Raw genomic sequence first — 116,575 nt, forward strand, 5'->3', positions numbered from 1 at the left:
TCATATTAGCTGAGCAACCTGCACCTTTCACATGTTATACGATCATCACCTTTTAATAAGTAAGACGCATTACGATGGGCCAATGCTACTTGGAACCTATGCTACACTGGCCAGATGTTTTTAAAGGGATATTGGAGGTAGACAGTGAGCCTTCTGTCTCCTGTAACTCCTCCCCTTGCTGCCTCTACTGAAACCAGGAAGCATTTTTAGGTACATGTATTACAGACACAGCAGCACTCCCACAGAAATGAATGGGTGCGGAGCTCCATGTGAAATTAAAGGACATAGCAACAGCGTGTGCGTGTCACATGTATGATACCAAACCGTTAACGTTCATATAGCATGCATCTGATTGGCTGCTGCTACTCACTGAGTATAATAAGAATTCTGTTCAAACAGCGAGCTGGTAAATGCATGAGCCAAATGAACTGCAATATGCATTTAACATGAGCTCCTTTAGGTGAACTCCAGAGTTACCGGTATTTGCTATGCAAATGTATAATTAACTTTAAAATAGATTCTATATTGATATATCAAGACATGATGTCACACCTCCAACATTCCAGGTGCCCGTTGTGGAGCCCATTGTAGGTAGAGGTGGGGACCATAGACTTACTCGACTACCTGACATTGAATTGAGGAGGAACATCAGTATATGACACTGTATCATGGTGGGCAACTACAGTGAGGAGGCTGTATGAGAGTTGCTCTTGAGGTCTGCATCAGATCTTCTTATCTTCCTAACACATGGTCCCCACTGCCCCAAAAATTGGGAGGGACGAAATGCGGATGTATGTATGTAGCGTTCAAATGTTTTGCTGTGCTTTCCATATTACTGTGCATAAATATGTATTTTTAGGGATGAAGATCAACCAGGTGCAGACATCGCTGTCAGTGTACCTGCCTAAAATGAGGACACCTCATCAACCTAAGCAATGCCATGTAAAAAAAATGTTAAAATATGCTAATAATTGTTCATGTGCTTTTTTACATTTTCTATACGGTAACATTTTGCTAGCAGAGCTCTCTATGTAGTCTTTTGCTGTTTAAAACATACCCTCAATGCAAAAAAAAACCCTTGAAAACAAGTGCTTAGTTAATACTTAACAGAGAACCAGATTTTATCCATTTAGGAATAATCCCTGCTAAACCAATGTAATGGATTAGCCGCCTTTGTAGTAATATGCACAAAGACTTATCTGAAATGAGTGTCACGTAAATCCCCCCTAAATCTCAGAGCTAGTCTTAAGGCCAAATGCACATGATCATGACCGATAGGTGACCATCATCAAACTATTCAAAATAGACTAAAATGTACCAAAACTAATATATATATATATATATATATATATACCGTATATAAAATAAAAAACATTATTTATTTGTTGAAAGGCTCCTTTGGGCTTTTGCCATTAGAGATAACTAATTACTCCTCTTGCATTTTGAATGTGCTCCCTCTGAGCTTTACTTTCAAGGGTGCTGTTGCGTGGGGATCTAAGCACAAATCCAATTCCTGCGCCTTACAGATTTTACTTTACGAAAAGACGAGTGAAGAAGAAGAAGATGGTAGATCAGTGGCATTGTCCACCACTGGGGCATGTGTTTTGGGGGTTTTGTAGAGTTGTCAAGCCACACAGACTGTTAAAACTCCTCTGATAGACAGGTTCAAATGGGTACAAAGCTGCTCTTCCTGCAAAGTCAAATGGACAGCACTAAAGAAACCAATAGAAAAATGAATCCACTCCCCACAATAGCAATATAACTTAATTATGAGCAATAGAAGGGACCAAGTGATATAAACTGTGTATTAATTAACAAAAAATAAACTTATACTTTTGTAACACCCTTAAAATAAAAGTGATAATTAAAGTAATCATAAAGTGTAAGCTAATCAGCGAACAGATAAAAATAATAATGTATATAATGTACTCTGTAAGAATTTCCATATATCGCTTTCATGGAGATGTGATAAAAACATCTGCTACACTGAAAAGTGACTAGAGCTTTTTTGCCTTTTTCAGCATATCTTTGTTCACCAATGATTCCCCTTTTCCATTTTTAGTGTATTCATATAAATTATGGCAGGGGTGTCCAAGTTTTTTCTGCAGTGGGCCACTTCATCAGAATTGTATACGTGCGCGGGCCGCACTCATTTTTCACTGTGACAAAAAATATGGCCTTTAATAAAATATGCAGATTAAAATAAAGTAAAATAACACAAAACCTTTACTTTTCCTCTCACTGATTTCTGGGCCTTGAAAGTTTTGCGACTACAAATTCAGGATTCCCTAGATTTATTCTAGGGATGAACTAAAATGAAAATTCTGGACCAAAACATTCAGGGTTCACTTAGCCAAAACCGAAAATGACCCCCACCTTTAAAAATAATAATAAAAACTCACATTTTTAATAAAAGTAGGTAACACACAATTGGACAAAATTAGCAATAGGACTTGGCAACCAGTAAATGCAGGCAACCAGTAAATGCTGGTACCTAGGCATGATGGGACTGTGCTCGCTGTGATTGCTGTTAGCAATCACAGTCCTATCATGCCAAGTCAGCCAATACATGCTGGTACAGGGTGGCTGTAAGTGATGTGCAGACCCCATACTGCTGGCAGCATCACTACACAAGGGGGGCAGCTAGCTAGGTTTCAGCATGTACTGGCTGACTTGGCATGATAGGAGTGTGATTGCTAACAGTAGTCACAGTCCCATCATGCCTAGGTTCCAGCATTTACACATCCATCCAGTAAATACTGGAACCTAGGCATTATGGGACTGTGATTGCTGTTAGCAATCACACTCCTATCATGCCAAGTCAGCCAGTACATGCTGGTACAGGGTGGCTGTAAGTGCAGACCCCATACTGCTGGCAGCATCACTACACAAGGGGGGCAGCTAGCTAGGTTTCAGCATGTACTGGCTGACTTGGCATGATAGGAGTGTGATTGCTAACAGCAATCACAGTCCCATCATGCCTAGGTTCCAGCACTTACACATCCATGCTATCACACACACACACACACACACACTCATTTATTCATATAATCATTCATTCACAGATTCATTCCCTCAATCACACACACTCATTCAAACACCCTCCCCACCTCCTTACCTGCAAGGCAGCTCCTCGATGCCGCTTACAGACTTCAGCAGGGGGCGCGGCCTCCCTCTGCCTTCTCTGCTAAAGCACAGAGGAAGTAGGATGTCACGTGAACTCCGCTTCCTCTGTGTGCGGTCCAGAAGTCCCTCCCACAAGTAAGTAGCAGGGCTTGAGGTGCGGCTCGTGTAAGATCGGTTGCCCTGGCTGCCGATCTTACGCGGGCCGCACCTCGAGGTCTCGCGGGCCGCATTTGGCCCGCGGGCCGCATGTTGGACGCCCCTGGTCTATATATTAGGTCTTGCATTGTCTGTCATTTATTATGAATTAAATGAAGTAAACAAAACAACAGCAAAAGTCTCCCTTACATACATTGTTTTTTTATATATTTGATCTTTGGATTTTTGTCAAAATTTTTTTTTTTACTGTATATTTAAAGTGGGAGGGGCGCAAGGTGTTAAGACACCTATTCACCTTTTTTATTGTGATTTTTTTTAACTGTCAGGGGTGTCCAAGTTTTTTCTGCAGTAGGCCACTTCATCAGAATTGTATACGTGCGAGGGCAGCAAAACCTTTACTTTTCCTCTCACTGATTTCTGGGCCTAGAAAGTTTTATCCTCTGAAGTGACTACAGATTCAAGATTCTGGATAAGTAAAAATAAAATAGTTCTATTTATTCTAGGGATACACCGAAATGAAAATTCTGGACCGAAACCAAAAATTAAGGGTTCACTTAGCCGAAACCGAAAATGACCCCCCCCGCACCTTTAAAAATAAAACAAATAACCACACTTTTAAGAAAAGTAAGTAATACACCAAAATTGTACAAAAAAATTAAATAACAAACTCGGGCGTAGCTCCAAAGGGGCGCACAGCCGCACGATCAGCAGCTGCAGCCTGCAGGACTAGTTGGGAGATCACAATGTCCCTCTACTCGGCTCAACATTAGGGAGTGCAAGGTCTTTACTGCTCCCTCATCACTATGCGCCGGCGCGTAGTGATGAAGGAGCAGTAAAGCGAGTTCTGAAGTGACAGACCTCGCGCTCCCACAACAGGATGATGGAAGAAAGAAGGATGGAGGAAGAGGTAAGAGATGGGGAGAAAGGGGTGTAAGTGTATATATATATATATATATATATATATATATGTGTGTGTGTGTGTTTGTAAGCTTGTGTGTGTGTATGGGCAGGTGTGTTTGTAAGCTTGTGTGTAAGGGCAGTGTATGTGTGTGTGTAAAGGCAGGTGTCTGTAAAGGCAGTGTATGTGTGTGTAAGGGCAGTATACATGTATATGCATATGTGTGTGTGTGTGAGGGCAGTGTATGTATATGTATGTTTATGGGCAGGTGTGTATAAGGGCAGTTCACAGCTAGCATCTGCAGCTTTACTGTTGACTGCACTTCCCATGATTCTCAGCCAGCATGGTGGAAGTAGTATGTCTGGGTGAGCCTCATGGGAATTCAACTCAATGTGTTGGTTATTTTTAATATGCATGACTGTGCTGGCAAAAACGAAGCATGTTTTACGTGGCGATGCAAGCGCGACATTGTAAAGTTCAATTGCTTGTATTGGTGATTTCCCCGAGAGTGATAAAAAAAAAGTGTCCCTCTTTCACATTTTGAAATGTTGGGAGGTATGGAGATGTCTTCAAAGTCTCCTCACTAATTGAATTATGCATTATGCAGGGTCATCTCAGCCTCTCTTGCAGGAGAAACTTGCATGTATTGGCCCTTCTTAATGAATAGTGACGTGATCCAGTTTTTCCGCAGTTTGCTGCAGTGCATGCTCATGACAGCTGATGTACTAAGGATGCTTTGGGAGTACAATCAGACATTACAACATAGAATAACGTGAACAATGTGACTAGGGCCAGGACAACCATTATTCAATTGAGAACAATTCTTTTTACAGACAAACCTGTAATCACCCTATTATCTGGAAATAGTAAATAACCCAAATTATCTCAGTACATAACTGGAGGCTGGTGGAGAATGGCTTCCATCACATTAAGTTTAACTGACAGGTGCACTCTTACCGCTATTAAATACTTTTAAATGTAGTGTTTGTTGCTACCTACTGCATAATTCTGTGTTTCTATAATCTTGTGGGAACATAGACCTAACGAAGTACATAATTAGTATCATAACCGAGTCCTGAGGTTTAGCACAATGACTTCTACAGATAAGGGACAACACACACACACACACACACACACACACACACACACACACACACACACACACACACACACACACACACACACACACACACACACACACACACACACACACACACACACACACACACACACACACACACACACACACACACACACACACACACACACACACACACACACCTCTGCCCACAACTACAATGGGAGGAAGTGTTTACTCTACAAAATACACTAACTGGCTGCACGCACAGAATCTCGATTGTGTCTCCAGTGTTTATATTCTTTACTGGGCGGAGACTAAGTTACACACTCTGTCGCTGGCGTGTGTCGTATTTCCTACCGGAAACGCAGGGATATGTCGTCGCAGGATCGGGGTCAGCGCGCAGGCCCGGAATTGTTGTTGCATTGATCGCCCGACGGGTATTTTTCACCGGTAGGTTAGGGTAATGGGGGAACTCGAGCTGTTCTGTGCGGTTAGGATCTGCTTGTTGCTGCGGCCCGGCCGTTGGACCGGCTTGGGCGGGGCTTAGCAGCTTCTGGAGATATGGAGAGAATCAGTTTGGGGGGACCTGAGATACAGAGAGCTGGGGAGAGGTGGTTTGGAAAGTGGTTGATGCTGTTAGCTCTCTTTATAAGCCCCCCCCCTTTTTTTTTTATGAAATCGGGCTTTTCGCGGATGGTGTTGCTATATAATAAATAGAAACGTGTTGTAAAAGGAGGGGTACAAGTGACAGCATGTGGGAGTGACAGGTATAAATAATGCTTGTACCGGAAATCACACACACGGTTGGTTAGTACTCCCCAGGGTTGCTGGTTGTGTGATACTGTATGTAACATTGTAGAGTTTCCGGTGATTTATGGGTATGCAGAGTTGCTGAAATATAATTGGCTGTGTTCACTAAAGAGTTTGCTGGGGTCTTGTGGTTTTAACTCGCTCACTTCACTATCATTTGTGACCCAGCAATGGGGAATGTGGCCCTGTTTAATGCATAACTTAATCTGTGATTAGACTTTAAAGAAGTCTAACTGATTTAACTGTATGTTATACAGGGCCAGCCAACCCCTTCCTGTAACAGAAGTTGTTTTGGGATGGACTGTTGCAATGTGAAGTGACGTGAAGCAGCTGAGACTCTGCTGACCGGTCTAGTGAATAGACCCTTTAATTCGTATTGTTGAGTGATAGTCTTTAATATGTTTGTAAACTAAAAGATTATAGGTAACAAAAGATTTTAGCATAATTACTGTAATAATTATGTAAACAAATATTACAGCATTGTCTTGTCAGATCGTTTTGGCTCTTTGAAAAGGGCCCTCCTCTCCTGTTGTTTCTATTAGTCAGATTGCTAATACACTAATTGCTATGTCCTGCCTACGCTTGATGGCACTATATATAAAACAAACATAATAATATTAATGTTGGCCATCGCGTTTTCCAGTAGCTTAGGTTCTGCCGTTTCAAACGAATTCGGCAAAGTTGACTTTAGTCGGAATGGAGCGATGGAGATAATGTTAATTTTAAAATCGTGTACCTTAGGCTGCCAATGACCGTATTCTGCAGTATCGTTATACTTACTTGCCGTTATTCCATCATAGAGCACCATTTTCTGGAGATATCTGGTTGAGTAAGATTCAAGGATTGTGGCCAGCAAGCTTTTTTTTTCCTGAGTGACTGTACTGAAGAAACGTGAAGAATGGCTGCCGACAAAGCAGGGGGTAAGTACAGATTTATTGCGCGGTGTACTTGAAACTGACCGGGAATAACGTTTTACTCCAGATTTGTTAGAAGGGCTGTGTCTACTTTCCCTTGTCGAGACATATTCGAGTTAATCCTACATAAAGACTTAATGTGAATATCTTTAGTATGCTGACTTTGGGATTTATTTACTAAATAAGGAGTTTACGTGTAAGATACTGTTTCACCTCATTGAGTAACATTTTCATTTCATAGGGCAAGCCTCAATGAGCTTTTCAAGAAGAATAGCTTATTAAATCAGATTTCTCAGCTATCCTCTCAGTGATTGAACTAATATGCTGCAGTAAATAAAACCCTTTGTCTATTACTTGGGAAGTCTCCTAGCCGTGAGTTGTAAACGTTCGCTTGTGTTGGTACTTCCGAGTCCTCTACTATATTGCCACTAAGCTCCTTCTCTGTTGGAGTGGCACTGCAGCTTGTCTGACAGGCTTCTATGCTGACGTGGTACCTGTGGGAGCTTAGTGGATCCCAGCTACAGATTACGAAATCATGCAAAGTGTGTGAATGCGTGCACATGTGCGCTTACCCGGCGTTGCTCAGGGAGAAGCTGTCAGGAGGCAGCTTTTGAGCAAGCGAACCAGCAGCATTTTGTAATGCCATACCATTAGTGTTGCAAAAAGATGGGTATCAATAATAACAGTGTTTGTTTTACTGATTACTTTGATTGTACCCTCAATACCACAGTGACTTATGAAATGTTTTTGATTATTATTTATTATCTTTTATTTATATTGCGCCAGCAATTTACGCAGCGCTTCTTACACACAATGTGTGTCATTGTGGCTTATTTTAGTTATTAGCCTTGTGTCACCAAACATAATTGAGATTCTTCTTAACAATTTGCAGAGCCAGGGTGTGAAAAGAATGAAGCCTCTGCTAATTGCTCTGCCATTTCTGACCAGGAAAAGGAGTTGTCTAAGTGCGCTTTTCAAGCATTCACGGTAAGTTATGTTATCGTAATGGCAGGCCGTTAAAAACAAGTGACACGCTAATAGACAACCTAGTAAAAATAAAGTAGACCATTTCAACCAAAAGTTTTGTTAGAACGTACAATATAAAAGTATTATAACGCTTAAGCGTTATACTTTTATATTGTATGTTCTAACTGTGGACATCGTAGCTCTTGTAAATGATATTCCTATATTCATTTGGGTTTATACTTTTTTTTTTGTTATGCCCTTTTTGTATCAATAATGGTTGATGTTTCCATTAGTGAGAAAATATTGTTTTGTTATATTTGTTTTACAGGCTGGAAATTACGAAGCATGCCTACAACATCTCGGGGAACTAAAAGAAATCAACAAAGATGATTACAAGATCATTCTTAATATTGCAATCGCAGAGTTTTTCAAAAGTGACCTGAGCACGACGGACAGTTTGAGGCAAACGCTTAACCAATTGCGGAATGAAGTAATTGATAGATATTTGGATTGTTGCCGGCCAATGCACATCATTGAACCTGAGAGAAATATTATGTCTAGTCCGTTAACAAAGAAGGAAATGGTTCCTATTTAGGTTTGAAACTGCTATAGTAATGTCCATAATAGTAAAGCGTAGAGCAGACTTCTTGGTTGCATTCCCTACTTCAACTGGACAGAGTATGTAACGTGTACATGTTTAAGGCCGTGGTGGGGTCCTAATAAGAAAGGCTTATAGGACAGATGTGGTAACGTAAAACGGAGTAAGCCAATTATATAGAAGGGATGTGTAGCAGATGAGTAGAGGCATTTAGAGAGTTGTAGCCGTTGGGATATACTTTTGTGGTCAAACTAATTGGAAAGCAGGGTAGCTGAAGTATTACTCAGTTCAAAAGTTTGGAAAAGGATAATGGTTTCACCGGGTGATCATGTTCATGGAATGAGCGTGTGTAATGGGAGGTATGGGCCAAGTGCATGAAAGATCGAAGAACGGGGCCGATATATAATATATATATATTTACGTTGCTATTGTCCCATTTCAGGTCCATTCAGCTGTTGATGAAATAGACAGCTTAGATGATGTGGAAAACAGCATGCTTTACTATAATCAAGCTGTCATATTATATTACCTGCGTCAGCACATGGAAGCCATTAATATTGGAGAGAAACTGTACCAATTTATTGAACCATTCGGTAAGTGCATTCTTCTCTTTTTAGTGAATATATTAATATAAGCCAGAACTTGCATTAAGGATGAAAAGTGCAGTCAAACCGGGTAGCGTAAATACGGATACCTCTTGTCATTAGATATTGTTATAACAGGGCAGGTGCAAATTAATCAAATTGCCAACATGCGTCATCTATTTAAACATGTCTTCCCCTTGGTATAATGGACACTTGGAACCTAAATTCCTCTTTGTTCTTTGCATCCATTTACAAACCAATTGTTCCTCTCTCCTAGAGAATCTGCTACTTACTATTTGATTTTATTCTAGTAAAATTGGAACATTTTCTATAGTAAATTCCATACATGTCTGATTAAATATGGTGCTATTGGCCACGTCCCTACTACTTTTAAACACCCATCTTCTGTCCTGCAAGGTTGTAGCTGTGGCACATTTTCAAGCATTGAGTTAATTCCAGACTTTTGTCATGTAATAATCGGGAGAGAACTTATAGGTTCAAAAGCCTGCTTTTGTTATGAATAAAGTGCCGCTAGAATATGTTCATGTCTTGTTAAGGTGGAACAGCACCTTTTTAAAATGCATACATTGTCATTAACTCAGATACCTCTAGAAGTCTGTCCCACACTGGTTAAATGTTTTTTGCCCCCTGTGATTTACCCATAAATCATATTATCCTTAAATAAATATCTGGATTATCTGCCATGCTCCATGGGGCTTCTTCCTTGCCGTTTTTGACCCTCCAAATCTCTCTTAATAGTACTACTCATTCCATCATTGATTTGCTGATGGGATTAATTTTCTGCTATTTCTTCTTTATTATGCTGCCTCCATGTAGTAGGGAGATTAGTTGTGTGTTAGTGGACCTTCCATAAGAGGTGATTCTTCGCTGTAAGTCCTCTGAGAGCTGGGACTTTGATGTTAAGTCTCAGTGTTCTGTCTCAGAAGGTGAACCGATATTACGTGCCGGGGTTTGAAACCTCGAGGCCGCCGATATCATTGAATCCATGATCACATGATGGGTTTGTCATCTAACCCGTAGATTACCCATAACTGACGAGCCCTGCTCTGGTTGTCGGTTTAGGACTGAGCAGCTTTGTTGTCATCGAGCCATCATAGTCTTTACTTGTGCTTTCTGTCCAAATGTAAAACAAGTTAAATTTAAAACCATGACTTCTTTTTTATTTTTATATAATTGGCCCCAATTTCACAGTAATGTTTTTTTTTAACAGTAATGTAAAAACATTTAACTTCTTCCTGCATTTTACAATTGTTATCGTGTATGTTGAAGTAAAAAATTTTACTTTTGGTAACCTTTACCAAATATTCCTTTTTCTGATCATCTTTGTTTGAATGGGATGAGTCTCTAGAAAAACTTTTTTTTTGAGAGCCAGGTAAGCCATGTACTCTCCCAAACTGTGTCAGCGTATATTGTACATAATTAGATATATAATACTATATATTCAACAGAAATGCCAAAGGGTGTTGGAAATAGTTTGTCACCTTTGGAATTGGCACACAGCATAATATGCAGATGTGTATGGATGTGTTAACTATTTTCCTAGTTATCTAGTTAAATACGGTATTATACGTAGTCTTGCATGTCTTATAACCCGCATTGCACCTTTCTGCCACTTTTGTCTGCCACTTGATTTCTTGAGCCTTAATGAATGTGCCAACTTTAATCTTTATATGTGTAACTGCTTATATCTGTGTAGATGCCCCATCTACAGTTATGGAAACCTTATTCTGCATGATGACATTTCTCAATATTGGTGTATATGTATATATATGTATGTATGGATTTAATAACGCATCATCAGAACTGTTATTCAACTAGTGGAAGCCATTCTTTTGTTGCATAGCATTGTAAAAAAAAAATGCCTAAACTAAATCTAATGATGGCTGTGAGTAAAGAATTGCAACCAACAACTAGATGACTTCATTCCAAGAATGCAGCGATCAAAAGGAAAACTTTATCCAGCTTAGTATGTTAATAATATACCGATATATGCTAAATATACAATAACCATGCATGGGTAAAAATATTCTTTTTTTTATTTATAGTAGTCATAATGTTGTGAGATGGTAGACTTGTCTATGCGTGCATTTAGTTCAACCAAAAAGGATGTTATGATCAAAACGTCTTGGCAGCAGCAGTTTTTTTGCCTATTACGTAGTCCCCCAATACAGTTGTGATCAAGTTATGTAGGGAGTACGGAATACATCGTATCGTTCTGAATAGGAATACAATGTATTCACGGGACACGCTGTTATATTCAATGGCTGCTTTTAGCTCTTAACCATTTTAAAGCTTACAAATGTCATTCCATATTGTTTTTAATCTCGCTTTTTTAACCAATTCTATGTTTTTCTGCAAACCTTTCTTCCCCACGATGCTTTCTTTGCCACTGACATTTTAGGTAGGCGTATTTGTCTGAAAACACCTAGACCGTCGCCCCAAAGCACTAAAGGATCGTATACACCAAACAGACGAGGTGAAGATTCACTGACTTGTAAATTCTGAGGTTTTCTGTTTTCCTTTTGTTTATTTTTTAACCCCTGGCAAGATCCAGTGGAAACTGGCAGGGTAGAGGACCATCAGCCATGGAAGCCAAACATCAACTTGCCAACCCCCTCAGCTACCAGTCAGAAATTCTCCTTTTCAATATACATGTTTCCATCTTCTTTCAGACCCTCTGATAAGACAAAATCAACAGCCCTTGCTTAATTTATTACACATGATACACAATTTACATTGTGTATAAAGAAATATATAGCTCTAGGATATGCTCTGTGTTTGTGTGTGTAATATATATAGAGAATGTAATTTTTTATCTATATATCAGAAAGAAGCTGGAAACATAGTTGACATGCTTGCATGAATATTATCGTACTTTTCTTTTTTTTAATGCTTATTTATTTATTTTTTTAACCTTCTGTCCCCTTTGCGCTAACAATGCTGTTGCTGTCTGTGTTTAACGCATGCTGTCATTTAAACTGAATCTATCCTTCAAAAACAATTTATACTATTGTTTGCAGGAATTTATAAAGATATATTTAAATAGTGCTATAAAAAAATAATTGCCGGTTTGCTTAAAATGCCCATTTTCACTGTATATTCATGGAATCAAGATCTCTATTTGATAGAGGTTGCAATTTTTTCCACTAGCTATCTTAAATGAAACTGAAAACGCCTTGGGTTTCCCCTTATACGCTCTGTATGAAGGTTTCCTAATGATTTCTTGCACTATACCACATGTCATGAGACTTCATGTTTTGCTTCATAAAGAACTTTTGTGTCTCATAATTGTCTTCTTCTTCTGTGTATTGTCACATACATGCTTTTTTTTTCATAAGAAAATTAGGGCAACAGTACCTTCTTTTCTTAGCATAGGACACACACTCTCTCACTCTTTCACACACGCTCTCACTCTTTCACACACACTCTCACTCTTTCACACACAGACTCTCTCTCCCCCTCTCTCCCCCTCTCTCCCCAACCCTTGCCTAGGACTTGTCATGAGTTCTTTGCCCTCCCAGATTGGTCCGGTAACCGATAACATACCTATACGGACATAAATGTATTTATTTTCCCATAAACAAGAAAAAAAAATATATTCTTTTAAATATATTTACTAATATGCAGTTTCTTGTATGGTGAGAAAAGAACAGCATACGTTATAGTAATAAAGCTTAGCCCCCAATTTTATCCAGCAGGAGTTTAGAATTGAGGGATACCTCCACTAGTTCTCATTACCTTACGATCTCACAGCCACGAGATGGCGATGTAGCAGCTTCTACGTCTTTCCCTTTGGCATGTCTGTATGAAGAGCAGCCGAACAGTCGGCCATTATACTGCAAACAGCGAAACTTTTGTATGCTTATTATGTCATTACTTTTGGATAGCCTTATGCCTCTCCCATGCATGCTTATATTTCCTCATTGAATTATCCCCCCATTCCTTCCATTACAGTAGTGATGGCACATTAGGTGGCCAGACCACAGTTTGGTTGTAGATGAATGAATTTTAGTGCTATTGGGCAGCTCAATTAATCGGGTTACCTTGTCTATAGGCGTATGTCAAAAAGAACCACATTGTCCTGCAAACATTTGCAGAATCAGGGTAGTCTCTGCCTAGGTGGGTCTAAATGATAGGAGAGATTATACATTATAGATATTATAATTTTTTGTATGTGTTTATCTTACATATGCTTTAAGTTAATATCCCCATCTTTTATATAAATTATAGTTTAATGGTAGAAAACAAGAGAAAATTATTTGTGTAGAGATTATTCCGCTTATTAACATTCATGTTATCATGGATTCCTTTAGAGCCCAATATATGCTCCTCCTGGAAAGCCCTTGACATCAAATCAGTCCTAGATCTAGAGTTTTCTAGAGTTTTCGAACATGATTGTTCTAATGATTGGGTATATGATAGATATATATTTAATGAACTCAAATTTATAATGTTTACAAGTCTCCCATCTACTTGGGTCCATCTTGTTTTCTAATAATTCCTTTGAGTGTTCTTTTTTTCTTTTTCTTGATTGGGTCCCATTAAATGGACGCTAATGTTAACCTCTACTTTTAGTGCAGTCTCAAAGCTTCTTGTCTTCATTTGTCTTCTCATCTGCTTCTATGAACCTGTTGATGACCCTAATTATCCATTCAAGAAAGCGGTTTTCTGCGCGCCTGTATAAATTACCCATATGTACATCATATAAATATTATTTCTTGAACTGCATTAATGTTTGTTTTTAATTTTTGCTGTATTGTAACACCAATTCCATTACATGCAGATTAGTATTTTCATGCTTGGCCTCTTTAAATTTTTCTGCAATTGCAAAACATGTTTGAATCTTGCCCAATTTACTTATTTAGCGTTGCTCGAAAATATATCACATAATAAGGGCTTTCTCGAAACCAGAGTTTCCAGTCACTGCGACATAGCCAACATCACAGATATTTGAGAGACCATATTCCGGTAATCCAGACCTGTTCTATAAAGTCCTGTTTGGAGAAGGCTAGATACATGTTACTATCCGTGTGCAGCGCTTAATGTGCTAACATCCTGATTCAGAAGTAGACATTTGTATTTAACCGTTTCTGTGTTGACTGTGTCATTACATAGTAACCTGACATAAAAAAGTACAGTTCTTTTTTTCTCATCTTTTTTTTTTTGTTTCATTTATATTATTGTCACCGTTTATTTAAACCCGTTTTCCTTTGTTACAGAAGAGAAGTTTGCACACGCAGTATGCTTTTTGCTTATAGATTTATATCTCCTTACATACCAAACGGAAAAGGCCTTGCATTTGCTGGTGGTCTTGGAAAAAATGATATTGCAGGGCAACAATAACAAAAATGGGAAACACGAGGTATGTTTTACAGCGGGCGTAAGGTCTGAAAATCTAAAATATGTTTATTACATGAGCCACCAAAGGCAGAATATAGCATTTGAGGAGAATATAGCATTTGAGGAGATTCTGCCAATGAAGGCAGAAGAGAGGGACTCGGGAGTAATTATTTCTGAGCACTACAATGAAATAAAGCTTTGGTAAAAGCAAGCAAGGTGCTGGGTTGTATAGCTAGAGGCATTAATAGTAAGAAGTAGGGAGGTGGTTCTGCCACTTTGGGGATCTCTGGCCAGACCTCTTCTAGGGTATTGTAACAGTTCTGAAGACCGTACCTCTAGAATGTTATTGGCATTCTGGGTAAAGTTTAGAGGAGCGCTAAACTGGTGAAAGATTTGCAGGATACAAAATTTATCAAGATGAAGGACTCAATATTTATAGCCTGTATGAGAGAAAAGAGAGGACATGTTATAGAAACATTTAAATACGTTAAGGGATTTAACATGCAGGAGGGAAGTTTATTTACTGAGTGGCTGGATGTGGAACAGCCTCTCAGACAAAGTGGTAGTCTAATACAGTAATGCAATTTAAACATACATGCGATTAAGGTCTAAATCTTTACATCTGGAAAAACGGGCTGACCAGATGGTTCTTATCTGTCATAAAATTCTATATTTCTGCGTCTGGGATACATAAGAACTGACGTGAATGAAGAAGCACCATTCTGATTGAGAGAAATGCATTTTTTGTTTCCTTTTAGTTGCCAACCTGTCCCCCAGATATGCACATCTGCCCACGGCTTGCCACTCTGCCCTCCTGATATGCCTTATACCCCCTATATGCCACTCTGCCCCCCTCATATGCCTTATACCCCTATATGCCTTATACCCCCATTCTCCAGATTCCCCCATTCTGGAGACTCCTTGGAGTCAAGTGATGGTAGCCGGTAGACAACCTCCGCTGCTACCCGTAGACAACCTCCGCTGCTACCCGTAGACAACCTCCGCTGCTACCCGTAGACAACCTCCGCTGCTACCCGTAGACAACCTCTGCTGCTACCCGTAGACAACCTCCGCTGCTACCCGTAGACAACCTCCGCTGCTACCCGTAGACAACCTCCGCTGCTACCCGTAGACAACCTCCGCTGCTACCCGTAGACAACCTCCGCTGCTACCCGTAGACAACCTCCGCTGCTACCCGTAGACAACCTCCGCTGCTACCCGTAGACAACCTCCGCTGCTACCCGTAGACAACCTCCGCTGCTACCCGTAGACAACCTCCGCTGCTACCCGTAGACAACCTCCGCTGCTACCCGTAGACAACCTCCGCTGCTACCCGTAGACAACCTCCGCTGCTACCCGGGGCTTCTAAGACAGAGCACCGGAAGGTCATGTGACGCTGGCGCTCCGTCATAGAAGCCCCAGCGGAAATGCCGGCAGCAGCGGAGGTTGAGGATGCAGGTCTCCTGCAGCGCTGCGAGGGATCTGGATCTTAGTTTTATAGTCAGACCTCTATTTGAGGTCTGATTATAAGACGACCTCGAATATGACGAGGGGTATTTTTCAGAGCAATTGCTCTGGAAAAAAACCTTGTCTTATAATCTAGCAAATGCAGTACTTTGCTCTGATTCATTTATAACTGTGTTTTATTTGCTCAGTAACCCATGTTGTTTGTGATGTGTCTTCAAAGCTAAAATAATAAGTCTAAGGCGCATGTTTACCAATTAATGATACATTGATGGTGTGATTATTGTAGAATACATAATTTCTCACATGGGACCCTATGGCATCTTCAGTATTGCCATTTTATTATCATTTTTACTGTCACAGTGTACAGCTTAAAGCTATGGTGCATGGATGGTATCTTTTGTTTTGTTGGGGGGGTACTTGCTGAAAGAAAATGCTTGTTAACTGGCTAATACTCCATCTGATGGACCTTAAAATCATTCACTTTATAGACCAACAATAACACTAACAGCAAAGAAACGACTACTCAAAAAGCTGAAGGAGGAGCCCACATAGAAGCAGCCAAGTCCAGGATCCATCAGGTAATTGCTTTTCTTTTTCTTTTCTTTTCTTAAAAAAGGTATTGCTGCTTTTCTAATTTGTCATTGGTAAAATTGGAATTTAACTATACTATACATAAAAATATAAAGCCTGTGTTGCCACAGGTCCTGCGCAAATGATGAATAACGTATGTATGCTCCAGCGATAATGCTTGCAGTATTGCTATGCATTCTGTACAATGTTAGAACCACCTCCGTAACATTATAAACTGCAACAATGCGTGAGCCTTAACAGTGTACCGGGGTGATCGGAGGAGAGGTTTGTGTCTTCTTACATCACTATGATGACACACCTGATGCCTGCTTGTTATTAAGGTTTATTTAAATGGCATTACAGGTTGATTATCCTTTATCTAAAATGATCCAAGAATCTATTTTTTTCGGGTAAGGGATACTCGCGCCTCGGGGGTTGCAGGAAAGCCTCTGGTGCTGGTGTCTGACCTCTCCTGTAGTCCTGTGAAGCCTTTCCCCGTCTCCTCTTCGGCTTCTCTGCCGCCATGCTGTGCGCACCGACTAGCTGGGGAACGGGCAGCATATCCCTGCCCGCCGTACTCCGACACCAGCACACCAGATCCGAAATGATCCCCTGTGCAAAATACTTCTGGTCCCGAATTTCAGATAAGGGATACTCAACCTGTGTATATGATTGCCAATAAAATCGCCTGCAGTGTATACTTGAGCGCTTTGTGGTAAGGTAAGCGTGTTGGTTGTAATTTAATGTTTGTCTAATCTTTATCACAGTATAAAGTAAGAGCCTACATTCAAATGAAATCTCTGAAGGCATGTAAAAGAGAAATAAAGTCTGTGATGAACACTTCTGGAAATGTAAGTATGTTTGCAGACATCGCTTTCCCTGCACTTCTGTCGTTTATCATGTAAAGATAGGTTTGTTCTCTCTTCCAACAACATTAAACCATCTCGGCTACAGCTTACAGCACAACTAAAACTATCTATACCTGGCCGTTTTTCTTTAGCAGCCAGTATAATGGTTTTGGAGATAATTACATGATTTTGCTATTACCATGACGAAAAGTCATGATTTTATTAAAGACACGGAGGCGAGTATTGCTTTTAACTCTTTCTTTACTGAAATAAAATAGCAGCAAAATATGAATAAAGGTAAAAGGAAAATTTTAACATGTGGCCCCAACAGCCAATCCCTACACAGTATCCATTATAACAGTAAACTCCTCCTCCAAAACTTCCTCTTTCTTTGACTGGCGAACTGATAACTTGAGAGAGGCTGAACATCCATCCCGAGCCAAACGTCAACTGCCGTCAAACAACTGCCGATGCAAACATTCGAACTTGAAAAGGTTTGGCAAACCAGTTAAGCTGTAGGAAAACAAGGAAAAGACAGAAAATCTGCGAGTTAATACCAGTGAACTGAACATATAAACACCACGCAGTTCATAAGCACAAATTAGAAAATGCTACCTGGAAAAAACCGATGTCCAGATAAGAAACAAAGTCACAGTCAATAAGATAGACAGAAACAACAAAACCAAGGTACCAACTGCATATACCTACCCAAATACAAACCAAATCCATCGGGTGGGAATGAGTGTCACGATGCGAAAGGGTGGGAAGCAATACTCGCCTCCGTGTCTTTAATAAAATCATGACTTTTCGTCATGGTAATAGCAAAATCATGTAATTTTATAACAAGACACGGAGGCTCCTATTGCAAGTTCAAAGCTGGTGAACAATAGACGAGAACACATGAAGCGAGGGTTTGAAATAGAATTCTTTAAACGTAGATGCCCTGGACCAATCCGCCGTTTTCATTAAATCTTCCAAACGGCCACCTAGCTGAAAGATTTTCGTTGCCACCGCACTCCTAGATGAGTGAGCCCCAAAAACGGATGTGTCCACCCCTGCAAGACTCATAACGCGTTTTAACCAACGCGCCAAAGTTGTGGAAGAGACAGGTCCAAATGGGGCTTTAAAAGATATAAATAGGTTCGGATGAGATGGGGATCTCAAAGGCGCCGTGCGAGCTTCGTATTCGCGAAGGCAAGCCACTGGACATAGAGACGGATTGGATGGAAAAGCCGGATAAGAAACAGATTTAATAGACGTTTTGGTTCTCCTGGAAATATTAAAAGTAACCCCGTCAGGATCGAAAGAGCGTCCATCAACATCGAGAGCTCGAACATCTGCTACCCGTTTACATGAAATCAAGCATAACAAGGTAACCAACTTGGCAGAGAGGTCCTTCAAGGGAAGATCTCCATTCTGAGGCCAAGACTCCAGAAAAGAGAGAACAGATGATACGTCCCACATGGTCGAGTATCGAGGACGAGGAGGTCTGCTGAAACGTGCTCCTTTAAGTAAACGGCAAACCAGCGGGTGTTGACCGATCGGACACCCATTGAGACCCGCATGAGAAGCTGAAATGGCGGAACGGTAAACATTAATGGTCCTGTAAGCTTTTCCCTCCTCAAAGAGGGAAGTGAGAAACTGGAGAACCGCATTCAAAGGCGCTGAAGGGGGATCCAAGTCCCTAGCCACGCACCAAGCAGACCAAATTCGCCAGGCAGCCCCGTAGGCTTTTCTGGTCCCTGGAGCCCAAGATTCTGCCAGAAGTCGATTAGTCGTGTCCGATACGCCATGGACTGTCCAAGGTCCCCGGAAATTAGCCATGCTATCAACTGCAGAGAACCGTCCTGAATCAACAGGTGGGGAAGGCCGTCCGGGTTCTGCAGAAGAAGAGGCAACGTCGGCAACAACCTTGGGTTGTCGATGGACATCTCCAATAGGGGAGGGAACCAAGGTTGCGACCTCCATAGCGGAGTAATGAGTACCAATTGAACCCCCTGGCGTCTGACGTGAAGTAAGGTCCGCGGAATCATGGAAAAGGGAGGAAACGCGTAGTGAGTACCTCCGGTCCAATCCTGGGCGAATGCATCCACTGCCAGCGCCTCTGGGTCTGGTCGCCAGCTGTAGTACCTCCGAAGTTGTGTGTTGAGCCTGGAGGCGAACAGGTCTGTAGACAGTGGACCCCAAAGGGAAAAAATAGAAAGGAATACCTGCGGATCCAATCTCCAATCGCTGGAATCCCGAAGATGTCTGGAGTTCCAATCGGCAATAGTATTGTGCAAACCTGGTAAGTATTCCGCTTGGATCGTAATGTTCTTGTGCAGGCAGTAAGTCCAAAAGTCCAGCGTCAAGTCTGCTAGAGCCCTGGATTGGGTACCTCCCAAATGGTTGATGTACCGTACTGCAGAAATATTGTCCATCCTGAGTCGGATACAGATGTTGGCATGTTCCTTTGAAAAACTCCGAACAGCAAACGAGCCCGCTAGAAGTTCCAGACAGTTGATGTGAAGTCTGGCTTCCTCTGGAGACCATCTGCCTCCCGTAGCGAATCCCTCGCAATGAGCCCCCCAACCGTGCAAGCTGGCGTCCGAATCTATGGTGAATTCCGGTTGAGGTCCTATGAGGGCCTTGCCGTTCCACGCTTCCAGATTCTTTATCCACCATCGCAACTCGTCTTTCGTTGCTGTATCCAACGCAATAAGGTCCGCGTATGAAGCTCCTTCGCGGAGATGAGCTATTTTCAAGCGCTGAAGGGCCCGGTAATGGAGTGGGGCAGGAAAGATCGCCTGAATTGATGATGTTAATAGCCCCACGATTCTGGCAAGAAAGCGTATGGAGATGAGAGGACGCGTGAGAGCACGGGTCAGTTCCTTGCGAATGGCACGAACCTTCGAGGTCGGAAGGCTGAGGGTCTCGGAGACTGCGTCCACCAGGAACCCTAGAAACTCCATTTTGTGGGATGGTTCCATCCTGGATTTCTCCTGGTTTATGAGGAAACCTAGGTCCGAGAGGAGAGAAATCGTCAAATGAAGGTGAGACAATAGGGTCTGTCGATCCTGGGCCATGATCAGAAGATCGTCTAGGTAAATAATGAGTCTTACCCCCTGCGTGCGAAGCCAAGTCACCACCGGCCGTAGTAGCTTGGTGAAACACCATGGAGCTGACGAGAGCCCGAACGGAAGACAAGTAAAACGCCATCTTTGTGTATTCCAATAAAATTGCAGGAGGTTTCGTGATTTTTCCCCCATAGGGATAGTGAGGTATGCGTCCTGCAAATCTAACTTCACCATCCAATCGCCCTGTAACAACAGGTCCCGCAGGAGATGAATCCCCTCCATCTTGAAGTGCCTGTAACGCACCAGAGCATTGAGCGACCTTAGATTGATCACTGGTCGGAAACCGCCTCCTTTCTTTTGAACCAGGAATATGTTGCTGACATAACCTGGAGCCACGTCCGTGGCCAGTTCTATAGCCCCCTTTTCCCATAACACAGTCAACTCTTGATCTATCAACGCTCGGTCCTGTTGGGAAAATGCGATAGGGGTAGGGAGAACCGTCTGATGAGGGGATCCCACCAATTCTATCTCGTAACCCATGACGCAACTGAGGACCCAAGCATCTGTCGTGAGATGCTCCCAAACATGGAAAAAATGTCGGAGACGTCCTCCCACTGGAAGATGGAAAGAAAGGGTGGTTAAATTGGTACTCACCGTATGGTCGTCTATGAGCCCGTCCTGATCCTCTGGAACGCCAAGGTCTCGCCCTTGAGGGGAAAAAAGGCGAATACTGCCGGAATTCTCGGGTGTCATCCATCCTGGGTGGAATGGAATGAGCGAAGGAGCCTCTGGAGGTTCGTGATGAACTGGAAGCATTGCGGCCGGCCAGACGGCCCCTGAATCTGCCGGCCCTGGTGGAAACCCGGTTCTGAAACACCCGTCTCATGGATGATTGGGCCTTATCCAAGGCGGTGAAGGCACCAACAAATTTCCCGAGTTCTTTGATGAAGGAGTCTCCAAATAAGAGACCCTGAGCATCCTTGCCTGCTTCTGTCAGAGCAAGGTTGACCAATTTAGGTTCCACCTTGAAAAGTATGGCTTTGCGCCTTTCAATGCAAAAGGAAGTATTGACATTTCCCGCTATGCGTATAGCCCGCTGAATCCACCCTAAGAGGGTATCGGGGTCAATTGGTTCGCCCGTCTCCTTGGCATGAGATGCCAACTCAAATAATTTGGTCAAAGGACCAAACACATCTAGGTGTTTGTCCTGACAGGACTTAAGGGCCGATTCTAATCCCTTCCTGGGGTTCCATCCTGATTTGGCTAAATATTGGGCCATTTTAGGATCTACTGTAGGAGTCTCGCAAACCTTATTGGGGACAATAGGCCTCGGACATTCAACCCTGAGTTTGTTTCTGGCGGTCTTACTGAGAGGCCGCCTGACCCACTTTTCTAGGTACTGGGCGATATGAACCGCCGGAACCCATTCTGCCGATCTCGGGTGATGGAGGTCCTCCGGGTCGAAAAGAGATTCGCCCTGGGGGTCCAGAATTCCCTCTGAGGTCGGAGTGATGTGAGAGACCCGTTGGTCCTCCTGCTTGGCGGAACCAGGTTCCGAGGAATGCAAAGGTTCCTCATCCAAATCCTCCTCTGAGTCAGAGGACACGTCCGACCCTGGCCAAACCTCCTCTGTGGAGTCAATCTCCGAATCAGAATCCTCGGGGAGCGCCTTTGCGCATTTCCACCGCCGCGCCCGTTCTGCCTGGCGCGGATAGGCTCTTTTGCGTGCTGGGTTCACGCCATCTAGGGCGGCATGTACATCGCCAATCTTATCAATTCTGGAGGTTGGAGGATTAATATGTTTCTGCTTGGTCAGCGCTTTCTTATGCGTTGCCTCAGCAGCTAAAGTTGAGGAGCGTGGGTCAGATGAAGAGAGAGGGACGTTGTTAAACTCTCCCTGATGACAGGATGTGAGGGCCTGTGCAATGGAATGGGATAAGGTGGAGGTCATGGAGCCCATGGCTGCCAAAATAGCCTCAGACACTGATTTTTGGAAATCCCTATGTTGTGCTGAATAGGATTCACCTCCCTCAAGATCCATAGACAACATGTGTTGTGGATCTTCCCCAGTAGGGAAAAAAACATTCTCTGCCTGCTGAGGTATATCTTGGGACTTAGGCATGATTAATGGAGGTATTAAATCCTCAGAGAATATGGAAAAAATATGCCAGGGAGGAAGATGCACCAGGATGGGAACTTACCCCTACCTGGATGATGAAGAAGCTATGTTAAATAACTGAGCTGTGGAAAAAATCGGATAGGTACTGCAACGATATTGGCGCGAATAACCGCGAGGCCGGCCGCATACGAGAGGACTTGAGTGTGTAGAACTCCAAGCTCCTGGTTGTATGCAGCCGGCGGGGGGGGGGGGGGGGTGCTATCGAAAATTTTTGAGAAGCCACAAGAGAGACAAATTTAATTCAGCTGTACCTTATATAAACAGAAATTCTCATACATACATGTATCTGAAATAAATTATACATAAATAAATTATATATGCATAAATTTTATGTAAGACATAAGACTGGATGTACTTATCTGATCCAGTGAGCAGCAAAGAAAAAGGAAGTTTTGGAGGAGGAGTTTACTGTTATAATGGATACTGTGTAGGGATTGGCTGTTGGGGCCACATGTTAAAATTTTCCTTTTACCTTTATTCATATTTTGCTGTTATTTTATTTCAGTAAAGAAAGAGTTAAAAGCAATAGGAGCCTCCGTGTCTTGTTATAAAATTAGACATTACCCTCATCAACGCTGAGATCCATGTCCCAAAGTGGTAGGCCTACATTATATGATCGGCTTCCAGTCCAGAAGTTCTCTGCCTTCTCCTCCATCCATCCTTGGCGTAATAGGCAGGAAATAATCATGAAACGTACCTTTCCGCATGGCATGCATATAAAGTGGGGTTTTCTTGCATATATGTTGATTTATAAAATCTGGAAACAATTTGATTTACTATATAGAATTGTAAACTGTAGTATTTGGGGGGGGTGACAAATCTTTTAATCATGTAAAATAAAATGCTCTCTGATTGCAAATTAAGGACAGAGGAGGCTGATTCTGTTTTTTTTTTTCTCTAACTTTTCACGTTAGCTTTAAACACAATAGATATATTTCAAAATTAGAATAAAAGGTTTTTAAGATTCGGATTGTTTTATTTTCCATTATGAATCTGTGGGGCCTTTTGTTTACATTTACAGTCAACCCCGTCACTATTTCTAAAGAGCAATTTTGAATACCTCAGAGGAAACTATCGAAAAGCAGTAAAACTACTAAACTCTTCCAATATTGCCGAACACCCAGGATTCATGAAAACAGGTATGTGTAAACCAACTGATAAGCAGGGACTTAATTTAATCTTGAAAAAGGGACATGTATGCCCCTAAAGCACCCGTTTGTCATATGATTTCATTAAGTGGAGTTAAAGTAAGTCCAGTGAGTGCCGGGTCATCTGTATAATGAAAAGGAAGACTTTTACATTTCTTATTGAATGTTAAGGCTGCAATCTTTTGTGACTGCAGATATATTAACCCATGGATTGTAATGCTAACATAATCTTGTATATAACAAGGCTGAGATCGGTTTCCTCTATGTATCTGATAGCTGTGACCCAGAGTCCTGCTGCCACATTAAGTTTAAAATAATTATGTCTAATTACAACTGCAATCTACTACTTGCAGTCTTGCTTGTATCGGCACCGGCTCCAGTCTGTCTGGAACTTCAGCTCTAGAGCTTCTACGAAGCACATGATGTTATCGCCCGTGTACCAGTGTTCAAGAACTAAACTGACCCACACTGGTGTCCTTCACAAAGCACTGGGGAGTACGGCTGCCATATCAGCCGTTTGAAACTGGACAGTCAAAAGCAGGTCTTTGACAAGTAAATCCATGCAGTATACAGTCACCAGGGCTGAGCGGTTGTTGTCTTGGTCGACTCCTGGTGGTTGTGAATCAAAACCTGAATCTTTAACAGATGATATCTGGCATTCTGCTGGTGATGTACAGAGAGGGGCTTTGTTCCACCTGTATTATGGCCCCTACGGCATAGATGTCCGGTTCTGAATGGCCCGTCAGGCAACTCTGCAGCAGGCTAGCAAAGGGGCACCGTGTTCAGGAATCCAGCCTCTGCCATTTTCAGATTTGCTATATAATATACGCCATAGTGTATGCTTGGTTTTCTAAATTGTTCTCTTTAAACTCAAACCTCTGCTCTTCTGATCAGGTGAATGCGCCAGGTGTATGTTCTGGAATAATCTTGGTTGCATTCATTTTGCAATGGGGAAGCATAATTTAGGACTCTTCTACTTCAAAAAAGCCCTCCAGGAAAATGATAACGCTTGTGCACAGTTAGCAGCAACGACTACAGATCCAGGTGAGTGCAAGTGTGTGTGCGTGCGTGCGTGCGTGTGCGCAAGACGTGACTGTGAGGCTATTGTGCAACTAAAAAGGGTTAAGTCAATGTAAGAGAATGAAGGTAGAATAACTATGTACTGTTCATACAAACATGAATATAAAACAACATGCCTTTAGCAAGGGATGTTTACTATTCTCCTTGACAAAATTGCATAACTTTGTTTAAATACAAATCACAAGTTTCAGACAATTTAACTTTTCTTTTGAAATCCAGCTCCGTGCAGTAGGTTTCTCTCTGTAATTCTGTGTAATTGTCTCGCCCCCATGATCGGTATCGTTACCAGCCATCTCTGATGATTTTTCTACGGTGTGGCTTGTACCGTGTTATGCTTTTGTATGAGGCTCAGAAAATGGTTTCTATTTTGCTTGTAGGGAAGAAATTTTCCGGCAGACCAATGTGTACCCTACTGACCAACAAACGATATGAATTGCTATATAATTGTGGGATTCAGCTTCTGCATATTGGAAGACCTCTAGCAGCGTTTGAGTGTTTAATAGAAGCTGTCCAGGTCTATCACTCCAACCCCCGCCTCTGGCTGCGATTAGCCGAATGCTGCATAGCTGCCAACAAGGGGGTAAGTCGCAGTCCAAGTTCCTTTCTTATTTTTAACAATTTTTCAAGACTCATTTGCTCAGACGCCATATTATTTGTATGTGGAAGCCACCCTTCCCTTTCATTGGAACATGACACTTGAGTATCACGCTCAGCCATGGGTTCCTCCATGACTAGAATACTTCCAGCTGTATTCACAATTCTCGTTTTCAAAGTCCTTCCTCCAATCTACCATTCAATTTTAAATTCATACTGGTATTTGTAAGTGAAATTGAATTTGTATGCATGGGTTGTCAAAATATAGAGCCAAAATATTGTGCTCTATAAATATTTATGGAATTTTTTTTATATCCTAAAAACTGCTATAAATATTGATGTCATGCATTTCAGCAACATATCAAAACCGGTGCCCAGCCCGTCTCTATTAAACAGCTTTATATATATATATATATATATATATATATATATATATATATATATATATATATATATATATATATATATATATATATATATATATATATCTCAGAGAACAACTGTTGCGCAGATGTCTAAGATTGAGATCTGGGTTCCTGAAACGCCAGCTCCTTACAACTTGGCCTACTCATCCAATCCATCAGATCTGGGATCCCTGATTGACCCGATTTAGTTCATACCCTCAGGTCTCGTTAACTAATGTTGTGTTCTTATAACATGGCTTTTTTTCTTGGTGTACCCCTATGCCATTTCCAAAACTATCAGAAACCCTTTTCTCAAACTGTATATTTTGGGATGACGCAATCAAGAATTCTGACTTTTTGAAACATTCCTTTACTTGGTTATTTTTTGTCTCTAAATTTCTTTCTAAATATTTTGCACAAAAATGTTTTTTTTAGCTTTCCAGGTGTGAAAATAGGGCATTAATGGCTAGCAGCACTGATTCAATTGAGATGCGTCGTACATGTGCTCTTTAATACTAGTTACATATGTGATTCTGAATCATGGCCTGCAGAGGGTACTCTCTTCCCAGGCATTCTTACTTGTGTCAAATAACATTGAATATTGGAAAAAAGGACAAAGCTATTGTGTTCCTAGACGCACGCCAGCGATTTCTAGCAATTTCTCAGTGGGAATATACATTTCAGGAAAATATAACTAATTCAACCAACTGTAAGAATTACACTTTAATATAGAAAATAAAGAATTGCCAAATCTTGGATTTGCTGTAATTTTATAAAGCAAATAGATAACCTTTTTCTTTCTTTTTTTTTCTATAAAATTAAAATAAGTAAAAAAAAAAAAAAAAAAAATACTTTAAAGTAAAAAGATGCCTTTGCGTTTGATTATTTTTGCAGACTTGTGTTTGATATTGAACTATATGTGAGTTAATAATTTGAAAGTCTAGCCAAATTAAAGGTACACTATAATATTTATTAAAGACCAGCAACCAAGGGGGAGAAACAATCCATTCTTGGCTGTACATATGTGCTTCATAGATTTCTCCTTGTCACACCTTAAACTCTTGGCATGTTCTAAGGCTGCATTCCTTGCTAATTGTAGCCACTGGACGTTCTTGCATTGCTGTGGTCTTTTACATATCGCAGAGCAATCCAAAAAACATGCTCAACGCCAATATTCACACAAACCCTTACGATGGCTAGTTACGCGTTTGTGACAATTCGTAAAAGGTGCGGCAGGTTAATGTCTCGGGGGGGGGGGCAAAGCCGAGCGTTCTTTGTATGACATATTTCCCGACGTTTGAAATTGTCACACACATGCTTTAGTTGGGGGGAGTGTAGATGTGTAGAGGTAGAGGACCCATCGTTGCTAGTAACTTTTGATGAAGTCAAGAAAGGAAAATAGAAGAATGTGCTTATTTACAGAACTTAATTTGGACCGGAGTAGGCAGTCTACACTGTGTGAATACTCGCAGAAATCTATTTATATTGAAACTGGTAAAAGAGGCTTCATTTTTAAAGAGTCCTCCTTTTTATGCCACCCACGGATGCGCAGTAACACATGATAACCCCGCTCCATACTTACAAGGTGAACGGCAGCTTCTATCGGTTTCAGGTTTCAAGATGGCAATTCCTTTTTAACTCTATTACTTGTATATGATAGGCACAGAGAATAAAAAAAAAAAAAAAAATTTCCATGTTACGTGACTTTCTACACTTGAACGTTTAGTTTCCTTAGATTGTTTTATGGTGTTGTTGGTGGATTGTAAAATGTAGCCACCTCGTTGGATACATATCCTAGATAATACTATTCATGGACGTCGTGTATAGAATTAGGCTGTGATGAATGACGGGTTGATTCATCGCTTTGGTTATTAGAAGCCTGGTGACAGCTCTCCTGGAGATGAGCGCGATCTGCTTTTCCGTCTTCACGGTGACCTTTTGTATTCCGATTAGCTTAATTTTTTTTCTTCAGTAAAACTTTATTTCCTAATTACACAGAACCAAACGAGCAGTGACGCCGTTAAGAAAATGGCTGGCAGTATGCAGCTGAGCAACTTTTACCAGCTGCCCAAAAGGAAGACTAAACCGCGTTCACAATGCTTCATGATGCTGCTACTCCTCCTCCAAATACTCCATATTAAACTTAAAAGCAGATAAAATCATTTAAATCAAATTGATTGTGACTGACTGAGGGTGGGCACACAAATAATTTTTTTTACTGAGCATGAGATGTTCCTACTTAGTCTGAGGTGTATTTGACTTTTTTAGGAACAATTTTTAACTTAAGTAAAAGCTGGATTTGTGTTTTTATGTGAAACCATGGGCAGCTACAGCGTTTGGTACTAGTTACCATTTCCCTAAGTTCACGTGGTTTTACCTGGTCTTGTTATATTTCACATTGTCTTGTGTTCCAGTAAAGCGTTGCTTATGGGTTTTCGTCGAAATCACCTGTCAGATTAGTGAATAACCTTGGTGGTCTCTCATATCGGCGTACCCTTTGTATCTGAGCATGTTCCTAGGATCTGATACATTAAAAAGGGTAGTGCTGGCTAGAAACGCAATGAAATTTTAATTACCATTAATATGTGGTTGAATATATCTCTATGATAATAGTACACATAATATAGCAGTTAATGAAGTGAGATCCGATCAGGCTCCTATTCCTTCACCAGGTGTCCATGGCTCATAAATGCTTTGCCGGCACCTAAGTTTTTGTTCACTCATGTGGGGGCTATGTTAGACCTATCCCTTTCTCCTAAAAACTCCATCCAACTTCTGTTTTCAGTATAATGGTATCCAGTCCTGTTGATATGGTGGCTGCAAAATATTGCACTACTGGATATAGTTTAGTCTTGTTGATTGTGGTTAACTTCCTGGCTTATATTCCGTAATAGCTCCTTAACCTACCCTATTTACTAAAAAATAGAGAATGGCTACAAGTACAATGTTGGTCTGTGGCCTGTTGATCACCATTTGCAGGCTGATCTTAATAATCTTTCTAATTGGCGTAATTGTCCCGTTTTGCCAACAGTAATCCAAAAATATGGGTGCAAGAAGATTTATGTTTGGATTCTGAGGGGGTTTTTTTACTCAACTTTCTTTGTGAGATCTATCAAAATGATTTTGTGTTTTTTTTTTGTTTTTTTTTTGTGCAGACCTCTGAGCAAGAATCAAAAGGTTTACCAAGCAAGAAAGGAATAGTACAGTCCATTGTAGGACAAGGTTATCATCGCAAAATTGTCCTTGCATCCCAGTCCATTCAAAATCTACTTTACAAGTAAGGATCGGCTTTATACTTCCATTGACTATATATTAATGCTGGATTTGCAGACATGTTTAATTTGAATGAATTATTCCTTGTGGCAAGAAAAAGAAACGGGCCTATTATTTTCCAAGTAAAAAATGATGGCTTTCAGAGACCGTTCCTGGATAGAAGCTAATCTCTTATGTCTAGACTGCTACTTTTTATGTGCTCCAAATATTACTAAATTTCCATTCTTTCCCTTTCCCCTGGGGGGGGGCAGACATTGTTTCGCTGTCCAAAAAAGCAAATGAAAGTAAGACAGATAAATGATCTGAACTACGAATGAATGCGTTACAGTACTGAGGAGAATCAGACCTTCACTGGAGTTATCTGAGGTTCAGAAATTCCTCTCTGGGAACCGGCAGACTGTCGTAGTGTTCCTGATGTCCGAGGGCATGCTATGCCACTTAATATTTAATGGTCAACATATGGTCAACTAAAATATAAACTTCAATTAAATATCTATAGTTTTGTATTTAACCTTCTTGAATGTTTAATTAAAAACTGCCATTTGTGTGCCAAATGTATTGTTGTAGCACCTCTCGGTTCTCTGTTATAATCTGTGTGCTCTGTTCCATTGAATTCAAGCAAAATAATGAATTTACGGAATTAGTACAAACTAAACCCGCTGCTTCCTTGTATTTGCCAGTGATGGGGAGTCGTCGGCTATTCCTGTGGCTAGTATGGAGTTCGCAGCCATTTGCCTCCGGAATGCATTGCTGCTTTTGCCTGAAGACCAGCAAGAGCCAAAGCAGGAAAATGGTTCAAAAGCCAACAATCAAACAGGCAATGCAGATTCCAGCGGGGAGAGTGAAACATGCAGGTAAAACGTTTTTTTATTTATTCCATGCAAACATACACACACACGCTCACGCTCTGACGCCATGCATACACTACTGTTCAAATGTTTGGGGTCACATAGCTGTTTTCTTGGAAAACAAGGACATATCTAGCTGTGTAACGTAAGTAATGATCAATTAGCCTTTTAAAGGTAAACATGGATTAGCAAACACAACGGAACACAGGAGTGATGGGAGGGATAAAATGGCCTCTGTACGCCTATGAAGACATCCTTACTCATTTTAATCTACAATAGTCATTTAAAACATTAACAACGTCTACACTGTACATATGATTTATTTCATGTTAATTTAATGGACAAAAATTGCCAAAGATTTGAATGGTAGGCTAGTTCATACATTGTTTAATGTACATTGTTGATAATTTGTTTCAAAAGATCAACATCAGTTCAATTGTTATTCATTCCAGCAGTAAAATCCACGAAGGGGATAAATTTATCGCGGCTCCACCTTCATCTCCTCTGAGGAGACAAGAGCTTGAAAACCTCAGGTATGTTTGGCTTTGACAGATGTTACTTGTCACCCCTTTCTGTTAAGCTGGGTGGGACTGTTGTGTTGAGCTGATCCATGGTTACTGATCACGGATACTCAAACCACCTTGTTGATGTCTATCTCGGCTTTGAAAGGCATGATTATGGTAGATAAAGATTAGTCATCTTGTGTCCTTAATGGAGAGTAAGCTTGGCCCCAATGGAATTATATAGTAGTACTAGTTACTGTTTATAGCAGTGGTGATCCCCCCATGTGTTAATCTTCTTTTGGAGGTTACATTTGTGACCACAGCCCTGGTGCCTACATGTACACACATGTAATACATATTTACACTTATATGAGCCTATAATCTAGAAGATGAGGCACATTCCAGTTGAATTAAAACAGATGGTTATCCAAGTGTATTTTTCATTAAATGAGCACACAAAGATTGTAACAAATGGAAGATTATCCCAATCACTGGATCTTTCATGCTTTTCCCATCGTTCTTCACACTATGGAGGCATGGTGAGGCTGTAATAAGAGTGCCACCTCTCTGAAATCCTTCCTGCATGTAATACTGGCTCATAGCAGTGGGTCGGTTTCCTTATCTTTTGTAACCGTGCTACATTTTGGATCGCCGCGTCTACATCTACGTATGCCGTACGTTCACGGCTAAGCTCGGTGTTGCGGGGGCCTAGTGCGGGGGGGGAGGAAGACAATATTCCCACATAGACTGTCCCCGCCTCGGTAGCTGCCAGAGCTTTTCCATTTCTCTTGGGCAACGCTTCAATAAGCCCCGGCATCACCTGGCTGCACACTGAGATTCCATACGTTTTAAAGTGTGAGAACAAGCAAGTCTTGTTTGAATAGGTCATGACCAAGTGATCTGATCATGGCAGCCATGGGGCGATGAAGGGGGAAATACAAATCTATTCTGTTTGCGAGTGGAAGTTCAGTATAATCCCTTTCGTGCTTGAGAGGCCTGAAGGGCAATGTACTCTGAAGCAGAAAAGATACAGCAGGCTCCTGTTGGGAAAAGTAACACTTGTGGGTTATTAACGCTTACCCTATTCTGCGCACCATGGCCTCCACTCGCACAAAGAGACTGAATCTCCTTTATATGCTGCTGCAATGTTTTACACAACTGTTCTAGAAATTGTTTAAACATTGAAACACGATGGGCTTTAAGGATTCACTTTGATTTGACTCAAAACTTGAGACAGCCTTCTCTCTTAAGTAGACAGTTTGTCTGCAAGCTTTTACGTGGCAGAGTCACCATAATTCTGAATTAAACGCTGTAGCATCACCAAGTATTTGTACATTGTATCTGGGAAATATATATTTTGGCGTTAAAGCATGTGTGATCTATGAACTTCCAGCTGCAGCAAAGAAGCCATAGCTTTGTTTTCATCATATGGTAATTTAGATCCTATTATATATTCTCCCGGATTCTGGCTATGTAAATATTATTCAGGCGTACGTAAGGGATATGTACTCTATAGACATACTCGCATTATTACCCTACAACTGTGAATTACTGCAAAAACAGACCTGTTGTATTCAGTAGAATTTTTATTACAGGAAAATGGTTCAGTTGTTGTTTCATGAGCCATACGTTCACAGAGAAGAGCATCGTACCAAATGGAGCGCCTAATTCCATTCACCGGATGTGATGAAAGGTGGTGATTCTGCCTCAAAGACTCATAATATTCTTGTTCGCTCTCAAATGTTAAAACAAACCTAAAACCCCTAGTCATAGCTCACGTCTCTCACATGAGAGCGCTAACCAGACCCCCCATTGCCTGCTTTCTCGTTGATTTCAATGGAAGCGCTTTCCTGGCAGTGATTAGCAATCCATGCTTTTCTAGTACTTTACCATGATGCAAGGATGAGACATACTCTGGATAGCCTGGCCTCAGTGTACACTTTATTAAGAGGGAGGAAGATAAGTGAAACAGCCTCCCAGCAGAAGTGGTAAGAGAATATGAACATATGTGGGATTAGGTATATGGCAATCCTGAATCCTAAAATGAAACCAAGGACTGATTAAGGTCTTTACATCTGGGAAAAATGGGTAGACAATGCTGTATTTCTACAAGCACACTCCAACTTGTATTTTTATTACAAAGAAACCAGGTGATGCCTTTGATTAGCTTTACAAAGTTTTGCGGCTGTTTAGGATGCCTGAACGGGAATTCCTTGCTTACTGATTGGGCGACATGGCCTTGTTTTGTGGTATTTACTCGGTACAGAACTGTGTAGCCTAGCAGCATGACATCACACTCGCTACGCCGTCTACGACAGAGCCACATGATGTTCCTGCTAGTTTTCCTTTTCATTCCTCAAGTGGAATTGTTTTTTTTTTTTCTTCCTCCCTCTTCTGTGATCCCGCTAATACTTTAATTCTCCTCTTAGCTGCCCCCATTTCAAGATAAATGTCCTGTTTGTATTAACTCCCCTCACTCTCATTCAAAGACTTAGAAAAATAGGAAGCTTGTCGACATTTGCATGAACAGCAGCGTTTCGTTCAGCATTCAGAATAATTTATTTCCTCCATACTCCCGGCCCTGTTCCTTGAGACACTTCCGGAGATATTCTTCACCCCCCAGCTGGATTTGATACTTATTTGCATCTTTAAAGGGTTGTGCTTTGGTTCTTTGTCTTTCCTCCTCCTTCAACCCTTAATAAATTTTCAATGACAGCCCTTTTCCCCAATTATGTTTCCGCATGCATGGCTTTGATTCAGGAGCTAGCTTTACATGCAATAAACACTCCATTTATATGGTTATACAATCCTTTATAGCTGGGTTTAAAGTAGTGTCTCCTCTTATCTTGATCTTGAACCCTTTCTAAACGCCCAGTCCCAGTAGGGGGGCATTTCAGAGGAATGCTCAGTGTCTCAACTGACCTGTTTTTGGAATTAAACTCAAAATAAGCAATATAACTATATGATTAACATCAAATAGCTAATTAAAGACTTTGAGGATATCTTAATATTTTAGTTGATAACATTTTGAATATTATAACATTTTAATTTTATTTCTTTTGCCTCTGGTAAGCCCAATTTAAAAAAATATAGCATGGTGTGTTTAATCCGTTTTTTTCTGCTCGTCTTAATATGTTTAAAGAAACGAAATTCATCACTGTATCATCATCGCTCTCAGTAAGCCACTTGAAATGCGAAGCCTGATGCCATTCATGCATAGACAACACACTCTAGAGTACAGAGGATTCCTAGGGACACCTAGTAGTTCAGAAGTCACATGACACTCTTACATATGTCAAGCCCGTTATAACAAGAATAAGAGACCTTGATATTTTGTTAGTGTAGTATACACTGGAAAATACTTTTTCCAACTTAAAGCAATAAAATCTATTATTTAATCCTGTCTCAATATCGCTAAACAGGTTTTTTAGTAGTTTTTAAAGGAGATGATCGGCCACAGACAACGGTGTGCTACAGCAAAATGATCTGATAAGAAAACCCAAGTCCTTAAAAGTTTTGGGGGGTTTGCTTTCAGCGAATCACTGTGTTGCATTTAGGCTTTAACAGAATTTTTTAGATGACGCATACACCGAGACGTTGTTGGCACCACTTAGGTTTCCTGTTTATACAGATTGTTAAAAAGTATTCACAATGAATGTCTGATTTATTGTCTGAAAGAAAAGCCACACAGGTTCTCCCAGCAACTTTGTATGAGTTTCCAAGTTTGGTTCTAAATTCATAGAGTAGCTGACAATTTTAAGATTATCCTAAATCCCAACTCTTGCAACTACATATATACAATACAAATGTGTTTACCTGTGTTTTATTTTCTTTGAGAGCTGCCATATCCAATTTTAAACTGCTATTGTGTCCAAACATTGCCGCAAGAGTAACGTTACATAGGAATTTCATGACAGCATATGTGAATGTAACAGGAGGATCATGGGAGATTGAGTGTATTTGCGTGAAATGATCTAGCAATGCCTTATATGGAGATGTGATTGTCATGATTAACTCATATAACTTATTGGATGCATGGAAGGGTAACCCAGCAGAGGTGGTTAGTTTCTTTGTTTAAGCATTCAATGAGTTAATCTGAGGTTGATTTAATGTGTTTCTTTGTGAATGCCCTCTGTATCTGTTCTGGCTAGAGGTGTCATCTTCCCAAAGGACCCCTGTGGTGATTCATGGCCTAACAGATAAGGATCCTTAGTTATAGGAATTCCATTCCTATCTTAAGTGGAGGGGTTTCCACCACCTTTACCCCACCATAACTTATTGGCACATCAAAGATGGGACCCGAATCTTGGGGATGGTGTCATATAATCAGTCATGTGGTCAGAGGGGCGTTTGCTTGCAAAAGTCTGATTTAGGGACAATGCAGCGACCTCAAAGCAGAACTCCATGATATACTCTGATCGGAACAACATCGTAAGAACCGTCTGGACTTAAGGAGTTCCCACAGGCCTACTTATTGGAGAAACTCGTGAGTGAGGGTCCTGTGTTTAAGTCCCATTGTTTTTAAGAACTGTTTGCTGTTTTATTTTTCTTTTGTATGTCTTGTTTTTTGTAATTCTGGCACTGTGTAATCTTTGTCTTTTTGTTATTAAAATATTCATAATCCAAGTCTGTCTTTGGGCTCTAGTATCGATATCCACAAACCCTAAGAGAGGATAACACGTTACCATATTGTTATTGAGTTCTACAGGATATATATATATATATATGTTGTTTGCCCGGGGTGGGTTGATATATATATAGAGATAAAGGTTCTAATTCGGATTTCTCACGAATCCGGTATCAAAATCGTGAGTGGTGGCAGACTACCTGGGGGGATACAGGCAGGATTTGGGGGTTAATTTGGTGTAATTTATGCCTTGTTAAGGGGTGAAGTTAGTAAATCCAGAGGCCTGGTGCTATTAACCCCTTCATGCCCATGCCCTCCACACAGTCACGGCTTGGCAAGTAGTCCTGACCGTGACAGTGATGTCATTTTTAAAATATAAATCCGAACAACTTGCAAGATGCAATACTGGATAAAGTCAAGTAATAGATGGTTTTCCGGACATGATTGAGTCCTGGTATATCTCAGATGTGAATGTTCTTTCAATTGAACTTTTCAAAGGAATAGGAGAAGAGGGCTCCTTATCTGTGTGTTAGTGTGGCAGGGACTCCTCGCTCAGTAGGCAGTAAGTTTAAGAATTGGGCAATTTGTGAATCTTGCCTCTGCCAGAGGTTCTTCTGCTCCAGAAATCTGTCTAACGTGGTTAGGCAAACACTTAGCTGATCTGACATTTCATCTCACAAAGCACTGTTACAGAAAATTAACGGCAGTCTCTCTCTGACACGTGGCGCGTTCTCTTTGTGAAAGGGTTTTGTTAAGATCTGTGTGGTCCAAGGAGTACGGATGCCAGCCAAATGTTCCCGGTCTTAAATCTATAACGTGAGGACAAAAAAATAATCCGTTGGTAATGGTTTTCTGCATCCTGTACAACGAATAGATCCTAAAAATAAGTTTAGAATAAACGCGTCTTACCAAGGATTTCCGAGGAGAGGAAAAACATCGTCTTGTATGATTTATACAAAAAAAAGTTTAATATTTTACGCATCCGTTAACAACTCCGTAATTCGTTTCTATTCCTCTTGGCTTTTTCATTCTGCACAAACTCATTCATAGCTGTCTAGAAACTTGCTGCTTAAACATGTAACAGCTGTTAAACATAAAGTGATTTTGTGAACACGGAGCTTTAAATACAATTAAATATGCATTACACTGTCAGCATTCAGGCCCTTTTCACTGACCTTTCGCTCTCACTTATAAGAAAGTTATTTGAAAGCAGGATTTCCAGTGTTTGTTTTGTAATAACATTTAATAATCTGAACTGCACATTTTGATGCGGAAGAATGCAGGACTGCGTGATAAAATGAGGAGACAAAACCATTAGAGGCGCGACCGGTAACATCTATATAGTCTATCCTGTTTTAATAGGGAACCATACAACACTGTATTATACTAGAGAAAAATATAGTTTACGTCAATAGCATTCAAATTGTAAAGCGACCAGTACTAAAATCGCTGAGGGTAGACTTTCTGGCATTTTTTTTTTGGCGTTTGCTATTTTTTATTTTATGTGCCAGTGGCGTAGATTTAATGGGGGGCAGTTAAGCCACACAGATAAAACTGTATCAATATTACTACTGCATGTGAATTCACTTTGCTGCCTTCTTTCCCCCCTCCCAAGCTCAGTGCAGAACTGGAATGAACTTGTCCCATTATTAAAAGCTTTTGTGTGTGTTCAGATTTGATTTGACATCTGGGAAGGGACGCAGCAGCACTTGCACGAAGGGCTTCGCGGCCCGTTTGGTGCATAATTAAAGTGCATGCCTTCCGGAATAGAGAAATAAAGACACCCCAGGCCCTGCCATGAAATACATGACTTACTGCTGGACCAAGAGTGGGCTTGACAGTTGCCAGAAGGTTGTCGCTGTAACAGCCCACCTACCATTCAGTGTTCTCACGACTCCCTGGCCAACTCCACATGAGCTCCTGCAAACATGACCCCCCCCAACTCGGCTTCCTACAGACCACCTCCAAGGCTTATGTTTCAAACCAAACTTACATCCTGTACTTGAATGTATGAGCCATGTCGTTAAAGGTGCTTTAAGCAGCCTCTGGTCTTCCTACCGTAACCCAAGCCTTTGCATATGGCCCTTTTTTTTTGGGGGGGGGGGCAGGTGTAGCATTTTGTTTGCTAAAGTACCTTGAGCCCTATATGTATTCAATTAAATACACATCTAACGTAACTATTGCTCTTCAGAAATACATAACGTCTTACTTGTGCTTCATAGTTATACAAACAGCGGGTTTTGTGTCTAGATTGATGGTGAAGACCCTACTTTAGAAAGTGTGACTTGTTGTGGTTTCCAAATGCAGATAAAGCTAAAAAGTGTAAACTTTATGAGAGTTGGACATGTTACCTATGCAGGGACGTAGCACTTATTCCGATGCAACACTACTGTACATACCAAAAGATTGCTTGCGTGACTTTCCAATGACCAACTTTGTACTAAGTTAATTAAGGTTGTAACCCATATATTTTGAAATAAAATGGCATCATCTACTATTAAGCATGCCAAAATATCAGAGCATCTACCTCCTACCTAGGCTTGGGGCAAAATTGAGCCCCCTCTACTTTGGCTACGAGAGGAAGCGACTGTAACCATTTATATAGTAATACATTTCTGTTAATGTGTATGTTAAAGCATGTAAAAAGTTGCACTAGCAGACCCGTATGAGAGAGTGCGGGAGTTGAAGACTTTTAGTGATTTTCCTTAACGCTGCTCGACATAGACGGACTTCAGGAAAGATTGCTAAATTGTAAATAAAATGTATATACACAGCCACCTCCTTAAATGTAATTGTAGCCTTGCAATTAGGACCGCGTCCGTGAAATGCACAGGCCGCGTGTGTAGAGTCCAGCGCAGCAGATTAACTTTAATGTGCTTACATCCTGTTGGGGACTTCTTTGAAGAAGTGAACGCGTAGCTTGGATTTCCTGGCAGGGATTTTTTCCCCCCTTTCCTCTGTGATCCGGGAAAAGGACATGGTAAATCTCAAGTCTTATCACCATGGGCCCAAGCGTAATGCGCTTATTTCCCCCCCCCCTCTCTCTTCAGTTTTAAATTAAGACCATGTGCTAACACAACTATTTATTTATGAGGTGTCAACACAAGCCAAATACAGAGCTTTATCGGTGGAAAATTACAGTGTAGAAATTGTACATTCTTAATAGTGATGGTGATAACGCAAGAAGGGGATATATCGAGTGAAGTCATGTTCCAATGGGAAGCGTTTGTCAACTGAAATAAAGAATGACTGAGCTTTTACTGTGTGTGGCGTGTGTGCGATGAATAATGTTATAAATCAAAAGCTTAAATTATTTATTGAAATGTGAAAAACTACTTTTACCAAAGGTGGGGTAAGTAACAGGGCAGCAACATTGGATGATGTTACTAATCTTTTCCGTGAGACTTTAGTGACATTGCTTCTTCAGGCAACCTATTTCTTTTTTTTTTTTTTTTTTTATAGTCAAGGCAAGAGTTAAAAACTTAAAGGTACGCTCCAGCCCTCATGTGAACTTAGTATAATGATGTTATATGATGTTTTTTGGTGCTGAGCCAGTACCCCAAAGGCATCTCCGGCAAGGAGCCTGGGGGCTGGTAAAGGCAAATGCACATTAGGGTATCTCCATGCATCTGCAAAGGGACCGCTCGGCCATCATATGCATGAAAATCTAATAAAGTAGTAGTCAGTACACTCGATTGTCACAGCTGTTTGCGGTCTTATCATGCTTGAATGCTGTCCCGTGAAATGTAATGCATATGTTAGTTTTGGATTTATACTTTCCAAGTTAGCATATAGTGTGCTGACTTTATTTTTGTTTTCCTCTTTACAGGTGTTCTGTCCTCGCCTGCAGTGCCTACGTTGCTCTGGCTTTAGGCGATAACCTCATGGCTTTGAGCCACGCAGATAAGCTTCTTCAGCAACCTCGATTGTCGGGATCCCTAAAGTAAGTGTTCTATTTATCAGTATAAAACGTTTTCAACAAATAGGGTGATATTAAAATTATATTAGAAAATATCATTAATGCAAATATAGCGGGCTGTATTCCAGACATAAATGCCGACTCAAGTTGTTGACATATTTGCAAGTATTTAACAAGCTAAAATTATACCTTAGATTTTAATATTGTCGGAGCCTTTTTGCTCTGCAGGACAGAACTGTAGTACAATCGAAACTTGCATGGTAAGGGACAACGGCAAGTTTCCCACGTGAGAAGCGGCAAGCTGGTATTTCACAACCCTTAATGAATTGTCTGATATTAAAGGGTTCACTTTGGAGTGTTTGTTGGGCCAACTCCTAGTGCATAGTTGTCTTGGTCTTTCTGATTGGCACATAGGGTCAAACAGTCATCATCTTTCATGTTTCACTTATTAAGCTACACTTAACACTTTTGTAACTAAATGCAACTTCAAAAACATTTCTAGTACTGCTGAATTGAGATCTATAGAGTGGAGGTCTTAAGGCTGTTTTTATAGTTCACATAGAACACTTAATAAAAATGAGGAACAAACACAGCTGATTTTATATATATATATATATAATTTTTCTTTTCTATTAAATGTGATGTTATTTAAGGGTAATTCTTGGTGCAACATAGTGTTCGGTGCTTCTAGGAAATCTTTGGGAAAGAGTTAAGATTTAAGGAGGTCACGGTCCAGCCAATGAAGTGACCCCTGAGTGTGATCCACTGAACCAGAACTGGTAATTTCCTCACTTCAGTTTTATGACTATGTTCCACAGTGACAGCTTTGTTGCAGAATAATTTTGTTTCTCTAAAGAATGAGCATACAAACCCTCGTGTGCACTAATGGGTCCCAGGAAAATGTTGAAACCTGGTTTCATTTTGTACTGAATTTACTAATATATATATAAAAGCAAACTCAGAATTGCCAGAAGTAACCCAAAAAAGAAATGAAATTTAAAAAGTCCTTTGCGAAACGCCATCTGGTCAGTGAACCCTGGCTTCTTTGGTATGTCTCTATTCAACAAGGGCTTCACTCTGTGATCATTTGGGAGATGTTCCCAACCTTTTTAAGAATGTCCATGGTTTTGTTTTTTTGGGAGTCTTGGAAGCCAGACTGGGCCCCTCCAGTGTTGTCAGACTCGAAATTGGTCATGATGAGTAGGGGGGGAGGAGGAAAAGTAGATCAGACATTCCAAAAATGCTTTTCAAGTAAGCCAAGACCTCCTGCGTAGTCTTTCTGAAGTGAGCTTGTTTTTCAGACGGTTTTTCCTGGGATAGCTACATGTTCTAATTTGGGGTTTCCATTAACTTTATTAAGCAGCTAGATATGTTTTGGGGGGAAATCCACTCCATAATTTATTTTATTTTGTTTGTGCGATCCTGTAATTTTTAGAATTCACTTGTTATGCTTTTACTTATCAATTAGACAAAATGTACAATAAGAAATGCACTCATGCAGTTCTGTGCTTCTTAAATAGGCAGTATGGAAAAAATAATTTAAAAGAACTCATCACATAGTATCCGTGAAATCTCTTCTCTGATACTGATGTCACTGTTTTCTAGGAAGGGTTGGAATGTTAAATATGCAGTGGAAATGGGAGATATTTGACCTCTGTGACACAAAGAGTTAAAGGTCACTACGTTGCCTCACTGCATAGCAGGTCTGAGATGTCTCTTCTAATATAAAAGGAATGGGACATGTTAAAACCCTATTTTTGAGCACTACTGCTCGCATGTTGTTTTGATATGTTAATTAACAAACATGACTGTTAGCTGATTTTATTTGCCCGTTTCAGGTTCCTGGGTCACTTGTATGCTGCTGAAGCTCTGATCTCCCTGGACAGGATCTCTGATGCCATCACCCACTTGAACCCTGAAAATGTCACAGATGTGTCCCTTGGGGTTTCCGTAAATGAACAGGAGCAAGGTTAAAAAAATATTTTTTCACTAAAACCATCCATTAGTCATATCTCAATCTATGGCTCCTTATTTTGAGCTGTGAAGCTAAAAATTCTGTTTCTTGCTATATATTTGTTGTAGGATTTACTGTGCCTTAAAGGGTCTTGTGACAATTGTAAGGGACCAAATGTTAATCTAAAAGGGCTGCTCCTCCAGTGACAATATGCAATCACACATCAAATGACTACAGTGGAGGTTGCTCACGAAAGGCAAAATGATTTCAAAGCTCCCAAACCTCTCTTCTTCCATATATTAGTACTTTGTCTGCCCTATGTAGATTCTGTGCTATTTGGAGACTTGGTACATAGATCCACCTCCAAAATGAAACACTTTTGTACCTACCCAAACTGTTGAAAACAAAAAGGAATCCGACAAATGTTTTGCTCCCAGGCATCTTGAGCGTCTGTATCAACATTTTGTCCTCAAATGTTAGAAAAGAGAAATTCCTTAATTCCCATATGCATATCCCAGATGAACATATGTGAGCTAAACATATACATGAATCAACATTATTTTAGTATTAACCATTGTAAAATAAACAGCCAGCTTATTAATGAACCTTTAATCTGACTCACACTGAAGGTAGGTTTGAGATATGAGTAGGGTAGTAGGCATTGTCTACCTTCCGCACCAGGGAGAACAGTGTTAATGTGTGAGAAGTGCACTTTTTTCTTTATACTGTGTATATTTTCCATTAGTAGTGTGTGTCAGGATACAACTGACATGGAAGGAACCTGATCCCCCTCAGTCAGTATGACTGACCTCCAGATGACATTAGTGTGTACTACATTTCTCCATACTCAACCAGTTTGAAGTGGTGACCAGAACAATCAGATTTGTCACATAAGGGAATCCATTTCTCAGTTATACATCCCACATACTGCAGGGGATGAGGACTGGTCCTGCGCTGCTCAGCAACATGTGAAACGTTGTCACCCTAGCTCACATCCCCAGATTTCTTGACAAAAAAAGTTTTAATTTTTATTTTTGTTTTTTATAAAATGTATTTTATTTCTAAGTAGCGCTTTGGTGATTATTCATGATTTCATTGCCTATAATTGGGCCCAATTACATTAGCTACAGACCTGCTATATTTAGACATGTGACCTGCCGCTTCTTCATTGACCATGATGGAGCAATGTTCACCCTGTTCTGTATTTGTTAATGTGAGACTCAGAGAATGTTTTATTATTAGTAAGGACCAAATGCATTAAACCGCAGCTGTTACATTCTTGGTTTATAATAGGTATATTTACATCAGTCACTTCCGAAATGTTTGAAAAGCGACACTAACATTTTTGAGAGATATTTTCCTTCTATTTGCCTAATTATTGGGAAATTAACCGCTAAAATCACTAAAACAAAAGGCTTGTGCTTTTGGACCACTCTACAACATTTCACACAGTTGACCACCCCCTCCTTCTACAATCCCTTCATGCTCATGGCATCCGTGACACAGCTTTTTCCTGGTTCATATCCTACTCGACCGTAGCTTTAGTGTCTCCTCCTTCACTGGTTCCTCTTGCCTAACGCTATCTATTGGTGTTCCTCAGGGATCGGTTCTTGGGACTCTACACAATCTACACTTCACATGGAGAACTCATATTTTCCTTTGGTTTCCAATATCACCTATACACAGATGACACCCTAATCCATATCTGCTCTCTCAACATTTCACCTTCCCTTCTAACATGCCTCATGGACTGTCTTTCAGCATGGACTGGCATCATGGATGTCGTCCCATTACCTAAACATTTTTAAGATTGAGTTTATGGTAATCCCTCCATCCGCTCTGTCAACAATTCCTGGCACATCTTACTGTTGACCACTCCAGCCGACAGACCAAGTTCGCTGCCTTGCTGTCACACATGACTCTGTTCTCTCCTTCATCCCTCACATACAGTCTACCGAATCTGCCCATTCCTCGCACAAGAAACAACCAAAATACTAATCGACTCCCTTGTGATATCCCCCCTGAATTATTGCAGCCGCCTATTAACTGGCCTCCGTCTTTCACCGATCCAATCCATTCTGAACTTTGCAGCTAGGCTAATCTTTCTCTGTTACAGTTCCTCATCTGCGGCTATTCTGTGCTGATCGCTTCATTGGCTCCCCATACCCTTCAGAATCAAATTTCTTACCCTGACCTACAGAGCCCTCAGCAACATTGCACCCCCCTATCTCTGCCCTCCTATCCAAATATACCACTAGTCTTCCTCTTCATTGCTCTCATGACCTTTGTCTCTCTTCTACCATCATTACCTTTTCCCACTTCCAGGATTTCACCCATGCTGTGGTACCCCTTCTCTGGAATCCCTTTTCCCATTCTGTCAGATTTTCTCCCTCGAATGGAAAAGCTCTCTGAAAACCCACCTCTTTCTAGAAGCATACAACCTTTCCTCATAACACACTCAGCCAGCATTTTGTCTAAGCCGTCTGAACAACAAACCTCTACAGCTTATCCCGACTCGGCCAACTCATCCTCAACTGTTTCACTTCCTCCTCAACCGACTAGGTTGTAAGCTCTCAAGAGCAGAGCCGTCTTCTCCTTTCGTACCAGTTTGTTATTGTTTATGATTTTGTTTATTCTTCCACTATGGAATCTGCTGGCGCTATATAAATGTAATGTAAAATTGGATGTTGTTCGAACAGTACATTAGCATCCCACTGACTACTAATTTTCTGCCTATACTACACATCTAGATGGCAAAATTTCATGCTCATTTCTAAATGCGTTTTATTTACCAACTAACGTATTTCTCTCAACACCCCTAACTTTATTTCCACAGGGTCTGATAAGGGAGAAAATGAACCAATGGAATCTGGTAAGTGTTTTTTGTGGTGGTGGAGGGGGTGCCATGGGTCGTAAGGGTCCATAAGCATGAGTCAAGCTCTTGGGCAGTTGGCAAGGTCACATCAATTTTATGCTGATTGGTGTCAACGTTCAGGATATTCTCTAAAACACTGGGTGGAGGATGTATGAATGCTATATCATTTTTTGGATGATTTCATGAAAAAGATCCTGTCTTTTATGTTTCAGTGGGAAAGCAGATGCCACAAAGTTACCCAAGTTCTGTCACTATTGCACGAACAATGATGCTGTTTAATCTCGGAAGCGCCTACTGCTTGCGCAGTGAATATGACAAAGCGCGAAAGTGCCTTCATCAGGTAAGGCGATTTCATGACCTCTAAGTAAGCAGTATATAATCCTTTACTTTAGGGGACTGAGTGCGCAAAAGCGTGTGCCACTGGCTCTATACAGAACTAGTTTTTCCTTAGTATGTGCTGCCCAGCGGCATAAGGTCAGATGGGTCACGTGACCCTTGTAGTAGCAGCATGGTAACTCCTAGATTTTGTGACTGGCTTCTGCAGGTGGAATTTGTGGTGCCATGACCAATCAATCTGTCTTTGTATTAGCCTCTTATGCATAACAAATCTGTTTGCCAAATTGGTAAAAGTGCATATTTCGATCTAAAATCCAATGAATCAAGATCATGAAAGCCGTGTATGTCTCTGCGTGTTGATGACATCACTTAGAGATGTGTAGAAAGTTTTATGATGTGAAAGACAGAGAAACAAGAAGCAGATGATATTAAAACCATTCTGCCTGTCATTCAAATTGCAAAGGTAGTATATTATACATCATATGCATCACATACGCATTTCTGAAGTATTGTGAAAAATGGTAACACGTATAATGTTTTTGGAATGTATTAATTAAACCAAAAGTATGTCCGTCTTACATTTTCTAGTCTAACTTTTGCTTTGAAGTGTCAAAGTGTATTTGGACATATCAGGAGAATTAAGTGATGTTCAAAAACAGTCATCGTTGATAATGTGTGTTATATTTGTATTTTAGATTTGCTTCATATCTTACATTCTTCTTTTTATATCTAAGCCACTATCCTCTAGAGATGCGCTATTTTCATCTTTACAGCCAAGTCGACTTCTCATTGCGTAATGGGCTTAGCGGCAGACAGGGGAATATAATGTTCAGACGGCGTCTGCCGTGTTGCGTTTAGGGGGTGTGATTGTAGCAATTAGATATTACTGGAGCCCCTCTGAAAATTGAAGATACTTTTCACCAGGGGATCGTCTTTCCGTAGCAGTTTTGGTGATGTCAGGGAAGCACTTCTTGAATTTATATAATGGATTCTGGTTTTATTACATGGTGTCCTCTTTCCTTTCCAAGGCTGCATCCATGATCCATCCTAAAGAAGTTCCTCCAGAGGCAATTCTACTGGCAGTGTACCTCGAGCTTCAAAATGGTAATTCTTTTTAATCTTGTAGTTCTCTAACTTTCCGTGTCAAAAGACTTATATGATGATGGGGCCACATGCCTTTCCCTTTGCCTCAGACCAGAAGGTGCAAGTCCTCCCCTGATGTTTTTATGTATTTTTAAATTTGTACAAGTTACAAAAAAAATGGGAGTTCTCATTTAGATAATGTTCATGATGTGTACACATGTGTCTGACGAGAAAAAATGCACTCATTGTTTAGATATTCAAACCCGTTCTTTCTCTTAGAGTAACCAATCAGTGTGTTGTTTTGACTGCCAGTGACTACCCTACATCGTTATTACCTTATATATCTAATATGTATTATCTTATTATACCATTGTTTGCTCCTGCCTTCAGTCTTTCAAAAAATCTTTCAAAACCCACCCTCAAAATGACGTCTATGAACTTACGTGTTAATCCTCTACCTCCCATATTCCTTCACCTCACCTTTCCTTGTCCCTCTTCTACAATGCTTACACCAGTGTGGCTGGTCCGTCCATAACAGGCACTTTTACCTCTTGTGTAATACATCCTCTAGATTGTAAGCTCATATGAGCAGGGCCCTCCCCACCTGTTGCTTCTGTAGGTAAATTGTTATATACCGTATTGGCTCGGATATAGGCCGCCCCCGTATATAGGCCGCACCCTAAAAGTTTGGTGCTTTTTTAAAGAAGTTTTTTCTTTAAAAAAGCACCAATAAACATGCTGCCACTCTGTCCTCTCCCCCCCCCGAGATATGCTGCCACCCTGTCCCCCCCCGAGATACGCTGCCACTCTGTCCTCCCCCCCCTCCCCGACTTACCAGAGCAGACTCCCAGGTGTCTTACGGGGCCGGAGGGGGACATCTATGCACATCGTGTATACAACTCCCGGTGCCGGCCCTGCAAGACACCCGGGAGTCTGCCCTGGTAAGTCGGGGGGGTTAAAATGCATCGTGTGGACGTTCACCGGCAACGGCGCATCGCCGCTGCCGGTGAACGTCCGTGCGATGCGCTTAGACAACCTCCCATGCCGGTACTCCCCCCGTGGAAAGTGCCGGCAGGGGAGGCTGTCTGAGCGTATCAGACAGTAGGATGCAGGTCCCCTGCACTGCTGCGGGGATCTGTATCCTAACCCCGCTGCTTGCCTGGGCGTCGGGCGCTAGACCCCGAATATAGGCCGCACCCCCACTTTAAAGACTTAAAGTGGGGGGAAAAAAGTGCGGCCTATATTCGGGCCAATACGGTACTACTTGTCATGTCCTGTATACCCATTGTACGGCGCTGTGGAATATAATGGCACTATATTAAACAATATATAATAATACTATCTGTTTTTATAGTGCCCACAAATTACGCAGTTCTTCTTACAATACATACATTATATTCAGGGTATATAACAAGACTAGAATTGACAGACTAAGACAATCCTATACATTAATGTTTAATCCTCATTGATAAACTACATAATATTTGGATTCCCTTGGCTGTTTCCCTTCCAGATTGCACCAAAGTGTCAGTGAAAAGATTAAGTCCTAAAATAATATTTCTAGTCCATTAATCCACTAGAACCTACTTAATCCAGCCTTCTCTATATATATTAGTCGTGTCTGTGTGAAAGGAGCATACTGGCGGTTACAGCATAAGGAATCCATATAACGTACATTTTTTTTTTTATGAATTGAACATCATTCAAGTGAATATCCAGGTTGCTTCATATCTATCGTCCCTTGAGGGTTAGTTTGGTGCCACACTTTATTCATTCTGCTTCCACAGCAAAGTACATTTTCCATTCAGCAAAATCAATTTCACAAATGCTCCATTGTGGTTCTTCTTTCATGACAAATGGCATCGCCTTGCGATCACGTCTACACTGGCTGGAACAGGCATTGCGACGTTAAAAGTATTAGAAATCCTGCGTTCCTGCTACGCAAGAGTAGTTTTGTGTTTAACATGAAAGTAATTGTGTGTATATATAGACTTTTTAATGGATTTTATGCAGATTTAAATTCAACATTTAAATAAATGCATGATTATGGCTATAAAAATTCTTAGTTGAAAGTAAATCGGGGAACAAACCACTTAATAGATGAATAAAAATATAAATAAATATTAACAAATACTAACCATTAAACTGTATACAAAACTGGCAAAGAAAATAAAGCAAACTGCATAGAATAAATGCTTTACATCTCATGTGCAGTATATTATATTTAAACCTTTTTGTGTGCAGTTAAATATTTGCAACTATAGTGTAAGTGCTCACTTTATATCCCTGTTTACACTGAAACATGTTGTGCTGCCACCGTGTTACCCTGACTAGGCTTTCATTACGGGGAACAGGGTCCCAGTGATGGTAACGTGTCTTATACATGAGATTCATGGAGTAATTGGTACTAGACTGCCTCATAAATATCTACTCATTAAAGCCCCCTGATACTTTCCATAGTTTTCCTATTTAAATGTTCAGTTTACGGGGTTTGCTTCTTAAAAAAGTGACGTGTCGAATAGTTCAGTATTATTGTGCCTGTATGTAGCATGTACCATGTTTTGTTTATCAGGATTTTACTCTTCCCCTTCGGAAGCTGGCAAATGTTTTGCGGGGGAGGAGGAAACATGATGATGTTAGGCTGGTTGTGCTCTATAAAATATATAAACATAACTCTGTTTTTTTAAAATATATATATATAATAAACAAGTGTCACCAAACCAATTATAGTGGTTAGAAAACCTGAAAGCACCATTTGTGGATTGAGGTAATGGGTCATTTTAAGTACCTACAAAATCTAGGTACTCGACATTTCTTCCCTGTCTGGGAGGTGATCTGACAGCAATGGCTAGGTTGTAGAATAAATATTTTTTCATCCTGTTGTCATTGAAATCCAGTCGTGGGCGTTTTGATGACAGAGAACACTGCGCCCTTTAAATTTTGTGCATAGGAAAACCTGAATAAGTTCTGTTCTATCTTCCACTATGGCTTATTGGCTAAATTAGGATCTTGCAGGTGAGTTAAAACTCTGCAACCCACCGCATTCACTATGAATTGTGAAGAGCCAACCCCAGGGAGTACATTTTGCCCGAATTGCCAGCCCTGTGTAACGTATAATCAAAATAGTGAGATGGCATTGAAGAAATCTATATTATTATATATTTATATTAACTATACACGACCGACGATGCTCTTCTTGCAGGAGAATTTTTGGCCGTAGTAGTAAAACCGTTGTAATGAAATGTTCTTCTCGCAGCCAACATACGGTTTAACAAATAAGCCCAGACTAAGAATGCCCTAAACATGTCGTTTAAGACATAGCCCTCTGTTGCTTGCCGATGACCCATCACCCCACTAGAGACTACCTAAACCTAACAACTTTGGTGACATCTGGGGGCTATGCTTTTTCCTTTTGGCTTTCACAGCCACATTGATTCAAAACAAATTTAGTTTTTATTCCCAGTCCTATTCAACTCCTTAATAGCCCTCTGTGGTTTTCAAAAGGGTAATAGGTAGATAATGACTGGGACCATATGTGACGCCTGTAAATGAAGGATGACACTCACAGGGCGATATGCAGGAATACATGGCTTTAACATTTTATTTATATAACGCTAACGGTAATAAAACCCTTTTATCTTCGTATAAAGTCCCATGAGTGCAGTTGTTGACCTACTATTGGAATACTTTTTTAAACTATTCTTTAAAGTGTTGTCTTATTGAATTTCTCGGTGTGATTGTTTTTACTCAGGCCTTTAATCTTGTGTCCATATGTCCATACACACACACAAACTGTTATGTAGAAAAATTGCAGTGGCTTCTGATACTTTCCAACGAAACAGATGTAGTTTTAAGAAACGTCTAAATCCTCTTGTTAGTTTACCATGATACTTATCTATCGTGGTTGCTAGGCAAGCCAATTGTTTTTGTAAACGTATTCCAACACAATGGCGGTGGGGTTGTCCACTTAAGTGTTTCTGTTCCTTTAAACATTGAATTAAGCATGAAAGGCTTTTTCTGGCCAGTGTTAAAGATGATCTGTTGCAGTAGTTGAGTAGAAGAATGCATCTGTCAATACCTATTCCCAAGCAAATTAGTTTGTTCATGGTAGTTTTAAAACCGATATTCTTGTTCATTTTATTGTAGGAAACACCCAGCTGGCCCTGCAGATCATCAAAAGAAACCAGCTTCTGCCGTCCATCAAAATGATGTCTGATCTCCGAAAGAAACCATTATTCCAGCCCATCCATCAGCCCATGCAGCCAATTCAGATGCCAGCTTTCACCGCCGTTCAGAGAAAATGATGTATGCTTTGTCTTAGGACTGTCGGATGAAGAGCCACAAAATCCGTCAAATTACAAATCAATAAATAGCATACCGGACTTTCTACGCATACAGAGAGGTTTTTATTTTGTTTTTCCTTATATTTGTTCAAAAGGGGGACTTTGTGTTCCTTGAAGGAATTAAAACCTTATCACTGAGCCACACTTTTCCCCAATGCTGGGCATGTGTCTTCTGTATCCTGATTAATTACCAGACAAGAAAATGACTGACATTTGCACACCTTCAATTCAACAGCAGCAAACGTGAATTTGATCCATTTTTCTTTTGTAAATGCTGTAATGAAATATAAAAATACATTGGAGTTTTATATAAAAAGAACATATGACCTGCAGTAAGGTCACATTAGGGGAACACTATTATTGTGGAAATAAATATTTTCATGCTTATATGTGCGGTCACTTATTGTAAAATAAGTCAGAATGGATTGTAACTTCATCTAGTCTATGATTTAACTTTAATATTTTTGAGCAGGCATATTTTTTTCCCTGTACATGTAGTTCTGTGAGAAAGTATTTCCCCCTTTCTGGTTTTCTCTTGCTTATTTGTCATATTTAAATGTTTAATATTTCATAATTTTAATATTAGGCAACAATAACCTAAGTAAACACAAAATGCCGTTTTTAAATGATGAATTTATGTAGAGAAGGGAAAAAAGCTACCCAACTGGCGCTATGTGAAAAAAGTAATCGCCCGCCTTAAACATCAATTAAATAGAACCTGTCTGGCAACATGAAGTAGCCTAAAAGGTCTCAAAAAGCATCACATGATGTAGCCATTTAATACAATTCAAGAACAGATGAGAAACAAAGTAATTGACATCTATCAGTCTGAAAAGTGCTGCAATGCCATTTCTACAATTGGAGAAAACGTGGAACAGTGGATTGGCCGGCCTACCAAAATTCCTCCAAGAGCGCATTGACCACTTAGCCAGAAGGCCCCAAAAGAACCAAGACTAACATGGAAAGAACTGCAGGCCTCTCTTGCCTCAGTTAAGGTCAGTGCTTAAGATTTAAGAAAGACTGTGCAAAAATGGCATCCATGGGAGAATTGCATTCCGAAAACCTCTGCTGCCCAAAAAGAACACAAAGGCTCATCTCACGTTTGCCACAAAAACATCTTCATGACCCCCAAGACTGTTGAAAGAATAATCTGTGGACAGATGTCAAAAGTGGACCTTTTTTGAAGTCATAGGTCCCGTTACATCTGGCGTTAAGTGAACATAGCGTTCCACAATAGACATCGTACCAACAGTCAAACACTTTGGTGGTAATGTGGGCTCGGGCTGTTTTGGTATTTCAGGACCTGGGCTAGTTGCCATAATTGATGGAACCATGAATTTTTGCAGTTTACCAGAAAATCCTGCCCATCAGTTTGTGACCTCAAGCTCAACTGAGTTATGCAGCAGGACAATGATCCGAAGCACACAAGTAAGTCAACTTTAGAATGGCTCAAACGAAACAAAATGAAGGTCCTGGAGTGTCAAAGTCTTGACTAAAATTCAACTGAGATGTTGTGGTTTGACCTTAAAAAGGCGTTCATGCTTCAAAACCCTCTAGTGTGGCTGAACTAAACCAAGAATAGGCCAAAATTCCCACTGCCAGTTATAACAAACATTTGATTGCAGTTGTCGCCAAGGGTGGCACAGCCAGTTATTAGGTTTAGGTGGCAATTCAACTTTTTCACAGGGGTTTCGATAAACTTTTTACCTTTAGTAAATGAAATCATTAAAAAAAATGCACTTTGCATTTACTTTAATATTAAAATTAGTTTATCTGAAATATTTAAATGTGACGAATAGGCAACAGAAGAAACCAGGAAAAAACAGATTTGTATATAATATTACGGTTCCTACCTTTTGCAGAGCTGTTTCCCTCTCTGAATCTGGGACTATGGGTGTGTGAGGGGGGGGGTCATGGTTTTATCATGGCTGCTGAAATCTTTGTTTTGGCAAGGAAAGGGAGATGTAAAAAGGAGAGGAGGGAGGGTAAAAAAAAAATAAAAAAGAGAATGAAGAGCTAGACAAAAGAGTGGATACAGGACAGAAAAGCGAAGAAAATGGAGTGATGTAAGAAAGCAAAAAAGAGCAAAAGGAGAGGTCAGAGATGGGAAAGCAATTTCACTGGCTGTCTGTTACCCTTTTCTTTCAATAGATGACACCATGTGTTATCTTTGCAGATTTTCAGCCTTCCACACCTCTATACTGTAGCCAAACCTCAGTTTCACTTTTCTCCCCTTCTCCACATGCATTTCAGGGCCCTGCTGCAAATTTTCCCTTGCACATTGTGCAGTAACATGACCACAGGCCTAGGAGTTTAATCCAGGACAGTTGGCAACCCTAGTTATATATATATAATTTATCTTTTACCGCCGCGTACTTTCAAACATCAATATGCGGTTAGCTTTACGGCCAGAAACATTGTTCTGCCGAATTCTTCATTTGGTCAAAAGCTGGTTTTCATGGAAGAAAAGGGTCCAGGAGACCCCGTATCCATGTATTCATCCTGTTTTGGACCTAAATGGTTGTCTTGGAACCTCATTCTATTTGTGTGAAATCAATACCCACTGAAGCAAATAATGGCAAGCTGCCAGTTGTGCACAAATAAGGCAAATGCCTTGAGCATGTCTAATAATGAATTATTACAGAACAGTCATTAGTGCAAACATTGGACTCACTTTCAGGCACCCACTTTACACCCCTTCAGCTGCTAAAAGAAAGAGGTATGGGGTTAGGGAACCTCCACTGATGTATCAATTCAATTACATTCACTTATCTGGGTCTCGATTGTTGTTGTTTACTTTTTCTGTTTGCCTCTGTAGGAACTTTGACAACAACGTGGTAAAGAATCCGTTGAAAGAAATTGAATTTTACTATATAAACCCCCAGAGATAGATACTAATTCATGTAAATAAGCTGATTTTGTGTTGGTGATACTCTACAGTAGACCGTACTCTCAAGCCCATTGGGTTTTGGAAAGGAAAGCCTTTGGCGTATTATCCACAGAGAACTATTACAGATATGGAGCTGTGATCTGAGTGAGTGGTTGAATTGCATGGGCTGATGTCAGGTGATACTGAAAAAAATAACTTTTGGTTTTCCTGGAAGACTACAGCTGGGACTACTGACCTCCAGAGAAGTTTTGTGGGGGAAGGGAAATTGTTTCTTTGTCAGCTGGCCTACCTGTTCACTGTTTAACAATCTAGTGTGAGGCTAATGTAGGTGCTGAGGACCTTTTCTCAATACTGGCCTCAATTCCTGTTGAAAAACAACAGCTCTACAAGCGAGTTTCTACAGAGCAGCATGCAGAAAGCTTATATGCCTCTAGTTTCTAAGCATTGTTTTCAATGTAAAAGTAGACTCTAAAGTAGAATTCATACAATAAATTTATTACTGATTTTAGAATCCCAAAGTCCAGTTTATAATGGATGATCAGGCAACCATATCAAATAGTTCAATCTTTTATACCGCAAAGCTAGATGCCAAGCATGGGCATCCGGAAGGTGGGGCACTTGCCTCCCCCATGAAAATTCAAAGAGGCCCATGGGAGCAACAGCAAGAGAGAGAGAGAAACAGTAGGCTAGTTAGAACAGGTTAACTGGAAGCAAAAAAAACCACCTTTTTATTTTATTTAATTTAATTCTTCACTTCCCTCTCATATCAGAGTGCTTTAGTCTGCTCTCTACCAATAGCTGGTCTTTCCCAACTTCACTCTGGGAGCTGCTTCTTCATAGACACAGTTTGCATGTTGCAGACACAAGGTAGTTTTATTTCAAACATGTATTGCAGCTAGGGTTAGTTAATATTCCAGCTCCCATGACTTTCAGCCAGTCTAGTATGTTAAGCATCATGGGAAATTGAGTACAGCTGGAGTGTCAAACGTGAATTTTCTATATCGTTATGGATTGATATTGCAGATGCTGTGGAATGCATATCTCATGATTCTCAGCCATTTATTTAGTTGGCTGAACGTCATGACAAATACAACTGTAACAGCGCTTTGAGTGCTAAATGTTACCACAACTGCTGGAAAACTACCAAGTGTCCTATTTTGGTTCCAAGTCTTTATGTCCCTTTTCTAGTCACTTCTAACTACCCTATTTTTTGTAATACCTCAGAATGCTACAACACACATTAACTTTTCTTGACTACAACTCTCATAATGTTGAGCTAGCAGTTTGCCACCCCCTGTAAAGTGCCTAGGTAGTCCAGGCCAAGACACAGGCCTGCCTCGGCTATAATCCTGTTATTCCTGCACTGTTCACCAGGTTATACCAACTCTGCATTATGGATGCTTATCCTGAAACCTATTACGGGCGTGACACCTCGGATCTTGACGAAGTCTGTAGCGATGGTCTTTTGTAATGTTTTGGAACATTACAGAGGTCCTCAATGAGAGCCAAAGGAAAGTCCAGGCATGGACCTCCTTGCTCGTGGACCAAAGGGTCTACCTACTGCTTGCTACTAATACCTTCCAGACGAAAATTGGTTTATATTAGACTTTCGTGAGATTGCCAGATAGTCATTGCAAAGCTTCATATGCTACGGTCAACTACAGGAAGTCCGAGTTCTTTGGGAATTGGGACTTGTCTTCTGACCTGGCATCTCTCACTGCTGCTACAGACTTCATCAAGATCCTTACAATCTGGGAGAGATTTTGCAGCCCTGAAAATCTAGGAAATCTAGAAAGACAAAACAAAATCACACATAAGATTTGTTTTTAACCTTACCATCTGATCCTGTGAAACATTATTTTCCCATGCTGCAGTATATGGCCCCCGTTGGCTACAGTCAATCGGGCCATTATCAGGATGGTCTTCTACCCAAATGGACAGAGTAAAGCACACTGTCAAGCAAAAGGACCTTTCTAAAGGTGTGACTTGTTTTACTTGCTTTTCCTCTAAAGGGTTATTTTGACTGTTCCATCCATTTACAATTTGAGCACAACCTGGTTTTACTTGGATGTTTGTGAGGGAACACAAGTGCAGAAAGCAGATTCTAGGCCCCCTGATGCTACAGCAGAGACTGTGAAAGGAACAGGTTGCTGTCTCAGACTTTTACAGGCTGACCTTCAGCTTGTTTACAGACTGTTTAATTGACAAACTTAAAGAGTAGGATTAATCCACAGTTCCCCTCTACTACCACCTCGGTCATTGAACTTTTGTAGTAATTATTTTTCTTACGCCACTTTTCACCTAACCCCATCCCCTAGTTTAAGATCAAATGTGGTATCTGAGGGAGCATTTTGTTCTTAATGCTGAGGATGCAAGATACCCTAGCTGCCTTCAGTGCCCTCAGAGAAGGTCCAATCTGGATCTGCATCACAAGCTTTCTTCTGGGGGGTTCACCGGTTCTCTAGTGCTGGAGATTAGTTGCAACTATATGGCTCCTCTTCTCAAATGGGACAAGTGGAACAGCGTCATCCCTGACAACTACAATACACCCTGTTTTTTTTTTCTGGAGGGTTTTAAGATGGACCTGTGGTCCCCTAGGATAATCCAAAACTCATCGGAAGCAAGGCCATGATGGAACAACAGAGACTGTTTGGACTAATATGATATCAGTCATGCTGACCAACAGGCACAAGGTATGGATAGCCATTAAGTGAAGACTTCCTCTAAGGAAGCTTATGCATGCATCTTTTATTTATACACCGCCAACAATGTATGCAGCGTTTGGGGTAGGGAAACTATCACTACATTTGTTCTGGCAGTGTCGTTTTGCACAGGCTTTCTGTACATTCCTAAAAAATATGCAATGAGTTCCTTCAAGTCAACAGCATCCTATTGCAGCAACAGATCGGGAGCTGCAGTGTGTGGCTGTGGTGTGGATATGCCTTGCCACATGCTACACGTGCATAAAAATGTAATGTGCGGTCTGTCATACCCAGATGTCAACCACACTTATGTCATTGGGCGGCTACCAGCCTTAACCCCTTAATGACAAAGCCCGTATATGTACAGGCTCAAAATGCATTGTTCTCAATGGGTTTAGGGACCGCCCATTAAGGGGTTAAAGGTCCAGGGCTTCCTCGTTATCCTCAGTCTCTTAGTCTGGCCCTGCTTCAAGATGTACCTGTGTTCTCTCCCATTTGGGGTTCTAATAGTAATAGTAACGTATCCAGGTAAATCTGTACATGTTTAGTATCTGTAAATATTCAGTTTAAATAAGTTATTTTATATGGTAACATTTCCTCCACTCATTCTCACGCTACCTAAATGTATCTCAGGCATCCTTAAATGGCAACCTTAATCTGCTTAATTAATGAACACAATGAATGTTAATATGAGACTACCTGCTTTGCACAGCATTCCTGTTTTTAGGCAAATATCCTCTTTAATAGATTTTATGTGAGGATATTGCATTATCTCTGAATAAAAACAAATATGTAGTATGGGAAAATTAGATCATAGCTCCGCTCCTATAGCGACACTTGCGCTTCTTATACAATCCCTTATAAAAATTAAAGTTTAAAAATGTAAAGGCGTTTATCTAATAGCCTTATTTATAGACACTTTATATGTACATGTGAGTGGTAAAGCAGAGGAGAGCTGCGCCTTCTCCCCCATGCATCATATATCATACTAATGAGCTTGGTATATATGTGCGCTATTCATTCCAGAGCTCCATCTCTACAGGGACGCTAACTAAAATAATATGTAGAACACACATTCTTGTTCTGGGCTGTCAAAGAAAAATGTTTTTGTCTGTTTCATGCAGCGAGATCCATCTTTAACTCGATCAGTGCCTAAGTTGCACATGACACTATAGTCCAACAATGGTTAACCTATGGCACGCACAACGGGCACTCGGCCAGGTTTCCGAGTGACCAGCTTATTTTTTAAGTTGTCCCAAAATAAAAAAGAGAGTGCGAGGCTTGTTCATACAAATGCCGTTTCACTGCTTCCATTTGAAATGTGCCAGCTATTAATGCTGAGTGCCTGGATTGTATGTCACTCGCACAACCTCACATATGTGAGTGTGAGTATATGCTCATGTGCATGTATGCTTTTTTCTGCACTAGGCTCTTGGGGCCCAAAAATATCTAGCCCTGCTATAGTGAAAAAAAACACAGGTTTTCATTTTTCATTTTCATTTTTTGTATTTTAATCACATTGCATACCGATCTAGTACAGGAAGGGTTAAACAGAGGCAAGTGCACTATTGGTTTGTGTAGTCTGGACTGCGAAGAGCTGAATGGTTATGTTCCCCGCCTCTCGCCATCCTCTCTTAGGAACGCAGAGTATTCACATGCAAACATGTTAATATTGTTCCTCCATTTCCCACCTCCTAGAGGCAAAGCTTTGTGAGGCTGTACAGAACAAAAACTACTCCGGGGCTTTACTCGTTTCCAAGAAATGCAGAGGCCCACAAAAAAAGGCCTCAAGGCGAAAAAAGATGCCTGCTTCAGGAACATAATGTACTGCTGGAAACAAACAAACACTTTCATCTGCCTTAGCTATGGTTTATTGCCTGTATAAAGGTGTTTAGTATTGAAGGGAAAGTATGTACAGTTTGAAAGAGAAAAAGGGTCCTGGTTTATTAAAAAAAAAATCACCTAAAGACACTTGTGATATTATCACTGGGGGTCATGGGAAATTAAGGACAATTTAAATAATTTAATTTGCCTTTGGTGGGTGTTTGAGCTGAAAATTTAGATGTGAGTAACAAAAACTGAACATTATCACTCATGTGATATTGCCTTAATTTAGATTCCAACCCTCATGTATTTTATCAGAAGTGGCAGTGCTGGGCAGCCACTTAATCATACCCAAAGCATGGCAGCTAGCAGTACCTATCAAAGGTGATCCAAGGAAGGAAAAGTGGCAAACCAGTGGCAGGGTCATGGGGGCCAAGGCTGGCCTGTGTGGTCAAATCTGATAGAACAAACATACCATCCCGGTTTGTTGCGTATGGGGCGGCGTAGCCAAAGACCAGTCCGGGTGCCCATGCTGACCCCTGTCCACTGCTGAAATTGCCTACAATGGGCAGGTGAGCATAAGAACTGGACCACGGAGCAATGGAAGAAGGTGGTCTGGTCTGACCGTGTGGGTCCCTTACCTGGAGAACACATGGCACCACCATGAATCCGTGGAGGCCCCACCTCGCAACTTACAGGACTTAAAGGATATGCTCCTAACATTTTGGGGCTGGATACCACAGTACACTCTCAGGATCCATGCTTCGATGGGTCAGGGCTGTTTTGGTGGCAAAAGAGGACCTGCAAAATATTAGGCAGGTGGTCATAATGTTATGGTTGAGCGGTGTATGTGTAATGTGACAAGGGCTGGATTTCCCACTGGGTAGACTCAAAATGGGGAGGGGCCCCTCATTTCCCTATCAAGTCCCACACAATTTATGTTTTCGCCCCACTTTCAAAGCATTTCTGTATTTGTATTTCTTTTCATGTTTATGCCTTGTGTGCTGGGAAACTAGTAGTGTAAACCTGACCCCGCATGTGCTTGTGAAATTACATGCAGATTTATATAGAACACAGAGTCACCTTTGACAGGGCAAAAGAAAAGGGGCAGATGCCCATCCATAGCTGATTCTCCCACCTCTGTGTGCCTTGGCACGCACACACTATATGACCAAAATATATGAATAGCCCTCCTAATTATTGAGTTCAGGTGTTTCAGCCACACTTATTGCTAACGTGTATAAAATCAAGCACATGGGGAAACCATCTTCATAGACAAACATTGGCAGTAGAATGGATTGTGTGCAGTCATAGGAAGCCACCTTTGCCACTAATTTCTGCCCTGCTACATCTGCCACGGTTCATTGTAAGTGATTATTAAGTGGAAGTAGGAGTAACAGCAGCTACCCACACTCACAGAGCAGGGCTGCCTAGTGCTAAAGTGCCTAGCATGTAACTAATTGCCTGTCACGTGTTGCATGACTTACTAAAGGAGTTCCAAACTGCCTCTGGAAGCAAGATCAGTGCAACCGCTGCGCATCAGGAACTTCATGAAAACGCTTTCCATAGGCAAGCAGCTCCACAAAACCTAGAATTGAGAAATCACAATGAGCAATGTCAGGCATTGGCTGGAGTTATATAAAAGCACACCCTCACTGGACTCTGGAGCGGTGGAAACCAGTGATGAATCACACTTCATTATCTGGAAATCTGAGGTACAAACCTGGGTTGGCGGATGCCAGTAGTACACTACTTAAAAGAATGCATAGGAACATGAAGTTTAATGAAGGGATATTGGTCTGGGGTTGTTTTTCAGGGTTTCCGCTAGGCCCCTTAGTTCCAGTGAAGGGTAATGTTAATGCTACAGCATACAAAGACATTTTAGACAATTGTTTGCTTCCAACTTCATAGTAAGGGAAGGTCCTTTCCTGCTCCAGCACGACTGCGCACAAAGAAAGGTCCATAAAGACATCATAGTTTGACGAGGTTGGTGTGGAGGGATTCAAGAGGCCTGCAAAAAGAGCCCTTGCCTTAACTCCATTGAACCATTTTGGGATGAATTGGAACACCGAATGGAACACGCTAAATGGGTGCAAATTCCCACAGACACCCTCTAAAATCTTGTGGAAAGCAATCCAAGATGAGTAGATGATGTTACAGGTGCAAAGGAGGAGCCGACCCAATATTAATGCACATGGTTTTGGAATGGTATGTCCAATAAGCTCATTTAGGTGTGTTGATCAGGTGTCCACATACTTTTGGTCATATAGTGTGGGAATACAAGGCTCACTTGAGATATTTTTGTACTTAAAAATCTGACAAAAGCTTCAATGTGATGAGTACCTAGAAGTGGTAAAACCAGACTTGTAACATAAGGGAAGTTCAAAGTCTTAAATAAAGGGGATAGTATAAGGCAGCGCCATCTGTCCAAGCTAGGCAGTGATTCAACTGTGTATTTATTAAATTGATTGTACATTAGTGTTCCAAAAAACAAAGATCAACTACATCTCGTTGGATCTCTCTAGACCTTTGACTCTATATATAAATATTCACTATATGTGGTTATATATGTTTCAACAGTGTTATATAGTTTTGGTAATATACGATGTCCCTGTGACCAGTTTACTTTGGAAAAGGTCAGAATTTGTGTTGCAAATACTTCATAATTCAATGAGATGTTAAAACCAATTTTTAGCTTTATAAAAAAATAGGACACCACACAAGACTAGTTGAACACGAAACATTTATTTGAGCCAACAAAAAATAAAACTGCATAGGAACATTTTAAGGTCCACAGGAACAATGACTTTATTTTAAGGCTGCCAGTAGCCGATATGACATCCCCTTGCTACAATGATCAGCCTTCTCTATGGACCATGAAAAACAGTACATTCAGAAACTTCTATCAAAACATTGTCAAAACATAGTTCTATAGAACAAAAGCATGTCTTCAGACATGGTCTTCCTACATACAGTGTGAGAGCTCTGTGCAAACACCATGATTGCAATTCAGCCACTCTAACCCTTGTGACACCGCGAGATCTGGAGTGCATTGCTTTGCAATATGCAGTTAGCTCCCGCAAACATCACAAGAATATTACCACTCAGTGGCAGGTCCTACATCACTGAAGAGATTAAAACAAATAACACAAATACAAATGGGTTGAGTTCACAACATGTAGATTTTCTTTGATGATTTGATACTGGTTAGAAAGTAGTTTAAATAACTCTATATAATATCACTGGTCTATGATATTTCTGCTATCCTTAACAATTCCAGCAAGACATGGGGCCAAAAGTAGACAATTGGTTCTAGTTGGGACAAGCCTGTTCTTGTTACAAGCAAAGTGTGAAATCAGGTATTGTGTATACAGCTGTTGTGAGCTAGGACTCCCCAAGAGTCAGAGGCTGCCTAGGCATCATGGTAAATGTAGTCCACAGCAGCTGGAAAACCAGATGTCTATTCCTGGATGGGGAGCCAGTTTTTGGCCACACTTGCTAAACACAAAAACAATTCAATGAGAAGGCAGCTGGTGATATTGACTAACTAAAAGCGCTTTCATCAAGAGACGCTGCCTTGTGACAGTTCAGCTTAATTGGATGCAAGAAGAACAATCCAGGTACAAAACATATCGGCAACGGTTAATCAATACGACCCCACTTTTTTTGGAGAGATATAAGCTGGGGGGGGGGGACTCATTTACATGTAAATGAGCAATGCTGTTTTATAGAACTTCAATTCCAGCTGTGAATAAGGCCTAACGTGAAGAAAAATAGTATGTAGCTAGATCGAGCATGACAGATCCAAATGTTAACCCAAAGAGAATTTGGTTTCATGATCCAAGTGTTACTACATATGAAATAAACTGGTCGTAGACCTTTTGACCGTATTTTGTGAGACACTAAAAATCTAATTTTTATCATCATTAAACAAAACCTGAATCAAATAATTGAAAAGAATTTAACATTTCTGAGTTTAGTAAACGTTTCCAACAGAGATTTCCAGCAATTTGATTTAGCATTTATTATATGAATGCAATCAGGGCCGGCCCGACAATGGAGCCGAGTGGGGCAACAGCTCCAGGCGGCACTTTGCCCCCCCAAGACCTTTTTTTTATTTTTAAAGCGGAAGAGAGAGGGGCGCCGAGTGGTTTTCGCTTACCAAGTTGTCAGTACCCGCTTGGCGCCCCTCTCTCTCCTCTGCGGGAAGTCTCCCAGTTCGGTCTCGGTGCCGGCTTGTAATGCTGAGCGCTGGAAGATGACGTCATTTCCGGCGCTCAGCATTACAAGCTGACACCGAGACCGAACAGGGAGACTTGCCGCAGGACTGCTGAAAGGTAAGTACAAGGGGGGTAGATAATGGGGGGGCGGCAGGGACGGAGGGAGAGGAAGGGTAGATAATGGGGGGGGGGGCGGCATTTTAAACTTCGCCCCAGGCGGCATTTTGTCTTGGGCCGGCCCTGAATGCAATGGGAAACTATGAAAGAATGTTTCAATCCGAGACGAGGCATGGTAACCAAGGCCTGATCGTCACACTCTGCCTGTAACAACATAAAGACAAATTATCCATGTGCCCTATTTTTAGGGGTTACAAATAAGTTACCAAGGAACGATGAAATATAATTTTAGTACTTTGTAAAGATTAAATGTGCTAGTAATCTAGTACAGAAATACATATATATATTAAAAAGAACAAGCTGTCAATTTTCTTGGCTTGTCCTTATTAGGTTTTTGTCCAATATCACCAAAGAAATGGTTTAAAAAAAAAAAAAAAAAAAAAAGAGAATTTTATACCCCAAAAACCACACAAATTCTGACAATTGCATGTTAACTCATAACAAACACATTTTAGGGAAATGATCCACACTAAACAAGACAAGAAAGATAGATTTTACATTCATTATCCCCTCCGCCTGTTGCCCACTACTATCACAGGATTCATAGCTGCGAGGATGAGAGGAAGGCTGCAAGGGAAGAGCAGACATAATAAAGATTTCTACCTGAGTTTGCAGCAAGGTAAGTACAATCATTATGGAGGTCTAAGACCACGCAGACACACACACAAAGCTTTAAAAAACGCACACACAAGACCCCCACCCACCCCCCAGTTTTAGAACCATTAGCGGTTAACCCCTTCAGCCTTAGAGTGACCGCACTACAGGCTACAGAAACTTCAGTACTGATTGATACAAACATGAATAGGATTTATCAATCAGCAAATTTAACCCGTAATTTCAACATTATCCCCCTTTTAACCCCCCCCCACAGAGATGTGCATCTCATGGGTTTTTTTTTTTTTTTTACCATGACTTGCACAGAATTCTATTGTTGTTCTGTTGCTCCATAATATTACCGTATTATTAGTATCCAGATTTATAACATTTACTTGGAAAATGCAGATGTAGCCAATTCGTGTTGAACTGTGGATTACATCATTCATTACAAATTTACTCTACCTTACATAATGGGCAATTTATTTTGTCATGGCAAAAAAAAAATTATACAAATATAAAAAAAAGTACAATCACAATGTCATATATTCCCATTGATCCCTTCACACATGGCATTGCCCTGTGGTTCTTTGACGAAATTATATTACTCCAATTTTTATTTCTTAATAGATCGTTCATAATGCATGCATGCAAAAAAAAAAAAAAGATCTCTTCCAGAGACAAAGACCTAAAGGCCTGCGGTGGATATAATAATTAATAACCACCATGTGAGAAATGACCCCAGCAGTAAAAAACATATAATACTGAAAAACCCTTAAAGTCAATATATTTATATATATCTAGTGGACACTATGAACTCTACCGATTTCACCGATTTTCCTGAGTACCTATGGGACAGAGAGGATTATTTACACAAAACTAAAAACAGTCTATTTTCATAAAGTCTCTCTGCCAATAAAGAATCTGCACTCTACCATAAAAAATAAAGGATTACGTAAATGTTAGTTTAAAAGGAAAGAATAAAATATGTCATTTTTTTAAGTTTGATCTTCCTCTACCATTATGAATTCGGTACTGTGCTTTGGAGAAGGTTAAAAATGTCAACGTTCTTCCAGGCTTGCGATGTAGGCAAAGTATCATTCATGCTCCAACACTAAGGGTGCCAAAGAGCAGAGGTAGGTAGGTTATTTAACCCTTTTTTCAGTGCTTGGAGTGTAGTTGCTCTGACACTCGAAAATGTAAAGGTGGAATTTCTGAGGTAGACATACAGGTCCCTGTTTTACCGTGTTTAACCAGAGAGACTCCTTACTGCCCTTTCCAATGAACAGCAGTACTCGGAATCTCTTAAAAAAAAGGGCTCTTTGGTAATAATTCTATCGTTGGCTTAAATTACATTTTAACATGTGATAAGACAACTGCTAGCATTTTAAAAAAGGATCCAAAAATTCCCTTTTTAATATTTCATATACTTTTAACCCAGAGCGAAAGAGATGTGGAAGTCGATGCTTTGCCAACGCTACCCTACTTTCTGACAGTAACACATTTTGGCACCAGTTAGGATGCCTTTAAACTTTGGCACCATAGAGGTAAAGCTGAACAAAAAAGATCCAAGCATTAATATGAATGTGTGATCTTTAAAAGAAGCACACTGATGGAATTAATTTATTTGAAATAAAAGTTGATTTTGATCAATTGTACTGGGTGGCAGACACAGATATAGTCCTCCTTAAATACACATCAGAAGCAAAGCTTTTAAAATATAAAGGAGAATGGAACCATCATGTACGATGTTCTAGACTCTACAGCCATGGGCAGCCAAGCGGCTTCATTTCTAAGAACAATTAATTTATGAAAGTACAATTCTTCATTAAAAAAGTATACATTCAGCATTTTTCTAGACTATATTGATAGAGCAGAGATAGCAAGTAGCACATTCTAAACCTTAGGGAAATTATTCAACTGCTTCTAACAATGTCTTTGCTTATACAATAAATACTATATTTTCTATAAAATCCAAACCCAGGGGATCTTTAGTATTTTTACTGTATTATAAAACATCATGCATAATAATAATTAATTAGCTACGGAAGCCTGCAAAATATAGCAAAAACACACTACTGGAGAATATCTTAACCATGAACGAGTAGAAGGATCAGAAAGTCCATAACCCAGGCGTCATTACACCAGCATCCAGTAGACAAGACCAAGGATTCCTTCCACACTTAAAAACAGTATCTTAACACAAAGAAGGAAAGATGTGTATCGCCTCCCAGACATTATTATTAGATAGGCCGGCATGTCATTTTAACTGTTTGTATATTGTCCTTACAAGAAAATTCTCAGCATTCTGCGTTAATGTAGACGCTGCCACCAGGGGTGTGGCCACATCATAACATCTCCTGAGCTGAAATGAATGCAGCTAGCGACTGTCTATGTTGCCTTCTAACCTGTCAGCAGTTTATTTTCTCAGCTGGTAAATACCATCACATATGCAGGAGGTTGGCTGGGCCAACGTCTTATAACCAATCTATATGGGATTTATCAATAAGTGCACACATTCATTGGAGAGCAAATCACATTCCACTTCACCGTTGTCTAGCCAGTGCAGTAAGGAGTTGACAGCGACAGTCTTTTAATAATATTTCTCCTAGGCAGCACAGAAAACCACCAATTTCTGACAAAAATAGAGAAGCAAAATTCTGGCCCTGCACCCAAAAGCTTTTTAGTAAATGTAAGCAATTGTGACATCATCTGTGCAATGATTTGGTAATCCTGATTTATCGCTGTAATGCTTTGCAACAAGGAATAGGTCTATATCCTCAATTTCTAACAAGTAGAAGTCTACTTCTGAGTAAGTAGATAACATACAAAGAGCACCGCATGCAATCCAGCTCCCAAGTGCCAAATCTACAAGAATGCAGTATTTCTTAAATATATATATATTAATTGAAAGGAAAAATAGTTAATGAATATATTCCAATACATCTCCGGTATATATTCATTTCTGGTATTAAATCTAGCACAAATCATAGAAGTCGTCACATTTCCACAATCCACTACATTTTCAAATCTGATTTCGAATTAAATTAAAACTCTAGATCTCTATAAATGTCAAAGAAAACTATTTAACAAAAAAACAAGAGTTCATGCAGTCTTTACAGAACGAAAAAAATCCTTTACAATAAGAATGCCAGTGGGTAGGATATACTTCGATATCGGGTTGGGATAAGATACAGCCACAAAAATGTGCATTTGGAAAAAATAAGGGTTCAAGATCGTCACAGAGAGAACACGGGCTTACGTCAACCTCTGCAAGAACTGTGGTTTCAAATATTAATTATTAAAGCCATAATTCCATAACTGATAATTGACTGTGCAGTTTCCATAAAAATAGAAAAGGGAGGTGTTTAAGGAAGTGAATAAACAAGTGCGTTAAAATAATCTTTGGTATGCAAGCAAATTTATCACCTCGGAATCTGCGAATTAAAAATGATTGAAAAAAGAAACTAATTATTAAAAAGACCAAATCATCAAAGGCCCCATTCAAAGGTTTGTGTTATAATAAAGCAAGTAAAATAAAAAAAAAGCAAACGATCCTGAAGGACGACCTGAAGCCCAGGGGCCTTAGCTTGGAAATATTACGCATGAGCAGATACTTGAATCTGCTTCACCATGCGGGCTCCAGAAGGGATCAAATGGCACCAAAAGTGTATAAAAAGGTACAGTCCCACTTAAAGAATGATTTCCAGAGAAAATTATATGAATGTTTACTTTAAGACACTGTATCTTCATAACTACACCAAATGTAATGTTAGTTTCCACCTGCAACAATTTCTCCAAAATTTACAGACACAGTCTGGTTAAATCCAATTGATAAAATTGTAAAAAGCATTGGCTTCCAAATATCATGGACTCCAACATGCACAAAAACATTTTGGGAATGGAGCATTACTTTAATATGCAGTTTCAAAAAACAATGTCAAAATGGTTACTATTGGCTAGGAGCACGAAGTTCTGTTAGTCTATAAACTCAATTAATTCAAGATTTCTTTGTCCCAATTAAACAAAAGAAGAAAAAAAAACTTCTTATCCTAGTGTATCGAGATCTATAAACACTTAACGTGTGTGTTCACTCAAAAACAAATGGGACTGCACCTTTATGTTTGTAATCAACGTAAATTATTTATAATTTAAGAAAAAAAAAAAAGCGCCTGATCAGACAATAGAAAATAGAAATACCCTACACGTTAACAACATTGTGCATCACTGATGAATGTATGTAACTCTGAAACCATGTTTTGTTTGTGGTCGTCGGTGGCTAGAGTTGGACAAGTTTCCAAAGTCTTAAATGTTTAAGAATTGTCAATATATTATTGAATCCAAGAAATAGAGGAAAAAGTACAGCCTATAGCCATCAGAGTCAAGCCTACAGTAAGCATGTTTTAAGGGCTTATTCAACCGTGACACGAGTTTTATTAAGGGCAACTATTAACCCACATTATTGTGAAAACCGGGCTTTTATTTGCCGGACCAAGGTATGGTGGGTTCTATGAACCCAATCTAAAAAAAAAAACAAAACATTCTACAGTCCTGAAAAGAAAAAACCTGATTGAGCTATTTCACCTAAAACATGAATTTCAAAGTGCCAGGTTGGGGTACAAAACAATTTAAAGAGATGAACTGTTACTAATTATAAAAAAATGGCAAACTCTCACATTGGGCAATTAGAACTGTAAGGATATATTTACATTTTATCTTGCTATTTTAAATATGCAGATTCAGAACTGTAATGGTTTGGCTGGTTGAACAATTAATAAAGTTTGACTTAAAAAAAAAAATACAAACTATCTTTGGTTAAATACATCATGACTGCCTTTGCAATGACATCAAAAGTACATATAAGACAAGATTAATTTTTATATGTTAAATGAAGTAACTTTTCCGAGTTAAAGTTAAGGCCACTCCTTACATTATTTATGTATTATTTTTTCTTTTACAGTACCCACATTCCAAGCTCTATTTAAACACAACACTATGAACAAATTAATTTCCACTTTGCCAAAGTTAAGGCAAAATAATTCATACAGCACTTTAGACGGCAGGAACTACTATACCTCCCGTATAAGGTCTATATGTTGCATTTCCAAAAACATTACACTGGGTATAAAGACATCATAGGTGAACCCTGAATACACTTAACTGCGCTCACCACTTTATGTGTTCTTCCGCATCTTTAAAATCTTCGCAGTGTACATAATAGTACGGGAATTAAGTATTCAAACAGTTCTTGTAATCTGCCCTCTTCCTGTAATGACAAAGCTGGACCGGGAGGAGGCAGGGGTCACAGATTAAACAACTGCCCCCAGAAGGCCCGCAACCAGCTTACAAACCCTTATTTATCGAGGTCAGCTCAGAGAGCTCCCCGGTGCCTGTATTTGAACGATATCATATCCCACCACATGTAAAATAAGTTTGACCTGTAGATGCTGTGCTTTATAGTATAGAATGATCATGCTCTGCAGGGTATTCCAGACAAAAAATGAAAAACTCCCCGGCAATGGCAACAAAATACACGTCTAGCGCGGACTCAAACGTTTAAAACGAAGAAAGATCGAAGAAAAAAAATAAACAAGATAAAGTTAAGTTTTACAAACGCACAAAGCAAGGTCTTACCATGCTTAAAAGTCAAAAATACGAAAATACTACAGAAAATACTAAGCTGTTTTCAGCTACTGAGGTATGTAATCTATAAAATAAAAAGTAATAAAAAACCACCACTTTATGGAATACTTATACTGAGGTATTTTTGTTTTGAGGTATTGATATTATGCAAGATGCCCTCATTTGCAGCAGCACAGATATATGCGAACACCAGCAAAAAAAAATAATTGTAGAAATTCTATTTATAAAAACAAACATTTTTTCTTTTGTTTTCCCATTAATGTTTATAGCCCTTTTTGGCTTCTTTACGTGGGATCTGTAGGAAGTCTCTAAGCAGGTTCAGTCCTGTAACACACAATTTTGCATTAATAAGTCGAGTCCAAGGTAAGTTGATATCAATATATTGTGCAGGTTGGGAAAAAATAAACAGGGTAATACAACCCTCCTTCTAAGAGGTTTTGAGGTAGATTTTGATTTTATGCTTCACAGGCTCTGTTTTGGCAGAAAACAGTAAATACATTTGCTAGAAAAAAATGAGGTAGGTGCTCAGTAATGTTGCATTTCTTATATTACTTCTTGATAGGACTTCCCTGAGACAGGTTATGTTGAAAATGGACTAAAAGGCTAGAATTCGGTTGTTACCAAAATCCACCACGACAATTGTGCCATCAGGTGTTACAGCTATACCAGACGGACGGTCCATCTGGCCGAAGCCACTTCCTTGGGTGCCGAACTTGCACAGGAAGCTGCCATTTGGTTCAAATATCTGTACCCGATGGTTTCGGGAATCTGCTACAATGATTCTCCCCTCCTGATCGACTGCAACACCTTGTGGACGAAGAAACTGTCCATTGCCTGTGCCCTCCGTACCCAAGAAATGGGCTGACTGGCAGTCTGGCTTGATAATGAGCAGTCTATGGTTGTTAAAATCAGTCACCACTAAGTATCCATCTTGGCTAAATGCCACACCACGGGGAGAGTCAAAGTGTTTCCAAAGCGCACCTTCAAAACCATACTTATTCAGGAATGTCCCATCCGGACTGAACAACTGGACACGGTGGTTACGAGTGTCTGAGACAAGGATCTTTCCCTCTGAATTAATAGCAACATCCCATGGGTAATTAAATTGGCCGTTCTTGGTCCCTTTCTCACCGAACTTCAGAATAAATTGGCCTTCAAAAGTAAAAACTTGCACACGATGGTTGTCTTTATCTGCCACTACAATCCTACGAGAACTATCACAGGCCACACCTGCTGGCCGATCAAACTGTCCTGGTCTCGATCCCAAGCTTCCAAACTTGTGGTGGAAGGTCCCACATGGCTTGAAAATTTGAATGCGGTTGTTGCTCCTGTCTGCCACAATTACGTACCCTTCCCTGTCCACACAGACACCCCAGGGGCGACATAGTTTGCCATCCTGATCTCCTTCCCCACCAAAAGACTGAGCAGGGAGCCCAATCCCTATATAGGAACGGCCAGATTTCACATTCACTTTAAACGGGCTGTTCTCAATATGCTGGTTACACACCATCACTGAGATGAGGTGTTCTCCTTCAAGCTGTGGCCTATAACTGACTAAGTAGGTACCATTCAGTTGGTCAGTGACCTCTGCTCCAAACAGATTCCCATCAGGTCCCATCACCAGCACAGTTATAAGGTCGCCACCAGACAGCCGAGCTTCCCCATCATGGTCATATCCAATAACTGTAAATGTGGCAACTTTGCCCTGAAGAGCACGTTTTAAGCCTTCTCCGGTAGCTTTTGTCAGAGCTGCAAAAGCCCCACTGCTAACCAAGCCCATGGATTTGATGGCAAGATACAATGCTTGGTCAGGGGGAGTGAACATTATTCGGTCATCCTCCTGAAGTTGAAGGAGGCCTCTAGCATTCTTAACATCTTGCAACTGGGCCAAGACACGATCCCTGGCTATCAAAATATCCATTGAACAGCCATCCTCTAATACTTGTTGCACCGCATTGATGGTGCTGTCCAGCTTGTTCAAAGCTTGATGGAGCTTCTCTACCTGGTGGTAGAGTGACTTTGCTTTCACCTGACGAATCTTTTCAACCTGAAGACAAAATATAATTAAGAAGATCATGTTAAGAAATGACACATTAAACTCTGCCCTTAACAAAATCAAGAAAAAGGCCCAAGTGATGAAGTAAAAAGTACATCTTATTTCTGTTAAATTTATGTGTATGTTTTATCCTGTCATTCTTTTGATATTATTGTATACAAATACAAAAGTTTTGGCCAAAGGATAGGCTGGCAGAAGGAGTAGGGTACAACTGTCACCCTACTGCTCTGGATCGAAGGCTACAAGCATAGTAACAGCTGTGTCCAGAATAAGATACAGCCAAATAATTATGGTGGCTGGATTCCTGTGTCCTCTTTTATATTCCTGTTTGAATATTAACTTTTGATGAGGGCAGCCATTATATTGTATATACATCACCAACCTTCCAGAGCAGCTCACACTCCCGCTCTTCGAGTGCCTTCTTGTGCCGGGATGTGACTGCTTTAATTTCGGACTGTACCACCTTGGCTTTCATCTCAACTTGCTCTGCCAGAGCCTGTGCTTGGTCCAGACTCAGCTGCAAAAGAAACAACAATTCTGATTAGAAAATGATTTTGCAATGAACTACACAATAATATATAGCTTACAGGCAACACAAGTTATGACAGCAGTGGAGCAGCTAAGGTTACTTCAGATCAAGTAAGCCTACTACAGGATAGGGACTCAGGGCTCCCTACAACTCCAGGGTGTGGGTGCAACTGCTTCATGTGATTAATCTGGCCCTGGTGGGTTACTGAGTAGAGCTGTGGAGGGAGGCATCTGAGTGGCTGCTTGATAGTGTTGCCTCTGGGAAAGGGGGGTTGGATAGTGTTATCAGTGTATGGGGTGTCTGAGGAACTGGTGGGTACTGTTTGGTAAAGGGGCTGCCCAACAGTGTTTGTTGAAGAGGGGCTGCTGAGTGAGAGCGAAGAAAGAAAAAAGAGGAGAGAGAGAGAGAGAGAAAGATGCTAGTATAGTATACTGTGAAGGAAATAATTATTTGATCCCCTGCTGGTTTTGTACGTTTGCCCACTGACAAAGACATGATCAGTCTATAATTTTAATGGTAGGTTTATTTGAGCAGTGAGAGACATTGATTTGCATTTGACCCCTTTGCAAAACATGACTTAGTACTTGGTGGCAAAACCCTTGTTGGCAATCACAGAGGTCAGACGTTTCTTGTAGTTGGCCACCTGGTTTGCACACACCTCATGGGATTTTGTCCCACTCCTCTTTGCAGATCCTCTCCAAGTCATTAAGGTTTTGAGGCTGATGTTTGGCAACTCGAGCCTTCAGCTCCCTCTGCAGATTTTCTATGGGATTAAGGTCTGGGGACTGGCCAGACAACTCCAGGACCTTAATGTGCTTCTTCATGAGCCACTCCTTTGTTGTCTTGGCTGTGTGGTTTCGGTCATTGTCATGCTGGAATACCCATCCACGACCCATTTTCAATGCCCTGGCTGAGGGAAGGAGGTTCTCACCCAAGATTTGACGGTACATGGCCCCATCCATCGTCCCTTTGATGCGGTGAAGTTGTCCTGTCCCAAAGCATAATGTTTCTACTTCCATGTTTGACGGTGGGGATGGTGTTCTTGGGTTCATAGGCAGCATTCCTCGTCCTCCAAACACGGCGAGTTGATGCCAAATGGCTCGATTTTGGTCTCCTCTGACCACAATACTTTTACCAGTTCTCCTCTGAATCATTCAGATGTTCATTGGCAAACTTCAGATGGGCCTGTACATGTGCTTTCTTGAGCAGGGGAACCTTGCGGGCGCTGCAGGATTTCAGTTCTTCACGGCGTAGCGGGTTACCAATTGTTTTCTTGGTGACTATGGTCCCAACTGCCTTGAGATCACTGAAACTCCAAGAGGTGAGATCTTGCATGGCGCCCCAGACCGAGATTGACTATTTTGTGTTTCTTCCATTTGCGAATAACCACACCAACTGTTGTCACCTTCTCACCAAGCTCCTTGGCGATGGTCTTGCAGCCCATTCCAGACTTGTGTAGATCTACAATCTTGTCTCTGACATCCCCAGACAGCTCCTTGGTCTTGACCAAGGTGGAGAGTTTGGAATCTGACTGACTGATTGCTTCTGTGAAAAGGTGTCTTTTATAGAGGTAACAAACTGAGATTAGAAGCACCCCCTTTAAGAGAGTGCTCCTAATCTCAGCTCGTTACTTGTATAAAAAGACATCTGCCAGACATCTTGCTGATAGGGGATCAAATACTTATTTGACTGAGTAAAATGAAAATCAATTTATAACTTATTTGAAATGCATTATTTTGGATTTTTTGTTCAATCCACTGTTCAAATAAACCTACCATTCAAATTATAGGTTGATCATGTCTTTGTCAGTGGGCAAACATACAAAATCAGCAGGGGATCAAATATATTATATATATATATATATATATACACACACACATATATACATACATACATACATACACACACATACATACATACACACACACATATATATATATATATATATATATATATATATATATATATATTACACACACACACACACACACTAAGATTCTAATATTATCTGATGGAATTCAATTTTAATGCTAAGAGTGAAAAAGGAGCCTGGGTTTTTTTCCTCCCCATGCACCATGGAACCACTACGCACCCCTGTGAACTTCACAGGAGGCAGTGTACAAGGTTTATTGAGTGTGATCTGGCTGCAGCAAGTTCAAGGTGTTTTTCATTAAAAGTCAATGAGACTTCCGAATTGGATTTACTGTTTATGGTGCACAGGTTAACCCCTAAAGCAGGCATTAAAGTATCAGGTTTATGCAGACCCAGGATTTTAAGACAATATATTTTTTTAAAGCCGTACTAGCCTTTTTGTCTTGTGGTGCAGTTTACCATGGACCGGTTTTAGGATGTGCTTTGGTAACAGAAAGGTTGCACTCAATCTGTGATAAAGAGCGGGGTGCCGCTTGAAACGCGTCAGATTTGGGGTTTCCTGTGCACTAGATGCACTTAGGTGTGAATTATGCTTTTTAATCATTTAGTAAAATAAATAAAGCTGGAAGTTTTTTTTTTCAAGTGCTGGATCGATCCCTTTGTTTTTTTTTGTGCACTCTAGGTGCCAGAATTGGCAACAGCAGCAATAAACTTTTAATGGTCTATATAATGATCCAAATTTGAACCCATCAGCGTCTCAACAAGGGATTCTGGGTAGGTGAATGCAAATAAGGTGATAATTGTTGACCTTATTTGCATGCTTCTTCTAATAATGCTTCTACTACCCCCTACATTTTGGTGGAAGGGTTTTCCATCACCTTTACCCACCATAACTTATGTAATGCTGATTCCTGATATAATCAGAAGGAAAGTAGACCAGACAAAAAAAAAAAAAAAAAAAAAAAAAAACATTCTCTTACACTTGGGTCCACAACTACTAGAGCCTGATTGGGAAAAAATTAGCTGGAATCCCACCACCAGTGCTGGTGTGTAGATGTGAGAACCTGAAGCAGGTTACAACGGAACCGAGCTGTGATGCTCTCATACTTTTATTTATATAGCGCCAACAATTTACGCAGAGCTTCTTACAATGCATATATTCAAAGGCCATGACAAAAGTAAGCTGACAGACTAATACATTAGGTAAAGAGGGCCCTGCTAACAAGCTCACGGGATGGATGAACAGTTATCGATTCCCAGATTGCTGCATTTGGATGCTTGTTTGCAATTGCCATTTATGTTTAGTACATGCTGCAGCACCTACGTCAGAAATAAATTTCACATTTGCTAATTAATATTTGCCCTACATCCTTAAAAGATATGGCAATATCAGTGCATGATTTAAGTAGTGATAAGGACCCCGGCCAATGTTGGGAACTAACATTCTGTTTCTTGCTAGAAGCTCTAGTCAGAGGGAATTCTCATTTAGTACCCTTTGTTTCTTCGTGATAGAAGAAACATGGGTGACCACACGGAAGAAATGAGGGTTTTTTCCTCACCCTATGCGGATTATATATTATAGTAGGTCTGTATAAGTAGGTATGTGTTGGTAAATGGAATACTGTGCTGCTTGTGACAGTCAGTAAAATGACCGTCGGTGTGTTCGCCCCCACAGAGGCCCCCCAGAAGTACGAAGGTCTGTAACACGTCCCAAACTCTGTTCTTTTCTATTCCTTTTGTCTTGCAGAACAAGAGTTGGGTGCAGCCCACATATTCCCTGAAGCTCACCCATCTATTGCCTTGCAAATGTGACTTGGTGGAGGCAGGGGCTCAATGAATTCATCTACATCAGATGAACAGAAAACACTTTCTGCGTGCCCTGATGACCCTTCTGTGCAACCACCTCCCTGACCCTTTGATGTGGGGAGATAACAGAATTACTTCCTCTGTTTCTGCTAATGAGATGCCCCTGCAGCAGCGTTTACCAAAAGTAAAAAGACCACTGGCCACTGTTCAGCAGGGGAGCCCATGGGGGATGGGATGGAAGGTGCCAAATTACTTCATTTACTGCATCCTTTCCCCTCTCTCTTTTCTTTTTTTTCCTTTAAAACTCTAAATGGATTTCCTCTCAATGGCCTGGAATAAAATAGATAGCGCTCCCTTTTTTCTCTGATAGTCTCAATTTGTAATCAAGATGGTCAGTAGAAGACACAGATGGCTCGCACTCTTCCACTGTATACATGAGATGAATTGTCCGGATCCTTAAGTGTATCTTTAAATCCTATTAAATTACACATATGCTGTGTCCTTAGTATCTTGTGTATATTTACATTAGACACTCATTTAATTTTATACCAGAGTAAGAGCAAAATGCAGATAAACCAGCTAAAATATAACACACAAAATAAAACTACCACAAATTTCCACTAATCTTAAAAAGGCCACCCTGCCCCCTGCTATGAATAACATAATTGAACTACTTATTATTTTCCTGTTCAACTGGACTTTCCTCTTACTGGTCGACCCCTAGTGATATCAGTTCAAACTATTTTATTTAGGAATATAATATAAATACAAAACAAAATAAAAATCTTACAAATCCCGGCAATTAATTTAGTAAATTCATTTATCAAAAACGATACAAACTATTTTAGGGGTCTATTACCAACCATATTCTGTATTCGCATTTGGTCCAAGTCTATTAAGCATACTTAATTAGCCCACTCAATCTTTTTTTATGCATTAAAGGGACAGTTAGCTGTTCCTGACCGCCTGCTAAAGAAGAATGCATAATGAAATACTATATGCCAGTACTTCAATATGCATTCTTCAAAGACAAATAAATAAATGCAGGTAGAAGCTGCAGCTCTGCAGCCGCCCTCCTTCTTCATGGTCTAATGATTCTTGCCATTGACAGGCTGCTTATGGCACACATGGGTTGGAACAAACAGAAGAATATCACATGGAAGAAGATGTCATGGGAAAAAAGGTAGAGGGGCAGCTAAAGGGGCAAAGGCATATGGGGGAGATTCTGTACAATCCCAAACATTTGAAAAGGTGACATAATGGAAATTTAAAGGGATCTCTCAGCTATCATATACATTACAGTGGACAATACAGAGAATATTGTACCCAAATCACATGAGCAACTTTGCCATAAATGCATATGTTGCAGACTACAAACACTACAGAGAAAATCCTATTAATATAGATCTTTATCTTTACCATAGTGGGTCCATTAATTTCTACTCATTGGACTTTTAATATGTCCACTTGTCATAGCACTTTAATTCCCAGACCACAACCAGTTTTACAAAGACAACCAAAAAGCCCATTCAGATTTTGTGGTGGACATTTCACTAAGTTGTGTACACACTGCAATAGATAGTGGTGTTCTTATACAGAACTTGCTTACCTCTGCTCATGAACTATGTAGGTTTGGGAATTCTGTACATGATGCTCCCAACAAAGTTTTGGACATCACCTGTAAGGCCATATTTTGATGGCACCTACACACTTATATGACAATCACATACATCATTACAGTTAGGACTTATAGATGTTTTAGATCATTAAAATGAATGGATAGCAAATAAAAAGGTTTTTAGGAGGTCTATACTTTCATATTTCCCCATGCTTTAGGAGGTACCTGAATAGCTTGACGGCCTTGCTGGGCATCAGCTAACAGCTGGATCGTAATTGCTCTGGAATCCTGAAGAGCATCTTGGAGGTAGACAAAGCTGTGTCCCGCATGCCGGCCCATAGTGCATTCGCGACATATTGGGATGGAGCAAGTATCACAATAGAAATGCAGAACCTGAAACAAAAAAAATCACATCAAATTAAAGTTACTGACATATTATTTATTGTAAGGCTATCTAGAAAATATAGGATGTTCAATATTGACATTCCTGGTATCCTGCTCTTATAACTCCATCAAATATTTAATACATGTCATTTTTATCATATCACACTATCAACAGCTGATTCTCACATTACATAAGCAGAAATGGTTTATATGCAAAATACAGAAAACCGAACAAGTGTCACGTTATTCTAGGAAATAAGGCAACAAATATGTAAGAATATAGATTTCAACACTGTCAGTCTGTGCTGGAAAACATACCCAATTTCTTCTCTGTACAAATATTTAAGAGCAGCGATATAGGATGGTTACAAGTGGAGCAAGTAATCAATATCAGAGAAATGCAGCTAAAGAGTTAACCTTTCTATCTCAGATAGAGATCTATCTATATCTATGAATCATTTACTACAAATATCGTGAGATAAGGGGATACGTTTCTCCCCTAAACATAGGAAATGTTCATGATAAATTACATATTGATTTTTATAGTACCATCAAGATACTTAGCACTGCGCCATCTTACTTTTAAAGAACAAAAACCTGGATAAACATCTCTAGGATTTGACATGTTTAACACTTTTAGGATATCCTTCGAGCACAGCTTGATTTTTCCACTGGAGATCAAATTCCCTGGCCAAGCTCTTTGGAATCCAATTACATTTGCTATAAAGTACAGCATCCTCCTTCATGACCCTCTGAAATGTACATGTACAATTTTTTTTTTCATTTTAATTCCCACGTCTGGTGGGTCTCTCAGTCAATAATAAGTTTATTTAAAATATTTATTAGCCATCTGCAAAAAGTTATTTCAAAAGAGAAAAATGTACTAAACTTTATCTGTCCACCCAATGGTTACATGTAGTCAAAAAGTAAATTTTTCAACCAATGTGTAGTATTTTCAAACTCATCACAGAGGAGTTGACCGTGTACATAGTATAAGATTTAACCAACCATTTTCAAAAGCATAAATTCCTTTAGGAACCACAGATTTTTTATTTTTTTTTAAAAAGCAAAAACCTATGTTATGTTTGATAGAAAGATAGAGGACATCTAAATAAATTTGCGGTTGATAAAAAGTTTATATGGCCATAAAAAGCAACCAAAATAAAAAAACAAACAACAACAACAAAAAAAACACTAATTTGCATGTTAAGCCCTGAAAAAAATGGTGACAGTACCATGATTTTTTGCCATGTTTGAGAACAGCTGCCCGTAGTGTAAATAAAACAGGAAAACGTTGAGACAAAAGCTAGTATTGCACAACAAAGGAAATTCCTGGGTGGCATCAGGCTCCATCCACCGTCTTGTCCATCTGCTCATTCAGATGGGGGGCTCTGATGGAAATCTCCCCAGGAACCACGTGGCAATCAATCAACATGTGATGAATGGTCACTAGAGTTAAGCCCTGACCTGTCACGGTGACCTTCTCTGCATCACTAAAATGTTTTTTATCTACCTCTTCTTCCTTCCAACATGAGCCTGATAGCCATGGGCTAAACAGGAAAGACAGCAAGACTATGGCCGTCAGTCTCGTCACTCAAGACGATGGAGACAGAATAAATTCTTGGTGCATCAGAAATAGTTTTGGCAAAACAAGTCTAGTGACGCAGCAAATGCTACTGTCTTGTTGATTAACACCACTATGTACATTGAACTGGTTGGAAGAAGGAGAGAAAAAATAAACCCTACTGTATTTATGTACCCATATGGTCATCCCACATGTAGTACTTAAAGTGCTTCATAAATTGTTAATGATGATCGTAAAAATGGCCATTTAAAATTATATTTACCCGCTAAAAATGTCATTTTAAAATCTAGAATCGTGTAGTGTTACAAAAAGAAAAAAAGAATACACAGAATCCAGTCTTTTTTTTTGGTGTGATTGTGTTCCAAACAGAGAATGGCCCCCAGAACGCACCCAAATTAGTAAGGCAACTGTAGGAATGACACCAATAAATTTATGACATGCAATTCAAATGCCAATATTATTTCACAACACAGGGTACACTAAATGTGAAAGCAAATACTAGTGTGTCCATTTTTAGCACTCCTCGCTACAGAGTGGTATTTTGGGTAATGACGTGAAAAATATTAAGGGAACACCAATGGCCTCACATGCTTGGTGGAGATTACAGCTGATGCTGCCATCCAATATGGGTTCTTCTATTAAAAACCATGACATCAATGGCATTCCATCTCCATACTTAGCATGGTGTTGGCAGTTACATCTCATGCAGCTTCTCTTCCACCTTATATAACCCCATGAGAGTACACAGCCACAAAGACTATTGTTTCGGTAAATCTGGTACCAGTAAAATAGAGCAGATTATATCTTGACATGACCCAGATGTACATACATAGCATTTGATTTTTCACTATTTGCATTAAGCAAACCTTTTGGGGCATGGTAAGAAGCAAAAATGAAATGAATTATCCTAAACTCAGCTGTGATTGCTTGCAGTCACTACTGGTTTCGGTGGTGAGCATTATGTAGCTCAGCAGGGTAAGAATCATCTCTGGATTTGTCCCAGAGGTCTTTTGGTGGAAGAAGTGGCAACTCATATACCCATAGCCACTTGATTTTAAAGTGTGCCAATGGGTACATCATGCTCTTCTTGCCTATATACCGAAAGGAAGACGCCAAATGATTTATAGCAGTCAACAATACTAGGGATGAATGAAATCTGTTACTGTCTGGTGTTGAATGTTTTTTTTTTATATATACACTCAGTATTAGATGTTTTTTCAGTAATGTCCCATTCGAGTCTTGCTCACATCGCCAACACAAATAAGCACTTAACGCTGTTTACATGTACATATCCACGTGCACACATTATATCATAATATTCTAAGTGTTTAGGGATTTCCCCGTCATCTGTCACGTCTTGACAGCAGCTTTACTGGTCTTTCAAGAAAAAGCACACAGGTCAGGCCAAGATTGACACGAGTAGGAAGGTGAAAGGTCACGGTAGCTTCAAATCATCAATGGTCCCAGCTGCCAGCGTGGAATAAAACCCGACCTGATTACGTAAGTAGGGGTGCGCTCGTTCAAGCCCGTTTTAATTCATTTTGTACAAATACATTTTAGGTCATCTGGTACTGCTGCCAAGTGACATTTGCTAATTAAGTTAATAGCGGAGAAAAAAAACAAACCCATTAGAAAAGGTAGCTTAGTTTACACAAAGGCGAATCAAAATAAAATGTTAAAGGGAAAGTCGCACTTTTTGCGGCCGGTTTATGTTGTCAGTAGGATACCGAACATTAGGCAAGTGGGTGTTTGTTACTTAACGTAAAGTTTTGCACGAGGGTTCCTTAGTTCCTGGTTTTCCAGCAGCGTTTACATGCAATACATCCATTGTTTGCTACGATTGCACATCACCTGTCCTAGTTGGACATCTCACAGTAACTAGCCGGAGCCGAAGCGGCAACACCGCATGTAAAGCCATTATGTGAAATATATATGCAATAAGCTATTTTCATGACAATACATGACTTGTGTAAGATCGGCTACTCGCAGGTAATTATTGACATTGCTTTACATGCTGTGAGTTAATATTTATGCCATTATGGTGCATGTTGCAGCACGTATGACGCAATCAGGTGTCTTGTTCCAATCTCCGTGAAGCATCGATGCTGCAAGACACTGGGCAGGACTCTCATTATTTCTTGTTTCCGTCAAATTCTTATGTTATGTACTACTTGTTACTTCCTGTTGTACAGCGCTGGGGTACATGGTGCTATATAAATCAAATTATAATAATTCTTAGTTCTATTCATTTATACAAGAAATAGTTATGTGGCCTTTAAAGAGGTACACAACTATTTCTCTAAATAGTTGTGTAAATCTAATTTTTCTAAATGCAACGGTTCATATAACAACAATTTTCCATAAAGCCTTCCATCGCGATATGTCCCTAATCATACCATATAAAGCAGGTGACATTTTTTTGACATGTTATATATAAAAAGCAAATCTGGTGCAAAATAGGACAACGTGATATACACAACCGTACATCAGCTCGACCTTTTAAGCAACGTGGTTTGCAATGCACTGCTAGTGCCTCCTGCGTTCTGCTACTTTAAAGGACTTGCATAATTTTCTGGGATTTTTATTCTTCTGCATTCGGTATTTTTATATTGAGAACAGGTTACCTAACAAGGCACGCTATGTCGGTTTTTGTTACTTGAACCAGCGGAGCAGGAAAACTTAAATTAACTTTTGCATGGGTGTTTCTATGTTCCTGTGTTTCCGGTGTGATTTATAGGCAATAAATCCAGTGTTCACTACAGTTGTGTCGCCTTCCCTAGCCGGACTTCAGACACTACGGGTCACTGCTGATGTCAGAAGCGCCATATGTGAAGCCAAAGTATTGTAAAAAAAAAAAAAAAAATTAAAAATGCTATTTTTGAGACAATACATAGCTTGTATAAAGATGTTTGATTCCATTTGCATAATAAATATTTACACAATTACGTTGCACGATGAATCAACGTGTGATGCAGTTGGTACGGTGTTCTGATTGCCAAGAGGCTTCCAAGTCACAAGGACTAGCTTCACAGATAGCAAACGATCATGTGGAGGTAAACACGAGCATGAAACAGAAATAAATGATAAAGCTACTATTTGAGAAACTCCTGCTTAAGGTCCCCTAGCAGAGATTTTACTGAAGGAGAATAACAATTGTTAAAGCTACAGTAATCATGGCTGGGGAAAGTGCAAAGGAATAGGGATTAATTATGTACTCTAAATAAAAAAGCATGGCTTCGTTTCTTTTTTATTATTTAATTTGAACGTAAAGAAAACAGTAGCTATCATGAGGTTATCTGGCAAGAAAGATACATACAAACCAAACTAGTGCATATAACCACAGATGGTATATGTGCCAAACAATATTGTTTACTCCATAGGATAAGAACCAGTTTGTAAAAATATATTGGTGTCATTTTTACCACAAAAGAGGAACCTCCACCAAAATATGTTATTAGCATGATATGAATTTATTAGGTTCGAGGGAGTTTAAAAATAATAATAATAAAAATAATAATAATAAAATCCAATCTAATAGACAAATTCCCAGACGCCTTATCATATTGCTTTCTGGGTTTAGAAAAATGGAATTGCTCAGTCTTAATCACCGACATTCTGACTAATGAAAGTCAGTTGTAAAATGAGGATATGCTGGAACCAAGTGATTTCTCTGATGAAAAGTAGCATGCGGGTAGAAAACATTCATAGCCTGAAGTTTTGTACCCACTTAGTATCAAAGATCAGTTAACAAATAAATCAAATGCTTACAGGGGACCTTCAAAACGTTACATAAGATTATCAAACTATAAACCCGTGTAACTTTCTAATTCACAAAAAAGGTATAACATGATTCAGATTCTTATTATTCATGAATTTTACATGGAACCTGTATACACTTTAGCATTTTTATTCTATATAGACCATAAAACAGAGAATATAATAGTCTTCTTTAGTATATCCAACGCACGTCACATACATGAAATAATTCAGGTTCCTTATTAGATGAACCTAAGGTACTAATATTACATTATAAAGAATGGCAAGGATGGTTTCATTCATACAAATCTACATTTTCTTTCAAACAATTAACCCTTACAAGTACCTACAACATACTCTAATATACCTTTGTAAATTTATGAGAAATTTGGAGTCTCATAAACAATATGATTGCATAAAATGTCTTACGATATGTCCATTCAAACATTGGGTCGAATTTGTTTTACTTCTAAATGTTCTCTTCATGCCCCTTTAACAGTGAATTTGCCCATTAAGATTAATGGTAGTAAAACGCTGGGGTGCTTCACGTGTCCTGCAGCTGGAAGGCTTTTTCTGCACAACACAAGCCACCGTGGTACAAAGGCAATCATTGTCTAGCAATAAAAAGTAGGAAGTTTCCTGGGAAATGAACATGAGACTAGGAATGCAAACAAGATGAGCATTTCTTTTATTTTTAAATATACTTGTCTGGACAGTTGGTTTAGAAAGTAAAAAATTGGGGACCTCTCTATGAAACTCAAACGTGATACTCCAGGCATGCGCTGTAACTGGGGTCACGTCAAGATACTTGAAACCTAATATTGACACAAGCCTTCTGCTTCTGCGTGTAGTAAAAACTATTTAAAATAAGAAAGCCTTGTATATCATAAATTAAATTGCAAATATTTATAGAGGGTCACACATTTTTTTTTACATCATCTTGATAAATTGTACTTTGTACCTGCTTTGACATATTTTTTGTAAAACGTATATACCTTAAGCACACGCAGATCCATCCACTAGTGTTCAATTGCTGGGACCAAGTTAATTTTTATGTTTTTTTAATACTGTTAAGCAGACTATTCGCAGCAGCCTCAGATAATCACTTGGGAGTACCTGAGAACTCTCCCGGTTTGACTAGGAGTCTCCAGGTCATTCACCCCTTTCCTTTAGATGGGGTGGCTACCTGATGACATTTATCCATGTTTACTCCCTGGGTAACTTCCCCCGCACTCCCAACCCATGCAATGCTCCCTGGGGCTAGCCATGCCCTTGGTGTTATCCCCATCCCCCTCACAAAGCCACTTCAGGTAGCCTGCCCTTGGAAGTTCCCAGGTATGCTCTTAGGGACGTAGGGCGCAGTCATCCTAGTTGTTGAAAATCTGCCCTGCCTACAGAATACAATACTTGATAATGGATGAAGCGCAAGCATTGACCACATTACTCTGTGGCGTCCAGAAGACCCAACTAGAAGGCCATGGCACCTAGTTATTACTGGATATGTTTGTTATACGCATACCCCATCCACAAAGGGTTAAAAGTCTTTGCCTGCAAGCAAATTCCACTGGTCAGACTAGTCCTTGGGTAAAAGGAATTTCTTGTTACCATCATCAGCCTTTCCCCTGACATCCCCTTGTCTGCATATTTAAGTTCTGGACTAACAAATCCCCATTTGTTCCTGTGTACGCTCCATTTCTACTTGCTCACCAGTATGCAGTCCCCTTTCCCACTATTCAAAACAATCACGGTTCCTTTGAAGGATCCTCATACTTCCAATGCCAAGAAAAAAAATCCACCTCCCTCTCCTCCAGGCGGTGCATGCATTTCAGACACAATATAATGATTGAATTATGGTTATAAAAAAAAACCAAAACATTGGTGTCTAAAATTTGCAGCGAAAATAAATATTTCAGCAAAGTAATTGACTTTATGGGCAATTCTATGAGAAAAGAACAAAATAGAAATTCATAAAAATGAATAACAGACGCTTTGTGGATTTTGCTAACCAAAATAATTTATTTTCAGTAAAAAAGACTTTTATAAAACCAGGGGTGGAGTCGATTTGGTTTGGAGGTTTGGTGACGGAAGACAGCAGCTACCTGTTGTATTGTTAATAGAATGCAGACATATTCTGTAGGCCTATTTCAATAAGAGAGATTGAAAATTAAGAACATTACATTAACTTACAGAGTACGAGTATGTGTTAATGTGTGTTATGTCATTATAGATTATTTATTTTCACTACTTCTTGGAACAGCACTACGGAATCTGCAGGCACTATATGAACAAATGTAATGTATAGAGCGCCAGCAGATTCCATAGAGCTACAACAATGCAGAGGTGGAGCAGTGAATATTAACAATTAAAAATGACAATATGAGTAACACATGTAAAGACATACTGGTGCAAAAAAGAAGAGGGCCCCATTCTTCAAATGGCAATCTACTAAAACCATGGCATAGTTTAAAGTTGCTTCTCCAGACAAATTGTGAATTATAATCTCTGGTAGAGTACCAAGCTGTCATTTCAACATTTCCTCTGAAGGTTTAATTACATAAATCAGCTTTTTCCATTTTCATGGCAACAACCTATCAGTACTTGGCTTCATGTCACATGACAATTAAGTGTTCCAGGCAAAACATTATCAACAAGGCAAAAGTTTACATGATAAAAGGATTATTTGTGGTGGAGGTTCAGGCAAGAGACAATACAACCAAAGATGCTTCTAATGCTTCATAGGGTAGGTAGCATAGAACCATTAATAACTTTCTATGACTGAACATAGAAAAATTATAAAGGGAAAGGAAAATATTTCAGTCTAACTTTTTGGTTCCTCATTGTAAAAGAAGCCCATCAGATATATGTTCGTTAAATAAACAAAAAGTTCTAAGTGAAAAAAGTCGGGGTGGGAAGGTGATGTTACCCACACTTAATACGTCCTCAATGGATTCCACGTGGAATGCCAGATGCTCTCGGTACCAGAACTAGGCAGTAAATCTGTTTGGTGATCCATAATTTTGACACAACAGCATGTTTAGCCAGATCTGACCGGGAAGGTAGGATTATGGAGCGTCTTGTACTACATTTTAACATTCATCACCCAACAAAAAAAAAAAATAAAAAAAATTGTGCATATGGAAAAATCACGGCAGGAAGTTTAGGATATCCAAATTTTATTGCAGACGGCTGACTGATTTAATGGCTTTGACCTCTGTGTAAAAGCTTTTCAGAAGCAAGATATAAAAAATAAATGTATCTTAATACATTAATTCATATGTTATTATTGTTTATTATATAAAATCTTATAAGTACATTGCTATACACCATACAAGTGTTTAATAGTTTGCATATAAAGAAAACTATTTTCACAAGTGTAAAGCAAGTCACTTGCTTAAACTTATGGAGAAAATAAACATTTCCAACATATCATCCCTTTAATGAATCACGGTAGTAGCATATTTTTGGAAAGACACTATGTCTCTGGCTCCCTAAAATGTATCTGCCTTTTGTGCAGAGCTGTAATGTGTTCCATGACCCATGCTGCCCAAAGGGTTAAACCCCTCCTGCTATCGGGTACCTACGAAAACTGGCTCAGTATTAGTTTGGGTTTTCTTTTTCCACTTTCAAAGACCAAATAGTATAAGAACGGAAAGCTCATATAGCAGCGGTATGACTAAGTTGAGTTAATCTAAGTAAACTTTAAGGAGGAACTCCCACTACTTTTATATAATTTTGTCATTGCCCCATGGGTGCAAGGAATAAGAATATAATGTTGCTACTATAAAGTAGCATAAATAGTAACTTTATAATGTATTTCTGTGTTTCACCGACCCATGCTCCTCTGCTATTTCAGAAACTAGCTCTCTTGATCTGTAAGGTTTTCTTCACAGTTTGTGTCATAAATGACGCAGTGTGCAAGGTAATCACAAATACGGTACTTATGCCACAAATGGCCTCATGAGTGCTTACGCGAGCCACATGTTGACGTAAAAACAGCAAGATTTGCCAGTATCTGCGACAATACTCCGGCTAAACGTAAGGCACTTCTCACATGGGTGGTATCTCCCCTTCTGGTCTGATGTCCTGCTAGGGAAGGTAACACAATTGTAGCAGACTATTCATTACTCCAGGTAAGTCACACCGGGAAAAACAGAACCAAGGAACAGCCACACACAATGATATATCTTTTATAAAAGTCCTGGTTTTTTAAAGTAGCTAAAATTGACTTTTACTGGCAAAAGTAGAGAAAAATGATACCTTTAACAGTTGAGAGAACAGTCTTTAAACAACTGCTTTCAGGACATCGAGGTCCCGTTTATTTATTTTTAAACAAAGTCTTGTTAGGTAGCAAATAATAGTTCAGCACACCCTACATACAAAGCTAATTTCAGGCAGAACAATAGCGACCCAGAAGCAATTTAGACACCAGTTCTAGATTATAGTCGTTTCTGGATTCCAAATAAAAAGAACACGATACCCATTTAGTTATTACCGAGACTCAAGAAAATAAGAAGGTGTCTCATTCCCAAGATTACTGAAAGTCAGTAGGTCACCTAACACCCCCCTTCCTTCCAGGAACTTGTCATGAGTCACTCCTTTATGACTCGGAGCATCGGAACTAAAACTTCATAAATCCAAACCTTATTTCTACAATATGTATATGTTTAGTAATGACTCACTTACATTTTTGCAGAACTGAAAGCTAGCACGGTCAGACAATGCCAATAAGGATAAAATTGCTTGCGATATAATATTTCTGGCCATAAGTGGAATTTAAAGAAATAAGCAACCGTTTTCTTTTCAGTTGCAGAGCAATATGTTCTTACATGTTTGTTTTTTTTTTTTTTTTTAAATTTAACACTGCTTGAATAATACTCTAGGACAAAAGGGCTTTTCCTAATCTAATAGTGAATTTTGAGCCATTTGGGATATATCAATAGCTACATCTATACAGTGTGATTTTAGAACGTTATCGCATATATACCATATACATTATTACTGTTAGATATCAAAATTACAAAATGCATTTGAAACCCTACTACCGAGTAACTGAACAGAAGGCTACGTAATGAATCATAACTGTCTTTAGGAAATAATGTTCATTCAAATATACACTATATAAATGTATGTGTGTATATGTGAGCAAATCCATACCAGTTCTGGAGGCAAGACAAAATGAAGACTGAACACATTTTGCCATGTTTACGCAAGTTTAAATTGTAAAAGAAAATCTCTACAAAATAATGAAGATGGTGTGACCATTTGTTTTAACCACAGTAATAGATAATCAACTCTAGGATATTGCTCCAATTCCTACAAAATGATAACCTTATCTCTCATACTATAAACCAGTATAGGAGTAGGTTGCTTTATTTACTGGTTTGGCAAAAAGGTTTATTTTTATATATATATATCTATCTCAAAGCTGTGTTCCCAAAAAGTTTAGGGGTTAAATCCCCCTCCCCCATTGGCTTTAGGACTTGTTATCTGGAGCAAGAGTGGTAGGCAGGGAAGGTCAGAGTTCGGCCACAACATTAAACTACAGGTCTTTAATTGAATCAATATTTTAGTCCTGTTGAGTAGAATGGAAGCATACTTAATTTTAAAGGGGAAATAGCTACCATTTTTCTACTCTGTAAAGCCCCTCCTTATGTTCTTTGTTATTGAAAGGAAAAAAACCTTCCAGAATTCTGTCTGACAATAAATATCCAGATTTCATGGATATGAAAAGAATGTAGAGACCAAGTGAATGTCCTATCACTGTGTATTTTCTACGTTCATTTTGAATGGTCTTTTCTTTTTTGTTTTAAGAGCTTCAGAAATACTATAAATAATATTTGAGACATGTATATTATCCACTGCCAGAACAGCTGCTTCAGTCCATACTCATACGCAAAAATGATGTGTCCACACCAAGGATCCTCACTTCCTACACTACTTGTGAACATAGACCAATGTTATAGATGTGCAATCTATTATGTCGTGAACAAGTAGAGGAAAGGGCTTTTTCGAAAATGCTTAATAGTTTCTGTCTTTAAATCAAAGTGGATCGTCTACTGAATTGCAGGCATGATTCTAAAATCAGCAGTACAATCAGATAATTTCAAAACATACGTCTTTTGTTTGAGGGGCAGCAAGAGTGTCTTAAATAACCTTAATGAATGTATCAGAGGACCTTGCATTATCTCCATATTTCTGGATCATGGGACAACTGAAGAACTAAGACCACATGAGCATACATTTTGAGAAGGTTTAAAGTAACAAAACAAGAAGGGAAGGATTAACCCCTTAATGACAAACCCCGTACATGTACGGGCTCAAAATGCATTGTTTTCAATGGGTTTAGGGACCGCCCATTGTCCTTAAGGGGTTAATTAAAAGTAGTGATAAAAAGTATAAACATCCACCCATCAATAATCCAATTCATGTTCTAAGGTATTACAAGTTCCAACTTTTTACATATCAATACTTACTAAAGTAGCAGAAACAAAGACTAGTTTGATTAATTGCAAGTAGCATAGACGATTGCCTAAGTGATAATAATAATGATTTGTGGCTTTGGGGGAAAAAACAACAAATTGTTTTTCCATAAAATAAAACCATTTTGAAACAGATAGTCTTGGTAAGAATACTAGAAAAAAATCAAGAAGAGTTAATGTGGTTATGTTTTTAAGATAAACAGGCCTTTAGCCATTTCGTAAGGTTTTAATACCTACTTTAATGCAGGAAATATGTCAAGAAAAATAAAAATCTTATACTGTGCATATTTTATCATATACTGTGAATATTTTCGTAAGTTTTATCAAGTTTAGACAGTTATACACCAGTGTTACTTTGACCTGTTCACCACAGTGAACAGTGGAACACTCGGATTATGAGTAACCGGCCCTTGAGAACACTTTAGGAATAGCTACTGGACATTCAATATGTTGACTAGAGGAAGAAAGATACATTAGACCAATGACAAGCCATCGATTCCCATTTCAAAGGTTGCTATTTAGAGGAACCACAAGGGTGACATTTCAAGAGGTTTTGCTCGGATAATAGGTGTTGTAGATGGTAGGAGATGAGATTTTCAAGAGTGAGGGCAGATAGAGAGGCCATAGAGAAGGTTCCAGAAGGTAGACACCATTAGCAAGTTAACCAGCATGTCATTAGTTCAATGTCACAGCATCCTAATATGGTGTAACTTGAGTGGAAAACAACTGTTAAAACAGTAAAGATAGACAGACACGCATATACAAAAAGTAAATACTTACGGTGTTATATTGTTGGTACAAAGTACATGTTACTTTAACGTTTTAAAGCAAAGCAGGAAAATATTAATTGTAAAATCCATTGGGATATCTGAATGTTTCCCCTATTTTGGTGGAGTATTTGCAGAGTATCATACAGCAACTATCTTGCTTAAAAAAAAAAATGACACTTGGGTATCTTTAGTAATGTTTCTATTTTTATCCGTGACATGGAAAATATACATACTTACCCTACTAATTAAACAAATATATATATACATCATTATACAACGGGGTTTAGTTAGTGATTTTTGTTGAAATGTAACAAATACAAAAAATGCAGCGATAAAAAATACCTGTTTTAACAGAAAATAAATGTATGTGGAGACAGTAACATAAGAGCACACACAGATGTAAGGCTGGTTTGTGAAAAGTTGTACACGAAAATGTGCAAATATTTAAAGGAAAATTACCCAATTCTTAATCCTCACCAGATCCGCCAGGGTATACACTGTCTTGCGATTTCCAAATTTGTAAATCTGTTAAACAAGGATCCCCACCAAAAGAGAGAACAAAATGTCAGTTTGTTATGCAGAGGACAAATTTGTAGAAAAACAGGTTGAAAATCTAAAAAGAAAAAAAACCTGAACATTAAATAATTGTTCCAAGCATGGAAACTAGATGTTTGCCTATAACTCAATAGTAGAACAATATCATAGCCCTAATTCAAGGCGACATATTTATTATTTCTAGGCTAGTCATGTTCATGACCATACCCTTGACCTGCCCCCAGACTTGACCTCTTTAAGAGCGTCCAGACACAATGGGGCAAAAGGTGGCAAACCTAGACTCAACTTACAGCTTTAGGATGGGGTTAAAGGATACTCTTTAGTCACTCGATATCTAAACATATCTAAAGGATTGGTCTTTTAAACATTTTTGTGAATACCCAGAGATAAATGCTCTAGCTTCACCACTGCAGTGAAAAGTGTGTAATCACCATGGAGAAGTTTGGGCAACGTAGCTATTGAAGCGGTTGTAATAACGCAAGCGGCATCTGAAACATCGTTGAAGATTCATACAGACGCCTCTTTTATAAGAAATAGTTTTTTTTTTTCTATTAAGATGTGCGTTAGAGCTTTTCAGACGCTCAGGGGGTTAGTGTTGCATGTGCCACACTAGAGATTAATGCCTGGAATAAGAAAAGTAGGCCCAGAGGATGACATGTGTACCTGTAGTGAAAACGTGGTAAAAGATATGAAGTAGAGAGTTATTACAAATGGAAGTTTCTCCGCTACTATTAACAGAGAGTACCTTGGGGTGCAATTCCAAGTGTACTGCTTTTCTAACGGCTTAATGGGAATGAAAAAGAATGATTGCCATATTTTCAGTACATATCGAACAGGGAGCTTCTCGACCCTGAAAAGCTATGCGGCACACACTAACGATTGTCAGGTAAACCTACAATTGCAGCGGGAACAATGCCACATCGCTCTTGATGTTACACTGGTGGCTAATAGTAACTGCCTTTTGACTGAAAAATTTCAATTGGGGGACCAAACAAATTCTTACCTCATAGAAGCAGCGTTATTAATGTGAAACCTTTAACATCGTGGGTGTATTACTATAGATGTAATAATTGCTTTTACTAACAATGTCATTATAACACAAAGAACGTCAGCACAACTGATACAACACACAGGCGTAATTAAAGGAGGAGAACACCCTAGTATCAAATTAAAAACACATTTTCAAACGTATTGTTCTGCTTTCTTCTTATAAAACAGTTCTAGTTTTTACATAATGTATAGTATAATATAATTTACATGTGTACTAGCTCTATTATCTTGGCAAACACTCTGACTGCCTTATCATACGGCCTGTGGTAAACAGTGGGACTCAGTCACCCAGTCGGACACTCTGACTGATGAAAAAGTCTACGGAGGAAAGGATTTCAGTGGACATACAGGACTTCATTAGCATTTCCTTAAACAATCATCTCAATGTATTCTAAGCATGGAAAGTCGCCCAAAAGAACACATGACTGGCAATGGCAGCCTCCAGGCCTACAGATATAGGACATTTAATGGAATAGAATGATATAAAAAAAAAAAACAAAAAAAAAAAAAAGTTTTCTGGTGATGCTAAGCTACAGTTCTGCAAATGGCACTGTATTTTATACCTAGAGAAAAATATTTTTCTCTGTGGGACTTCCCCATGAAAAGGTGTGTGACTAGTCACTCAGAGTGAAATGAAAAGAGAATGAGGTTTCTTGTCAGACTCATAGCCAAATACACAAATAAAGAAATCATTATCTACACTCCGTTGGAAATCACCTAACCTTGCGTTGCGTATAGAATGGAAATCAAGTGTAACTGCGGACGAGAGAACCTGGTACATACAGCCCAAGGCAACTGATATCAAGATGGGCCAAATGTCCGAGCTGAGACTCCAGGTCTTTTCAAAATAAGGAGACTTTCCTTTCTACATCATTAATTATCCTGCTGTTCACTTAGTTCTCCCCAATAAATAACACCCTAAAATTATAAAAGCAGCCATTGCACTTTTTCGCCTTTCTTTGTTGTTTATTGATTTTCTTTTGACTTTATGGGCGGCATTATTGATGCAATCAATAAGAGAGCCCTAAAGGATACGGATGTACCTTTGTTTCAGGTTTCATTTTGTTTGTGAGCACCCATCAGGGTATTGTACTTGCTACATATACATATATATTGTATATATGTATATATGTATATATGCATATATATTGTATGGATGTGTTATATATCATATCATATACACACACTCACACATACCACTTCCCTCTCTGTAATGCTTTTTCACAAATTAACTTTGCTAATAAAAGTTGCATGACTAAAAACTGGGTTTATTGTCCAGGAAGGGCCAATTTAGTTATTCGTCCACATATACATAGCAAAATGAAATAGGCAACCCCTTTAAGGGAACAGTTTACTGAACAAATGGAGGGGGTAGCTAATGTCATTATATAAGATTAAAGGATAAAGGGTCCCCGCTTAACAGCAAGGACAAAGGACACTTTCAAAGGACCATTAGATACACCTTGGTCAAAGGAGCTAAGTATGTGCAAGCCAATTAAAAATAATGAAGTAGAGAACGGTTTACTAGAAAACAATACATTATGAAACATTTATCTATACAGCAAATATCATACATTTCCTGTACCTGTGACTCAATACTATTACTAATATGTTCAAAATGATAAAATGGGACCATAAACCCAAGGCAACTGGATTTTCCAATTTCTTAGTCAAGAGTTATTGACTACAGAACTGGAACAGGAAGACATAACACACGTTTGTGACAAGAACAAAATACATTGGTGTTCCGAGCAGAGTCCTGTCATACGCCAGGGAACCTTTCTTAGGCTAACGCTTCCTACCCTAGAACAGAAGGATGTAGCGAGACCAAAACAGACTAACTTAAACCGCCACGGAAATAATATTCTACTTTGTGCATTTAGTACGGTGCTGGATACAGTAATGCAGATTAGACTTGAAGAAAACTTGGTTTTATTTAAATTTTCTTCCAATAAACCTCCCTTACATGCAGGCTGGCATTATAGGCAGTTGTTTTGGGCAGGGAAGGTCACCCCAAATATCACACCACACTTAGAACCTCAGGTATACCCCCGTGAAGGTTCATTTTCTACAGCACTGAACCGGGTGAAATTTTAGTGCAGTTACCATAGTGAACAAAGAGGTTTCTATTGAGTGGCCTATGTCAATAGACTTTCACTATAAGATTACAAATGGAATTATCTGTATTACTGCTATGACAAGGACAACAGTATACAGACAATTACATAGTATAAATCATGCAAAGTATTATACCAACATAAATCACATTCCTGAGAGGGTATTTGGCCCAAGTTTTGATTTGGGCATAGCCGATAAATATGACAAAATTCAATGGCACCAGAGTACGTCGGTGAGTCCTTCCTAAAATTATCTCCACAGTCTTTTGGGGTTTCTTTTTTTTAAAGAAACGGCATGGTGGACACACATTCTTTGCATATTTTATATAAAATATAGCAGGCAGCATTTGTTTGGACCCAATAGTCGAGATGTGTTTCCCCCCCATTAATAAAGCTTCTTTAGAATGTGAACATACAACGTTTAAAAACAAAAAACGAACTTCAGCATCTCAAGGTACAAAATCCGCAAGGTCAAAGTCTAGTTCACAAGGAAGGAGCCAACTCCTTCATGACGTAGGACACACAACAGACAGGAGGTGCGTATCGTGTGTGCCACTTTACTTTTATATGGAAAACACTGGGGATTCTCTAAAGGGACTAGAAAGAGTTTCAGTTTTTCCTCACTGACGTTAAAATCATGAAGGGCCAACCTCCGTGAGCTTCTGCTTCAGGAATCGCTTTGTTGGCCCTGTAGTAAGCATATTTCAATCAGCTAAATTTCTGGAAAGTCAAAAGAAGTGTAAACCTATTTTTATATTCAACACTGGGTGGATTTTTAAGTATTTTTTTCTGAGATCTTCCACTTTCCATTTACCACATTTAATTTACATAAGGACGACAAAGTGGGTTTTATTTGGAATGATTTGCACTTATTGGCGCTGCATTAAAATAGTTGGTTTTGTGTAAAACGGTAAAGAGGTAACACCTTTTATTGTGTGTACATCGCTTGATTCTTGCCATCGTTGGATGTAACTTAATTATTTTGAGCTGAATTTGTATTTGTTTATAGTAAAACCTAATTCTATTGCCTGCTTGCAAAAATCGATACAAAGTAGAGGCGCGTGTTAAAAAAGAAAAACAAATAAAGCGTTAACATACAGTGCAAAGGGGGGCCAGTCCTGGAGAGTTCTCTCCCAGTATAGCAAGGGGAGGCATGAGAAACATTAGATAGCCTGTAACCTTAAAGGTAGACCCAGCTTTCCAATTAACTACACAAACAGCGAGTACTCTGTAAAAACAAGATAAGAGTTTAATTGGATTCTACTCTACATTTCAAAGCTGCCATCCAGACAAAGCTTCCCACCCAGGCAACTGGAAGCAATCAAATTAATTAAATTAAAACACTGAATTCTAACCACTTATACCGTGGATTTGCATGCGCTAAATAAAACTGTTTATTTTACAATAGTTGGTTCTGTCCCATTACTTGACTTTCAAAGCACACAGTGTTTTTGATGTGAACATTTAACGACGTCCCTTTCTGGTGTCCACTTTTTTCTTCTTTTCTAATGCATTCCCAAATACTTGCAAGATTTCCAATGGTTAAGAAAAGAAAACAAAACAAAAACAAAAAGATGCGGTTTACAGAAACAGAAAAAATTATTTTGGAAAATTGCATTCTACATTTGAACTTCTTTGAAAGTTGTTTACTTTAAACAAATTCAAAAGTCGTCATCGCATGTCTTGGGCGGTTATATGAATTTAAGTATTGCCTAACCTAATCACCCATATGTTTATTGAGCCGTTTCTAGCAAAGGTTTGCAGAATTCCCCAAGCGTATAATATTCTATTTAACATTAAGTAATTGGATCCAAAATTACAAAAACTGTAAAATTGGTCAGGAAATTGAAAAATTAAACAGAGGTTGTGGTCATGTTTAGACATCTGTTTGTACAAGTAAAAAACATTAAAACAATGTAATTATAACATTTGAAATGCGTTGCTAAACGCATAGGTGCTAATTTCCATATAATTTCAGTATTGTTGACTATTTGACAGGAATCATCTACTCAGCTTGTCTTAGAATCTTTACACTGTGTTCAAAACAATAGGTTTTAAGCAATTAGCTGACTACCCCCATGTTAATTGACAAAGGCAACTAAGAAGAGACTCTCGATATGCAAAGATTATAATTTTGCAGTATATATATGGTATCTCGGTAGTGAGGACCACCTTCTACTAAGATGCACTTTTGAATCTGTAATGTTTTGGTTTTTTTTGGGGGGGGGAATCCGTGAAGCAACCTATTTATACGAGACAGGTAAGTGGTAACTGCACATAAGCATACCCGGGCATTCTCTGGGCTTGACTCGGACTCTCTGGGTAAAATGCTGCTTCCCCGGGTCTTTGGGTCACACTTCTCTTTCTCTGGGCAGGAGAGCACCAACTCCTAATCCGTTGGCCGTTGGGAAGTCCCAGTGTATGCACATGAGTTTACATGATGTTGATGCATTCTCTCTTAGCAGCTGGGGTCAGGACATTCTCCAGGACCTCACATGGAGGGTGCCATAGAAGAAGCTTGGCACCTAATGCGATGTGTTTAGGATGCTTTGTGGTTTGCCAGGAACCGTCTGATCCTGGTTAGGGAACAGCTCTGATACTATCGCAGGCTGATCCTAAGCTTGCCAAGAGACTACTACATCAGTGACAGTTTTGAGGAGGATTAATCCTCAGGCCTGACTCTTCTAAACGCCTATAACCCATGGACACATTGTCACCCCCCCCCAAAACTCAATTTAATTCCAGTCACAAGGCCACTATTTCTGCCCCAGTAACTGTTAAAATCTTTTTTCACTGTTGCTTTGTTGTGTTTTGCACGGTGGCCTGTATGTTCAGTTCTTCAATAAACCTAATCAAGCCAAGGGGAGCTACATATCAACATGTGAGTACATAGAAAGGATGGGGGTAAGCAGCACTGCAGAGTGTTTCTCACATGGAAATGGAAAGACAGTGGCTTTTTCATTAACATAACGATTATTTCTTTAAGCTATCCAACATCTGTCATTCAGCGCATTCAGGACATACTTTCATATAGGAGAGGTAGGTAATCTTTGTGTTCAGAAAATATATACCTCCCAGGTATCTGTTTTTTTAGAATGACAGTTTTTCTTTAGGATCAAATTGTCTCTGTCACAAACTTTATTCTTTTTTGTATCAATATATTTCTTACGTTTCAATGGTTTATATTCAATATCCTAATAACATAATGGAAATGAATAAAAAAAACCACTACTATTGTTACACTATTATTTTTCCCACTGATGGAAAGGGTTAAGCCAATCCTTTGTATATAGCAGTCTTACACTTTGGGAAATCTTTCACTGGGAAAGTTGAAATTTTAGCGATTGTGGTTGTCTACAAAAAACAGAACATGCAGAGCTTTTAATCCTGTAAGAGATTATTGGCTTTATATTACCGCAAAGAAAGTATTTAACCCTTAAATAGAGGGGTATACCGATTTGAACAGTTATACGGGGGGGGGCTATATAGCGGTTTTAAAATTAATACTACAGCAAAACCCTATGTTTAAAATGTTCTTTAGTTTTTAAAGATGGTTGAAAGCATTTGTATTTAACCCTCAACCCGACGGACAAACTCAAGTAGGGGTCAGGGGTGCGCAGGTTGGTATGATGGTCTAGGTAAGATAGACAGGTTGTGATAGAAAGGACAGAATGATAAAAAAAAAATGTCTTCAAAAAGACATTTTTCCCTTTTTCAACAAGAATCTGTGGCGGTAAATGCTATAAGATTCATCTGGCAATTTTGAATGATTCTTCAAAAGAAAAATTGGATTTAGCCTCATTATCACAAGAGAAGTGATAGTCAAAACCTGAAAGGCATAGTGTAGTGTTGTTTTTGTCTAAGATATTTTCTCTTTTAAGCATAATCAAACTCTGAACGTTTGAATACTTTGCCTTTCCCATTATTTGTTGGAAGTTTAAAGTTCATTCAAAATATTCTGGCCATTTACTGAAAATGTGCAGCAGATTGTGGAGAACATGAAACAAATCTACTCCTACTAGGGGCCATTCAGCCTGTTATCAAAAATTATATATATTAATTTACATTATTTTAAATGTAAAGTTCTATTCTAACTGATATTATGTAATAAAAGCAAGACAATAAGTTCTTCTTCTTAACCAATATAAGTGTAGTGGTAGAGGTGAAGGAGTGAAAAAACCAAGAGGGAGATATGAGTTTTCAAGAAGGCATCTCTTTAATCATATCTGTATAACTAGACAGTACCATCACAAACTCACTCTAAACATTATTCAAATAAAGTAAATTTATTAAGATACCATACCTCCTGTACGAACTACCTTAGTAGACCTACAAGCCTGCAAGGAATTACAACGTTTTGGCTTTAAGTAAAGAAACTAATGCAAGTATCGCCTGGTACCCATTCTACAGAGCTCGGACCCGATGGTGCTAAATAAATAATAGTTCACTGAGCGCAATTTTGTGAAAGGTGGAATGGCGGCAGCTACGTCAACATTGATGTCAATGTCGGGCTGTGATGGTTGACACTAGAGCTAAGGTGGTAGATAAAAAGTCCTACAGGTTAGTACACATCACACAATAAAGCATCCAGTGGGATGTCCACCACCATATAATAGATATGTGGCTCTCAAAAGCCACCTGGAAGCATCTGGGTTTCTGTAGGATTTGGCTCATTTCTCACCCCCAAGATTTTAGTCTACCTTTTTCGGCAACATTCAATAAGAAGTAAAATAAGTGAAGCACATACTAAGACACAGAGTGTAAGACATTGCGTAACCACATGCTGCCTATCCGGAAGCAAAGTCTCGGTACACAGAGTACAAAACATAGGTTCGCTGACAGTTTTCAGACACGTGCTTCCACATTCAGTTTGTAAGGATGACATTCGGAAAAACAGGGTATGTAGGCAGTGTCTGTTCTCTACCGCTGATAGCAATAAAGGAGATAATAGGATACACTTTAATGGTTTAATAGATAAAATACCTCCAGCTATCTCCATGTTCAGTTAATAGAGGAACGGAGTCAGGATGGAATGCGGTGAAGAAATACTTAAAAACAACAAACAGCAGCGTTCCAAAGAACTTACACCTACATAATAAAAGGGTTGTTAAGGGGTTTAGAAACTAAGCACTTAACACTTATTGGGGTGTGATAAACTTTTTTTGCCTGGGGGAAATAGAGCATCATTTTTGTCTCGGCAAAATGTTACATGTGTACATGTTGTAAAAGTGTCTTTTTATTTTTTAAAGGCTAACAACACCTATTCTGTGCCTTTTATCTTTTGTTTTGGTGTTAACAATAAAATTATTATTGAGGCTGTAAATGTCCCTTAAAACAATAGCAATATATATATCTATAATCTGAACAAAACATTTTTTCACAGCAAAAGAAGTGTTTTAAGGCATTTTAAGAGTTCGCTACCATGCAATAAGTGATCTTTAATCTGCATATCCCATAAAAGGAAATTAAAACAGTATAAAATGTTACTATTTTTAAAACAGTAACAGGTTTAAAGCAAATATTCTAGTCTTACATACAATTTATACTATCACTTCCTGTGCGGCATATCCGCAAACCGAAGAAGGCACGCTTCTATTAAGAATCCGTGTTTAAAAGCAAGTACAAGAAAACAACCCATACAATTCACATGCACACAATTTGGAAAATGTACAAATGGTTTAAGAAGAAGAAGAAAAAAAAAAAGTTGCACGTCTCCCATCAAAACAACAAAATCAAATGTGGCTGCAAAACATTACGCGACTGATGTTTAAAGGCTGGTTCATCCTGTTCATACATATTATGCTGCAGACATGATTTCACTTGCTTGTGGTATCTTTATAAAATCACCAGGATATATTTGATCAGCCTTCATAAAGAAAACAAAGTAAAAAAAACAAAAAACAATTGTTTTGTTTAAATGTGTGCTCTGCTTAATACTATAACTCGAGTTCCGTTTATGGTTTTGCTTCCATCAAGTTTTTACACAAAGAATATTACACACGGTCTTTCTGTTCTTGCAAATAGTAGAGATTTCAGGTTTTAATATTTTTTTTTTTTTTTTTACCAGAATAAAAGGGTTAAAGTGCTCTAAGAAAATATTTTTAAAAAGCACTAAAAATAAAGTAGCTACCAGCTATGTTGTACATTTTTCAAGAAATGCAATTTTACTAAAAGGAACTGTCCCTTACACAATAGAATATATACAATATGTATTCATGGCTGCCATACCTCTCATACGAAGACATTTAGCTTTAACATTCAAAGGTAGTTGCTTCATGGCAAGAACATTTTTAGAATTCCCATAATTGCTGACACTGTGCCCTTTGTATGTATAATATATATAGTATTGTTCCATACTAATATTATATGTGTATATATATATATATATATATATATATATATAAATTCTAGAAAAGGAATATTTACATGAATAAAAAAAAGCACATAGCATTATTTAAATAAATTAACTTTTTAAATGTATCTTGTATATTTCACAACTCTGGATAGAACACAGCACAAAATATTATTCAATAAGGGCTAAAAATATTTTTTTATCATTGTACTTTATTTTCTTCTGTTACAACTGAAAAAAAAACATCTTGCCAGCTCAAATCAAAAACGGCCACAAACCAAAAGCGACATATCGCACCAAGGCCATTTAATTTAGGCTTGGGTAATGCGAACAATGTCACCAACATTGAAGAAGTTTCAAATCCTCACATCTTTGAAGTCCTGCACAATTACCCCAAGGAAATAAAACCCTGGAGGAATTTATTGACTCTGGGACAATGGCCTTTGAGCTCATTACCCCAAATGCAGAGACAGTGCTCGGGGAATGTTTGGAAAACAGACACTGTGGTGCCTGTTATCACAATAATGGTGGGCTATTTAGGGTCTTCAAATAAAAGGACTTCTAGATAGGAAACCCCAAATCACCAAACATTAACCTTTTCAGGGATTGTTTTAGGGCTTTTCTCATTGAGCAGAAGGGTGCGGAAAAAGGACAGATGTTCTTGCAGACACCAATAAAATAATAAAGCGCACATCATGGGGATTCAGAAACTGTAAAATGATCAGATAATATTTACATAAATAAAAAAAAAAAAAAATAAATACACACCATTATAAGAGCTATGAACCGAAAAAACTAAATCAATTGGAATCTTTGCAACATGCTACAAGATTGTTTCCAATATGGGATCAAGTGCTTTTCTTCCCTTTACAGAGAGAGTAAAAAAAACGATCTTACTATTTCCATATGGAGGCTTGTGTAATATATATATAAATAAATATGTTTATTACACACACACACACAATTAGAAGATTATATATATTATATATATATATATATATAATTTAATCTTATTACGCACACACATAAATATATAAATATAAAACACATATACACAGAAACGTATAAATGAATTATCTATAGCGTAAAATAACCCTTTAAAAACCAGTGTGCACAGTTGCAGAAGGAATATAATGGAATTACATGCATAGAATTACTGAATACACTTCCTACTAATGTGCAAAAAAAGATAAACAACATTGATTAGTAATCAAAAATCATATATTATTTAAACTATACATAAAAAAAAATGTACTTCCCCTTTTCTCACAGTGCGTAGGTAACATTAGCAGAAGCTGAAAAAACTGAAAATTTACCATTTTTAATAAGGCTTTTAGTTTAGTGGACTTTATGATTTTGCCTGTGATTTTTTTTCAATAGAAGACCAAAAAAAAAATGCTTAGATATGTCCCGTCTGTACAAACGATGAGCAATCATTGGAAAATCCACCCAACTTTACACCCCAACCACCACAAGACAAAAAAAGACAAGTTTGAGGAACAAGACGCTTACTCAGAAGACAGTCTGCTAGTGAGTAGACAGGCAGATTAATCATAACATGCGTTTGGGAAATCTGTTGCGTTTGATTAAAATATATATGCCTTAACATAGAAGGAATGTGAGCGCGTATCAAAAGAGAAAAAAACTTTAGGTTTACAAAGGACCCTTGTGAAGGCAAAAGACGTGATTTTCAGAAAGTCAATTTGTCCATTGGAGGGACCGAAATATCACTTTTCGGCCTTATAGAATAACCTGTATCCCTTACATAAAAGTCTTTCTACGGCCCTTACTACATGTGAAGTTATCTATTTTTCCTACCTGCTGTAAGAGCATAATCATTTCCTTAGTTCTTGGCCTTGACTTACATGTAGGATGACATCATGCCTATCTTACACACGCTTTCCCTCACTGTTAGGAAGTGTTTACCACTTCTGCAGAAAGGCTATTCCACCCATCCACAATCCTCTTTAATGAAGAAACGCCTTCCTAGGTTACAGCTAACCCTCTGATCTAATTTTTTTTTGAGTATGACCTCATTGTCTGATGTACAACCGAAGAGACGAAGACCGGTTATGCATGCTTTTCTCCAAGATGTTCTCATTTGTAACACTTTAAAGTGTCAGGGGTTTAAGCAGGACACTTAGCTTTATGGCACTTGAAAAGCTTTTGTAGAACATACCACAGAACATCCCGGCAGCGTTTATTTTGTTCTTATATTAAGCTTTATACGAGTAGCGTACCTCCCTCACCAAGGTCCATCGGTGGGGCCTACAAATGAATTCTCACCTTGTAGATAGCCCCAGAGATCTGAGGGAAAGACCTCTTGAACCTTGAAAGCCCACACAGCTCTACATCTTGGTTAAAAGTATGATGGCCAACTGAGAAGACAGAGGACACTAGCAAATACATTACTTTCTGTGACGAATACGGCGATAACCATTACCTGTTGGCCAACACAATTTTTGAAGCCGCAGCAGGACACACTCAGAAATCAATATAAAAATCACAAAACATTAGCTGCCGGCGGTAGGATTTTAGGAAACGTGGGTAGCTGGATTAGTCTCGCCCTAAATCATGTTTTTTTAAGTGAGAAACAGCTCCTTAGGCCCTAGCTGCCAAAAAGACAGCATGTGTACCCAGCGTCTATACTCTACAACGTCGGCTTCATACTACGTGCAACCTATTAAATAATCAGTACCCCAATGGCTACTTAATAAACTTTCGCGATGTGCAAATAAAACTACTTTACAGGTATCTTCGGGTCTTTTCTACTGAAGGCGATGGTTTACTGACATACTTAAAACAACAAAAGACATCAGCCTGCAGCTACTCGACCGTTATTATGATTCATCGTCTCTTCTAGACCATCAGCCCCTCGGAACACGTGTAGAAGATGACGAGTGTGCTCAGAGCTCTTAAGAGAACACTTTTATTCAATGTTTCTAAGGTTTAATCTTCACGAAGCAGGACTTATTTTTTTTCTCTAGGCGTATTTTGACCATGTTTGAGACTTTTCAAGGGTTAAAGGCGATCCAAACCTAGAGCCTGCTCTAGAACGTGCACGGGTCTCAATAACATACAGAAGTGGAAATAGCAAACAACGAGCACTGCTACGGCAGCACAATTTATAAATACACCAGTCGGGTGGACGGCATTAAGAGTCACAACATTTCATGAGTTCATTGATGACAATCACACACAATATATGTGATCACGGCAAATATTCTGGCTCGCCTAACTCATTTAACTATACGCGGTACCCAGCCTACCAAGAATTGCCTTGTTAGATATTAACTATGCTTAAAACAAATAGCATATAACCGACGTTTGCAATTTTCTTAAAATACCAAGGATTTGTGCCATTTAACGGAATCACGTCTGAGACATCATATTTTATGATTTATACTGAGTGCCCTGCAATTGATTGCAGAAGAGTAATAGAACACAACTATGTAAGCGAAACACAGATTGTCAATTAATTCCCCATACAAATAATAAGCATTTAAACGCCAAGGGGATGATGAACAGAAGCATTTGCAAAAAAGTCAACTTTTTGGAACCCACTTAACATTTTCACTAGCGGATCTCTTTCTTCAACAATAGCAAAAAAAAGTTAGAAAAATCATGTTGCTCGTCTCTGGCACACAAAGGGTTTAACCCCACATCCATTTGTCATTTTGACGTGCCAAGGTTACATCACAAAGGTTCAACCATTCATAAAATTAACATGCTGAGCACAACTTATGATGAATAAATAATATATAATATGATTAAAATGAAAATATTATGAATAATAATAATAATATGTTAATAATAAAGAGGGGGTTCAAAATGGGATGTGGAAAACATTGCTTGGTACAGCAACACATGGAAAATACAAATACCCCCCAAACAACAACAGGACGGCACATGAAACAGAGCAACACAAGATGTGACAATATATGTGACAATACAGATACACAGGATGGGAAGTACACAGCAGACAACATAACAACAAACATATCAACATAACATATCACACAGTAACAACACAGCACACAGTAACAAGACCAAGCATTGGGCTTAAAACTGTGAAATTGTTCGGATTTGGTTTTTTTTTCTCCACACAAACCTTTTCTGAGTGAAATGGAAACATACCCTGTTATTTATTTATTTATTTATATCTATACACACACATTTTATTATATCAATATTATACACACGTTATTTATACATACATACACATACGTAATCTATACAAACCGGGAAGAGACTGCACGCTGTTGATAAACGGAATATTGGGAAGCGCCCGTTTAGGCGGCACGTCCCCCGTCAGCTGCGGGACACTCCGTTCCTACAGTATTTATAGATGAACTGTACAGACACACCTCCGTGTTATGTATACACAGCGCGCTATGTACGCCATGGATGCTATTTCTACCGTATGACCGGCGGACACACAGACATATAGACAGACAGACAGACACACAGACAGAGAGTTAAGGACAGACAGACATATAGATGGACAGAGTTAAGGACAAAGCCCCAGGAGGGGTAAACAGTAATTCTGTATAAGTTCGCCCCATAATTGCCCCCAGTCACGGGGTTCCGACTCACCTCCTCGTCGTGCTGCTGGCAGTAGGCGAGCCTCTCCGGGTACACGGACAGGATGGAGAAGGCGCTGCCCTGGTAGGAGGAGGAGGAGGTGGAAGAGGATGAGGTAGTAGCGGCGCTGGAGCCCGCGGAGTTACACGGGGAGCCCGGAGCTCTGTGTCCCGGGCCGGGGAAGCGCTCTATGAAGTGGTCCTTGGTCAGTCTGACCCGCTGGTGGGCCATGAGGCAGTTATCGCACAGGTTCTCCTGGCAGTCCAGGCAGTGAGAGCTGGCACCGTTGCCCTCATCGCAGGAGGAGCAGCGGGGCTCCGGCTGGTTGGGGGGTCCCCTACGCAGGAGGCTGGAGGAAGAACAAGATGCTGAGCGGACTCTGGGCTGCTGCCTCCGGGCGCAACTCCCAGCACCTCCGCCCCGACTCCCATTACTCTGGGGCTCATCAGCACCCCCCACCACCGCATCCAGCAGGTTGCTGAGGTGCAGGAAGGTGGAGGAAGGCAAGGCGTCCATGCCAGCCTCGGACATGAGCACCTTGTGGTCGCAAACGGGACAACGCAGCTGCAAGGAGTCCCCGGGGCCCCTGTGGCCCTCCAAACACTGCCTGCAGAAGGCGTGCAAGCAAGGCAAGACGTGCAGCCTGCGGGGAGCGGAGCCCAGGCTGCTGCCTCCACCACTGCTGCTTGAGGTTTGAGAGGAGGACGAGCTGGAGGAGGAGATGGGGGCAGAGGACACGCACATCTCCTTACACAGGGGGCACAGCTGGAAATCTGACTCCGGGAATGAAGCCATTTACATGGGGAGAGGGGGCAGTGTGATAAACACCCAATTAGGAGCCGCAAGTTCATATAGGAGGAATCATTGAAGCTTCTTTAACGGCGGGGTCTGATGACAAACGAGGCAGCGGGACAGACTGCCGCCGATCGGCCAGGATTTGGGGACGGCTCTGCCGGCTGACCCCGCTCACACGCCCCTTCGCTCCAGGGCTTGTTTACAGCGAGTGATTGTATCGATCTTCCAGGTGTAATCAATAAGCGGCACTCTGCTGTCAGCGGTCCTCCCCGGATAATAAATCTCCGGAACACACCATGGGGGTGCCCCAAAACCACCCGAGGGTGACAGTCAAACTTTTACGGAACCCTCGCCCGGTGCCAACCTCTACAGTGGTTGCCCCCTCTCCCGGAGCGCTGCCCTGGACCGCACGACTCAGCGGGCCCCCCAAAGCTTAAAAATCCATCTCGCCCTCAGCACTCCATAGCCCCGTATGGCCGGCACACCCCCCTCCGAGCATCAGATCCCCTTCCCGCTGTCATCCCCTCGCTGCGCCTCCATGTCAGGCGTGCGGAACGGACCCTTTTCTAGTAACTGGAACACGCCTCCCCCAAACAATAATAAATACAGTCCGGTAGTAATCCGCACGGACGAGGTGTGTGGGAGTCAGGCGTGCCCCGAGCTTCCTCAGCCCCGGACAGATGCAGGCACGGTGCGCGGCTGCTTCACGCTGTTCTCATGTTGACAGTAGGTTTCCTGATTGCGCTGCTCTCACTGCGTGTATACAGGAGGTGGGGTGATTGTAGTAGTAGATGCAGATCTCTCCCCCCCGGACGCGTGTTATGGATGTTTCCAGTCTGCAATAGCTTTCTAACGAACAGCAGCTCCCTCACTTCCGTCACAGCGCAGAGGGGTGGGAGGCAGCGCTCACACAAACAGGAAGCGCCGAGGCAGCCGTGCTGTAGCCGCTGCTAGTTACACGGGCTCGGGGGAAGGTGCTGCAGGAACCCGTGTTTAACAGGAGAAGTCCCGTTTGCGCGCACAGATACGCACTTAGATTTGTGGGAGTTGCGGGGAGTTCTTGGGAAACGTTGAACTGCACTTGTGGCGTTACAGCGCCTCAGCCCGTAGGATATTCTATCGGTCTCTTCGCAGCATAACGGCTGTGCGGCGCCAGAGGAGATTTAACGGGGAGCTTGTTTCACAATGCCTGCCAATGGGGTGATGGACTTTTCATAATCATCCTTAACGAGAAGCGAAATCCGGTTACCATGTTCATCGCGGGGCTGGAATGGTTTAATAAACACAAATCTCCGTTATATCCCACTTTACGTCCGGTTATCGGGGAATTGGTGGGGGGGGGGGTCTGGCAAAATAGCCCGTTTATAAAACCGTGTAAAGCCAATAAAAAAAAAAGCTTAGAAACTATTCAAGACTGCCTAAAATTCTTGCACATCAGGACACCCTGGTGGCTATTTGCGGAACTGCAATAAGCGCAGAAAGAAGTTGGTGGAGGATCGCCCCCTTGCCAGTTATACTGAGGTGTATTCTGAATTATATATTCAATAGGAACGTACCGGCAAAGCAAACTCGTGTTTAGAAGATCAGGGAGATGGCAGAGCCAAGACAGACCCTGGCAGCTGTCCCGGTTTTTACAGCTAGGGCACAGGCACATGTGTTCTCCATTAGTGATTAAAATCAAACTAGTCAGGCAAAGTTACTCAAATACGGTATGTTTCTCAGCTGGGTTGGATTTAGCTCCTCAGATCCCATGCTGCGCCGCGGCACTTTAAGGGCTACTTTGCTGATATCTCTGGCACAGAAAGGAAAAGGATCCAACCAGGGTGTAAGTTCTTACAATAGACACTCCATGGACTAGATGAGGAATTTCATACAAAGAGGCTTCTGGTAGTGACACAGATCTTACAAATTAGAGTAGCCAAGGATTTTGCACCATACCAGGCCTTCCCTTTTCCTGGATAACCAAGCTTTTCTACAGGTAGCACAGGAAGTTTTTTTACTGGTTAAAAAAGTTGCTTTACAAGCAAAGAACAGCCAATTTCTGCTACTTATGGACCCTAGAGCCAATCGTGCACGGCCACTATAAACCCGAATCAGGAATGCAAGTCTGCAGATACCTGTCTCCCGATCACAAAACGTACGATCGAAATAGGAGAGAACTAAAGATTAAAAAACAGAAAAGCTTAAATCATATGCATCTACAGTAGGAACAAGAGAGGACCCCCCCCTTGCAATTCCCTGACAGTGCCACCCTATTTTCTGAATGCCCCACCCCTTGAATAAGACTAAAATTTGCCCAGGTGGATGCCCATGGGCTAAATACAAACGTATCTTCTGATCTGACCTCATTAAAGTAGGCCATCATTTCCTGTAAGTAACAAACCGCAGGAAATATATGTTCCTCATTCTTTACTTCATACTGTACAAAAATATTTTGTGCTACTTATTTTATTTATAGTGTTTATTGGAGCAAATATGTAAATTCACTAGCATCCGTTCAATTTCAGCAATCATGCAAGCATAAAAACTAATAGTTCCAATCTATGTCTCTCCGATCCATGTCACACTCTCACTTTCCTGCCTTGCTTTATTGTTGACAAAGTTGTGTATGTGCATTAGACATTTTGAGGAAGCAGATGTTTTTGGTGTGGAACAGTTACAAAGTGTTATTCGTTAGTGGCCACAAGCACGCAGTTACTTGGGGCAGATCTATTAGCAAATATTCTATGTAAAATATGTAAAACGGTAATTTACTGCACCGAATGGCATTTGGTCATGCATGATCTTTGTAGCATTCTCTACACAGAACGAACTCCTAAATCGAGTGAGGATCGCAGAAGTACCCTGCCCTGATCTGCATGGCATCTTAAACTGTGAAAGAAAAAGAATCAGATTTTTTTCCTACCCCATTGTTTATCCTTTCCCCATTTTATACACATATCCATTTTAATGAAGGAACTGCTATAGAGTTCAGTTCCATTGTTGCATTGATGAGGAGTGAATTATGATTTGTGATGGGAGTGATGTGTGACAGGTGTAAAGGAATGAGGTGTTTTGTGTGATAGGAGCGAAGCGCCCATGTAGGGTGCGGCGGGGTATCTCCAGCCGGTGGCCGCAAACTTCAGCACTCAATCTATTGCTAAAGCGTCAGATCAGGTGTGTGTGGTGCGATGAGAGGAAGCAGCCCACCGGGCATCTCCCAGGTGGCCAGGCCAACACAGGTTTAGGTTATATACATATTCCTTTATGACAGAACCTAATATTCAGGGCACAGAATATATGGGTTTGTTTTTGCAGCAATAATCTTTGGAACATACTGCTGAATGTGTAGGCCAACATTTTGGATTACATTTGCTTCCCCCTATGGAGCATGTGGGTGTCATGTGTTCCTTTTTTTGTAAAGTATCACATGGCTGGGGGTTTTCTTCTTTAAGGAAGGAATAATGGAAAATACATGCACATGCACATATATATATGTATATATAGCCTAACCTAAGCAATACCACAAAACATATAAGTAAATTATTTAAAAATACATTGGTGGCATGGCTATTATCAAAAGATTAGCTTTACACATCAACATTCCTGGGAGCTATGTATGTGTGGCTTGGAGGCTCCAGTTTGTAGACTTTGTTAAGCATCCCACATAACGGTGACGGGGCATTTCAGATGTCCTGATTTGCAGCTGCCCCAATCACTCTGCAAATGTCCCAGCACTACTAGAGCGGTGGCTTGCAAAAAGGGATGTCCCCTGAGCCACAGAGAAGAAATAACTGTGTCAACGGGGTATTTAGTTGCTCTATACAAAACTTTGAATGTAAACCGAGTGTTTAGAGGCCTTCTTAAAATGTCACTGGGTGGATTTTAGCAAAAATAAAAAAATAAATGTGGTAGGTATAAGAGAGGCAAGAAAGTAACCCTTTGGCCTACTTGCTAAGGTACATTGGAGCCTGAGGAGACCCCTAGTCCCCAGCGAGTACATGCATGACACTTTTTTTTATTTCCCTCAAGTATTATACTTTTTTTCATGTGTGTGCCAATGATTTTTCACTTTTTTATTGATTTCCAATTTATAACAAGAATCTTCGCAAATGTATAGTATGTATTTAGTTTGGATGCCCTGAAAATACCACAGAGGGTCTTTTTCCCAAAGCTTCTTGGTGGCGGAGGTGGCTGATGGCCTTCTCTCCACCACCACCACCCCTTGAAGACATCAGGGGTTCCCCTCTTCAGTAGTGGGGAACCCAGAAGGTCGTTCTATTCTGGCTAATGTTTTGGCTTGGCTATTACTGTATTTTCCCATTTTTTTGGTTTGCTAGTGTTTTGTGTTCTGTTCTGAACATTGTATTGTTTTCTATGTTTTGATTCTTGTTTGCAATAAGTTTGTTGGTGATCAACTGGGTTGTGCTTGACTGACATCCAGGTTCTTTTAGCAACAACATGGCAAGAGTTGGCTTTTAAGTTCATCAGCGTCTTTCACTGCATGGGACATCAACAAGCAAGTTTACATTTCCTTTCCCTGGTAGTACCATTAGTGCTACAGTTCCATATGAGGAACATCTGTCCACTCATTCAACATTCAGCAACAAAAAAACAACAAAAACACATTACATTAGAGTAATAATATGTTTAGGTGGAGTTGTCTAAAATAAATGTAACACAAAGACCAAAAAAAGCTAAAAAATAACCTGTCTGGTTTCAGTTTATGGATGGAAAACAATCCTGAGACTGATTCATAAAATACTGCCAGCTATCCCTAGAGATGTTGTGTAATCATTCAGAGATGTTTACACTGCAGCCTCTTCTCATTCATAAATAGTATTTCATTCACATAGTTGTTTTGCACGCTGGCGGCCTCTACAGATCAGATGCCGTTGTGATTTCCTATTTGAAAAGTCTCAAATCATAGGGACAGAAATTACATTGTACATTGCTGTGTATTAACGATATCCTTCATTTATTGTGATATTTTTCATACTAAATGATGTCAAATATAAAATATTATATTTAGGTCCTTGAAAAATATGCTATTTGTGTGATCATGACAGGTATTTATTTTAATAATGATACTGTTAGGTAGATTCTGTAATACGGACTCTCATACCGAGTACACTATGTGATAGAAATACATTTTGGAACATACTGATGGAAACTTACACATGCTGGCAGTTCAGATATCTGTTAAAGAGTATAGCTAAGAATAGCATGTGGAGTTACTCAATCCCCTCTCTGCATACATTCTACATAAGAGTGAAAGGTGAGTCTTTATACTCGAGAACTAATAAGTTGTACATTTGGTTGGGTTACATAGTATCGCACTCTGTTATATTAATACCACATTATAGGCAATAACAGACTTGAATATCATTGAAAGGCGCAATGCAATAGGGCAACAATAAATAACCATTTGAGTGCAACATGTTATTGATCAAGATGGTCCAGTGTACCTTTGCTACAATTGCAACTTTTGTGTAAGAAATGTTCAGACTCTAAAAGGTCTACAGGATGAACAACCCCTACCTGAAGATAAGGGCGCAAATAGTGAAAATTATAACATTTTATAAAAATGCATTCTACCACGCAGCAGTGGTTAATTCTACTGTATACATTTTCCAATGAAAGCTGAGATCTGACATCCTGACCCTGGGCAATATTGGTTCTTCCCAGCGTCGGTGTTGATTTGGCTTTTAGTTTTGGGTTATTATTTTGTTGGATGGGCTCCTTTCATGGGCTAAAAATGTAGCGGAATAAATAATTAAGTTACCAGTGAAAATGTGGGGACATGTGGTGAATTGAATTCCCCTGGCTACATAACATTGCATCTTATTTATGGACCACCAGCAGATTCCATTCTATTATAATAGGAGAAGAGTCACAACGATCAATACCATTAACACTGACAATATACACAATTAGCACTAACATATCGCAGTCCAGGAAGAAATGCGGGTTCTCGTCTTGCGATGGTACAATCTAATAAAAGATTCAAGGGACAGAAGGCAGTTAGGAGAATATTTTAAGATAAACACAGAGATATAGGGGATGTGCAATATTGTAAACAAAAAACCAAAGCCCTGCGGCGCAGACTAAACAAACTACACAAAAATAAATTCTATTCAAACTATGACCTTTGTTAAAACAGTTTAAATGAGGATAAAATGTCAAGAGTTCAATAAGCGTGGTTATATTAAGGTCACTACTGCATCCAAACCACTAACAGAATCTCAATCCATCAACCCTACCTAAAATGACTGGCGACTACATGGTATGTGTAACAACCCACAACAAGTGGCAGTATCAGATAACGATCAGTTAAAATGAGGATGGAGACTAAAAAATTAAGATAATGCTCCCATAGTTATCATAAAAAGGGAAATCCGATGTGTGTTTCACTAGCTACATACTAGCTTTGTCAGGGGAACCATTGAACAAAAGGAGAAGGGAGCTTGTATCTTGGTCGTCACCTGTACCAATCAAAGCCATACCAACATGATTTGCCCAATCACCATCCAATTTTAATTGCAGTCATTTAACATTTACTGTCAAATCTCAGACATTTTAAATAACATGAGGATTGGGGCATACAGTACCTAGCTGGCCAACTGATAGCGGGGACATTTTTGTTTAACTGGACACCTCTTGCCAACTTAAGTTGGTGCCAATGACTTATGGTACACGACAGCGTGAAGGTGTTTTTTCACTAAGCCATGAGTTAAAGTGACCTGGGACATTTCAATTTACCGATTTCCGTATACATTCAGAAGGACCCATTCACCTTCTCTTACAAAAATGGACTGTAGGCCCTGCATGATACATAGTAAATTACTGAGGTTGAATGCCATCTCATTGATATAACTGTGCATAATGCACGGCCAAATCATCCGTTACATAGTTACATAGTTACATAGGCTGAAAAAAGACATGCGTCCATCAAGTTCAGCCTTTCCTATATCTGTTAATTTATTGCTGTTTGATCCAAAAGAAGGCAAAAAACCCCGGCTTCGCTCTTTCCAATTTTGCACTAACCAGGGAAAAAAATTCCTTCTTGACCCCAAAATGGCAGTCAGATTTCTCCTTGGATCAATAAGCTGTTTCCCCATAATTAAAGATTATATCCCCGAATATTATGTTTATCCAGGTATCCATCCAGTTGCAGTTTAAACGTCTGTACAGACTCTGATAAAACTACCTCTGCAGGCAGAGAATTCCACATCCTTATTGTCCTTACTGTAAAAAACCCTTTCCTCTGCTTTAGTCTAAATCTCCTTTCTTCCAGTCTAAATGCATGACCACGTGTCCTATGCATAGTCCTGTTTATGAACAGATTTCCACACAATGGTTTGTATTGGCCCCGATGCTGAGGTTAGCTCTTCATAATGCATAGTAAAGTGTCTTTGGTAAAACGTTGTACCTTTCTGTTATGTTTCTGAAGAGGTCTGTCATTTACCTATACAGTAGTAAGACTATTACTAAGTCTCCTTAAATAAATGGTTACGTGTAATTCATTTTCTTGCTGTTCTTGTCATTTGCAGATAAAAGCTTTTAGTGCTGAATTATGCATCCTGGGAAGCCAGAGGTCCTGCTGACAGAAGACACCATAGAGAGGTGCTAGAAAGATCATTATTAACGTTGACGCTTGCCGGGCATTTCTATGCTTTATTTATGGTATTTTCTCTCAAGTAAAACTGCTAGCTCTCCAGGATGCCGGAAGTAGAAGCACAGAAGAAGCTTTCAATGCTCAACTTGTATTTTTAACTTGTCACAACTCATTGCCAAATTGTGTTCAAGTTCCATAGTTAATAATGTTGAAAAAATACATATAGTCTATCAAGTTAAATCATTCCAAAAACCCATATTTGTTGATCTAGAAGCAGCTAAAAAAAACCATTGAGACAGTAATGTCATCTCAAAGGGGGAAAAAATCCTTCTTGACTACAAGGCAGTCAGACTCATCCTAGATCAATATCACCTTATCTACTTTTATTCACGATAACCTTGTATGCATTTCATATCGAGAAAAACATCCAGTCATGTTTTGAATATATTGCTAAAATTATCCAAACCAGTTTAGATGGCAGTCTATTCCACAATTTAACCACCCTAAGTTGCCGGTGGATATCCAAGTTGAGACTCAATATCCTGTATCAAGGGGCAGAACATTTTATGTATTTGTGACTCACGTTTCCTGCAAACCCAAATGACATTTTAGTGAATAACAATATAAACATACCTAGTAAGTATATTGCTTAAGGGTCATAATGGGAGTACTCAACCAGATGCGTTTATCGGTATTACATGTCCTGGTGTTTGACCTTCAGTAAGTCATTTTCTCTTGTGCCTTGATTGCCAAAATGATGTACAGAGCAGCGTATGAGAAATTCTAATGATCATATTACATTTCTGCACTGGGGATACATATCAGTGTGATTCCACAATAGGTAAGATAATGTAACCCGAGGATCTTGGCACGTTATACAAGTGAACTGTGAATTTGACTAAAGCAGCTGCAATGACAGAAATATACATACTCAAAGGGAGACTGGGGGGTAATCTAACAGCCGAACTACAGCTCCAGCAAAAAATAACATGTCACTAGAACCCCCAATATAGACTTCTATGTGTGTAAGAAATAAAAAAAAGTGGGATAACTTGTGTCCTTATATGCAAGGACAGACACGAATATATAAAACAGTTCAGCAATAGGCACCAGAAATTACCCCAATTTTAGTCCTGCTAATAGTGATATTGAAATATTACAGTGTCAATGCAATAATGCAGCATGAATACTGGAAGCAACTGCCACGCACAGCAAGGTTGGAGACACCGGAGTCAGGCAGAACACAAGGGTAGAGAAAATGTCACACACAAGGGCCGAACACGCCAGGGTCAGGATACCGGAGAGTCAATGTAGTCGAGGTCAAACACAAAAGACTGACAAAGATAACGTGCACTGAGGACAAGCACTATAAACATAGGCGACCATCAGAGGGCAAGGATTCTTGAAAAATGTAAGGTTTAAATAGGAACCGGAAGTAAGGGGCGTGGAATTCCATTTGTCGACAAAAACGTCACTTCTGGTGTCAGGATCTGCGGCCATCTTGTGTGTGGCTTAATATAAAGTATAAAGTCCTGTAGCTCTGGAGTTAACACTGGAGTACGGAATCCTCCATCGCAGGACCACCCTGCTGCAAGGAGGGGCGTCTCTCTCTCGCTCAGGCCGTTCCGGTAGTGGTAGCTGCGGAGTGGAGGGGGTCTCCTCCTTCTCCGTGGAGGCTGTGGCGGTCGTGGAGCGGAGGGATGCCTCTCTCTTCTCCGCGGAGGCTGTGGCTGAGATGGTCATGGAGCAGAGGGACGTCTCCCTCTTCTCCGCAGAGGCTGTGGCTGAGGTGGTCGTGGAGCGGAGGGACGTCTCCCTCTTCTCCACGGAGGCTGTGGTGGTCGTGGAGCGGAGGGACGTCTCCCTCTTCTCCGTATTGGCACTGCTGGAGCGGTTGTGCGGTGGAGGGGGGAAGCTACTGTTTTTCTGTTGCTTTAGATAAATATGGGGGCAAATTAGGAATGTGGGAAGATTCAATGACGGGAATAATTAAAATTTTGTGATATGGTGTCATACTAAGGCACCCTAAATCATTGTTGTTATGGCAATGGAGCAGAAATGGAGACACAGAGACTTTCTTTCTTTAATTAAACGGGTCAAGAAGTCTGCTGAAATTGTGCAAAGTTGCTGGGCTGTAGATCTGGGTGGATGGCCTGGTTGCAGGCTTGCACAGCTGTAGTTGCTGGACAGCTCCAATCAACAGAGAAAACCCCCCAGAAAATCTGACTCTGCAGATACTCTGAACTTCTCTCTCTTCTACCCCAGCTCTCTGCTACTTGTCGGACTATTGCCCCAACTCATCTCACCAGGCTATAGTATTCTTTCTTAAAAAAAATCGTATTTGAATGTACATGAACTGCGTCAAATACCTCACACCACTCTGGCTCTGTAAGTGCCACTCCTAATTATCAGCAATTGTAATTCTTGCAGAAGGGGACATACCAAGGCATTTTGGACAAGTCTATGCTTCCAACTTTGTGGAAACAGTTCGGGGAAGGCCCTTTTCTATTCCAGCATGACTGCCCTGGTGCACAATGCAAGCTCCATAAAGACATGGCTGGATGAGTTTGGTGTGGAAAAACTTGACTGGCCGCACAGACCCCTGACCTCAGCCCCATCGAACACCTTTGAGATGAACTTGAAACTTTAAACATCAGTGCCTGACCTCATAAATGCTCTACTGGATGAATGGGTAAACATTCCCACAGAAACGGTCCAAATTCTTGTGGAAAGCCTTCCCTGCAAGATATTGCTTCAGTGGCCGCCTTTACAACAAGAATGTTACCAGCTACTGGCATGCTGTCAGAAACTTTACCCACTGAAACACTTCTTCCACTGGTTGTTAGGGGCAACATGTACAATGTATGTGTCTAAAAATTGATAATATGGCAACCCTATTTTTATATAAGATGGCATAAGTTAGAAAGTTTGTATAATAATTTGCATGTGATTTACATACTACTGATAACATTATATTATTCTTTTTTTTTAAAAATGAATAAAAAGGAAAATATATAAACTTCCAGTGTCAATATCCACAATGTAAACACAAGGTTTATTTGCTCAAACATAGCTGGAGTATAAAAAGAGGCATTATAAACCTTGACATTTTGCATGAATAGTTGTAGAGCAAGGTTCTGCTAGGAGAGCAGAGGTACAGTCTCCTCAGAAGGGAGAGGCTCTTGTCCTGGAGGAACGTCGTCTCATCCTTCAACACCGTACCTCCTACAGTGCAAGAGAAGATGGCTCAAGATGGGTTTTACAGACATTCCGTAGAAACAGCACAGCGGAAAACAATTCAATTACGGACATTACATGTCCACGTTTTATATTTATAAATGTAGGACATGCATTTGTGCATCACTTTCAAAATATAACTACCGGACGTGAAATAATTATAAATCAGACCGACAAACATGGCTTAAGATGTAGAGTTAAAATTATGGTTTAAAGACCTCAGGGGTCACCTTTTCAGAGACTTTTCATTAAGAGAAAAGTATTTTGGAGGATTCTACTGCTTATAAAACTCAGTTCAGGTGCAAATAGTTCCACATGGTGCAGTCCAGGAGAACAGGAGAACTGTTTAATCTTTTAGAACAGTTCTTCCATTTTCACTTGATAAAATGTGGTGTTTTTATTACCGGTAGTTACAAATAGATAATCTGGTTTCGGTTAGAAATTACTGGACAACTGGTGAGTGTTTATCATCCATGCTTGATTTCTTCTGTTCTACACCATAGATCAGTTACTCTCAAATCCATCTGTATTCCCAGAATCTAAGGACTGATTACCAGCAAGAAGGTGAATCATTCCATTGGTAACAATTATCCTGTTGAGAAAAGAGAAGCACGTGGTATGTTCATTGATGTCAGATGTAGCAGTGAGAGATCTAATTAAAGAACAACCCTCATTAGTGAGATTAGTTTATGAGGCCAAGATGCTTTTTCAATAAGCACCAGGAAAGCCTTCTGTGATCAGCCTCAGATATATTGTGAAAAACGTTAAACACGCAGGAAGAGACAATTGTGGCGGAGTTGGGTTTCCAGTATGTTTGGTGAGTCACAATGACTCACAAAGTCAACGAACCCCTGAGTCAGACTAAAAGAAAGGCTCTCGGACCCTTTACCTGGAAATCTATACAATCACCTTGTAAACCTAGATGCTGCCTTTATTGCCTGTCACCGCATGACTTCCATCTGCTTTGCGCTTTGTATGTTTCTTGTTACAAATTCCCAACAGAAGCATCAAGCAGATTGATGGGCGTATGACAAGTTTTTGGAGAAAAGCTATAAACTTTTACAGTAAAGGCGTTGTGGCTTTATCATAAAATGTTAACAACTGTGTAGGTCAAAGTAGCTCTATCAAATTCCTATATTTTGGATTCTGATAATGGAGGTCCACAGTTCTGTTGTTAAGGATGCATTTGCCATGGCAACCTGTGAGATGTTAATGGCGGTTGCTACACTTTGAACCAATATGGCTCTTATACATAATCACCAATATCTGTGAAACCATATAGCAGAAAGAAAACAGTGTCGAAAGAGTCCATTTCACATAATAGCCTGCTTGGATATGAGAAATATTGAAGTATGGGCATTGCACTACAGAAAGGAGAGCATCACTTAGCCAAATCTTACATTACCCCCAAGCTCTTAAAGAGGTTTTTATATAGAGTAACATTTATTTTAGTTATCAGTAGTACTTTATATGCCTTTTAATATAACATATAGTTTCTAATACATATTTATATTTATTAACTGTTGATTCGTTTAACAATGAACATTCAGGAAATATAATGGTTATTTGTTTTTTTCCATCACCTATTCAAGGCAACATTACTCAAAATATTATTCTAGAACTTAAAATTCTGTCTCTGTTTTCCAGGCTAGGCCTGATAATTACTGAGCAACACTTATGTCAGACATTTCTTCTGGTAAATAAGTAGTTATTTATCCAAATCATAATGGTATCTTCATATATGTTAGAGTGCCCCTAAGTGGTCAAGATTGACTACCTCAC

At 39.8% G+C, this 116,575-nt stretch overlaps 2 protein-coding genes across 2 annotated transcripts; one reads left to right on the forward strand and one right to left on the reverse strand.

Moving 5' to 3' along the window:
* Window positions 1-5,589: 5,589 nt before the first annotated feature.
* Window positions 5,590-49,988, forward strand: CNOT10 (CCR4-NOT transcription complex subunit 10). Its single transcript, XM_053466456.1, has 21 exons — window positions 5,590-5,711; window positions 6,872-6,991; window positions 7,878-7,972; window positions 8,280-8,441; window positions 8,992-9,142; window positions 11,556-11,630; window positions 14,374-14,516; window positions 16,450-16,539; window positions 17,299-17,382; window positions 23,636-23,753; window positions 24,657-24,806; window positions 25,220-25,422; window positions 28,996-29,117; window positions 29,794-29,967; window positions 30,414-30,494; window positions 38,921-39,034; window positions 40,849-40,979; window positions 43,801-43,836; window positions 44,052-44,179; window positions 45,204-45,279; window positions 49,405-49,988. Exons 2-21 carry the CDS (start codon window positions 6,970-6,972, stop codon window positions 49,560-49,562), a joined length of 2,313 nt encoding a protein of 770 aa, XP_053322431.1. The 5' UTR covers window positions 5,590-5,711; window positions 6,872-6,969; the 3' UTR covers window positions 49,563-49,988.
* Window positions 49,989-68,015: 18,027 nt separating this feature from the next.
* Window positions 68,016-104,221, reverse strand: TRIM71 (tripartite motif containing 71). The gene is made up of 4 exons (XM_053467339.1): window positions 103,177-104,221; window positions 75,758-75,925; window positions 70,090-70,224; window positions 68,016-69,698 (listed from the first exon to the last, which is right to left on the reverse strand). The coding sequence occupies exons 1-4, from the start codon at window positions 103,957-103,959 to the stop codon at window positions 68,247-68,249; spliced, it is 2,538 nt and encodes an 845-aa protein (XP_053323314.1). The 5' UTR covers window positions 103,960-104,221; the 3' UTR covers window positions 68,016-68,246.
* Window positions 104,222-116,575: the final 12,354 nt, after the last annotated feature.

This window comes from Spea bombifrons, chromosome 5, assembly GCF_027358695.1.
Source record: "Spea bombifrons isolate aSpeBom1 chromosome 5, aSpeBom1.2.pri, whole genome shotgun sequence".
In the NCBI taxonomy this organism is placed as follows: domain Eukaryota; kingdom Metazoa; phylum Chordata; class Amphibia; order Anura; family Pelobatidae; genus Spea; species Spea bombifrons.

What these genes read in the sequence shown, in the direction of transcription:
- CNOT10 (XM_053466456.1), top strand. Translation starts at nt 6,970, where the DNA reads ATGGCTGCCGACAAAGCAGGGG. An exon ending in TTAACCAATTGCGGAATGAA is followed by an intron (nt 8,442 to 8,991) that starts GTAATTGATAGA and finishes GTCCCATTTCAG; the next exon opens with GTCCATTCAGCTGTTGATGA. An exon ending in CCAAGTCCAGGATCCATCAG is followed by an intron (nt 16,540 to 17,298) that starts GTAATTGCTTTT and finishes TCTTTATCACAG; the next exon opens with TATAAAGTAAGAGCCTACAT.
- TRIM71 (XM_053467339.1), bottom strand. Translation starts at nt 103,959, where the DNA reads ATGGCTTCATTCCCGGAGTCAGATTTCCAGCTGTGCCCCCTGTGTAAG. An exon ending in AAGGCCGTCAAGCTATTCAG is followed by an intron (nt 70,225 to 75,757) that starts GTACCTCCTAAA and finishes TTTCTTTTGCAG; the next exon opens with CTGAGTCTGGACCAAGCACA. An exon ending in AGTGTGAGCTGCTCTGGAAG is followed by an intron (nt 69,699 to 70,089) that starts GTTGGTGATGTA and finishes TTTTGTCTTCAG; the next exon opens with GTTGAAAAGATTCGTCAGGT.